The sequence below is a fragment of the Mustela nivalis genome, assembly GCF_964662115.1.
Source record: "Mustela nivalis genome assembly, chromosome: 5".
Classification (NCBI taxonomy): Eukaryota; Metazoa; Chordata; class Mammalia; order Carnivora; family Mustelidae; genus Mustela; species Mustela nivalis.
This window is the reverse complement of record NC_139024.1, coordinates 42,750,561-42,894,739: the sequence shown is the minus strand read 5'-3', so window position 1 is coordinate 42,894,739 and position 144,179 is coordinate 42,750,561. Positions and strand designations below refer to the sequence as shown.

Below are 144,179 nucleotides of genomic sequence, written 5' to 3'. Positions count from 1 at the left end.
ATCTATATTGGGAAGAATGGAGGAAAGGAAGTGAGTGTCCCAAAATTAATAAATCCTCACCAATCAAAACAGGAAATCCATAAAGAATCTTTCAACTTGATTACTAAGAATATAATAGTATAAGCATATCATTGTCAGCAAGAACATAACCACTGAAAATAAAGCAAACAAATGCTTTAAAAATTACTGCTTCTTAAAAGCAAGAGGCACCTCTGGGTGGTGGATTGGTTGATCAGCAGACTCTTGATTTCCGCTCAGGTTGTGATGTCAGGATCGTGAAACTGAGGCCCACTTTGGGCTCAAGGCTCAGTGCAGAGTCTGCCTTAGACCTTTGCCCTGCTCCCTCTGCCCTTCACACCCCCCATTCAAATAAGTAAATAAATCTTTTTTTAAAAGGGGGAGAGGCTCAGTGGCTCAGTCAGTTAAGCATCAGACTATTGAGTTCAGTTCAGGTCATGATCTCAGGTGTCTGGGATCAAGCTCTGCCTTGGTCAATCAGAGGGGAGTCTACTTGAGTATTTTCTCTCCCTCTCCACCCCCACTCTCTCTCTCTCTCAAACAAATAAATCTTTTTTAAAAAGTTCTCATCACAAAAAAAAATTGTGCCTATGTGAGGTGACAGATAACTACACTTACTGTGGTAATCATTTCACAATATACACATATATCAAATACTGTCTTGTACATATATAATTAATACAATATTATAGTCAATTACATCCCAATTTTTTTTAAATTACTGTTTCTTAGTGTGGGTGGCAATGGGTAGAGGAATGTGCATGTTTAATAAAAGTGTTCTATGCTTACAAAATTTAAAAAATTTTGTACCTGTTTCAGGTTTTTTTAATTTAATTTTTCTACTTAATTTTTTATTTATTATGTTTTTTTAATTTAAAAAATTACAATATCAGAAACTTCACATTTTAAAAACTAAAGAAATAATCCTAGAGAATTTCTCAGAGATGAGCAGTAGACATGTCTCTGTTGACAATGCCCTCCCTATGTCAAGCACCTGGTAACATACATGTGACAGTTTAGATCATTGTAAAATTTTGGATCTTCTCTTTCTTTTTGAACAGATATTTTTCAATAAATATTTTTCCTGAGCATCTAGCAGGTGCCAAGCACCATTCCAGGTCTGGAGCTTCAGTAATGATCAAACCAAATTCTTACTCAATGGAACTCATTTAGGGTTTGGGGGAAGCAGGCAATACAACAACTGAATAGAGAAAGTGTCAGGCATGGTAAGTTCTTAGAATGAAAAAGCATGGGAGTCAAACAGCAATTTCATGGTAAATTTTGAATGATTTAAACTATCAACCTGATAATATTTTCCCAAACCTGAGATTCCAGCTTGTCTCAAAGCTACTTAAAAACTGAAAGAATAAACCAATAATTACCTATGCACTCTTCTCCTAAACGCATCAATTCTTAACAACAATTTTCTGCTTTTGCTTCCTCTTTCTCTCCAGGTAGAGACAGAGAGAGAGACTATTTTACAGGATTTAAGTTTTTACTGAGCCATTTGGAAATGAGTTGTAAGCATCATGACTTTACCCCTATTTCAGCATGCATCTCTTAAGAATACGAATATTCTCTTACCTAACTCCAACACAATTATTTCACCTAAGAAAATTAATGAGGTATGCTTGTTGCTGCTTGGGTGTAATTGCTTCTTAGAAATTAGTGAAGATGATGGGACGCCTGGGTGGCTCAGTGGGTTAAGCCACTGCCTTCGGCTCAGGTCATGATTCCAGGGTCCTGGGATCGAGTCCCACATCGGGCTCTCTGCTCAGCAGGGGGCCTGCTTCCCTTCCTCTCTCTCTGCCTACTTGTGATTTCCCTCTGTCAAATAAATAAATAAAAAAAAAAAAAAAAAAAAAAAAAAAGAAATTAGTGAAGATGACAAAGAATACATGTACATTATTTGTTCATGTTGCTATCCCCAATTCAAACCCAACATCCCAGCATTCTTCCTTAACTTCTTCCATTTCATATTTGTAGCTCCTTCTCCCACAATGAAAAAGCCTTGTTTCCCCCCAAATCTATATATTCACTCATTCACTACTCCATAAGATAGTTGAAGAGCTACAACACTAATAACACTAACAACAACAAACCTAATAAGAAGAGTTCAAATGTATTTTGTAATTGTTTTTGTCCTTGAAATATATTCTTTTAAGTGTACATGATCAAAGTACTGTGTTCAAATTTACTTCAATTAATTCCTTTTTCTCTGTGGCTATGATACCAACTTTATACACAATAAGGATTGTATTTGTATTGTTTTTAGTGTTTGCTTTTTTTTTTTAAGATTTTATGTATTTATTTGACAGAGAGAAATCACAAGTATATGAAGAGGCAGGCAGAGAGAGAGAGAGGGAAGCAGGCTCCCTGCTGAGCAGAGAGCCCGATGTGGGACTCGATCCCAGGACCCTGAGATCATGACCTGAGCCGAAGGCAGCGGCTTAACCCACTGAGCACCCAGGTGCCCCTTTAGTGTTTGCTTTTTATTTCATCCTTTTTATTTGCTTATTTTTGAATATGTAAGATATTTACATGAATGTATAAAACATTCCAAAAGTCAACACTATTTAAAAATATATTCAGAGAAGTCTAGTTCCCAGCCCTGTCCCTTCTTCAGCTTATGTAATCACTTTCATTTCTTTCAGGTTGTCATTTCTATGTTTCTTTTTTAAAAACTAAGCAATGTGTGTGTGAGCTCTTATTTATTTATTCTTCATTACACAAAAAGTCAGTTCACTGCATACCCTGTAGACACTTTGCTTTATTTAATGATAAATTCTGAAAATCATTCCATATAGTTACATAAAATTTGGGTTTGTTACTCTTACAATAGCAAATAACACAATTTTATGGCTGCTCAACTAATCTAAGAGTAGAATATCTAGGTTGTTTTCAGTATTTTTCTTATACAATTCATTTTGCCATGAGTAGTTTGGGGCATTTTTATTTTGTACTTGTAAGGTGTATTTTCAGGGGCTTGGTACTATATTTAGTGTTTGGCATAATGGCTAGTTAAGTGCTCGAGAAATGGTGTGATAGTTGTCTATACAATACCCAATTTCTCCTACCTACTAACAGAAACCTCGTTTAATTATAAACCTCAATATGCCAACTGAAAGACTATATTCTCTACTCACTATTAAGGACACAAACTCAACAAGGAGGGGATTTTGATGTCTTTTGTCCTCTGCATTATTTCTGTCTAAAACTTGAACAGAATATCTGGAACCCCAGCTGCCACTTTGCACCATGAGGCAACCTCAAAAGTTGGAATCTAAGTACAAAGGATGGGATAGAAGAGAAATGGTACACTGAGTTCTGGTCCTATATTGCCTGCCTCAAAACTTCTTTAACATGAAAGAGAAATAAATTTATGTAATGCTGGAGCTTGTTCTTGAAATTTGTTGTATAAATACCTAAACAAAATCTTAGTGGAAACTGATACTTGAAAGTGGAATGTTACTAAGAACTTAAGCCAAAGGTCAAGAGTTCATGGAGGAACAACAACTAGGAAGCTGGTGATCCTTACAATGAGGTAGCAAAACAGTCAAATGCTTACCTCTGTACTTTGGAAGAATGTTCATGTTCTGATAGAGACTAGTGTCAAGGGAAATAGTTGCAATACTCATCGCGATCCATGTGTGGGCTCTTATCTGTCACTTTTAGTAAAGTCTACAAGGGAGACACAAACTCAAATCAGAGCTATGAAGCCTATAAACAACGGTTCTTGGAAACAGTGCTTTAGGGAGGGAGGTGTTCTTGCCTAAGGTTTGCAATCTAAATTGAATTAGAGACCCACAGTTCAAAGCCTCCAAGCTATAAAAGCAACCACTGCTTCTGTACCCTCAACCAGAGCAGTAATAGGAGGTGTCCACAAAAGTGCAGCCTTAACAGGATTTAACATGGAAAGTGCATCTGTTGGCAATGACAAGACTGAGGATGCAGCTTCCTACTAGAGCCCTTATTTCAAATCAGCCTTGAAGCTGAGAGTGTTGGCCAAACGTAAAAGTTGAAAATCTTCAGGCTTTAGAATTTATGTATCTATGGGAGAGCTAGAGTAGTACCATCCTTTTTGGAATAAATATAAGGCCACTGTAGCAGCCCCAGACTAGGACTATGAAATCTGTCCCTGCCCCCTTGACTTCAATCTTCCAGAGGAAAACCAGCTGCTACTAATGTTCAAGTGTTTACCTTAAAGCAATTATATCAGATATGTTGCATGGGAGGAAATCTGTTATTGGCTTTCTTCCTCCCAAGACAAGGAGGAGAACAGGAGGTCTAGCTGCTATTGGATGTACTGACAAGTTCACTAAATCACAACATTCTTCCAGCTGGGTCCTGCTGACCAATACGATGTTATCTCATAATCCCTGAGTCCTTAGACTTGAATGTTGGTCTTTGACTCTTTCCAAGGGAAGAGAAAAACATGTTTTTTCCTTTCCTTAACTGAAGTCTGCTTTGCCTTTTTTCAAATAAATCCCCTACGTGAGATCATCATAAATTAAAGTGAAGGGATAGCTCTTACAGGCTTTATGAAGGAGGTGCAACTTGAAGAATGGATAGAACTTAAATTACCTATTACTTATTTCAAGCATAATAAACAGCATGCACAAAGGACTGGTGGAGAGAAGGCTCAGACCTGTCCCAACAGCAATGAACTGGTTTGGCTGAAGCTTCAGGCACAGACAAAGAGATATATTTGGACAGGGCCTTCAAGGCAAAGCTAAGACATTTGAACTTTGTCCTGTAGGTGGCAAGGATTCCTGGAAAACAGTGAATACTGTTTGCAAATGCTGTTTTTATACAATTCATAAAGCAGGGCCCAGAGCTAAATCATAGAGTCAGCTAATGACCCATACAAAAGTGCACAAGTTCAGCTGAGGACAGTTAATAAGCAAAATGGAGTAAACCGGTGGTTAAACCAGCAACCCCTCTCAGGCTCACCAGCATAAGAAGCGATGGCAGAGTGAAAATGAGGCCGACTGCTCATTTGAAAAAAAAAAAAAAAAAAAAAAGAAAAACTCTTCCATTTGAATCTCTATAGAATCAGACTAACCAATGTGCAGACTTAGGTAGCATATGATGTATTATCCTTGCCAACTGAGAACTTTCTAAATCTTGCTGTTTTCTCTCCGTCATTACTTGAGAGTGGATCAACATTGGAATGCATCTAGGAGCACCAAAAGTCAGATTTGTGACTCATCCACCATTCACGTTAAAATCTGTTCAAATACGTGGCTAAGTGACTATTTACAAATGTACTGGCAGTGCCTAGCCAAATACAAAGACAAACTCTCCTAAGCTTACTGAGCAATCTTGAATTTTTTGCATCGATGTGTATGGCTCTCTCTATAAGCCTTAATCAGAATAGAATACAAAATATTGTCTTTTGATTTCATTTCCATTCAAAAGATTGTCATCTCACTCCAACAGTGCACCATGATTTTTCTGAACTTTAGAAAATGTGATCCTGAAACATGGCATAATCTTGGGGGATTTAGCGACCAGCCATTGTACCCACATCTGCGCAGTCATCTTGGCCTTTGAACTATCAGCTCCGGATTGTAAATTTGATCTACTAGTTCATGAAGCTGGGTCTCAGAGAGAGAACATCAGGCCTGGCTTTAAAAAGTTATTACAGGGGTGCCTGGGTGGTTCTGTCAGTTAAGTGTCTGCCTTCAGCTCAGGTCACGATCCCAGGGTGCTGGGATGTAGCCGGGTGGGCATCAGGCTTCCTACCGAGCAGGAAGTCTGCTTCTGCCACTCGCCCTACTTGTGCTCTCTGACTCTCACTCTCTCTCAAATAAATAACTAAAATCTCTTAAAAAAATAAATTAGGGGCGCCTAGGTAGCTCAGTCGTTTAAGCATCTGCCTTCAGCTCAAGTCATGATCAAAGGGTCATCAGCAGGGAGTCTTTTTCTCTCTCTCTCTCTCCCCCTCTGCCTTTGCCTTACTCTTTCTCTCTCTCTCTCTCTCTCTCTCTCTCTCTCTCAAATAAATAAAATCTTTAAAAATAATAAAAAGTAAATAAATAAGTTTTTAAAAAGGTATTAGAAAGCAAAAATGGATTCAAAGGTAAAAAGAGTATTAAAAAATAATGAAACAAACATACTATCAACGTCTCTCTAAACAACAGAATAAAAATCCTAAAAATGAATGCAAGGGGAATATTACTATTTGTTAGAGTTTATCTTCTCTCTCTCTGTTGATCTTTTTTCCACTCTCCTGTTTGGTACAGTACATCTTTTAAATTATGTCTTGCCAGGAGCAAAGATAGTATTTGTTGGTGCTTTCCCTCCGGAGAGAAAGCAAGGGTGAGTGTCATTTCAAGGTAGATAGCATCTTATTTGTTCTGTTGAAATCCAGGCTCACTGCAGAGACTTGATAAAAACTTAAAAAATAAGGTAGAAATCTACCATCAGTAGTACCATCAAGATCAATGTCCATGGTTATACTGAGGAAAAAATTTTAACTCCACAAACTCCAGAGTTTGTGTTCCCATAGATACGTAAAAACCCTTCTGAGTTAAGGCACTTTACAATTCTGATTATCTCTTTTTCCTTCATGAAATAATACTTACCACTCCTAAAAGGAATGCATAGCCATCAAGAAGGAATTAACTAGACATTTTTTTTTCTAGTTTAAAGATTTGTTTAAATTAATAATGTTGTCTAAATTATAGAACAGTCTTCTCAGTGAGATAGCATACTGTCTTAATGTGGAGACAAAGGTGATCCGTACAGAAATCCAGGAGCTCTCCCTGGGTTACCAGATTTTATGAGTTGAATCACGTCTCCAGAAAGATATGCTGAAAGTCCAAATTTCTTGTACCTGTGAATGGGATCTCATTCAGAAATAGGATCTTTGAAGATGTAATTCAGTTCAGATAAGGTCATTAGAGTAGGCCTTAATCCAATATGACCAGTCTCCTTGTAGGAAGAGGAAAATGTCACGTAAGGACAGAGACATAGAGAGAATACCACATGACAAAGGAGACAGAGATTGCACTGATACAGCTGGAAACCAAGAAATGCCCAGGACTGCAGGCCACTACCAGAAGCTGGGAGAGGCAAGGAAGGGTCTACCAGAGTCTCAGAAGGAGACTCACCCTGCCCAAACATTGACTTTGAACTTCCTCCCCCAAAGAACTGTGAGAGAACACATTTCTGTTGTTTAAAGCCATCTAGCTTGTGGTACTTTGTTCCGACGTTCCAGGAAATTAATAGAACAATAATGGCAGGAAACAGGAAGTCAAGCTGGATTGGGAAAAAGTACAAGATTTGTCTTGAAAAACTTGGATTTAGATCTTGTTTCTGTCACAACCCTGCTATGTGGTTATTATGGTTATTATTACATACTAACAAACTATTTTTACCTGAAATACGAAATAATTATTTTAATCCTTAAACAAATTACAAAACTCTATAATTCTGTACCAGTTGTCTAAGAGTTGGACTAACCCTACTATCCCAGACTGCTAGGATTACTCTGATGTGTCCTACCAAACAACTGGATGCATTACTTTGAAGCTTTATAAAGAATTTTATTTCTTGATATCACAGATTTTTTAAGATTTCTGCTTTATAAATTTTAAAACAGTGGTGAGAAAGTAGGTAAAATGCTAATAGCTATAATGACAAGAAGCTAAAATGATACTCTGTGTGTATGTATGTCTTATTGTTGTTGCTAATCTTGCTTTAGATGATGAGATTGGCTTTGTAGACCACTGCTATGGACTGAACTGTGTCCCCCTAAAATTCACATGTTGAAACCTTAACCGTTCATGCAACTGACTGGAGATAGGTCCTTTAAGGAGGTAATTAAGGCTCAATGAAATCACCTTGATCCCACAACACTAGTGTCATTATAAAAGAGAAGAAACACCAAATCTGTCTCTCTGTCTCTCTCCCTCCATCCCCCCACCAACCATCTTTGTCTCTCTCTCTCTCCCTCTCTTTCTCTCTTGCCACCCTGTGAGGGCAGAGAAACACAACCATCTGTAAGCAAAAGAAAGTCTTGCCAGAAACCGAATCCTGCTAGCACCTTGATCTTGGACTTTACAGTTTCCAGAATCATGAGAAAATACATTTCTTTTTTTTTTTTTAAAGCCATTCAGTCTGTATTATTTTGTGATGGCAGCTGGAGCAGATGAAGACACCATTAAACATCTGGCAGGGTAAAAGAAGGGCTGTATAATCTGAACATTTAGAGAAAACCTATCCTAAGACAAAACTACTATTTTGAAAATACATTATATCAGAGTCTTTTGGTTTTCTTTTTAACAGAATAAGGAATCATTTGAGGAGTCACTGAAAAACACAGATTCCAGGGCTACTGGGGGCCACAGCCTCAGAGATTTTGATTGGGTAGGTCTAGGGCAGGGTCTGGTTTTCTCACTCTTATTTTCACACTCCCCAGATGATTCTAAGGTGTCACCAGGTTTAGAAACCACTGTACCAGGGAAACACATCAGAAAGAATAGAGTTAATGAGTGAAATCTCCTTCTCTCATGTTTTCTTCTCACCTCAAACCTGCCTATCCCTCACCCACCCTTTTCTTACAAGTAAAACAATTTTAAATTAATCAAAGTGTTGAATTGAAATCAGTGTGTAGAAATTTTTTTTCTTTTTTTTAAAGATTTTATTTATTTGACAGACAGAGATCACAAATAAGCAGAGAGGCAGGCAGAGAGAGAGGAGGAAGCTGGCTCCCTGCGAGCAGAAAGCCCGATGTGGGGCTCAATCCCAAGACTCTGGGATCGTGACCTGTGCCAAAGGCAGAGGCTTTAACCCACTGAGCCACCCAGGTGCCCCAGTGTGTAGAAATTTTCTGATAAAGAACAAGAAACTTGCCATTCTCTGGTCCAACAATTAGATGGTCTGTACAAAAACAGACACAAACCTGAGGAACCCACTGAATCGGTTCTGTCTGTTCAAGAAGTCTATCACAGACCTCTAGGTACTTGTATTCAAAATGGCCTTCTGGATTCTTCTACTTGCGTTCTTTTTACCTTCACTGTTTTTCATCTCCCAGCCTAGAATCAAGTGAAATTCCAACATTCCTTTTCCCTCCTGTGCCTCCTCTGTCATTGGTCACCAAATCCTGTTAATTTTTTTAACTCTTTCTTTAAAAAAGATTTTATTTATTTATTTGACAGAGAGAGAGAGAGACAGTGATAGAAGGAACACAAGCAAAGGGAGTGGGAGAGGGAGAAGCAGTCTTCCCACTGAGCAGGGAGTCTGATGCAGGGCTCAATCCCAGAACCCTGGGATCATGACCGGAGCCAAAGGCAGATTCTTAATGACTGAGCTACCCAGGTGCCCCTCCCTATTTCTAGGGAGAATCTTATTTCTGATTCATATAACTTCATACATAATGATTGTAATAGCTCTGGTTTTCCTTGTTTGCAGTCTTGACCTGCCGTGATCCAATCCAGACTCAGATCCTCCATACTTCTTACAGTGACAGGCAGGTTTCCTCTTCCTTTCAAGGTTAATTTCCACAGCATCACTCCAGCCCTGACCCCTAAACACACACCCCTGGGCCAGTCACACTGAACTATTTTATTCGTTGAACACCTTACCTTATGATTCAAATGAATTTCACACATTAGCTATCATAAATCACCCCTCTGCTCAGAAAAGGAATTTCCCAAATTTCCCAAAACTCCTCATTCCTTCTAGACCATCCTAAATCCTGCCTCCTCCATGAAATCCTATAGATCTTTACCTGTAGGGTTAATAGGGAAAAAAAATCACTTCTGTGAATAACTCAGTATTCTGAATAGACCTGTATTGGGTAAGAAAAGAGTATGGGGAAGGAAAAACCAAGCCTTGACATTGTGCCTCTAGAGCCTAGGATATAAATCCGAGTTTGATGAAGCTGTGATGAAGAAAGAATCCAGGGCCTGGAGGGAGTCAGCTCTGCAACCCTTATCTGCCCAACAGCTCACCAACAGGGCTGAGGGAGGCACAGTCTTTCCTTCACCATGCAACATGGCCATGGAGAACAGGACAGTCGTGAGGGGAAGGCTTGAACCACCTCCCATGGGAAGGACCACTTAAGCTATAACATCAGAGATCTTTTACTCAAAATGTAAGGATATAGGAAGTAGTTGAAAATCCACTGAGGGAAAGGTAAAATATCAGAATATTCCACAGCTGGTGTTGCCATTATGCTGTCTGATGTCCCTAGGGGTGAAATTTTGAGAGATACTCTTGAGAGAAACTCAATCTACTTTCCTTCCAAGGACTTGCTTTGGGAAGTACTTGTTAATAATTTCCAGAGCCTGATGCAATTAACTTTAAAAACCTTATTTAGGGGTGCCTGGATGGCTCGGTTGATTAAGCATCTTCCTTTGGTTCAGGTCCTGAGATCAAGCCTCACACTGGGCTCCCTGATAAGTGGGGAGTCTCCTTCTCCCTCTCCCTCTAATTCCCTCTCTTTCAAATAAATAAATAAAATCTTCACAAAAAACCCCACCTTTTTAAATACCAACTCTTTCTGAAAGGATCGTAGCCAATTCTCTCTGTATAGACACATGGAATTCCCATTCCTAATCACTTATAGATTCAAGAATTTGCTGGAACTAAAGTAGGTTTGGGGCCCTCAGACATGCATTCCATGTACCTCAGACTCAAAGAAAAGCAAATATGTCTCCATGATGCGATGCTTTTTTTTCCAGTTTCAGTATATTTCTCAATACAAGCTCACTCTTTTTCTGTCTCCCAGCACACCAGGTTTTGAATCAATCTTTAGGGAGGACATTAATGAAAAAAGTACCAACTTTGGAGTCAGGAGACCTGGGATCTAATGCAAACCTTGCCTCTAACTAGATGTGTGACTTTGGAAAAGGCCATACTCATTTTTTTATTAATTATTTTTATTAACATATAATATATTATTTGCCCCAGGGGTGCAGGTCTGTGAATCATCAGCCTACACATTTCACAATGCTCACCATAGCACATACCCTCCCCAATGTCCATAACCCAAGCACCCTAACCCTCCCTCCCACAGCCCAGCAACCCTGTTTGTTTCCTGAAATTAAGAGTCTCTTATGGTTTGTCTGCCTCCCAATTCTATCTTGTTTCATTTTTTTCCCTCCCTACTCCCCAAACTCCCTGCCCTTCCTCTCAAATTCCTCATATCAGAGAAATCATATATAATTGTCTTTCTCTGATTGACTTATTTCACTCAGCATAATGCCTTCTAATTCCATCCATGTCATTGCAAATTGCAAGATTTCTTTCCTTTGGATGGCTGCATGGTATTCCATTGTGTATACATACCACATCTTCTTTACCTATTCATCTGTTGATGGACATCTAGGCCCTTTCCATAGTTTGGCTATTGTGGACATTACTTCTATAAACATTTGGGTGCACATGCCCCTTCAGATCACTACATTTGTATCTTTAGGGTAAATACACAGTAGGACAATTGTTGGGTCATAGGGTAGCTCTCATTTCAACTTTTTGAGGAACCTCCATGCTGTTTTCCAGAGTGGCTATACCAGCTTACATTCCCACCAACAACGTAGGAGGGTTCCCCTTTCTCCACATCTTCGACATCATCTGTCATTTCCTGACTTATTAATTTTAGCCATTCTGACTGGTATGAGGTGGTATTTCACTGTGGTTTTGATTTGTATTTCCCTGACGCCGAGTGATGTGGAGCACTTTTTCATGTGTCTGTTAGGCCATACCTATCTTTCTTTTCATAGCCTATATCCTTATCTGTAACCCCCCCCCCCCAAAAAGTATACTATATAGTAATGTCTAAGGTGTCAGATTTCTTTAAAATTCTTTAAAATTCTTAGAATATATCTACATTGAGAGTATACCTCCAGCGACTAGCAATGGCCTTAAATAATTTATCTACTGACTTCTTTAGGCCTCACTACTGGTACCAGATTGCCAGGTTTTAAAATTCAGTGTTGCCATTCTCTGGCTACAAAGATTTGGGAATGTTGCTTAACTTCTTTGAACCAATCTACCAGTTTAAAAGATTAGGATAATAATAGCCTTCTCTGTAAATGTCATTGCATACACGTAATATGTTTAGAGCAGCATTGCACATAGGGAAAGCTCCATAGATGTCAACTGCTAGTACCATCCTTATTGTCATGATAAAGTGAGACTGACCAGCTTTGACTTCTCCCGATTCATGAGGGTCAATTAAGATAATATATGCCAAAGTGATTTGTAAATGTAAAAGTACTATTTAAAGTTAGGGAATTATACAAATGTTCAGCACCTGATGACAAGACTAGGGAAAGAAGTACTACATATGCATATAATGCAAACCAATTCAGTAATTGGAAAGAAGGAACTACTGGTACTTGCTACATACAGATGAACCCAAAGACATTGTGCTAAGTAAAAGAAACCAGACACATAATATTGCATATTTATATGCACTGATGTGCAAATTTATAAAGACAGAAAGCAGATCAGCAGCTGCCTGGGGCAGGAGGTGGGAGCAGGTAAATTGACTGTAAACAGGCATGAGGGAAATTTTTAAAGGTAGTAGAGGTGTTCTACAGCTGGACTGTGATGATGGCTGCACAACTCTGTATATTTAACAAACCCATGAATTGTATACTCACAACAGGCAAATGTGACATTGTCAAAGTTATACCTCAATAAGGCTTTAAAAATAAGACAATAAATATATATAAAGTTAAGGTATTATCATCACCTAACATGTCCTGTTGTAAACTCTGTTTGTTAAAAATGATTTGAGATTCCGACAGCAGAGTTGAGAGCAGGCCAGGCTTTCCAAAGGCCTCTGCCCTCCTCAGAAACCTTCCATCATCCCAGGTGCCCTCTGTGTTACACTTTAGAAAGCCAGGTGTGGCTGCTGATTTCCTGATCACCATTAACCCCATTAACCCACCATTAACCATTGACATTTCCTGGCACTGCTCCATGGTGGCCTTACTGTGGCTCCAAGAAAGGCCTGAGAGTGCAGAAGTATATCAAATCTCAAGTCTTATAGAAGGATGGGAAGCACTACAGGACAGAATGAACATTTAGCTTCCTTTCTAGACTGAGCAAGTGGAACCCTTTTTCTGAACCTTTGGCTCAACCAGAGTAGTGGACTTGGAGAGAAGAAAATTTCAGTGAGATGTGTTGGAAAAATGAAGAAATTCTGAAAGAATTCCAACCTGTTTACTCTTCAATCAGCATGAACACAAAGAGTTATCAACCAGCTCCCATGTTTCTGCCAAATTAGGTTCATTATGCCAGAAGATACAAGATTGTGATCACCATATAGAAAGAATTGAAGTGTTACAGAGTACACTTTGCCTGCAACACAGTTGATACATTCAGCTACACATCCGTTCAGCCATCTCTCACCAAAATGGCTAGGAGGAGGAATACCCGACAGAAGAAAAATTCAGAGACTGGGCCCTCTCTATCAGAGCTTTTGGATATGGACATAAACAGTATGTTGGAAAGGGAATTCAGACTAACAATTTTCCAGGCAATAGCTGGGTTGGAGAAAGCCTTTGATGACAAAATGGAATTGATTAGGGCAGAAGTGAAAGCCACCAGGGATGATGTTAACAATGCTCCCAATGAGTTCCAATCTAATTTAAATTCTCTAAAAGCTAGGGTAACTGAGGCAGAAGATACAATTAGTGACCTGGAGGACAAACTGATAGAGAAAAAGGATCAGGAGGAAGCCTGGAACAAACAGCTTAGAAGCCATGAAAACAGAATTAGGGAAATAAATGATGCCATGAAACATTCCAACGTCAGAATTATTGGAATCCCTGAGGGAGAAGAGAAAGAAGACTAGAGGATACAGTTGAACAAATTCTCCATGAAAATTTTTCCAATCTGGCGAATGGAACCAGCATTTGTGTCCTAGAGGCAGAAAGGTCTCCCCCCAATATCATAGAATCTAGAAAGACCTTGAGACACCTGATTGTGAAAATTATGAATCATAATTTTAGACAGGAGCTCTTGAAAGCAGCTAGGGCGAAGAGATTCCTTACGTACAGAGGAAAGCTCATCAGAATAACATCAGACCTGTCCAAAGAAACCCGGCAAGCCAGAAAGGACTGGCAATATGTATTCAGGGCACTAAATGAGAAGAACATGCAGCCAAGAATACTTTATCCAGCAAGACTGACATTCAAAATGGATGGAGAGATAAAGAGCTTCCAAGACCAGCAAAGTTTAAAAGAGTATGTGACCACCAAGCCATCACTGCAAGAAATATTAAAGGTGGTTCTATAAAAGAGGGAAAAACCCAAGAATATCATTGAATAGAAATATATGGAGACAATGTATAGAAACAAAGACTTCACAGGTAACATGATATCAATAAAAATGTATCTCTCAATAATCATTCTCAACATGAATGACCTAAATGCACCTATAAAGTGGCACAGGGTTGCAAATTGGATAAAATGACAGGACCCCTCCACATGTTGTCTATAAGAGACCCATTTTGAACCTAAGAATAGATCCAGATTGAAAGTGAAGGGAGGGAGAAGTATCTTTCATGCCAATGGGCCTCAAAAGAAGGCTGGGGTAGTGATTCTCATATCAGATAAATTAGATTTTAAACTAAAGACTGTAGTCAGAGATACAGAAGGACACTACATAATTCTTAAAGGGACTACCCACCAAGAAGATCTAACAATTGTAAATATTTATGCACCCAATTTGGGAGCAGCCAATTACACAAGAAAACTGTTAATCAAAATAGTCATATTGATATGAATACATTAATAGTAGGAGATATTAACATGCCACTCTCAGTAATAGACAGATCATCCAAGCAGAAAATCAATAAAGAAACAAGAGCATTGAATGACACATTGGACCAGATGGACCTCATAGATATATACAGAACATTCCACCCTAAAATAACAGAGTACTCATTCTTTTCAAGTGCACATGCAACCTTCTCCAGAATAGACCACATACTGGGTCACAAATCAGGGCTCAACCAATACCAAAAGATTGAGATTATTCCCTACATACTCTCAGTTCACAATGCTTTGAAACTGGAGCTCAATCACAAGGAAAAGTTTGGAAGGAATTCAAATACCTGGAAGCTAAAGACCACCTTGCTTAAGAATGCTTGGATCAACCAGGAGATCAAAGAAGAACTGAAAGAATTCATGGAAACCAATGAGAATGAAGACACTTCGGTCAAAACCTATGGGATATAGCAAAGGCGGTCCTAAGGGGGAAATACATAGCCATCCAAGCCTCCCTCAAAAAAAATTGAAAAATCCAGAATACACCAGCTGTCTTTACAACTTAAAGAATTGGATAATTGGGACACGTGGGTGGCTCCGTTGGTTAAGCCGCTGCTTTCGGCTCAGGTCATGATCCCGGCATCCTGGGATCGAGTCCCACATCGGGCTCCTTGCTCAGCGGGAGCCTGCTTCTCCGTCTGCCTCTGCCTGCCACTCTGTCTGCCTGTGCTTACTCTGACAAATAAATAAATAAAATCTTAAAAAAAAAAAAGAATTGGAGAATCAATAACAAATTCAGCCAACTCGACACATAAGAAGGGAAATAATCAAGATTAGAGCAGACATCAATGAGATAGAAACTAGAGATACAGTAGAACATATCAATGAAACTAGAAGCTGGTTTTTTGAAAGAATCAATAAGATTGATAAACCATTGGCCAAACTAATCCAAAAGAAAAGAGAGAAGGCCCAAATTATTAGAATTATGAGTGAAAAGGAAGAGATCACAACTAACACCAGGGAAATAGAAACAATCATCAAAAATTATTATCAACAGTTATATGCCAATAAGTTAAGCAACCTAGATGAAATAGATGCATTCCTGGAAAACTACAAACTCCCAAAATTGAACCAGGAAGAAATTGAAAACCTGAATAGACCAATATCTAGTAATGAGACTGAAGCAGTGATCAAAAACCTCCCCCCAAAAAAGAGCCCAGGACCTGATGGATTCCCAGGGAAATTCTACCAAATTTTCAAAGAAGAAATAACATCTATTCTTCTGAAGCTGTTTCAAAAAATTAAAGCAGAAGGAAAACTTCCAGACTCTTTTTATCAAACCAGTATTACCCTGATCCCCAAACCAGGCAAAGACCCTACCAAAAAGGAGAATATCAGACCAATATCCCTGATGAATATGGATGATAAGATTCTCAACAAGACCCTAGCTATTAGGACCCAACAGCACATCAAAAAGATTATCCACGATGACAAGGTGGTATTCATCCCTGGGTTGCAAAGATGGTTCAACATGGGGCGCCTGGGTGGCTCAGTGGGCTTAGCCACTGCTTTTGGCTCAGGTCATGATCTCAGGGTCCTGGGATCGAGTCCCGCGTCGGGCTCTCTGCTCGGCAGGGAGCCTGCTTCCCTCTCTTTCTCTCTCCGCCTGCCTCTCCATCTACTTGTGATTTCTCTCTGTCAAATAAATAAATAAAATCTTAAAAAAAAAAAAAAAGATCGTTCAACATTTACAAATCAATCAATGTGATAGAACAAATAAATAAGAGAAGAGAGCAGAACCACATGGTCCTCTCAATTGATACAGTGAAGCATTTGGCAAATCCAGGATCCATTCCTGATTAAAACACTTCAAAGTATAGGGATAGAGGGAACATTCCTCAACTTCATAAAGTCTATCTATGAAAAACCCACAGCAAATATCATCCTCAATGGGAAAAAGCTCACAGCCCTCCCGTTGAGATCAGGAACACGACAAAAATGCCCACTTTCACCACTCTTGTTCAACATAGTATTAAAAGTCCTAGCAACAGCAATCAGACAACAAAGAGAAATTAAAGGTATTCAGATTGGCAATGAAGAAGTCAAACTCTCTCTCTTCGCAGATGATATGATATTTTATAAGGAAAACCCAAAAGACTCCACCTCCAAACTACTAGAACTCATACAGCAATTCAGGAATGTGGCAGGATACAAAGTCAATGTACAGAAATCAGTGGCTTTCTTATACACTAATAATGAAAATACAGAAAGGAAAATTAGAGAATCAATTCCATTTACTATAGCATCAAGAACCATAAGATAGGGGTGCCTTGGTGGCTCAATGAGTTAAGGCCTCTGCCTTGGGCTCGGGTCATGATCCCAGAGTCCTAGGATCGAGCCCCGTGTTGGGCTCTCTGCTCAGCGGTGAGCCTGCTTTCTCCTCTCTCTCTCTGCCTGCCTCTCTGTCTACTTGTAATCTCTCTGTCAAATAAATAAATAAAATCTTTAAAAATTAAAAAAAAAGAACCATAAGATACCTGGGAATAAACCTAACCAAAAAGGTAAAGGATCTATATTTGAGGAACTACAGAACACTTATGAAAGAAATTGAAGAAGATACAAAAAGATGGAAGACCATTCCATGTTCATGGATTGGAAAAATAAACATTGTTAAAATATCTATACTGCCTAGAGCAATCTATACTTTCAATGCCATTCCGATCAAAATTCCATGGGCATTTTTCAAAGAGCTTGAGTAAACAATCCTAAAATTTGTATGGAATCAGAAGAGACCCCTAATTGCTAAGGAAATGTTGAAAAAGAAAAACAAAACTGAGGCATCACGTTGCCTGATTTCAAGCTTTACCACAAAGCTTGATGATCACCAAGACAGCATGATCACCAAGACAGCATGATGCTGGCATAAAAACAGACACATAGACCAGTGGAACAGAGTAGAGAGCCCAGATATGGACTGTCAACTCTATGGTCAAATAATCTTCAAAAAAGCAGGAAAAAATATACAGTGGAAAAAAGACTGTCTCTTCAATAAGTAGTGCTGGGAAAATTGGACAGCTATATTAAAAGAATGAAACTCAACCCTTCTCTTACACCTTACACAAAGATAAACTCAAAATGGATAAAAGACCTCAATATGAGGCAGGAATCCATCAGAATCATAGAGGAGAACATAGGCAGTAATCTCTCCGATATCAGCCAGAGCAACTTCTTTCAAGATACGTCTCCAAAGGCAAAGGAAATAAAAGCAAAAATGAACTTTTGGGATTTCATCAAGATCAAAAGCCTCTGCACAGCAAAGGAAACAGTCAACAAAACAAAGAGGCAACCCACGGAATGGGAGAAGATATTCGCAAATGACACTACAGACAAAGGGCTGATATCCAAGATCTATAAGGAACTCCTCAAACTCAACACACACAAAACAGATAATCATGTCAAAAAAAAATGGGCAGAAGACATGAACAGACACTTCTCAAGAAAGACATACAAATGGCTATCAGACACATGAAAAAATGTTCATCATCACTAGCCATCAGAGAGATTCAAATCAAAACCACATTGAAATAGCAACTTACACCAGTTAGAATGGCCAAAATCAGCAAGACAGGAAACAACGTGTGTTGGAGAGGATGCAGAGAAAGGGGAACCCTCTTACACTGCTGGTGGGAATGCAAGTTGGTGCAGCCACTTTGGAAAACAGTGTGGAGATTCCTTAAGAAATTAAAAATAGAGCTTCTCTATGACCCTGTAATTGCACTATGGGGTATTTACCCCAAAGATACAGATGTAGTGAAAAGAAGGGCCATCTGTACCCCAATGTTTATAGCAGCAATGGCCACGGTCGCCAAACTTTGGAAAGAACCAAGATGCCCTTCAGTGGACAAATGGATAAAGAAGATATGGTCCATATATACAATGGAACATTACACTGCCATCAGAAAGGATGAATACCCAACTTTTGTAGCAACATGGACGGGACTGGAAGAGATTATGCTGAGTGAAATAAGTCAAGCAGAGAGAGTCAATTATCATATAGTTTCACTTATTTGTGGAGCATAACAAATAACACGGAGGACGTAGGGAGATGGAGAGGAGTAGGGAGTTGAGGGAAATTGGAAGGGGAGATGAACCATGAAAGACTATGGACTCTGAAAAACAACCTGAGGGTTTTGAAGGGGCAGGGGCTGGGAGGGTAGGGGAGCCAGGTAGTGGGCATTATGGAGGGCACATATGGCATGGAGCACTGGGTGCGGTGCATAAACAATGAATTCTGTTACACTGAAAAAAAATTAATAGAAAAAAAATTCCTGGCTGGAGGTGTTTAAGAAATATTTATTAGTAATGGGCTATTTCTACTCTTCACTGAGTGACCTGCTTCTCGTGATCACTTCCAGTGAAGAAGCTTGTTGGTCATGAACCACTGCCGATACCACTAGAGCTTGAGGTTTAGTTCCATGACAGGGTTCTCCTTACCCACCTACTCTGTCTTTATTATCTACTCTGTTATTCCCTTATGGAAATAAGGCATGGAGAAATGCCAGTGGATGCCCAGAGAACAGAGCTTTTTCTTAGGGCAAGGCCAACTGTACTGTGAAGTTTGGATCTTGATGACATATAATCATCAATTAAGTTAGTCAGCCTAGATTCATAATTTTGTTCCTTATGACCTAAGGTTGATCAACACCATTAGCCAATAGAGACAATGATTTTTTTTTTCTCTTACATCTTTGTTTAAATTCTATTTAGTTAACATACAATACAATCCTGGTTTCAGGAGTAGAATTCAGTGACAGAACACTTACATACAACAGCCACTGCTCATCCTAACAAGCACCTTCCTTTTTTAAAAAAAATAGTTTTCTTTCAAATATTTTATTTATTTGAGAGAGAGAGAGAGAGAGAGCGCACACAAGCAGGGGGAGGGGCAGTGGGAGAGCCAGAGAAGACTCCCTGCTGAGTAGAGAGCCCTATGTGAGGCTTGATCCTAGGATCCTGGAATCATGACCTGAACTGAAGCAGATGCTTAATTGACTGAGCCACCCAGGTGCCCCATAAGTGCCCTTTTTAATACCCATCATCCAGCTTCCCCATCTCCCATGCACCTCCTTCCATCAACCCTCAGTCTGTTCTCTGTCCTCAAGGGTCTCTTAATGGTTTATTCCCCTCTCTCTTTTCTTTTTTTCCCCTTCTTATATGTTCACCTGTTTTGTTCCTTAGATTCCACATATGAATGAAATCATATGATATTTGTCTTTCTCTGACTTATTTCACTCAGCATAATGCTCTCTAGCTCCAACCACATTGTTGCAAATGGCAAGATTTCATTCCTTTTTATGGCTGAGTAATATTCCATTAAATATATAAATATATATATTTGTAAATATATTTATATAATTATATATATATAACATCTTCTTTATTCATTAACTAGTCAATGGTCACTTGGGCTCTTTTCATAGTTTGATAATGACAAATATTTTAAAGAGAAAATACCTTCACTCAAAAGCATCCCTGGAGACTGTTGTCAATTGATAACTTGTTCACCATAGTTTGTCACTATCACGCCCATCTCTACAGATTCCCCTCCTGGAAGCCCTCCTTGGAGGAAGTATCCTCAGCCATATGACTTACTTTAGTAAATGGAATATGAATAGAAATGATTGATCCTATAACCATGAACATAGAATGCAATTTGGAGTTCATTCTCTAAAAGCCAACAGTAAAGAATCACCTGGTGACTCAGTTAGTTAAATATCTGACTCTTGTTTAAAATTTTTTTAATTTTTAGTATTTTTTTTCCTGACTCTTGATTTCTGTGGGTCATAATCTCTGGGTTGTGAGATGAAGCCCGGCATCTGCCTAAGATTCTCTCTTCCTCCCTCTTCCCTCCCTCCCCCACCACCCACACTGTCTCTCTCACAAAAAAAAAAAAAAAAAAAAAAAATAGTGAAAGAGATAAGAAATATGTCATAGGGTTGTTGGGATTGTTTGGTGGAGCTCCATATGGAGAGAACCTAGGACAGTGTAAACTCAGTAAGCATGAGCTCCTTCCCATCACAACTCCTTCCTTTTCCATTTTATTTCCACTTCCACAGTGGAGATAGGAAACTACAGGCAATTGTCTACTAGAGTCTTGATTTTTCTCTATAGTAAAGACATGAAAAAGTCATACATAGTCCCTACCTTAAGAATAGTGTAGTCTAATTCCTGTGAGGAAAATGCAACATGTGTATGATTGCTTCCTCATATATTTAAGTAAGTTCCCAGCATCCTAGCAGAATGCTAACAAATAAGATTAAGACGTATTTTGGGGATGAACACAAGTTATTGTTCATCATTTTTCCCGCTCTCCATCCACTTCCACTACCAACCACCCCTTCTCCTATACACACACAACCACCACCTGCACCTCCATGAAGTTTTCCCTAATACTCAAGGCTGGATTAGAATGGTCTCCTTTGTGTTTCCACAGAACACTCTATTTCCCCTTCTCCCAACTGTTACTTAGGACTGGCTTTGTTATTTTGTGAATCAGTAGAATTTTATGTTATTTTGTGAATTATTTAATTATTATTTAATGTTATTTTGTGAATCTTCCCACTAGATTCTATGGTGCATCAAAGAAGAAACTGTGTCTTCTTTATTGTATTCATAGAAGTTGGGCTCACACCTGATAAAGGGTAGATGTTTACCAACATTTTTGAAAGAATGAATGAATTTGATCAATTCATTCCTTCATAATGACTTTCAGGTTCTCACCACAGTTGATAAATTTGTTACGCCATGTGCCCAAGGCTCTACCCTATCTTTATAGATTATATTTTTAATTGACAATGATTCTCCATTATGAAATCAGCATGTAATTTACATGTACCTACAATCTTAAAGTACCCAAAGAGCCCCATGGAAATTTAAATGGGCAATCCACAAATTGAATGATCAGCTTCTATTAAGCAGAAGTTGAGTTTCATTAAAACTGGTAAAGTATATCCTAGAAATTAATTAATAGCTTGAGGATAACCATGAACTTTATGAAGCTAAAATCTGCCAAAGCCAGGGTATGCTGAGGTATATTCAGGAGAGTTTCCATATGTATAATGTTATGTTTCCATAATTGCTAACCTGTAATGATCAAAGAATAAGTAAACTAATTTCCTTAAAAAAAAAAAAGACCAAAATGAACTTAAATTTTATTCATCTTTTGGAAGGATTCCAGAGTTGACAAAATAGGATTATAATCCTATGAGGTCCCTTTCTAAAATGAGGAAGGATTCTTGTTCTGTTTGTTTTTACGTAACAGCTCTATCATTAAATACAGTTGAAACTGATGCCTTAGAAGTACTACATTTCTTTGATAGGAAAACACCCTTCCATCCCATTCTCCTGTTTGGCTTTAGTACACTAAAGCCTTTTCTCTTAGGATTAACAAAAAAGCAAATCACAGTTCACAACCAAGAGTTTACCAACCTTCCTTTCTCTTTTCAGTGGCGTTCCCCTTCATACCACCACCCAGCCCCTGCTGATCCTGAGAGGCCCTTCAGAAGTCAGGAAGAAGGGCGTGCACGCTTATGTTCTGAATTTTAGAAGGATTTCATTTGTTTTAGAGAAGCCAAGCTACCAAAAAATTAAATCAAATAAAGCCTTCTCAATTCAGCCATTAAACCACACACCTAAAAAGGAAAGTGTGAGGCAGGCATTCGGGGAAATATGTGGGTTGTCTATAGAGGTTCAAAAGTCCTTTCAGTTTGTATCAGGCTGTCTACAGATCATATAGTCTGCATAAGATTTGTTATTCTATTTTATAACTCCTCATTTCTCCTCTCTCCCATCTGCCAGGGTTGTAGTTCAAATAATCTGATTTTTTTTTTTTTCTCCCAAAATGTCAGGGAATCAATCCATAAAAAGCTTCAAGATTTCAGAGCCACCCAAGTTCCTTCTGGGAAACAACCCACTGATGCTCCGGAAGCTTCCTTCAGCAGTGTCAGGATTCCAAAAAGTCCCTCTCGAGTCAGCTGCTCTCACCTTGCAGCAGGTGGATACCCCTGGAACACTGGGAAGAGCACAGAGAAATTGCCAACCTGAAATACCACCTCCATCACTTCCCCTTCTCTCCTCTTGTTTTCTCTACCTCTCTGCCGCCTTCCCTTTTTCCCCACCCCAACGTTCCCCTACTTCTTCCCCACCCTCTTCTTCTCATCCAACCCCTTAAAGCACCCTGTGAATGTTGACTGTAATTTTCCCCTCAAGGAAAGATGAGTAATTCACTTCCATGGAATTTGCCTGGAGGAGCCACAAAGCTGCGAAGTTCAAACCTGCCAACGACTGTATTTCCTCTCTCCCCAACCAAGGCTGGCCACAGAAGAGGAGTATAAATAAGATCTGCCTTTCCTTGGACCACCTGGACCCTTCTCCTCCTGGACCGTCCCCAACAAAGGGCTCTGGACGCGGGATCCGCGTCCACACCACCAAACCCATAGGCCAGGCTTATAGCATGGACAGCGCTGCCCTCTAGTGTTTGCAACCGGGAGCCCTGACAGCACCATCCGCTCCAGAATTTTTCTTTTACAGCCTAAGCAAGACCTGAAGCACCTCGGAGCTCCGACCCTCGAGTTGTCCTCCGCAGCCACCGCCCGCATTGCACCCCGGCTCACCTTTTCGTCCCTCCCACCCCCTTCGCCGTTCAGTGGCGTCCTGGGTGCCTGCAACCTGCCGGGTGATTCAGTAGACTGCCCCCTGCTCCTGTTCTTGTTCTTGTTCTTGTTCTTGTTCCTGCTCCTGCTCCTGCTCCGGCTCCTGCTCCTCCTCCTCCTCCCCCTCCCCGCTCTCGCTCTCGCCTCCTCTTCCAGTCGGGGCGCCCAGACTTCTCCAAGCGCAGCGCCACCCGGCTGCCCAGGGCGCCCCGCTCCTGGCTCCTTCTCGCGGCAGCCTGGGGGCACCGGCGCGGGCAAAGGACGCTTAGGGGCCCTCGCCCCCTGAGCTCAGCGTGCCCCAGAGCCGGATGTTGAGAGAAGCTGTGCTTTGATAAAGCTCGGGAGAGCACCGAGCGTTTTCGGAGTGAGACTTCGGCAACCAGCGGGACGCCCCAGGTCACCCAGTGCGACGCGGCTGCACGCACGGTCCACAAGGTGAGGGGCGCACGCTGCCGGGGAGGACCTCGGCTTCCCTGCTCACCCCCTCCTCGGGTGAGGGGCTCAAGCGCTGCTTTAGGAATTTTTGCCCCCTCTGAGGCGCAAAGGCAGCGTGGGTGGAGGGCACGGGGGGAGCTTGACTGGGGGGGGGGTCGCCTGGGCACTTGCCTGCCCTTGGACCCTCTTAGTGAGGAACGCATTTCTCGGTCAGACAGCCCTCAAATGTGTGAAGCTGAGCGTCGACATTGTGTATAACTGTGGTTTGAGAATTTTATCCTGCTTCCTGGCAAAAGGATTTGAGGCGGCTTAAAGATGAAATGAATGTAGGAGGGGTGCCAGGAGAAAAAAACTTGAGTGGAAATCACGCGGAGATGGGTGTGCGGCGAGGACCGCTAGAGGACGAGGTGATTTCAAAGCCAAGGCTGATGGAAAAACCTTTGATTAGAAAGGACGGTGTGGTTTCTCCAGCCCTCAGAAAATAATGATGTGCTTAGTCCTGATAAAGAAAATACCCAGGTGGGCAGGTGATGGGGTTGACTCATTTTCTTAAATTACAGAATAAACCTGGAAAGTGAGAGTTGAGACAGGAAGTTTGGTCTTTAGCTATTTTCACCCCGTACTGCAAGGTGAGAGTCTGGCCTCCTGCTTAATGAAGACGAAAGGGCATCCAGGCTAAATGGAAGGGGTCCCTGCTCCTATCACAGGATGAACATGGTTTCGCATAGTTAAAATATATATACTTTAGTATTTTTTTATTTTGGGGGGCTGTGTCCAATTTTGGATTCAACTCAACCCTGCTCGTCCTTGAGTTCGGAGGATGAGGCGGAGGGTGTCAGCATCCCAGGATGCTTCTTCCTAACCTTCCTCACTGTCCTTCCCTGCCTCCTGCACCAGATCTCTCCGAGCCCAGGAGGGAATAATAGATGGTCAAATAAGTTGGGGCGGGGTGTTTTCCCCAAATATGTGGTGTTCACCTACCATTCTTCTTTTACCCCAAACTCCAACAGTTTATGCTCCTATTCTGAACTTGACATTACTCTGTGTCACATTTTTCTGTGGTTACACATTTCGATATAATGTGCCTGACCTTAACCACCCAGCGTGATCCATAAATCTGAGGTTTTCCTGACTTAACAGTTTGGAGAGCAGGAAGCAGGGGCCTGGGTCTTGTTGCCTGAGCAGCCTCTTCCATGGGGAGCGTATTGGAAATACCTCTAAATACATGTTTGAAATACAGAGAGGAAATCATGAGCCAGCCTTTCTGCACTTGCTGGTGCACTTGTATTCTTGCTGAATTAAATGAGATGACCCGTCTTCAACAAATAAGTGAGCAGAGGCTTTTGAGGCCCACTGAACAAGTGCAAAAAAATATGCCTGCCTGCCTTTCTCTTCCCTTCAGAACTTTAGCTCCTAGACCACAGAACCGTGAAAATGAAGCAAGCCTCCTGAGTGGGACTCGGTTCAATTTCTGCACCATGTTTAAAGCAAAGTGTGTTGCTTATTTCTGAAATTATATAGCACCTCCACAATGAACCATTTTGCTGCCTAGAGGTGGGAGAAGTACTTCTGCCCAGATATTTCATCACTAGAGAACTATACAGAGAAACTCATTCAAATCCTGACTCATCATTGTTGATAAAACTTAACTATTATGTCATCATCACCTGATATGGGCTTTTGAAACCCAGGGACTGCTACAGATCTCTGTATAAATTGAGACTTGTAGTGACAGAGCCGGAAAGGAGCTCGATAAATCACGTAGCCAAAACTCTGGTTCTCGGGGTCTTGACAAATGCATGCCTAAATATTCCTTTAGATGGTAATTGTTCCTTTCATAAAGATTTCCAGGGATGAAAACTTCACAGACTATTTTTATATTAAAAAGTGTTCAAATTGACCATTTATATCTACCAGCTGGCAAACTTAAAATTCCACAGGAATCAACATCACCCACCAACAGTAAACTCAAGTTTGCATTTCCTCTTCTGCCCATGGGGACTTTATTTGGGGCCATATTCCTAGGCCAGGTGCTTCTGAGTATCCTCACAGACACACAGTTCTCTTGGGCACATGTTCACATATAAACCACAACTTCCCTTGATACTCACCCCGATAGCCCCTTTGTTAGCCGTTTCGGTACCTATTAAAACATTTGCTCTCCATTTCTTCTTAGCGATGCCTGGTCAGCATCAATTATGTAAATAAATTACTTTTCTTTTGAGGTAAATAACCAAGTCAGGATGTCTCAGAGAGAGTATTTAGGAAGAAAGAAAATCTAGGACACACAGCTAGCTCAGGTGACACTGCAATATATTCCCATTCCCTGCTGTTTGATGAGATTATTATTGGAGAGCAAAGTGAGATCATCACCAGCAGCATCTTGCCTGAACTGGCTAAAGCTCCTTCCCATCAGCATATTACACCACCACAACCACCACCACCAAGAATCCAAGGCTTCAGATCAAAAATATATCCCTCTACAGAAAACAGTAGACCCTGACCATTGAGTTATCTTCTTATGGCTCAAACGTCTGATTCCCTAGACCTTGCCTTTATGCACATGCCATTTTTTTTTTCCACGTGTCTGTGGTCCTTCTTAGAATTTTATTTCTACACTACCTTTTACAAGTTAAAGATCTCAAGCTAATATTTTAATAGGGGGAGATCTTTCCTCCACTTCTATAGGCTTATTTACATGAGACAATAAGCTTGAAGATGCTCAAGACATGAATTTTAACCAAATGGGGATTTATTGTTCATACCATATGCTCTCAAGGCCATCTCAGGGCATCTTATGCTGTACTGTCCTTTTTTCTCCACGTCCCACATTTTTCTACATATGAAATTATATGAATATTAATTTCAGGAAAACACTAACGATAAGTATGCTCTATGAGCCAGGAGGGAGCAGATGGGTAGACAAGGAAGGAGAAAAGGGGAGCAGATGGGTGAATAGGAGAGAGAAAGGGGGAAATGGGACAGCTCTTCAGAGTGGCTAACTACTCCCTTGTTTCCTCCTCCCTGAGTCGTTGTGGGGTCCCTACAGCTTGGGGCCCAGGTGAGTGAATTTACCAAAGTCGATCCTCCTGGGAGTGCAGGGACTTTCATCAATAGCCCATCTACTTGTCAAAATTTAGTATCCTTTCCCACATTTTGTGGATTAAGAAACTAAGGACCGGAATTTATAAAGATCATTTAGTCAATTTGGCATACTCCTAGATCACAACAAATTGATAAAATCCTTGAGAATTCTATTTCTAATACAGTTTGACTCTAATCTTGTTTTTCATTCTTAGTATTCTTTCTCTCTCTCTCTCTCCCCCCTCTCTCCTTTTTGTTTTGCCCACTATGGATTACCTGATTCACTATGGATTACCTGATTCAGTATCGTCCTTATTCTAAGAGATTTCAATTCTTTTATGTCATGGTTTATTCTCCTAAGACATGACAAATGAAAAATAACCTAGCCAGCAGAAAACCTGTGATAGGTTCATTGTTAGAGCTCTCTCCTGTTGGTCAGTTCTCAATACATGCAGTTGTAGGATTAGGAAGACCAAATCCTTTAGAAAAAGCTATAAAACCTAATTCTTCTACATCTGGATCATTTTAAAGTACAAGTTGTAAGAGGAGTGAGCATCTCAAGATTCTAGTTATCAGGACAGACCAGATGGAAGGTCTTTATGAAATCTGGCATGAGAAAGAAAGCATTTTTATAGCAAGAAGGTAATATTTTGAAAAACAGGAACCAATAGAAGCAGCAGCTTGCAGTTCTAAAACTCTCAGATCCTTCTAATGACCCCATCTACCTACAGTGCTCAAATAAAGTAAAACCAGACCCCATGAAATGTCTTTCCTGAGCTGCAGCTGTTCTTTATCCCTTTATCAGGTATGTGGTGATATTTCCAAGGGATCTGACTTAAACATTAAAGTATGAGTTTTGTTGGGACAGCTTGCCCAAGAAAGTCACATTTGTGTCAAGACTTGTATTCTTGGGAATTGGCGACAAGTCAGAGTGTCTTTGGGGAATAAACTCCACCAAATGGATAATGACATTTATAGACCATACCGCTCAAAAAGTGACTTCAGCAACACTATCCTAATAATGACCAGAGTTACCATAGGTTCATTCATCTGCACTAGTGGGAAGGAAAAGGAGGAAGGAGCTAACAAATGCTGAGTGTCTGCTATGCTTCAGGAACTGTGCCAAGAACTACACGTACATTCTTATATTTCATCCTCACAAAAGCGCTGTAGGGTAAGTGTTATCAACCCCACAATTATCACCCCGCATTCATTCATTAAAAACCTGTATTTATCACTCAACCACCTGCCCTGCTGACCCTTTCAGGGAGAGGCAAAAAATTCAGATTAAGTGAAGTCAACATAATACACGAGGAGAATACTTAGAGAGGTTTGAGAAATGTGCTTGTCATTGAGGGGATTTTATGAATTTGGACTTTACCTTATAGGCCTGAGGGAATAATTACAGGATTTGTAAATATGTTTATTAAGACTAATGTTCATACAGGGAGACATACAAATCATAGTTGTTATTTTTCTCTAAGTGAACATACCCATGTCACTAACCACCACCAAGATAAGAAGTGGAACATCGCCACAGCACAAGTCCCTCCTGTGTTTCCACCCAGTCGTGACTTCACCCTCCCTAAATGTACCTCCCTGCATTCCAACATCACAGATTATTTTGAGCTTTATATCTATATAAATTGTGTAGAATGTTACCTTTCATGATTTGGTTCGTGTTATATTCGTGAGACTTGTTCATGTGGATGGTTATGCTAGTAATCTGTTCATTCATTGCTGTTGTTATACAGGACTGTGTTTATGAATGTGCCACAGGGAAATGGGTTGTTGCCAGGTTTTTGCTATGATAATGCTTTATTATGGTATTTTAAGCTGCTGACCAAAATAATCAGGTTGGTATTATCAAGACCTCCCTCTCACTCCACACTATGGAGTGGGAGAGAGTAAGTGTGGAAGAAGCAGTTATTGTGAGAGCCCAAGCCAAGGTAGTAGCAGTGGACATGGAGAGAGTGAAACAAGCACAGGATGAGTTAAGGCTACAGTGGGAAAAGGAAATGATAAGATGCAGATATTAGACAGAAACAGATCTGTGTTTGAAAGAAGCACTTTGTTTCTCCCCTGGCTTCCACCATTGTCCCTTTCTCCTGCGAAAGCGCCCCTCACACCCCAAACTGTAATGGTTAGTCACCTAAAAAGAAACATGAACTGCTTCGTGTTTCCTGAACTGTTGACCTATGAATCATTTGCTTTTCCCTTCAATTTGTCTCACAATTACCTAAAAAGAAGGAGATGGTAATGAATCAGCTAAAGCTTTGGCTTACCTTATAGGGTACAAGACAGAATTCTGGGTAAGAGAATGGAAGTAAACAAAATAGAATGCAGACAGCCTAGTCTTGTTCTGGTTGGTCCAAGAGGACGGATCTAGTTAACAACACGTGCAGAGAAGGAGATTGCGGCACTTGGTGGAAGAGCTGTCTAACACTCTCTGAAACACAGACTGTGGGGGTGGGGTGCACTCTGCAGCACTGGGAAGTACAGCATGCCTGGGAACATGTCCTAGGTTGGGTTCTCCATGCTCTAAGAGAAACATAGTCCAAGATGAGGTTTATCGTGCTTGATGTTGATTAGGAAATGTCCTTGAGAACCACACTGAATGGGTGGAAGGAAACAGGGTGGACTGAGGGAGAAACTGAGCTGCAGAGTTGATCCAACAATAGCCTCAGCCAACCCTGTAGGGAGTCTGAACTACAGTGATCCATCAAAGTTGTCCCAAGCTAGACCAAAAAGGTCAGACTTTCCAACCCCTTCCTCCCTCAGGCGCTGATTGTGAGCTGCCCCAGGAAGAGCAGTGTCTTGGGAGAGACAGCTCTCTACAGCCAAGGACATCCTAGAAGGGGCAGACAGCTAAAGGCTGTCCTGACCCAATCTCAGCAGCTGGCTACAAGCTCCTTCTTGAAAGAGGGATCTGGGCAGTATGCCTCTGTGTCCATCTCAGGACATTTGCTTATTTGGACTTCAGCTACAGGGGATTAAGTTAGACAACCTTCCAGGTGCAGCCCAACTCTGAGACCTGCATGTACTTATTTCATATATCCAGGTTTCCAAGTCACTGTGGAGTTTACAGACTGTTGTGAATAATTTGCCATTTCACCTTTAGTCTTTCCTCCCTCCCATTTCAGCAAGTAAATATATCACTTGAACCACTGCAAGTGGGTGGAAGGCAAGAATCCCTATAAACCTATGAGGTCCCTTGATGCAGAATTTCTCATGAGAAGGTAGAGAGGGTATCCTGCCAACTGTCTTCAGAAGGAGCTTTTTAAATAATCATAAAGGGTCTGTGTGTGTGTGCATGTGTGTGTTTAACGCTTGAAACAGACTTTGACTTTGCCATAACTGCTCCTTTTATGATTGACCTGCACGACATCTGACATATAACAGAAAAACTGCTCATGGAAAAACCTCTCCTTCGTATCTCTGTGTGTTCAATTAAGTAACATAGTACCCCACAAAGGGATTTTGTGCAGTACACTTTTGATAGGAAGATGGCTGAAATTTGGCAGCTTGAAGAACCTTTCAGAGCAGATTCTACTGGGGAGACTCCTGCTCTCACATCCGACACAGCAGCTCCTGAGCTGGGGATGCTGCCTCTGACCTAATGATTCACTCCATCTTTGCCTTCAGTGCTGGGGCTGCTGCTCCCGGCTTTACCACAATTGTATTTAGTGAACGGCTACCGAGAGCCACTCCACAAAATTTCTATGGCCCAGAGAGGGCTAAATTACGCTATTTTCTGCAACCATCCCAGTTCCATTCCTGGGTGTTATTTTGTTTTTTTCTCCCACAGTTTGGTCCCCTTTCAGAAATAGCTTTTATATCTGCAAAAGCATCATTATAAAAGAAACATAACCTTTTAAGAAAACGTCACTAGTTTTTTTGGCCTTCATTGTATTAACATTCTGTAAGTGTTCTTATTTAATTCCCCACTTTACTTCTGTTGATTGTAATATTATGCTCTCCCTTCACTTTGTCCTAATCACCTAAAGTAACTTCTTTGCTCTGTGATTCAGTTGTCCCATCTTTATTTTTTTTAAAGACTTGTTTTCCTTTTTTTTCTTTTTAAGATTTTATTTATTTATTTGACAGACAGATCACAAGTAGGCAGAGAGGCAGGCAGAGAGAGAGGAGGAAGCAGGCTCCCCGCTGAGCAGAAAGCCTGATGCGGGCTCAATCCCAGGACTCTGGGGTCATGACCTGAGCTGAAGGCGGAAGCTTTAACCCACTGAGCCACCCAGGCACCCCAATTTGTCCCATCTTTAGAATGTGCATGACAATTCCTGCCTTAGAGACCTATAGTGAGGAGGAAAGAAAAGTGCAACATAAGTCATGAAGAAATGATAGGTATTATTACAATTATCATTATTATTCCTGTGTGTGGTGTTGTACAAATAATCCTGACCTGAACTGAGGTGAAGAATATGGTCCTGGCCTTGGAGGAAATAGAGATGGGTCCAGACCAAGTTCCATTGCCCTGAACCCTGTAGGCAAGAATTTTTTCTCTTTTATTTACTAAACATTGCCTCAGGTCAGATATATCCTCAAGCCCCAGAGAATGTTTTTGCTGGGGCACCTGTGTGGCTCAGGTGGTTAAGTGTCTGCCTTTGGCTCGGGTCATGATCTCAGCGATCTTGAGACCAAGCCCCATACCGGGCTCCTTGCTCAGCGGAGAGGCTGCTTCTCCCTCTCCAGCTCCCTAGTGCTTGTGTTCCCTCTTTTGCTACCTCTCTGGCATAAATGAATAAACATTTTTAATATTTTTAAAATTAAAAAAAAAAGAATGCCTTTGCCTGCTACTTTCTCCAACCACTGAATCTCCACACCCTGAATCCACTCACAAATCCCTTCTTTATATGCAGGACAAGAGACTGGTCCTAGGATGTGACTCTAGAGTTCCATTTGCAATGGTTCTGCATCTAGAAAGTCATGATTTGTGCTTTCTATAGTGGTGTCTCTCAAATCTTAGTGTGGAGAAGAATTGCCTGGAAAGCATGTTAAACCTCATGTTCATGGTCCCCACCTGCAAAGCTACTAATCAACAGGGCGGGGTGAAGCCAAGAATTTAAATTTTTCACAAAATCCCAGGGGATGGTGATGGTGGTCATCTGCAAACCACACTTAAAACTTAATTATAGTCATCTGCAAACCACACTTTGCATAGCAGAAGATCTATGGGAGTCAGCAGGACACACAAAATTAATGTTTTTGTTACAGCCAGAGAAACAGAAAAATATGCAAAGGAACTTATCTCAAGGAAATCCAGACCTGATTAGAGACATGTTGACATGTTGACATGTTGCCAGTATTTTATTACCAGAGTCCTCTTTATGGGAGAGACAAACTGCCTTTAAAAATAGGAGCAAGAGGGTGCCTGGGTGGCTCAGTGGGTTAAAGCCTCTGCCTTTGGCTCAGGTCATGATCTCAGGGTCCCTGGATCGAGTCCTGTATCAGGCTCTCTGCTCAGCAGGGAGCCTGCTTCCTCCTCTCTCTCTCTGCCTACCTCTCTCCCTACTTGTGATCTGTCAAATAAATAAATAAATAAATATCTTTTAAAAAAAAATAGGAGCAAGTATATCACATCGACCACATGATGACCATCTCAAAGGGAACCAAAGTTTACAAAATTCAATGTATGATCATAATTTTTTAAAAACTGGTAAACTAGTAAACTAGGAATAGAAATAGGATTCTTAGTTAACTAGAAATAGGAAGGAACAGCTTTTTACATTAAAAACATCCTTCTCGGGGCACCTGGATGGCTCAGTGGGTTAAGCCTCTGCCTTCAGCTCAGGTCATGATCTAAGGTCCTGGGATTGAGCCCTGCATTGGGCTCTCTGCTCGGCAGGGAGCCTGCTTCCCCCTCTCTCTCTCTCTGCCTGCCTTTCTGCCTCCTTGTGATCTCTCTCTCTGTCTAATAAATAAAATCTTTAAAAAAAAAAAAGAACATCTTTCTCAAACAATAGCCAACATCATGCTTATTAATAAAACCCTATACAGAGAGGGGGTTTGGGAGAAGGGGGTGGGATTATGGACATTGGGGAGGGTATGTGCTTTGGTGAGTGCTGTGAAGTGTGTAAACCTGGTGATTCACAGACCTGTACCCCTGGGGATAAAAATATATGTTTATAAAAAATAAAAAATTTAAAAAAATTTTTTTAAATTAATAAAAAAAAACCCTATACAGATATGACACCATTATTTAGCACTCCTCTGAGCATTCTAATCAATGCAATAGAAAGAAAGAAAAGAAAAGAAGTGACATAAATTTATAAATACTGATCATACAGTAGCTATCTTATTACTTACAGATGATATGATTATCAACTAGGAAAACATAAGTGAATAAATGAAAATGCCATTAAAGAGTATGTGGAAATTCAATAAGATGTCTAGCTATAAAATACTCAAAAGCCAATAGGTTGCCTGATTAGCAACCATATAATTGTAAGGATTTGTACTAAGCCTGCAAATCACTGGACAGAAAACAGACCTAAGATATGTAAAAAGATTCTGTCCGGTGTCAGAGTCCAAGAAAAATAAGAATTGAAAGCCCACTTCATCTGAACAAGATGGAGAAAGAGGCCCCTGCAGGAAAGGGCTCCACATTCCAACCCATCCCTATGAATTCTGTAATATTTATTCCTCCACGATTCCTGACGACACAGTGGAGTGTTGTAATTCACTCTCTCCTATATTACTGTAAGTGAACAAGAATAGTATACTTTAAACTTAAGTAGCTTACATCTTCAAACTTAATTATAGTACACATTTTAATGTTGAACTCTGTCCTGCTCAAGGAAATCTTTGTCACCTGCATGAGAAGTTGGCGTTTAGTAAACCGTGAATCTCTCCAGAAGTATTGTCCAGCACAATTTAAGTAAACATTCAGGGAAAGAAGAAGGGTTTCCTTTTTCATTATGTTTTCATTTGATCATTCTGTCCCTCTCAACCTAACTCAGTTCCTTACACAAATGCTTTTTAAAAATCGAGTATTAAATGTGATATTTAATTCGTAATTAGCAATTTTGCAAATAAATGAACAAGATACTCTCACATTTTTTAGCATATTTTATTTCAAAGATTGTAAACTAGTAAAACAATGTCATCTCCTGACCCTTCTGTGACATGATAGAGCCTGTTTCTAAGGCCATCTGAGGCCTTAATTTATGCCCAAGGCATTGGAAGACCAAAATGTACTTACCCTAGGGTTTGGTCGCACATATATAAATGGAGCACCTTACAAGAAGGGTTGAAAAATGACTCTAGAGGAAACGAAAGTCTCAAAGCTCACCAGACCTGATTAGGTTTTCAGCTGGGTAGCAGAGGCCGTGCTCCTACAATGCAGATGGGAGCGATTTTCTCCAGCACCTCCGCGGCAATGTATGCCTTCGTACCAAAGAGATATGTCAGGTCCCACTGACTTCTGGATAATCTCTCACATCCCTTCAAGTGTACTAGGCACTTCTTTCACAGACACACATAACACTGATGTGCATTTAGTTAATAGCTGATGGTTCTGTAATATTGTTATTACACAACATACATTACTGTTATAATATAAAACATGTGTATTTGCAGCATATGGTCTGTCTGTTTCACAAAAAAGGAGCATGAATCTAAGGGTGAGAAAGCACAGAGCAGAGACGGAGACTCTGAAGGGCCAGGTGAACAGCCCCGCATCCTGGCTGTGTGAGCTGTAGGTTTGTCGTCACCACAATAAGACAGTAACACCTGCAGTACCTCCCTACACCCCTTTTAGGAAGGTTCCTCAAATCAAGTGTGCTGTTGGAATCTGTCCTTCACATCATCCCTGTGTTAAGTCAAACCACATCTTGTCTTACTCAGAGGAGGCAATTCAGCACAGGGCTCACGTTCTGCTGTCCAGTGAGCCAGGAGCTCTGCCACTTGCTATTTGCTTTTGGGAAAATTACTTCACCTCTCTAAACCCTGATTTCCTCATTTGCTAGACATGGCTGGCATGACAGTACTACATCATAGAGCTATTATGAGAATTTAAAATGTGTGTTAGTTACCTGTTGCTGCACAGATTACCCCAAAACCTAATGGCTTAAAACAATAGACTGATTTTCCCACACTTTATGTGGACTGGGAATCTGGGTATGGCTTAGCTGGCTCCACTGGCTCAGGTTTCTCACAAAACTGCAATCGAAGTGTCAAGCAGGAGTGCAAACATCTTGAGACTCAACTGGGGGGAAATATGCTTCCAAACTCATTCATGTAGCTGTTGACAAGCCTCAAATCTTAGCTGGCTGCTACCTGGAGACTTCAGTTCATTGCTACATGGACCTCTCTACAGGGCTATTCACAGAGCTTGCTTCTCCCAGATGTTACAACTTGCTTTCTCCAGAGCAAGGGCTGAGAGTGAGAGATTCCAAAACAGAAGGCACAGTGTTTTTGTAACAGCCTCAGAGGTGACATCCCATCACTTCTGCAGTATTTCATTCATTAGAGGGAAGTCACTAGTGCCAAACCATACTCACAGGGAAGGAGTTACACAAGGCCAAGACATACCAGGAGGAACAGATCATTGAGAGCCACCTTAAAGCTGTCTGGATAAGAAAGATGTGGTCCATATATACTATGGAGTATTATGCCTCCATCAGAACGGATGAATATCCAACTTTTGTATCAACATGGACGGGACTGGAAGAGATTATGCTGAGTGAAATAAGTCAAGCAGAGAGAGTCAACTATCATATGGTTTCACTTATTTGTGGAGCATAACAAATAGCATGGAGGACAAGGGGAGATGGAGAGGAGAAGGGAGTTGAGGGAAATTGGAAGGGGAGGTGAACCATGAGAGACTATGGACTCTGAAAAACAATCTGAGGGTTTTGAAGGGGCAGGGGGTGGGAGGTTGGGGGAACAAGGTGGTGGGTATTGGAGAGGGCACGGATTGCATAGAGCACTGGGTGTGGTGCAAAAACAATGAATACTGCTACGCTGAAAATAAATAAAAATGTTTTAAAAAATAAAAATTTTTTAAAAAGCTGTCTACCACAAATTGATAGTATACTAAAAGCTGTTTGATAAGGACTCAATTCACTATCAGTGGCTATACTACCTCAGTACTGTTCTTAGACTGAAATTAGATAATCTATGTGAAAGAAATTTGTAAAATGAAAAATCAAAACAAAAATCAAGATTTCGTTAGGTGTTTTTTTTTTTTTTAGTTTTTGTTTAAATTCTAGCTAGTTAACATAGAGTGTACTATTAGTTTCAGTTATACAATATAGCGATTTAACACCCATACTACACCTGGTGCTCATCACAAGTGTGCTCCTTAATCCCCATCATCTATTTCACCCATCCCCTCACCCACCTCCCCTCTGGTAACCATCAGTTTGTTCTCTATAGCTAAGACTCTGTTTCTTGGTTTCTCTCTCTCTCTCTCTCTCTCTCTCTCTCTTCCTCTCTCTTTTCCCTTTGCTTCTTTGTTTTGTTTCTTAAATTCCACATATAAATAAAATTATGTGGTATTTGTCTTTCTTTAACTGACTTATTTCACTTAGCATAATGCACTCTAACTCCATCTATGTTATTGCAAATGGCAAGATTTCATTCTTTTTTATGGCTGAGTTGTGTGTGTGCGTGTGTGTGTGTGTGTGTGCATGTGCACATGCGCCAGCCACATCTTTTTTCTTCATTCATTAGTTGATGGACATTTAGGCTGTTTTCATAATTTGGCTATTGTAGGTAATGCTGCTATAAACATTGGGGTACATGTACCCCTTAGAATCTGTATTTTTGTGTTCTTTGGGTAAATACCTAATAGTGCAATTGCTGGGTCAAGGGTAGTTCTATATTTAACTTTTTGAGGAACCTCCATACTGTTTTCCACAGTGGCTACACAAGTTTGCATTCTCACCGACAGTGCAAGAGGGGGTCCTTTTTCTTCACATCTTTGCCAACACCTGTTGTTTCTTGTGTTCTTGATTTGAGCCATTCTGACAGGTGTGAGGTGATATCTCTGTAGTTTTGATTTGTATTTCCCTGATGACGAGTGATGTTGAGCATCTTTTCATGTGTCTGTTGGCCATCTGGGTGTCTTCTTTGGAGACATGATTGTTCATGTTTTCTGCCTATTTTAAATTGCATTACTTTGGGGTTTTCAATTGTATAAGTTCTTTATATATTTTGGATACTAACCCTTTATCAGATGCCATTTGCAGATATCTTCTCCCATTTTGTATGGAACTGCTTTTTAGTTTTGTTGGTTGTCTCCTTTGCACACAGAAACTTTTTATTTAGATGTAACAGAAAGAGAAATTAAGGAATCAATCTCATCTACAATCCCAATTATTATTAAAAACAATGAGAAACCTAGGAATAGGGATGTCTGGGTGGCGCAGTTGGGTAAGTGTCTACCTTTGGCTCAGGTCATGATCCCAGGATCCTGGGATGGAGTCCCACAATCGGCTCCTTGCTCAGTAGGGAGGCTGCTTTTCCCTCTGCCTGCCACTCTCCCTGCTTGTGCTCTCTCTCTCTCTCTCTCAAATAAATAAATAAATAAATAAATAAATAAATAAAATCTTGGGAGGGGTAAAAAAAGACACCTAGGAATAAACCTAACCAAAGAAGTGAAAGACCCGTACTTTGAAAAATGTAAAACATTGATGAAAGAAATTGAAGGGGCACCTGGGTGAAAGTCTCTGCCTTCTGCTCAGGATTCTGGGATCGAGCCCCCCATCGGGCTCTCTGCTTGGTGGGGAGTCTGCTTCCTCCTCTCTCTCTCTGCTTGCCTTTCTGCCTGCTTGTGATCTCTGTCAAATAAATAAATAAAATCTTAAAAGAAAAAAAAATTTTTTAAAAGAAAGAAATTGAAGATGACACAAAGAAATGGAAAAACGTTCCATGCTCATGGGTTGGAAGAACAAATATTGTTAAAATGTCCATACTACCCAAAGCAATCTACACATTTAATGCAATCTCTATCAAAATACAGATGGTGTTTTTCACAGAACTAGAACAAATAATCCTAAAATGTATATGGAATCACAAAAGACCCCAAATAGCCAAAGCAACCTTGAAAAAGAAAAGCAAAGCTGGAGACATCACAATTTCAGGCCTGTGATCATCAAGACAGTATGGTATTGGCTTGAATTTTCTGCTATTCTATCATGTGCTGTAGAATTGGGCACACATGTGTAAATATTCTTCTAGTATATAATCAAGCTTTATAGTGATTGAAGAAAGAACTCACAAAACAGCCTTTTGAAGTAGTCAAATACAACCAACTCTTGATTACCTAAAAGAGTGTTTTATGTTTGATTCTTGTGCTATCTACATTTCGTCTCTCACTGTACAGTGACACAAATTGAACAGGTACAAAATACATAAAGGTTCATTCAGCTCACTTTAAGAGGTTATTTTTCCTTTGATTAAAAATATCTCATATTTTCATTGTAGAAAATATGGAGAGAGAGAAAAGTATACGGAAGAGAATTTAAACTACTTCTGTTCCCACCAGCAAGAGATTGCCACTATCAATTTCTGCCTCACTGCTTTTCCTTTATATGGATAGAAATTTTTTAAATAAAATTAGAAACATACTTTGCATTTTTTGATTTCCACAGTTTTCCAATTAACATTATATCTTTAATATTTTCACATATAATTAAATATTCTTTTAAAAAACATCACTTCTAGTAAGTATATAAGATTCTACTCTATGGATATTCCATAGATTTTGCCAATCATTACTACTGGACTTTTGGGTTATCACCAGGGGTTTTTTTAATACTGTAAATTATAATGTAAACAAAAGTTTTTACATAAATCTTGTTCTTTATGATTCTGGTTATTTTAGTAAAATTTCTATAGCAAAAGAGTTCTTGAAGTCATTAGGAGGAAATAAGGTTTGATAATTTATAGGATAGGATCTATGTATACCCCATGGCCTTTTCTTAACCCTCCCTGCCCTCTCCCCTTTGGTAGAAATTTAGAGGCTTTATTTCTGGAAATGGTCAAAGCAACAGTCTAATTGGGGTCTGTCATATTTTTGTCCAGGTTTGATAATTTATAGGATAGGATAGGATCTATGTATACCCCATGGCCTTTTCTTAACCCTCCCTGCCCTCTCCCCTTTGGTAGAAATTTAGAGGCTTTATTTCTGGAAATGGTCAAAGCAACAGTCTAATTGGGGTCTGTCATATTTTTGTCCACCCAGCATCCATCCCTGTCCTCTGGTAATAGTGGCCTGATTTTCCCTGAGGCATCACACCTCTTCATTCTCAGTTCATATGGTTTAGGTCAAACTGAATGTATGCTTTGCTCCAAAAGTTACATGTGACCTAGACCGATCACAATATCTTACCCAGGCCACTGTGTTTTGTTCAGGGATGGCCCATGATCCAGAACAGGCCAGTCAGTCAGTGAAACTCAGGTTGGACGTTTATCAGTACCATCAAGGCAATCTGTCTGTACTGGCTTTGGAAATTTGAGGATTTATGCCTGGAACTGCTGAGACCTAATTTAATGAGAGAAACTCCCAAGGATTAAAACCTTACACAGAGTAAAGAAGAAATGGAATGAGATTCTCGTTTTCTGCTGTTTGCATTTCTGCATCCACCTGTGCCTGACCCCCTGCGGACACTGGAGTTTCATGAGCAAATACATTCCTGTTTTTGCACAAACCAATTTAAATGTATTTCTGCTGTGTGACTTTGAAAGGATCTTCACTAATCCAGAGATCTTACACTCTCTATTGATGAAGATTCGTTTTGGTTAAAATAGTGTATCTACTTATAACTTTTTGAATTGTGGTTAAGGCAAATTCTGGAACTGAACCCTAGTTCCATTGCTCGCTGTGTAGCTAAGAAAAAGTTACAAGACCTTTCCCCACCTCAGTTTCCCTACCTTATCCCCCAATGAGAAGAATGATAATACTTACCTAGGAGGGACCTTGAAAGGTTAAATAAGTTGATATGTAAAAGTGCTTAGAACAGTGCCTGACACCTCATAAGTACTATGTGTGTGCCTGTTGCTGCTGCTGTTTTTGTGTTTTTTGTGTTTGGGGCTTTTTTTGTTTTTTGTTTTTTGTTTTTTGTTTTTTTGTAGGTAGAAGGTGAAACACAGAAGAATAAATTTCACTCATGCAGAGATTTATCCGAAAGCTTATATTCAAACTTAAATCCTCTCTCGTCTCTGCTTGGTGTGCCTTCTCAAAAGATGGTGTGGTTAACATCATCATCTTTGTGACAGAGATTTAAGCATTAAAATTTGAGAGGGTTTCTGTCCACATATTTGAATATTTCTGTGAAAAGCATTTGAGAGAGGTCTGAAGCCCACAAAATAGGTGTAGCTTACAGCAGTGACCAGACCCTATGGGTAGAACTGTAGGTTATTACAACTTGTAACTGAATGGCTTTTATTATAATAAATTCAATTAAATTTATTGTTAAAGTTATTTATTTAATTTTAAAGTTATAATGCATTTTAATGTCATTTCTATTTAACAAGTGACTGAAAAAGAAATAGTTGGTACCTCTTTCAGTTGTTTGTTTGTTTTTTTTTAATAAAATATACCTTCCCACTAAACCAATTGCTCTTGTAAAATGCTTGAGTCATTTGGCTCTCAGTTAGTAGGTTCCCAATACCTTCTGAGTGCTGGGTGGACATGTTTGCTGGAGGAGGCAGCTGGTCTTTCCTAAATGTAAATCAGATTTCATCATGTCTGGCTTGGAGAGAACATGGCATATGGCAAATGAATACACAGCTGCCTGGTGAATTTTTCCACCAAGAATTGGTCTAATACTTAAATGCAGAGTGAATAAAACATTTTCTAAGTAAGAATATTGTGTTCAGGGGTGCCTGGGTGGCTCAGTCAATTAAGCATCTGATTCTTGGTTTTGGCTCAGGTCATGATCTCAGGGTTCCACACTCAGTGTGGGATCTCTTGTGAGTCTCTCCCTCTCCCTCCTCTCTTGCTCCTCCCCAACTCGAGTGGGTGTTGGGTACTCTCTTTAGTTGTCTACATTGATCAAGCTCACCTGAAAATCACTTCTCAGTCCTTAATTTTATACTTCCCCAACAGAGCGTTTGGAGTATTTGTGTTTTTCTTTTCATGAAGTCCTCTTAAGTTTTTTTGCTTAGACTCCAAAGTAGGAAATTAAATTTAAATAATACTGCTTTCAAACTAGGCTTCTGAAAGCTTCCATACATCATCATTAAATCCAAATTGGTATTTTTTCCCTTAAAAGATGCAACTTTTAAAACCAGGGCCATTTCCTATGTGAATATAACTATATTGATTTATGAACTCCAGGAAGAATTACCACTAGGGAAAAAGACAGACTAGGGGAGCACTGGCTGTTAAGCAGAGAAAACATTTTAAACTGATAGTTAATGTTCCTCTTACCGCATGTTGAAGATTGATGAAGAATATATTCAAAACTCAAATCACTAAAAGAAGAAAATAATAGATATGTCTATTTAAATATACCCTGGGAAATTGAAAAATGTTTTTCTAATTATAATATAAATGGGATAATGCAAATAGTGTCAACTGAGTTTGAAGTGGCACACAGTATTTTTGGCTCCCAGATTGAGTACTGTCATAAGTAACAGAAAATAAAATAGAAACTATATATAGCCAGGCATTGGCAAATATTCTCTCATACAATTTTAAAGAAATTAAGAATAACTGCCCCCTTTATTGATTTGAATTTTCCTTAGTTGATGCTCTCTTGATTACAAGTAACAGGTTCCCCCTTCAAATTAGCTTAATCATTATGGGAATTTATTAGAAGACACAAGCATATTTGGTGGTAATCCAAGAGCCAGAACTAGCTGCTAGGAAGTTATCAGGAACCTGGGACTCAGGATGAATGTGTTTCCCTCCAACCCCCTTCCCCTTCTCCCTGTCCTAAACTGGATTTGTCTTTCAGTGCATCTGCAAGCATGTAGCCAAATGAAGGTGTTCCACAGCAACTTAGTTTAGATGTCCAGGTTGAAATAACCCAGAAAGAAGACCACTAAACGTCTCTTACTTGAAGTTCCAAATTTTTAGAAGAGACTGACTGGCCCAGCTGTAACTAGGTATCTACCCCTGGCCCAATCAATGATAGCCGAGGGTAAGTTTATGGAATGGAAACATGATTGCTGAGCATCTAAACCTAGCCGGAGGGAACAGTGTGCAGAAAAAATGAGGATATGGGTTATAGATACACTCCCCCAAAAGTTGCAAAAGTTGTCTCTCTATTCTTCCTTTGGCTGACACATACACACACACACATGCACACACACACATGCAGACACACACACACAAATACACCTATATTTATTCCTCTTCATTTAGAAGTATCCCTGCCATACGTGATTTAACTATCTTACATTGAACTATGCTCTTATCCACCTGTTCCGATAGGGAGATAATCCAGTTAGACATGTCTAACAACTGAGACCAAAAATGTCATCAATAGGCCCCTGTCTTCATAGTGAATGATTTCCAGATTTGTCCATTTTACTTCTAGGTCAGACTCAATTTTGTTCAGACAATGTTCTTTTCCATTCTGCAATGCAATGCTTAACTGGCAAAATTAGGAAGCTCTCAGAACCACAAATGCTCCCACATAGAAAAAGAGGCAAGAAGCAAGAACAGTCACTGCGACACCACATATTGGTTGTCAGACCACAGAATATATTGCATCCCACAGGACAAGGATTACAAGGTAAAGGGTAGGATAAACACATTTTGTGGGCATCCACTGGTGTTGGGCTGGGTTCTTTGCTTAATCAGCTGCTTTACTACCTCATAATGCAAATGAAGGAATTCTTTGGGTATGCCACTCTGAGTGACTCAGCCAATCAGTTCCACATTCTTTCTATAGCTTTGTTAATTATAGCCTTCTCTATTGATACAATTTCTCTTTTAGTGACGATTCTTTAGATTGCAAGTACAAATATACACAGATACAAAGCCACACACTTCAAGTTAGCTTAGGGAAAATTTTAAGTTAGAAGTTTACTGGTAGGGGGCACCTGGGTGGCTCAGTGGGTTAAGCCTCTGCCTTCTGCTCAGGTCATGATCTCAGGGTCCTGGGATCGAGTCCCGCATCGGGCTCTCTGCTCACCAGGGAGCCTGCTTCCTCCTCTCTCTCTGCCTGCCTCTCTGCCTACTTGTGATCTCTCTCTGTCAAATAAATAAATAAAATCTTAAAAAAAAAAAGAAGAAGAAGAAGAGATGTATCAGTTAGATTTTACTGAGTACAAATGACCCCCAAACTAAATGACAAAAAACAACATCCTTTATTTAACTCACCTTTGAAAATTGGCTGGATAGTTTTTGTGGCCTCAGCCAGTCTCTGCTGAGATGACTCATGCATGGGCACACAACTGGCAGGTTAGTCACAATTCTATCTAGTATGTTTCACCTTTCTGGGGGTCGGCAGGCTATCAGCCATTGCAAAGGAATCAGGTGGACCATGTAGTTCTCAATATCCAGGAAACTAGATGAGATGTCTTCACATGGTGGTCACAGGATTCCTAAAAGAGCAATGGAGGAAAGGGCAAAGCTCTTGAGACCCAGACTGAAAATTCACACAATTCTATTTCTGCCATGTTCTGTTGGTCAAAGTAATTCATAAAGTCATCCTAGACTCAAGGAATGGGGAAACAGATTCACCTCTCGATGGGTGCTGCAAAATATTATGGACATTTTTTCAGTCTTCAGTGAGTGATATTTCAAGCAAGTCAAAGATAATATGTATAGCCAAACATCACTGGAACAGGGAACTGTAAATCCCCCAGAGCCTAGGATATTTCAGTTTTTCTTCAGGCTATCTGCCTCTTATCATATAGTTTCTTGCTCTGCTTCTATACATAAGACAACTAACCTTATTCTGTGACTTTCTTCTTTTCAATGTATATATGTAAGACCTGAGAGGATAGTCCTATTATTCACCAGTGAGCATGCATTCAATTCAAGTGACCTACACAGACAACAAAACAGTGTCTTTTGGTAACCGATGGGCACATATTTACCCAGTTCACCCACTATGTCTGGGTAGAAAGCCACAGAGGAGACACAAGATTGGTGGGAGCCCACCCTGTGGAAGGAGGTATGGGATCCTTCTCAGAGGATGAGAGCCAGGAGGCACATTCTATCCCAGTGTGTAATGACAAAGCCTGTGTGCCATGAAAAGGACAACCCTTCAAATGATATAAGTACTCCATTACCAAGTCAGTAGCAAGCAATTGCAACAACAACTGAAAACAAGCCTGTCTTTTTCTTTTATCCCTTCTGAATCTGAAGTACTCTCTCTTCTTTTAAAAGGTTGATAAACAGTATTTAATGGGAGTTAAATTTCATCTGCCGCATGCTTTTTCTCATTTATTTTTTCCCATTATCTTATCAGGGGCACATGCCCTATTGAAAGAAGTATTCCAGAGCACCACCACAGGACACGTCTAAGACATGAGCATAGCATAAACCAGAGCAAATAGAATATCTGCTTCCTAATAGCAAGCTTGATTTTCAAGAGCTTCCCTGAGCCACATCTTACAACTTCATCACACTTACCTACAATTTCTAGAGGTCCAACAAAGAATCAACTTCCCTCGCAGTCTTTTTGGGGCAAACTATATCTCTTGCTGGTACCACTGCTATTTTCTACAGAGTGATTGAGAGGGAACATGGGTTCCATGCATGTTGTCTTCCCATCTGCACTTACCAATCATGTGACCTCTAATAGGACCTCCTCTCTGTCAACTTGTCACATGCAAAATTTAGGTTTAAATATCTGTTCTCTCTTGTACTTCATATGTTGGTTATTAAGATCAGATGAGATCATGTCTACATGTGGTAGCACCTTGAAAACAATACAGTGTTCTACATATCAGAAGAAATGGAACTTCTCTAATAGGTATTTGGTAGTAAGACCAATTTTCACAGTCATTTTATGCCCATTCTCATCACACAGAAGTTAAAATCCCACCTCAGAAAACTAGAGAATACTCATGAAAGAAATTGAAAAAGACACAAAGAAATGGAAAAATGTCCCATGCTCATGGATTGGAAGAACAAATATTGTGAAAATGTCTATGCTACCTAGAGCAATCTACACATTTAATGCAATCCCTATCAAAATACCATCAATTTTTTTCAAAAAAAAGGAAAAGTAATCCTAAAATTTATATTGAACGAGGAAAGACTCCAAATAGCCAGAGGAATGTTGAAAAAGAAAACCAAAGTTGGCAGCATCACAATTCCAGACTTCAAGGTCTATTACAAAGCTGTAATCATCAAGACAATACGGTACTGGCACAAAAACGTACATATAGATCAATGGAACAGAGTAGAGAGCCCAAAAATGGACCCTAAACTCTATGGATAACTAATCTTTGACAAAGCAGGAAAAAAATACGCAGTGGAAAAAAGTTTCTTTAACAAATGGTGTTGGGAAAGTTGGACAGCCACATGCAGAAAAATAAAACTGGACCATTTCCTCACACCATACACAAAAATAGACTTAAAATGGATGAAAGACCTCAATGTGAGACAGGAATCCATCAAAATCCTTGAGGAGAACACAGGCAGCAACCTCTTCGACATCAGTCATGACAACTTCTTCTTAGAAACATTGCAAAGGCAAGGGAAGCAAGGGCAAAAATGAACTATTGGGACTTCATCAAGATCAAAAGCTTTTGCACAGCAATGGAAACAGTCAACAAAACCAAAAGACAACCATCAGATAAAGGACTAGTATCCAAAATCTATAAAGAACTTCTCAAACTCAATACCCATAGAACAAATAATCCTATCAAGAAATGGGTAGAAGATATGAACAAACACTTCTGCAAAGAAAACATCCAAATGGCCAACAGACACATGAAAAAATGCTCCACATCACTCAGCGTAAGGGAAATACAAATCAAAACCACAGTGAGATACCACCTCAAACCAGTTAGAATAGCTAAAATTAACAAGTCAGGAAATGACAGGTGTTGACAAAGATGCAGAGAAAAGGGAATTCTCCTTCGCTGTTGGGAATGCAAGCTGGTGCTGCCACTCTGGAAAACAGCATGGAGATTCCTCAAAAAGTTGAAAATAGAGCTACCCTGTGACCCAGCAATTGCCCTACTGGGTATTTACCGCAAAGATACAAATGTAGTGATCCAAAGGGGCACGTGCACCCAAATGCTTATAGCAGCAATATCCATAATAGCCAAACTATGGAAAGAGCTGAAATGTCCATTAATGGATGAATGGATAAAGAGGAGGTGGTACATATATACAATGGAATATTATGCAGCAATCAAGAAAAAAATGACATCTTTGCCATTTGCAATGACATGAATGGAACTAGAGGATTTATGCTAAGCAAAATAAGTCAATCAGAGAAAGACAGTTATCATATGATCTCACTAATATGAGGAATTTGAGAAACAAAACAGAGGATCATAGGAGAAGAGAGGGAAAAATGAAACAAGACAAAACCAAAGAGGGAGACAAACCATAAGAGACTCTTAATCTCAGGAAACAAGCTGAGAGTTGCTGGAGGGGAGGGGAGCGAAAGGGATGGTGTGGCTGGGTGATGGACACTGGGGAGGGTACGTGTTATGGTGAGGGCTATGAATTGTATAAGACTGATGAATCACAGACCTGGACTCCTGAAACAAATAATACAATGTATGTTAATTTAAAAATATTTAAAAAAAAAATCCCACCCTGGAAATGTAGGTGACCACATATAGAATTTTTGCTTACCACCCCAGGAGGCTGCTGCCTCTAACAAAGTTTTTTAGGCTTTTCCTCCTAGCCTTCCTCTTTAAGGAGAAACACTTGAATAAGTCCATCAGAATAAGGCCAAAGGTGTCTAAATTTAACAAAGTTTGGCTGTTCTAGAAAAAGCCTCCAGAAAACTTGCCAGTGGATTCAAAGATGGTTTGTCACACTGGTCTACTTTAGAAGCCCTTTGACATCCCTTCATAATTTTCTCCTAAATTTATTATTATTGTCTTCTGTTATTTTATTTGAATTTTTCTCTAACAGATCATGTGTTCTCATCCTTGATGTTACTCCTGAAGTGTCAAGAAGACTCACAAAATGCTAGAACATTTTCAAATTATGTTCTGGTTTTAGTAACTTTCCCCATTATATTTCATTCTTATAGTTAAAATTTCCCCCCCTAATATTTTATTTTGATAAATGTCAAACCTAGAGAAAAGTGAAAGACTAGTACAATGAGCATGAATATATCCTTCTAGATTCTCTAATTATTAACATTTTCCCACATTTGTTTTCTGACTTTCTCTCTTTCTTTCTCTCTCTATATAGATGATAGATAGTGATATAGATAGATAATATAGATACACAAATTAAACATAAATATATTATACATATTGATACATGTCTATATATATTTATACACACACTCATATGTATAGGTTGTACTATTTGAAGTGACAAGATGTTCTGGGCTCATCTTGGACTTAACTCTACATCAGTTTGGAATCATCTGTTTCTCCAAGGAGTACTTGTTTCTTTTAATGGAAAACCATATTTATAAACCACAATATGAGCTTTAAGAGTACTTGTTACTAGGGTGTCATTACTTCTAGACCTATTTATTTATTAGGTTTTATTTATTTATTTGAGAGAGAAAGTGAGCGCATGCGCAGAGGAGAGTGAGAGGAAGAAGCAGACTCCCTGATGAGCAGGGAGCCCTACATGGTGCTCAATCCCACAACCCTGAGATCATGACCTGAGCCAAAGGCAGACACTTAACTGACTGAGCCACCCAGATGCCCCAATTCTAGGCCTTTTTGGTGAACAGAAATAGGGCATACATTGTGTATTTATGTTTAATTTATATGTCTGTGTCTGTCTTTCTCTCTCTGAGAGAAGGAATAGGAAGGCAAATCAATGCGGGAAAATGTCAATAATTGGAGAACCAGGAAAACAATTTTAATTGTGAGATTATATTGATGTTTCCAATTCAAATCAAGCACCCTGGAGGTTATTCTCACCATCCCCTGCTTCATATTTGTATGCATCTCCCTTCTTTCACTGGGAGAACTCTCCTGTAGTTCCAGCTACATTCAGGTATTATTCATGTGTTCTGTCCTGCAGTACACACAAAATAGTTTCAAAATACTCAACCAAATACTACTGCTAACAGTAAACTTCTAAGGTCAAGATTTCTCTGCAGATCCTTTTCTTCCCTTAGAATATATATCATTTTGTATTATAGAGCATGTGTCACTATATTATCAGTTTATGTACATTCATTTCTATTTACAATAAACTTCATAATTTGCTTTTTCCATTATTTTTCAATTAATTATTTTTTGAACATAAAATATTGACTGACTTCAAAAGCCAAAATATATTTTCTCAAAGTATACTCAGAAAAGTAATTATACCTATTCTTTACTTCATCCTCACTTACCCCCCCCCCACAGGTAACAATTTATATTTGTTTAATTAAACAAATTAAACAATTAAAATTATTAAGACAATGGTTAAACATCCCTAGAAATGTTATAAATATATATCAGCTGTGTGAGAGAGTGATACTCTTTTCTCAACCTTGCCTGATAAAGTATATTGCCAAATTTTTTAATTTTTCTACTCAGCTAGGTAAGAAATGATATTTCAGTATAACTTTTTTCATTTCTCTTATTGTGAGTGAATTTGAACATGTTTTCATATGTTTAAAGTTCATCTACATATGTTTCTATGAACTGTCAATTCATGACTTTTGCCCATTTTTTATATTGGGTTTGGGTCTTTTTTACTCAATTTAGGAGTTCTTTTATATTAGGAAGATTAGATCTCTATGTTTAATAGATGTTACAAAAATTTTCTCCCTGGGAGTTTGTGTATATCTGTGTTCTACAATGTGACTTTTCTTTCTTTTTTTTTTTTAAGATTGTATTTATTTATTTGACAGAGAGATAGAGAGAGATTGCACAAGTAGGCAGAGCAGCAGGCAGAGGGAGAGGGAGAAGCAGGCTGTCCACTGAGCAGGAAGCCCAGTGTGAGGCTTGATCCCAGGACCTTGGGATCATGACCTGAGCCAATGGCAGACACTTAACCAACTGAGCCACCCAGGTGCCCCATGACTTCTCTTAATGTAGTCAAATTTATTAATAATTTTTCTCATTGCTTCTGGATTTTGAATCAACATCATCAAAGCCTTCCCTGGGTTATAAAGGAACTCATGTGTATTTTCTTCTATTCTTAGACAGCTATACATTCATATTTAAAATTCTGATTAAGTTGGAATTCTGATACAGATCTAATTTTATCTTTTTTCAAGTTGCTGTCCACTTATCCCAACATCACTTATTTACACGTCCATCATTTTCTCAGTGATTGTAGATACCACTTTTATCATAATCAAAATTTCCACTTGTCCCTGAGTCTATTTGGGGGTTTCTATTCTGTTTCACTGGTCTGTCTATTCATGCACTAATGTAAACATGATTCCTTATCACCTGGGTTTCATTCAACCGTCACTCCTTCTGTAATTGGTTCCTGTGAAGGTTAAAGTGAGGGGATTCCATCAGGCCCAGTATCTCAAATTTTAAAATTCAGAAAACTGTTTGTGGTGGATAGACCATAAAGTGATTCCCAATGATTCTGCCTTCTGGTATTCATACTTTTATATATTCTCCTCCCCTTGCATGTGAGTGAGACCTGTTATTTTCTTCTAACCAATAAAATATAGCAAAGTTGATGTGATGCCACTCCCTACATTACATAAGATTGAGTTTCGCTAATAGATATACTCTCATTCTCCTACTGGCCTTAAGAAAGCAACTATGCTGTGAATTACAGAGTAAGCCACATGGCACAGAACTGTTGGCAGCCTCTAGAAGGTCCACACCAAGACACATAGTAATTAAAAAGGTAAAATAGCAATGAAGAGTGAGTGTTAAAAGCAGCAAGAGAAAAGACAACAAGTACGTATAAGGAAAATTCCATAAGCCTATCAGTTAATTTTTCAGCAGAAACTTTGCGGGCCAGAAGAGAGTGGCATGATATATTCAGTGATGATAGGAAAAACAACAACAACAGAATACACTATCTAGAATACACCTGCCACCAGAATACACTATGCAGAAAGGCTATAGTTCAGAATAGAAGGAGAGACAGTTTCTCAGACAAATAGAAGTTAAAGGAGTTTATGACCACTAAACCAGCACCACAAGAAATGTTTGAAAGGACTCTTTGTGTGGAAAGGAAAAACCATAAGCAAGAGTAAGAAAAAGGAAAAACAAAAGCAGAAAAAAAAATACATACATCATCTATAAAAATTGGTCATGAAATTCACAAAATAAAAGGATGTAAAGTATGACACCATATACCTAAAACACAGGGGAGAAAAGTAAGGAATGGGTTAACATTTAAGTGACCATCAACATAATTTAGACTGTAATATCCAGAAGAAGGTATATAGAAACCAAACAGCAACCTCAGATGAAAAAAGAGTAATAGACATGCAAAAAATAAAGAGAAAGGAATCTAAGCGTATCACAAAAGAAAGCAAACCATGAGAGAAAAGAGCAAGAGAAGAAAGGAACAGAAAACTACAAAAACAACTATAAAATAGTAATGAAATGGCAATAGGTACACACCTATCAGTAATTACGTTGAATATAAATGGACCAAACACTGCAATCAAAAGACACAGGGTGATAAAATGGATAAAAAAAAGCAAGACCCAGGATCTATAATGAACTCCTCAAACTCAACACACACAAAACAGACAAGCATATCAAAAAATAGGCAGAAGATATGGACAGACACTTCTCCCATGAAGACATACAAATGGCTATCAGACACATGAAAAAATGTTCATCATCACTAACCATCAGGGAGATTCAAATTAAAACTACATTGAGATATCACCTTACACCAGTTAGACCAAAATTAGCAAGACAGGAAGCAACATGTGTTGGAGGGGATGTGGAGAAAGGGGAACCCTCTTCCACTGTTGGTGGGAATGCAAGTTGGTGCAGCCTCTTTGGAGAACAGTGTGGAGATTCCTCAAGAAATTAAAAATAGAACTTCCCTATGACCCTGCCATTGCACTACTGGGTATTTACCTCAAAGATACAGATGTAGTGAAAAGAAGGGCCATCTGTACCCCAAGAAAAGATGTAGTGAAAAGAAGGGCCATCTGTACCCCCTGTTTATAGCAGCAATGGCCACAGTCACCAAACTGTGGAAAGAACCAAGATGCCCTTCAACGAATGAATGGATAAGGAAGATGTGGTCCATATACACTATGGAGTATTATGCCTCCATCAGAAAGGGCGAATACCCAACTTTTGTAGCAACATGGACGGGACTGGAAGAAATTATGCTGAGTGAAATCAGTCAAGCAGAGAGAGTCAATTATCATATGGTTTCACTTGTTTGTGGAGCATAACAAATAGCATGGAGGACATGGGGAGATAGAGAGGAGAAGGGAGTTGGGGGAAATTGGAAGGGGAGGTGAACCATGAGAGACTATGGACTCTGAAAAACAATCTGAGGGGTTTGAAGGAGCAGGGGGTAGGAGGTCGGGGTACCAGGTGGTGGGTATTATAGAGGGCACGGATTGCATGGAGCACTGGGTGTGGTGCAAAAATAATGAATACTGTTATGCTGAAAATAAAAAATAAATTAAAAAAAAATAAAAGCAAGACCCAGGGGCATATGGCTGGCTTAGTCATTGGGTGTCTGCCTTCAGTTCAGGTCATGATCCCAAGGTCTTGAGATGGAGCCTGGCATCGGGTTTCCTGCTTGGTGGGAGGCCTACTTCTCCCTTTCCTGCTCCCCCTGCTTCTGTTCCCTCTCTTGCTCTCTCTCTCTCTCTGTGTTAAATAAACAAATAAAATCTTAAAAAAAAAAAGAAAGAAAAACAAGACCCACCTATACACTGCCTATAAGAGACTCATTTCAGACCTAAAGACACATCCCCATTGAAATTAAAAAGATGAAAAAGCATTTATCATACAAATAAAAATGAAAAGAAAGCCGGGGTAGCAATACTTACTTACATCAGAAAAAATCAACTTTGAAGCAAGGACTATAATAAGAGACAAAGAAGGGCACTATATAATCATTAAGAGAACAATCCAACAAGAATATATATCAATTATAAATATTTATGCACCCAACATGGGAGCACCCAAATACATAAAGCAGCTAATAATAAACATAAAGGAAATAATTGATAGTAATACAATAATAGAAGGGGACTTTAACACCCCACTCACATCAATGGATAGACCATCCAAACAAAATCAATAAGGGAATGGTGGTTTTGAGTGATGCATTGGATAAGACAGATTTAACAGATACATTCAGAACATTCCATTCTAAAACATAAGAATACAAATACAAATGCTTTTCAAGTGCACATGAAGCATTCTTCAGATAGATCACATATAAGTCCACAAAACAAGTCTCAACAAATTCAAAAAGAATTTAGACCATGCATCTTTTCTGACCACAATGCTATAAAACTGGAAATCAACCACAAGAAAAAATCTGGAAAAAACACATATACATGGAGGTTAAATAACATGCTTCTAAAAAATGAATGGGTCAATCAAGAAATCAAAGAGGAAATCAAAATATACATGGACTTTGGAACTTTATCAAGATAAAAAGCTTCTGCACTGCAAAGGAAATAGTCAACAAAACAAAGAGGCAACACACAGAATAGGAGAAGTTATTAACAAATGATACTACAGATAAAGGTCTGGTATCCAAGATCTATACTCAAACTCAACACCCAAAAAACAAATAAATCCAAAAATGGGGAGAAGACACTAACAAACATTTCTCCAAAGAAGGCATACAAATAGCTAACAGACACATGAAAAAATGTTCAACACCATTAACCATCAGGGAAATTCAAATCAAAACCATGTTGAGATATCACCTTACACAAGTTAGAATGGCAAAAACTGACAAGGCAAGGAACAACTAAATGTTGGAGAGGTTGTAGAGAAAGGGGAACCCTCTTACACTGTTGGTGGGAATGCAAAGTGATACAGCCACTTTGGAAAACAGTATGGAGGTTCCTTGAAAAGTTAAAAATAGAGCTACCTTATGACCTGGGAATTGCACTACTGGTATTTACCCCAAAGATACAGATGTAGTGAAAAAGGGGCCACATGCTCCTGAATGTGCATAGCAGCAATGTCCACAATAGCCAAACTATGGAAAGAGCTGAGATGCCCTTCAACAGATGAATGGATAAAGAAGATGTGGTCCATTTATACAATGAAATACTACTCAGTCATCAGAAAGGATGAATACCCAACATTTGCATCAACGTGGATGGAACTGGAGGAAATTATGCTGAGTGAAATAAGTAAAGCAGAGAAAGACAATTATCATATGGTTTCATTTATTTGTGGAACATAAGACATAGCATGGAGGACATTAGGAGAAGGAAGGGAAGAATGAAAGGGGGAAGTGAGAGGGGGAGTGGAGCCATGAGACACTATGGACTTCAGGAAACAATCTGAGGGATTTAGAGAGGAAGGGGCTGGGGAAATGGGTTAGCCTGGTGATGAGTATTAAGGAGGGCACATATCATGGAGCACTGGGTGTTATACATCAAAAACTAATGGTATACTGTATGGTGATTGACATAATTTTAAAAATACATAAAGACAACTGAAATGAAAATACAGTGGTCTGAAATCTTTGGGGTAGAACAAAAATGACTCTTTTTTTGTTGTTTTTTTGTTTGTTTGGGTTTTTTTTTAATTATGTTATGTTAGTCACCATACATTTCATCATTAGTTTTTGATGTAGTTTCCATGATTCATTTTTATTCAAAGTTTATAGCAACACAGGCGTACCTTAAAAAGCAATCTCAACAAATAAAATCTCAAATAAATAACCTAACACTACATCAAAAGGAGCTAGGAAAAGAAAAACAAACAAAATCTAAAACAGGTGGAAGGAAAGAAACAATAAGGATCAGAGCAGAAATAAAATAGAAACTAAAACAAAAAACATAAAATAAAAAATTTAAAATATAAAAAAAAACAAAAAACAAACAAAACAAAACAAAATAGAACTCATCAATGAAACCAGGAGATGGTTTTTTGAAAAGATCAACAAAGTCTATAAACATTAAGCCAGACTCATCAAAAAAGAGAGGAGACTCAAATAAACAAAATCAGAATAATAACAGCCAATACCACAGAAATACAATTTAAAAAGAATATTATGAAAAATAATATGCCAACAAATTGGACAACCTAGAAGAAATGAATAAATTCCTAGAAATGTATAACCTCCCAAAACTGAATCAGGAAGAAAGAGAAAATTTGAACAGACCAATTGTCAGCAATGAAATTGAATCAGTAATTTAAAAACTCCCAACAAACAAAAGTCCAATACCAGAGGGCCTCCCAAGTGAAATCTACCAAACATTTAAAGAAGAGTTAATGAGTTAATAACTATTCCTTAATAGTTAACTTAATAGTTAATGAGTTTAAAACTATTCCAAAAAATAAAAGAGGAAAGAAAGCTTCCAAACCTATTCTATGAGGCCAGAATAACCCTGATACAAATACTAGATAAAGACACCAGAAAAAAAAAAAAAAAAAGACAACTACAGGCCAAACCTTGATGAACTTACATGCAAAAATCCTCAGCAAAATACCAGCAAACAGACTCTACCAGTACATTAATAAAGTCATTCACCACAATCAAGTGGGATTTATTCCCAGTATGCAAGGATGATTCAATAACCGCAAATCAATGTGATACACTACATCACCAAGAAAAAGAAAAAAAATATATGATCATTTCAATAGAAAATACATGAAGCAAAAACATTTGACAAAGTACATCAATTCATGACAAAAGCCCTCAACAAAATAGGTTTAAAGGGAATACACCTTAACATCATAAAGGCCATATATAAAAAAACCCAGAGCAAACATCATACTCAATGGGGAGAAACTGAGAGCTTTCTCCCTAAGATCAGGAATAAGACAAGGATATTCACTCTCACTAGTTTTCCTCAACTTAGTACTAGAAGTCCTAACTACAGCAATCAGGGATGAGAAAGGAATAAAGGCATGCAAACTGGAGATGAAGAAGTAAAGCTTTAATTATTTGCAAAAGACAGGATACCCTATATAGAAAATTCTAAAGACCACTGAAAACTACTAGAACCGACAAATGAATTTGGTAAAGTCACAGGATATAAACTTAATGTGCAGAAATCCATTCCAGTCCTATACACCAATAATGAAGCAGCAGAAAGAGAAATTAAGGTATCAATCCCATTTACAATCAGACCAAAACCAATTAAGACACTTAGGAATTAACCTAACCAGAGAGGTGGAAGACCTGTACTCTAAAAATTATTAAACTTTGATGAAAGAAATTGAAGACAACACAAAAAAATGGTACGATATTCCATACTAATGGGTTGGAAGAACAAATATTGTTAAAATGTCAATACTATCCAAAGAAGTCTACAAATTTAATGAAATCCCAGTCAAAATACCAGTAGCATTTTTCACAGAACTAAACAAATAACAATAAAATTTATATGGAACCACAAAAGATCCCAAATTGACAAAGCAATCTTGAAAAAGAATAAAACTGGACCATGAGAGACTATGGACTCTGAAAAACAATCTGAGGGTTTTGAAGGGGCAGGGAGTGGGAGGTCGGGGTACTAGGTGGTGGGTATTATAGAGGGCACAGATTGCATGGAGCACTGGGTGTGGTGAAAAAATAATGAATACTGTTATGCTGAAAATAAATAAAAAATAAATTTAAAAAAAAGAATAAAACTGGAGATTTCACAATCCCAGATTTCAAGCTATACTATAAAGTTGTAGTAATCAAAACACAAAAATAGACAGGTATGTCAATTGAACAGAATAGTGACCCCAGAGGGGCATCTGGGTGGCGCAGTGAGTTAGGTGCCGAACTCTTGGTTTGGGGTCAGGTCATGATCTCAGGGTCACAATATCAAGTCCTACAATATGGAGCCTCACAAGACTGAGCACCACGTCTGGATCCACACTCAGAGGAGTCTGCTGCAGATTGGCTCTCCCTCTTCTTCACCCAGCTCCGTGCTCACTCTCTCCCTTTCTCTCCCTCTCAAATAGTATATAAATAAATAAATCTTTTTAAAAATGAAAAAAGGAATAGAGACCCCAGAAATAAACCCATGATTATACAGTCAATTAATCTTTGACAAGGAGGCAATAATACACAATCGGGAAAAGACAGTCTCTTCAAAAAATGGTGTGAAGAAAACTGGTGGGAAGAAAACTGTATGCAAAACAATTAAACTGGGCCACCTTCTTACACCATGTACAAAAATAAATTCAAAATGAATTAACTACCTAAATATGAGACCTGAAACCATAAAAATCCTTGAAGAGAGCACTGACAGTACCTTTTCTGATATTGGCCATAGCAGCTTTTCTCTAGATAGGTCCCCTGAAGCCAGGGAAACAAAAGGAAAAATAAACTGTTGTGCAGCAAAGGAAATAATCAAACTAGAAGACAGTTTACTAAATGGGACAAATATTTGCAAATAACACATCTGATAAAGAGTTTTCAAAATACACAAAGAACTTACACAAATCAACACACACAAAAATTTTTTTAATGTGCAGAAGACATAAATAGACATTTCTCCAAAAAAGACATCCAAATGGCCAACAGACGCATGGAAAGATGGTCAACATCACTCATCATCAGGAAAATGCAAATCAAAACTACAATGAGATATCACCTCACACCTGTTAGAATGGCTAAAACCAAAACCAAAAGCGTTGGTGAGGATGTGGAGAAAAAGGAACTCTTTTGAACTGTTGGTGGGAATGCAGGCTGGTATAGCCATTCTGGAAAAGAGTATGGAGGTTCCTCAAAAAGTTGAAAATATAATATTCATATGATCCACTAATTCCACTACTGGGTATTTATCCAAAGAATATGAAAACACTAATTCAAAAGATATATGCACCCCTATGTTTATAGCAGCAATATTTACAATAGCTGAATTATGATTATGGAAGCAGCCCAAACATCCACAGACTGCTGTGGATAAAGAAGAAATGCTATAGGGATCTAGAGAGTATAACAGTAAGTGAAATAAGTCAGTCAGAGAAAGACAAATACCATATGAATGAAATCATATGTGGAATTTAAGAAACAAAGCAAACAATCAGAGAGGAAAAAAGAGAGAGAATGAGAGACAAGCAAAGAGCAGACTTGAGAACAAACTGATAGTTACTAGAGGGGAGTGAAATAAATGTTGGGGATTAGGGAGAAAACACTTCTGTATGGTGTTGTATGGAAGTGTTGAATCACTACTATATTGTATACCTGAAACTAATTTAACACTATATATCAACAATACTGAAATTAATTATTTTAAAAATAATGATGCAACAAAAGCTGTCCTCAAAAAAAATTTTTAAAATTAAAGTAACTTCTCTTCCTTAACTCTCTCCCTGCTTTCCTTTTTTAACTCAAAACACTTGCCACAGGGGCGCCTGGGTGGCTCAGTGGGTTAAAGCCTCTGTCTTCAGCTCAGGTCATGGTCTCAGGGACCTGGGATCGAGGCCCCCATCAGGCAGCATGATCCCGGGGTCCTGGGATTGAGCCCCACATCGGGCTCTCTGCTCAGCACAGAGCCTGCTTCCTCTTCTCTCTCTCTCTGCCTGTCTCTCTGCCTACTTGTGATCTATCTGTTTAAAAAAATAAATAAATAAATCTTTATTTTTTTTTAATTTTTTATTTTTTATAAACATATATTTTTATCCCCAGGGGTACAGGTCTGTGAATCACCAGGTTTACACACTTCACAGCACTCACCATAGCACCTACCCTCTCCATTGTCCATAACCCCACCACCCTCTCCTTACCCAACCCCACCACCCTCAGTTTGTTTTGTGACATTAAGAGTCTTTTATGGTTTGTCTCCCTCCTGAGCCCATCTTTTTCATTTATTCTTTTATTCTTTTCCTACCCCCCAAACCCCCCACATTGCATCTTCACTTTCTTTCTTGAAGTGCCTCTTCAAGTTTTTATGCATTTTTTTAATTTTTTATTTTTTATAAACATATATTTATAAAAAATCTTTTTTTTAATAAATAAATCTTTAAAAAAATTTAAAAACAAACAAACAAACAAAAAACACTTGCCACAACCCAAAATTAACTTGTACAGATGTTTACTTGCTAGCTTCTTCCCCAATTAGAAGTCAGGTTTTGTGACTGCATAAGTTTCATCAGTTTTGTTCAATTTTGTTTTGCCAATGTTTAGAAGAGAACTGGCATAGAGTAGATGCTCAATAAATACTTGAATAAGCATTTAGATGAATGAGACAAATGCCCATTTGCCCTTGAACCATTCTTCTCAACTGCACAATCCCAACGTGGCAGGAGCTATAAGGAAAATAGCAGTCTTTTTTCAAGTTTGACATCTGCTTCTAAAGGACCCCTCCCTTCTTTGTTAGAGACACTTGTTTCAAGAGCCTCAGAGAATATTTGCCCAGTGGAGGATTCTAGCAGTCAGAGACTTGAAGGGGAAATGTCCATCTACAGATGTCGGCCGGGCTCCCAAACAGTATGGGGCAGCATGTTAGTCAGGGTTCTCCAGAAAAACAAAATCAATAGCTCTCTCTCTCTCTCTCCATACAGTATAGCTCTGTTTATTTTATAAAAAGACAAAACATGGATTTCTTTCCAACAGGGGAGAACACAAAGAAATAACTATAGCCACCGTCTTATGTACAGAGCTTTGGTTGCGTATCAGACTGTGACTCCCATCACAGACTGTTAGTGAGGTAATGATACTGTTCAAAAGAGTCCAAAATTGGTCTCAAAGTATCTCTGTCTTCTTGCAGGAAGTAATAAAGAAATGAATGATTCTAGGAGAATAATAAACAATGTTATATATAGTAAAACATGAAGGAAACAAAATTAAGTAATTCTCAGTAATAATGGTTAGGGGGAAAAGGTAGCATGAATTTAAGTTTATAATCCTTCCAGAGCTTAGGTGTGTTGAAAGAACAGCAGCACGTAACAAGCAAGCCCTACTACTGGGATGGGATAATAAGAGCTTCCAGGATTGTCACTGTGACACATAAGATAATACTGTGTCCTTTGGGCACATTTTGAATTGGAGATTCATCCTCTCTTGTCCTATTCAACAGTTCCACTGGCTTCAAGAGCATCACTCTATCTACTACCGAGAGAGAGACCAAGATAGAAACAGAAAGACAGAGAGAGATTTATGTTAAGGAATTAGCTCACAAAATTAAGGGAGCTGACATGTCCAAAATTACACAGCAGGCCAGCAGACTGGAGACCCACGAAAGAATTAATGTCCCAGCTTAAGCAACAAAGCAGTCTGCTGGCAGAATTACTTCTTCCTTGGGGAACATATCTTTTTCCTTTAAGGTCTTTGACTGCCTGAATGAGGCCCACTCTCATTATAGAGGGTCTGCTTGACTCAGAGTCTACTCATTTAAATGTTAATCTCATTTTTTTTAAGATTTTATTTATTTGACAGAGAGAGATCACAAGTAGGCAGAGAGAGAGGGGAGGAAGCAGGCTCCCTGCCAAGCAGAACTCGACATGGGGCTCGATCCTAGGACCCTGAGGTCATGATCTGAGCCGAAGGCAGAGGCTTAACCCACTGAGCCACCCAGGCGCCCCAATGTTAATCTCATTTTTTAAAAACATCTTCACAGAAACATTGAGACTAGCATTTGACCAAATATCAGGGTACCATGGCCTAGCCAAGTTGACACATAAAATTAACCCTCACAGGCAGGATGACAGTGCTTCAGTGGACAAAGGTGACACAGAGGGTCCTGTGGTGAAAGATTAGGAACCTCTCTTAACCTTTTTCTAATGCAATTTTTGGAAAGAGAATCAGAAGATGGAGCCAAGTTCATTGAATCACTTTGTTGTGCACATAAAACTAATGTAACATTGTGTGTCAACTTATATATACATATGTACATATATATGTATCCAAATATACATGTGAGTGTATGTGTGTGTGTAAACGCATATACAAAGAAAGGAGATGGAGCCAAGTTAGGCAATGGGAGCCCTAGCTTTCCAGTCCCATCTCAGCCAAGATTAAGCTGTTGATGGAGGCTAGGTGGCCCTGAATCCCCAGCTTTGTTTGTAGTGACTCCTTCCTAGTGTGGCTACATTCCTGAGCGCTAGTAAAGAAGCCAAGCCATTCCACCCAATTTATGGATAAGTACGTTGAAAGAGAGACTGTCTAAATAAGCAAATATAAGTGGCACACCAAAAAACTGCAGATAAATCAGGATGAGATGTGGCCGATAAGTTTGAAAAGCTTATATTTTGGGTCCCTCTTATCCCCCCGGGGAACTTCACCAGTTAGATTACCTTTATGACTCCGCTGAGGTCCAAGTTCAGTTATCACGGGTGTTTTGTCAAGCTCTATGAGGCACTAGTGAGGAGAGGAATGGATTATGTACAACCACTTCGGGAAAGTGGGAGTTAATGAAACATCAGACTGGTGTAAACGGAACAGAATTCAAATGGGTTTTAACACCCCTCTGGGTAATTTGGGACAAGTCATTCAATCTTCCAGCCTCAGTTTCCCCTCTGATTCTCTCCCAGCCTTACAATTTCATAGGATATCTAATCTCAGACATTCTGCTGGTTATAAGGGCCTCAGGCACCTCTCCTAATGCCTGATGTTAACCCTGTGTGTTTTCAAATACACTGCTGTTGCTGCTTATTTTATTTCTACCACTTGAGTACTGCAAAACCCATATTAAAAAACACAGATTTTCCAGGCACCTGGGTGACTCAATGGGTTAAGCCTCTGCATTCAACTCAGGTCATGGTCTCAGGGACCTGGGATCGAGGCCCGCATCAGGCTCTTAGCTCAGCAGAGAGCCTGTTTCCCCCTCTCTCTCTGCCTGCCTCTCTGCCTCCCTGTGATTCTCTCTCTCTGTCAAATAAATAAAAATCTTTAAAAAAAAAAAAACTACATATTTTCTCCACAATGGTGAGTCAGAAAACAGGTTCTAAATTGCTTTACACATACACTGTCTGTTTATCTAATTATAAATGGAAATGACACTGTGCCAGTGAGAAAAATGAAGCTAGGAACTAGCAAGAGAATCTGGTCATATTTCCAAATACCATTACAGTCTTTAATATTTTGGCTTCAAATAAGCTTCTAATATTTGGGAAGTTGATTTTTTTTTTTTAAATTCTTGCCGCTCACTTGATTCAGAAAATCTCCTGTTGCTATGGAAGTCAAATGGGCTTTTCATCTGTTTTAAAATCCTTCCTTCATGCCTTTACAATTAGAAGTCAGACTGAGTTATAATGCTAAGCATTTGAGTGTGAGATCTCATGTAAAATAAAGAATACTTTTTCTGATTCAGTTTATTATTCTACCAGACTTTAACTCTTTCCTGTTCTTTCATATGCTACTTGAATGAGAATGAAGTGTGTCTAAAATCAATTATATGAGTTTAATTTGCCCAAGCTCAGAGTAAAATTTTATTACTTTTTTCCTGAGCATCTGGTTATTCTAATTAATTTTCTCTTCCTTATCAGGGGATTTAATGATTCACTTCCATGCCCTTCTTTTGCCAAGTGCGTCAGAGCGGTATTGTTAGCCAGAGGTGTCTGCATGGCTGTTAAGAGGCTCTGACTCTGGATGAAGAAACTGAAAGAGTGTGCTGAGCAGGAGAAGAGGGATGAGGTCATGCCACTGAATAGCGACTGTCACCTTCATTTTGCCCTTGGGTTTTGTAATGGAACGGGTGCACACACAAATATATGCCTCCTTGCAGAAATCCTTATGTTAGAAATGGGTGGCAAGAGGGGTGGTGGGTGGCTCAAACAATGAAGCGACTGCCTTCTGGTTCAGGTCATGATCCCAAGGTCCTGGGATCAAACCCTGCATCAGGCTCCCTGCTCAGTGGAGAGTCTGCTTCTCCCTTTGCCTCTGCCTGCTCCTCCCCTACTTATGCTTTCTATCTCTGTCAAAGAAATAAATAAAATCTTAAAGAGAAAAAGAAAAAAAGGAAGGAAGGAAGGAATAGGTGGCAAGTGAAGATGAGGGAATATTCCACATTTTTAACCTCATCTAAATTCATCTCCTTTGCAGAGCTTCATCTGAGTAACCCCTTTTTAAATATGAGCCTTCTAATTACTCCAATTCACTTAACACTTGGCTACTTATATTCCTGAGCTGTCAAAGCAAAGTCAAGGCTGACATCCACAGCAGAGAAGATAAATAACAAATGCATGAACTTGTGGCACAAGATCAGGCATACATGCTCAAGATTGGCATTAAGGGAAATGTCAGACCTGCTTTAAAAACGAAGAATATGATGTGAGTGCCTGGAATTAAGAATGGAGACATATTAACTCTGAAATGGTGTGTATGAGACCTGTCCACGGAAGGTGTAAAAATGTCCCTGGTCCACTGCAGCCCCCGGTGGGATTATTTACTCCTTCCCTAAGGTGCATGCTGGGGGCACGGTTCAGCCTCATCACTGAGTGTCTGCCAATACTGAAAAACGTGTGGGAAAACAGATATGTGAACATGAATACATCCCGGTGGAAGGATACTATCACCACCAAAAACTCGACTGAGGTTAATAGCAATCACGCAGAAAGAATGAATCAACAACCCATGCTGGGTTTCTCTTGCCTTTAGTTCCCAAGACTAATCTAAGTAAGTGAGCATTTTTTCCATGTACCTTTCTTGTTTACAAAAAATGGGCAAAGAAGAAAGGAACATAAGGCAGGTGAGATTTTTATTTGCATATTAAGGAGAATTTCTCTTTTTTTATTTTTTTATTTTTTTGCACATTAAGGAGAATAATGAAGAGTTACTTCATATGTAGAAATGATAACTTTCACATAAGACTGCAACTGATCATTTAAAATTAGTGAACAAAACAATGTGGTACCATTAAGAGAAATGAGAAAGAACATCATTGGAAACATGGTCTCCAAATTTCCTGTGCTTCATCCTCCCCCAGATTATGTCATTCAGGCTGTTGGTTTAGAACCGAATCTGTTCAGTTAAAATCACCTTCTGCCTTGTTTCCATTGCCTCTACAGGCCGAGTTCTCCATCACTGCACCCACTCCATGCACCACTGGTAGGCTTCCAAACCAGTTCTGACTTGAGGGACTCAGCATCTTGAGCTTCCTACCCTTTTAGGGGAGCTGTCTGAGGTGTGTGGTGGGGGGTGGTTTCCATCAGTCCTGGGCAGTGCTCGTGTTCTAACCCAAAGTGTGACCAGCGCTGCCCACTGCCTCTTAGGCAGTTCACCACCTTCTGTAGAAGAGCTCCCTACCCAACAATGAGGCTCCTCTCCCTGGCATGGAAGGTATACCTCTCCTTCCATCTACCGTGAGTCCCAGTTCAGGGATTCTCAATGATTCTCAACTGAAAACATCAAACTCCTTAGTGCAGTGTTTCTTAAACATGATCTTGTATTTTATCCGCCTTAGATGTTTGGGTTTTGTTTTGTTTTTTAATATCAGTGTCAAGCCCTGCCTCCATAGATTCTGATTTAATGGTTCTGGGGTGGGCTAGAGTCATCAGTATTTTGCAGATGGTCCCCAAGTAGTTCTAATTTGCATGCAGCCAGGGTTGAAAACCACTGCCCTAGTAAACTTCACACATACTCCCAGTCTCACCTTTTCAAGTAATTCCAACAGCCAGACCAGTCCACCCAGGGGTTCCCAACACACACACACACACACACACACACACACAAGCTACAAGTAATAGCTTGAGGAATGATTACAAATAGGTGGTCTTTCTCTAAACTAAGTAGTTCTAACTAATAGTCTTTCTCAGAAGACAATGGAGATGAAATGATGGGTGATTTCATAATTTTCCAGACTCTGAAGAAAAAAAAAAAGAATGAAGGAAATGCTGTGGCCATTTGGAATTTAAGAGAGAAAAATGACATACCAAGAAAAAAGAGAGGAAAAAATAAATGTCAAGTGAAGTAATTGAGTCCAACAAAAAAAAGAGAGAGAGAGAGAGAGAGAGAGATGCAGGGGAAGAGAGAAAAATAAGGAGGGAATAATTGAGATTTTAAGGAAAGGTAACCTTACTTAAATTAACAGACTTACAAATAAGGGAAATCTCTTTCCAAGTATTAACATCATCAAATGACTGAGATCCTATGCTGTAATGAAAAGTGTGTAGGTCATAAACTCAAATGGACAAATTGAATCTCATCTCTACCTCTTTCTAGCTCTGAAAACTTGGGCTATTGTGGCAGATTTTCTAAGATGCTCACAAGATTTCTCATCACACATGCCTTTTTACAATAAGATGTTAAATCTTCTAATGAAAGGCGGGTCTATGTTCTCCATCCCTTGAGTCTGGGTAGGCCTATGATTACAGGGAATGTGGCCCTACATGACTTCTGAAACTATGTCATGAAAAGCAATACAGCTTTCTTTAGTCCTCTTGGAACACTCCTATTGGATACCATTCACTATGATATGAAGAAGTGAGAGATCACATGTATAGGCCAAATGCAGATGTTCTGGCTCCAAGATCCAGCTGAGTTCTCCCCTAACTACCAGCATCAACCTCTAGGGCAAACCCCCAGCTCTCTAGGCATTCCTAGCTTCAAGTCTTCCTAGCTGAGGCCCTAGACATAGAGGAGTAGAAACAAAGTATCCCCAATGTGCTGTTTCTCAATTCCTGACCCAGGGAATCCAGGAATGTAACAAAATAGTCACCATATTATGCCCTTATGATGGGGGGAGGGGGTGTGAGTGTTATATAGCAATAGATAATTGGAACAGTAAGTTAAATAACTTTTCTAATGTTTGGTTCAATGGTTTTCTAAGGTTTTGGAAGGTTGTGGTGAAAATTAGAAATAATGTGTAATTTACTTGGCCTGAAATAAATGCTCAATAAAATATCAATTCATAATAAGGATCATTGTTCATTTCCATTAACCATTATCTCTTTGAGACCTGGCCTCTGCCACCACTTTATAGTGGCCCATCAAACTTGAAGATGCCTAAGAACATGAACAAATATTTATCCATTACAGATGCTCTTTTAAACTTAAATGCATGAAGACCAACCCTTTGGTTAGAGATGATACCGGTCATTTACCCAACAATTCAACCATAGCTTACTTTTTTGATATATGTTTTTCTGAGTGATGTAGTAAATATTTATTACCAATGTGTGATGCACAATGACACAGAAGATAGAATCCCTGATAAAAGGAGTAAGCTTAATTAAGAAGACAAAATCATCAAATGTACCTGAGAGGGTTTCTAAATTATCCCTTCATTTTATATTTGAGGAAACTGAAAAACTGGGAAAGTTAATCTAGTTTTTCAGCTATACATTATCAACAGTAGAGCTGGGATTAGAACCCGGGACTCCTTATTTCCAATACTTTATTCATACATTCCTTCAGGAAACATTTGGTGAGCACTTCCCTTTTTCCAGCCTCTGGGGATTCAAAGATGGATAAGAAACACTCCTGCCAATAAGGAGTGTGCAGTCTGATGGAAGATGCTGTCGCAAAAGAAATAAGTATAGAGCATAAGAGAGTGTTGCAGTATTGTTAAGATCACAAGGAAGCAGAGCTGGCTTTTCTTTGTTGGGGAAAGTTTCAGAAAGGAGATGATGTTTAGGCTGAGTCTTAAATGCTCAGTAGGCGTTTGTCAAGCGGAGAAAAGGCATTCCAGGTAAGAATAGCCAATTTCTGTGATGCTTCAAAGACATGACTATGCATTTTCATCACCCTGAAGTTTCTGAAACTCCACTCCATGGACATATTCTTAGAGGACTTAGAGAATTTTTTTCCTTTAAAAGGGTTGATATTTTATACAGGCTTATTAAACAGACATACTTACATACAATACAAGACACATAAAATGCACTTTTTCTCTAGAGAAACATAGAGCGTCTGAATTGGAGGGGCTCTCAGAGATCATTATCTCAGCTCCCATGTACACATGTGCCATAGCTGAGAAGTGATACAGCATAATGAGCAGGAAGACTGTGAAAACACAGACATAGTTAAAGAGCAAGAGCAATTACAGGTTAAAATTAGGTTATTATTCCCTTTGATGCCCTGCCCCCTCACCAGCATATCACAAAATGTGAAAGCAAAGGGAAGGGGAAAAAACAGCACATGGGAAGACTGTATCCTCTAGCCTATCACAGTTATAATATGGTATTTGAAAGAAGAAAAGACATTTCAAAAGGGCACCATTATTAATGCCACCAAGAAAGAATTGGAAAGTTGCAGTTTAAATCATTGGTTTTGTGCCAGTTCTCTTTTTTATATAAATATCAATTTTCACTGTGAGTTATTGCACCTTAATTTAGTTAGGAATACATTTTAAAAATGGCTTGCTAAAAGGTGTGATTCAATGGAGGGAAAGTATTATCAAGTGGTGCAATGATCCATAAATAGCTATTATTATTATTTAACATTCGTTAAACACCCACAGTGAGCTAAGCACCGTACTGAACTTCAGAAAGATATGGTTCTTTCTTTGACAAGAAAGGATTAAATACACAGGAGTTAGGAGAGCTTAAATCTACTTGGGATCTGAGGAATGTACTTTTCTGCTCCAACTTTTCCTTTCTTCACTCGTCAAATTAACATAACTCACAATATTATCTGAGGACGAATGATAGTCACTCCTTCCTTGTGTTCAGTGTTTTCTATTTTACAAAGGGTGCTAAATACATTTCTCACTAGATTAGGTGGCAGATGGTCTCTGGAAAATGGAAGCAGTAAACAGAGGTAGTTTCATTTCAAAAGAAGACCAAAAGCTTAGAGGGGTCAGCTATCCTGTCAGAATATCAAAAGACAGTTGTGCTTTGCAGAAGCAGCGAGGCAATATATGCACAGAACCCCTCTCTCTCCCACCTGTCTTTCAGCCAGTTTTCTCCCCTGGAGGCAGCCACCATGACCAGCTTCTTGCGTAGCCTTCCCAAGATATCAAATGCACTCTCTAGCACGCAGTTTACACATGTGGCTTCATACTACATGCACTGCTCTGCACCCCACTTCTCTCTCTTATGATATTTTGGAGATCATTCCATTTTTAATGGTTACATTGTATATTAGGTACAAATGGACCATATTTTATTAAACCAGCCTATTCTTCAAGGATGTTTAGGGGTTTCGTTTTGCTTGTTTCTGCAGACTTCTGCTGTTATAATGATTCAATAAACAGCCTTGTAGAAACAACTCTGCAAGTTGTTTATATATATGTCTATATATATATAGTTTTATATATATATAGACATATATACTTATTCTATATATATACTTATGTTGTACTTATATACTTAAATAATTTTATACACACACACACACACAAACACACCATAAATTCCTATAAGGGAATTGCCAGACCTAAATGTATGTGAATTGGTAATTTCAGGACCTGTTGCCAAATTCTCCTCTTAAAAATACGTATTGATTAAAATTCCCAGCCTCAAATATAGGAATGCCTATTTCCCCACTATTGCTAACACAATATTATCAAATTTTTAATCTTTGATAACCTAATAAGTGAAAAATAAGATCTCATGGTAGTTTCATTTGCCTTCCTTTTAATTATGAGATTTTTTTTCAAGGTTTAAAACATTTTTTCAAGGTTTAACAAACATCAATATTTCATTTTCTGAGCACTCTGTTTATATCCTCTCAGAGTTTTTTGGGTTTTGTTTGTTGTTGTTTTTGTAGTAGTTGTCCTTTTACTGATTGATTTTCGAGAATTCTTCTCACAATAGTGAAATTGGTCCTTAGTGCATAATCCAAATTGCATGTATTTTTCCTAATATGTCATTTGTCTTTTGACTTTTTTAATGACACTTTTTGCCTTACAGAATTGTCTAGTTTTAATGAATTAGTGAATTAATAATTTTTGGCTTACTTCATATTTATAAAAGTATTTATTAATACAAGATTATTTTAAAAAGAAGTTCCCTCATTTTCATCCAGTGCTATGATTTTATAGGTAAATTACTAATCCATTTGTTATTTATTTGATGTGAGATGGGAATCTTCCTTTGGTTTTTTGTTTTGTTTTGTTTTGTTTTTTGTAATGGCTACTAAGTGGTCCAAACTACATTAATGAATAATTCACCTTTCCCCACAATTTTAAATGCCACTTCCACCATATATTAAATTCTTTTATAGAGAGTAGTGCTATTTTGTTTTGTTTTGTTTTTTAAAGATTTTATTTATTTATTTATTTGACAGACAGAGATCAAAGTAGGCAGAGAGGCAGGCAGAGAGAAAGAGAATAAGGGAAGCAGGCTCCCTGCGGAGCAGAGAGCCGATGTGGGGCTCGATTCCAGGACCCCGATATCATAACCTGAGCAGAAGGTAGAGGCTTTAACCCATTGAGCCACCCAGGCACCCTGAGAGTAGTGCTATGTTAAGGCTATTAAGTTTAGGGATCTAGAAAGTCCTCTGGGTCAATTTACCACAGCTGGTGTTAAAAATGACCTACTAATCCGCTTAGACGTGTAGGGCAAGGAACACAGAAAAAGTAATGTGCAGGAAACAGTCAGAATGCCTAGCTGGAATTAAGATAGCAAATTGGGGCGGGGGGGGTGGGGTGGTACTGGGTGGCTCAGTGGCTTGAGCGTCTGACTTCTGGTTTCAGCTCAGGTTATAATGTCCGGTTATGATCTCTGGTGGTGTGATCAAGCCAAGTATGGGAGCTCGGGATTCTTTTCCGCTTCCTCTCCCTCTCTGCCCCTCCCTCTCTCTCTGCCCCTCCCTCCTGCGCACACCTGTGTGCACCTGCGCTCTGCCAAATAAATGAATAAATTTAAAAAAAAAAGAAAATAGGAATAAAGAAAAGTTAAGATAAAAATATGAGGAGAGGGATGCCTGGGTGGTTCAGTGAGTTAAGCCACTGCCTTCAGCTCAGGTCATGATCCCAGCGTCCTGGGATCAAGTCCTGCATGGGGCACCTTGCTCGGTGGGGAGCCTGCTTCTCTCTCTGCCTCTGCCTGCCACTCTGCCTGCTTGGGTGCACACTCAGTCTCTCTCTCTCTCTCTCTCTGATAAATAAATAAATAAATAAATAAATAAATAAATAAAATCTTTAAAAAATGAGGAGAAAAAGTAGAGAAAATTCCATAACAAATGCTTTAATGATACAGAGGGTACTAGGAGACCTATTCCAGTTGCCCTCATTGAGAAAGTCCAGACTCCACAATGTGAACTCTCACACCTGTCTCATCTGGCCTCCGCCTACCCATCTAGCCCGGGGCATGTCCCCCTTAACTTTTCTTTCATATTTCAACTCACACATTATTTCCCCAGGTCTACTTCTAAGCTGGCCGAGACTGAGTCAGACATTCCTCTTAGGTCTCTCTGCAGGAGTGTGTACTTTAGAGTTTAGCAGTCTAGTTTCTTAATGCTTTCTCCTCTGTTGTGGATATTTCCCTCACACCCCAGCTTTTGTAATTCTTTGTCCTGGTGACTAAATTTCTGTGTGTGTGTGTGTGTGTGTGTGTGTGTGTGTGTGTGTGTAAAGGAGGGAGAAGGAGAGAAATTTAGGCCTGATCTGTAATTAGCAACTGCTGCTTTTTTTTTTTTTTTTTTTTTTTTTAGTATAGTATACACACAATGTTGCACTAGTTTCAGGTAAACAAAGTAATGACTCAGTTACTCTATAGGTGATGCTCTGCTCACAGTTTGTGCTTCTTATGAGAAAGGCTCAACCTATTCCAGCACAGCCTTCACATTCCAGCTTCTGCACCCACTACTAAACTCCCAAATACCATTTTCCATTGGGCCCACATGAACAGCTGTCAGAATAGCACCAGGTCATACAGTGGTTTCCATCTCACCAAGCAGCAGACTGGGCCATAGTCTCCTTGAACAGCGGCTCATCCAAGGACCTTCAAGGGCAGTGCTTGGCAAGTTACAGTCCAGGAGCCCAATCTGGCCCCCTGCCTGTCTTTCTAAATCAAGGTTTATTGGAACATACACCTATTGTGATAATAATAACTACACATACCAAATACTTATTCTTAGAACTGATTATTTCAACCTTTTCCTCATATAGATAAGCTCAATTCTCTTCAGAATCTTTACAAATTATAAAAATCACAAAAAACTCTCTAAACTCTGAAAGGAAGACATCATGGCTATAGGAGATTACTCTGTGTTCTGCAAATAAAATTACATTTTTATTCAGCTTCCAATTGTCTCTGCTGATGAGAGAATGCAAAGTAGTGGATAATCAAAAGTCATTTATATGTGTTTGGGGACCTTGTTCTATGATGAATTCAGTAGTAAATTTTCCTTCCTAATTGCATTTTGCCTAGAGTGGCACCAAAATGAGTTCGGATTGTCTGAGCATATGTTAACTGGGTGAAAAAGATGATAATCATTGTGCTGGACAGGAACAGAAGCTATTTAAATATGTTTTAAAATTTTACTTCATATAATGCTCAAAGCAGATAATCCACAAATCAGAGAGGCCAAGTGTCAACTGAGTATAAGAAATTTTTTTGTTCTTCTGCATCATTATGATTTTTAATGTGGCATTATAGTTTTTATTTTCAATGATTTCAAAAAGTCTTACCTACTTTAGTTGATAGGACTTTCATTAACTGTAAAATTTTAAACCACTTGAATAATTTCATGTTTCAATTACCATCTTCTTAAAATAGCTTAAGTGATGGCTAAAGCATTATTCATTCTATTCATAAGTCAATGCTGTTTAAATTCTGTTGTGAAATGTATTAAAAAAATTTTAAGCATTTTTCCACGCTTCATATTTTTAGCTAGGCATGGTTTAAAGGCCAGGCAGAATATATGACTACAGTGGGCATTCTGAGAAAAATAACTTACCTAAACTAGATAAAGCAAACCTCTTTTACAGAAATCTGGTACCCTTACTGTTATTGGTGGTTGTGTACATTGAGATATTATTTCTGGAGGGCAGTTTTCCTATTTGTATAAAAATCTCTGAAATGTTTAGCATTTGACTCAATTACACTCTGAGGAATTATCTTGGGAAAATAATTAACACAAAAAAGGTGTCATTGTAGCACTATTTATTATAGGGGGAAAAAATCTAAATTCCTAGCAATAATAGCATATCTATATCTTCAGAAATCATGTTTTCAGAAATTACTTCATGGCTTGACAAGATGGCTACAATATAATTATTAAATAAAATTAAACAAACACACACACACACACACACACACACGCGCGCGCGCAGAGAATTCTCCCAGCTATCAATGAGGGTATGGGGAGTGGAGTTGGAGCTGAATGGGGGCATGTGGAAAAAAATTTGCCAGTGAGGGGTGCCTGGGTGGCTCAGTCACTTAGGTGTTTGACTCTTGATTTCAGCTCAGGTCATGATCTCAGGGTTGTGGGATCAAGTCCCACGTCAGGCTTCACACTTACTGTGGAGTCTTCTTGAGATTCTCTCTCTCCCTCTCTGCCTGTTCACACTCTTTCTAAATTAATTAATTAGGTAGGTAAGTAATTAAATAATCTTTAAAAAGAAGAAAATTTGCCAGTGATTATTAGATAATGGATAATTTTTGCTTCTCATTTTCAACTTTTACCATCACAAACTTCTGTAATGCATACATATAGCTTTTGTAAGAGTGAGTTTTATTTCAATACCTAGATGTTGGTTCCCAGAGCAGGTAGATTATGTATACAGCCCTCTTTGGAAAATGCTTTCTAAAAAGAGGCTATAAGACTAAAGTTTGTTTTATACCTACTATTTCTCATTAGCCAGTTTGTTATCATTGTTGCACTTCACAGCTTGGTCTATGATGTAGAAACTCTTTAGCAAGTTTGGGTAATTCCTTGGTGTTCAGTAGAAGGATTTATCTTCCTAGAGTAAAAATATTCTCCTTCTCTGTCAAGTCTCTTCAATGCTACCATCTACCTTCTCAACATAAATCCTTGGCTTCAGGATGCCTGGTGGCTCAATGGGTTAAGCCTCTGCCTTCGGCTCAGGTTATGATCTCAGGGTTCTGGGATGGAACCCCACATCAGGCTCTCTGCTCAGCAGGGTGCCTGCTTCCCCCCCACCTTCTCTCTGCCTGCGTCTCTGCCTACTTGTGATCTCTGTCTGTCAAATAAATTAAGGAAGTCTTCAAAAAATTAAATAAGTCCTTGGCTTAAAACCCACATTAGGTTCTAGGCTCCTTGCCTGGAGGCAGGAAGATCTGTTAGGGACTGCTGCAATAGTCTGAGCAAGAAATGACACAGCCCACATGTACCCTCTGCCTAGAATGATCTTCCCTTCATTTTTGCTCAACCAGATCCTCCCATCCTTCAAGTTTTGATTCAAATGACTTCTCCTCCATAAAATCCTCCTTGTGCCCATAACTGAAAATCATTTCATCTCCTTTTATTTTCATTTTTAACCTTTTTTGTACACACACACACACACACACACACACACACACACACTTTTCATTTTGAAACAACCCAACTTACAGGGGGAAAAATGCAATTATAGTACAAAATTTTTTTCTTAAACTATTTGAGAGTAAGTTGCCAAGCTAATAATGCCCCATCACCCATGTAAACTTTAGTATTTCTTCCCAAAAAAAGACATTCTCTACAGATCCACAGTAGACCATCAAAATCAAAAAATTAGAATCAAAACATTAATACTATAATCCTCACTCCAGTAATGCTTTTTACAGTAAAAAGATCCTCTTTGGAATCAAGTGTTGCACTTTATTACCATGTCTCTTTAATCTCATTCACTCAGGAATAGTGTCTCAGTCTTAACTCTCATGACCTTGACCCTAGAAAATTATGGTCCAGTAGAACATGCATCAGTTTGGATTTTTCTGGCATTTCCCCATGACTCCATCTAGGCTATGTGCATTCTTAGTAAAAATATCACAGAAGTTATGCTATTTTCCTATTAAATGGTACATGACTGCAATTTTCTCTCTTATTGGTTAGGTTTACATTGATCACTTGATTAAGATGATTTTTGCCAGTCTTCTCAACTCTTAAGTTACTCTTTGCTATGGAATTAATAATATTCTATGGTGATGTACTTTGAAACTTTTATTCATTCATGTATTTTTATCAGTATGAACTCACTGTTCATTTTATTCAATTAGCTATAATCCAATACTATCATTATTTATTTGAAGTTCAAACTGATACAGATTGGGTCAGTGGGAGACTGTTCAAAGTGGTTCTTTTGTTCTTTTACTCCTCCTCATCATTCTTTGAGCATTTCCTTGTTTTGTGGTAGAAGATGTTCCATGCTCTTTTTTTTTTAATTTATTTATTTTCAGCATAACAGTATCATTATTTTTTCACCACACCCAGTGCTCCATGCAATCTGTGCCCTCTATAATACCCACCACCTGGTACCCCGACCTCCCACTCCCCCGACACTTCAAACCCCTCAGATTGTTTTTCAGAGTCCATAGTGTCTCATGATTCACCTCCCCTTCCAATTTACTCCAACTCCCTTCTCTCTAACTCCCCATGTCCTCCATGCTTTTTGTTATGCTCCACAAATGAGTGAAACCATATGATAATTGACTCTCTCTGCTTGACTTATTTTGCTCAGCATAATCTCTTCCAGTCCCATCCATGTTGCTATAAAAGCTGGGTATTCATCCTTTCTGATGGAGGCATAATACTCCATAGTGTATATGGACCACATCTTCCTTATCCATTTATCCATTTTATGCTCTTTTATACTTTCCTTGTCCTAGACCTGGGATCATCCATTTCTACAAGGACTTCTGGCTCATTTAAGAATGTTATTTAGAAGACAAGGTCTCAGCCCTAGGAGCTCTTCCTGCTTTTGGAGTATCAGTGCTCCTAGGACCATGCAGTGTACAGAGATTATGAATCTTGGAATATGCATATGTGCACATACATACAAATCTATACACATCTGAAAAATTGTGAGTTTTCACAATTAAGACTTCTAACTCCACTTTTATTCCAGCTTCTTCCTTTCCATATTTGCAAGTCCTTTTTCCTCAGAAACCTGGCTCCCATGAACTTCAATATAATTACTTATTTAAATACTTCCTCTATGTGTAACCAGGCTCTCATCTTTGAAACTACCACCTCCCTCACATAGATGTCCTCCTTACTCTACTCAGACCATGACTACACATGGATGTTCTTCCCACCCTGTTCCATCACAAAAGCCCGTGCCAAATTATTCTACATACCCCCTTCCCTGTATACCCTCTTCGGCTTGTTCTATCTCTGACATGCCAGTGCTGGGCCACTGGCTCCCATGTGAATGCCAGCTTTACCCTGCTTGGACTCCAATACCCATCCCAGGCTCTCCTACATGTGTACTCTTTCACTCTTCCAGGCTGCCCCATACATGGGCATCTTCTCCACTCTCTTTACAAATAATAAAATTTTTAAGTTAAAGGAAAAGAGGTATTGGAAGAACTTTTAGCCTACGGACATTCTAATACCTTAAAGTCCTTAGCCTAACCCTGACTTCATTAGAATATGGGAAACATACTCAAGGAATAAGTATTCCTCCTTTTCTACCCAAAAGGCCAGTCATCAATATAATCATTTTAAAAGAGAAAGTGCAACTGTTTTTTATTATTAAATATCACACACATGTAGGACATACTCATACTCCTTCAGTGTCACTTATTCCTCTGAAGATCAAAAATTGGAAAAAAATAGAATAAAATTATTAGTATTTTTAATGAAAAGCACTGCCTACTGCATTCTGCTGCTAGAAAGATTCTTCTGATATAATGGGAATAATAGCAACAACCAACAGAGATACAAGGAAGATATTAGGGAAGACAGAAGGAAGGAGAGAGATGAGAAAATGAGAAAAGGTGGGAACAATGGAAGGTAGCAAGGAGAGAGTCTAAAAGAGGAGAGACCTAAGACAGAAAAGACAGAAGAGGGAGGCTAAATGGGAGACATGTGGAAATGGAATGGCAGGAGGTCATTCAGAAGAGTCTAGTTCGGCCACCAAATCCTATGATAAAGGGCTCTAATCCTGTAATCAGCCCCAAAGCAGTGTCACTGTCAGAATGAAAACATATCCTCTACTCCAAGATTGCTGACAAGTAATTTAAAAAGTTACTTCATACACTTCACTAATAGACAACTGAATGAAACTGACATCTGGGATTTTGGTACAGCCAACTTCTGGATTTTATCTATTTGCTTAATGACACCTTTAAATGATTCCTATTTTGAGAGTCACTTTTGAAAATATTTGCAAATGGTGAGAAGGTTCTCAGTCAAAACATCAGCAAGGCAAAATATGGATACTATACGGATAGGTAGAACATCTGCAATTCTTAATATCACACCTGATTTTGCTGCTTTGATAAAGAAGCTACATATCCTGTAGATGATAATGTCATGTCTCAGATTCAATCCCCTACCAACCATCAGAAAGACATCTTGCCTAGTGTTGTGGTTCTTGTCAAAACTAGGGTATTAAACCATTCCTTTTTTTAAAAGTGTAACAGAAGATAAAATTGTTCTCTATTACACATTTGGTTGCCAGATTTCTAAAAAGTATTCTTTCAACACAATAAACGTTAAGGGAAAACTTTTAGAGAAGAGGAATACTCATTCTCAAAGTAACTCAATAGAGAGTTAATTCATGGTTTATGTTATTTGGCAGATATTTTCAGCTGAGGTAAATCTTTTTATATAATTTTAGCTGCTATTATAGATACTACTAAAAAGATCAATAGAGAACATTAGTTACATTCCCAACACCCATTTCTCTTTCTTCCTTCCTAATACAATCCTGATTTTGTTTGGATAGTGCTGCCGTCCCCTCCCCACCCCCAGCACCCACCCCAACCCAGTGACTGAGGGAAACAGACCTCACTGTCAAGCTGTTCCTGTTTCCTTGAAAGCAGTCAGTACATGGCATTGCTTTGGCCCCTGTTGTAAGGAGAGAAGTCACGTGGTCTACATTGGTCCAATTATAGTTGGGGGACAGGATTTTCTCTCATTTAGGGTGTGAACAAGAATGTATATTGCATCAGATCGTACTGGTAAGTATTTTATAACCGTAAGAGGAGCAAGTCTAAATTCAACACTGTCACACTGAGGATTACAGAGCAGAAAGATAGGAAGAATATGGATTCTTGATGACCATCATTGAATTACTGAGTCACCACCCTGACCAGAACTAATTCTACTTCTGAACTTTCTGTTATATAGGTTAAAAAAAAAAAGTTTTTGCTATATAATTTTTTCTTGATTTGGGATTTTTTTATTTGCAGCCAAAAACATCCTAGTTGATAAAACCATGTTTGAAAGCTCCAGTATGAAATCCAGAATTGCAGGGAGACATTGAAGCCAACCTTACAGTGCTGGGAAGAGTGCTTTTATAGGTTAGAGTCAAGAGTTACAAGGCCTTCTCAGTTTCCCTGCAGAAAGAAGTCTGAAAATAGTTAGAAGCCCTGGAGAATTCTCTCACAGATTCCTTCTATTTAGGCAACTTTAAAACTTAAATATGTACTCATAGTCCTTTCTTTCCTGGCTTAGAGGATATCAGTAATACCAGCTTTGCAAAGGTAAACTTATTGATTTGAGGACAAAAGAAATGATGCTATATAAATTCAACCCAGAAGAGTCCTGAAAAATTCTGATATTCTTTGATAACAACCTACCTTTGAGTTACAGTTATTAAGCACTGGCTGCCATCAAAATCAAAATGTCAAAGTCAACTTAGGGCCCAAGATAACGTTCATGTTGCTATGACAACCTCTTTTTCAAGTTCAACATCAGATACCTTAATTAAGGCAGAGTTAATATTTACCTTGGGAGTTTGGGGGGATTTTTTATACAAATTAGATCTATTTCAATTATTTCCAGAAAAATCACTATTAGATTTTATGCAATCTTTTCCACAAATAAGTATTTTGTGATCAAAATCAATTTTCAGTTTAGGACACCTGGGTGGCTCAGTCAGTTAAGCTAAGTGTCAGCCCTGGTCATGATCTCATGAGTCCTGGGACTGAGCCCCTGTCAGGCTCCCTATTCAGCATTTCCCTGTGTCCCTCTCCCCCATGTTCTCTTTCACTTACTCTCTCTCTCAAATAAATGAATAAAATTTTTAAGGAAAATCAATTTTCCGTTTAGTAAAATAAATCCTATGCAGATTTGTTACATACATTTTTATATACTGTTCTGAGGAGAAAAATTCTATTTTCATCTAATTCATAAAGGAGTCATGACTCAAAAAGTTAAAATTATTGCTGGAGACTGAATAATAACTGTAGGTGGTCAGAGAAATTATCATGAAAAGGGAAAGTAGATAGAAGGAACAAAATAAAACATATTTTTGAAGTTTTGTCATGGTAAATCTAAGGCAGGACAGATACAAGGAAAGTGCCTGCTGGATAGGGCAAGTGCCTGTATATGCATAGGAAGCCACACAGGAAGCCCCTTTAAGATATTTGATGACAGTCTACTGTGGTGCATGTAGAAATTAGATGTGCATCTGTCAGTCAGGAAATTAAGACACAATCAAAAAGGGTAACTGAAGAAATTTTAAAAAAAGGAATGCAGACCCCTTCTCGACTTACAGTGGGGTTATGTCCAGATAAACCATTCCTAAATCAAAACTATCCTAAGTCAAAAATGCGCTTAATATACCTAGCTTACCCAACATCATAGCCTAGCTTAGCCTCCCTTAAACAGGCTCAGAAAACTTGTGTTAACCTACAATTAGGCAAGCTCATCTAACATAAAACCTGTTTTATCCTAAAGTATTGAATACCTCATGTGATTGATTGAATGCTGTACCGAACATGAAAAACGGAATGGTTGTGAGTGTACGAGTTTCTCCCCTCGAGATCTTGTGGCTGGCTGGGGACTGTGGCTGCCACTGCTGCTGCATCAGGAGAGAGGACTGTACCACAGACCACTCATCCAGGAAAGACTAAAATTCAAAAATCAGAGTACAGTTTCTTGTAAATGAGTATCGCTTTTATGCCATCGTTAAATTGAAGAATGCTAAGTCTGGCCATCATAAATCAGGGACCACCTATATTTACAAGAAAAGCAGACAGGATTAAGTGAAGCCACAGTGCTGATGAAGGAGCCTGGGACTGATGACAGTAAATGTTATTTACACTCCTAAACAGGAAGAGGCCAAAAGAGGGTGTTTTCTCGGAAACCAGACTAGTGAGACAAGTGTGCCTGACAGGAATGTGGAGAAAGGGGGATCCTCTTACACTGTTGGTGGGAATGCAAGTTGGTGCAGCCACTTTGGAGAACAGTGTGGCGATTCCTTAAGAAATTAAAAATAGAGCTTCCCTATGACCTTGCAATTGCATTACTGGGTATTTACCCTAAAGATACTGATGTAGTGAAAAGAAGGGCCATCTGTACCCCAATGTTTATAGCAGCAATGGCCATGGTTGCCAAACTGTGGAAAGAACCAAGATGCCCTTCAACGGACGAATGGATAAGGAAGATGTGGTCCATATACACTATGGAGTATTATGCCTCCATCAGAATGGATGAATACCCAACTTTTGTAGCAACATGGATGGGACTGGAAGAGATTATGCTGAGTGAAATAAGTCAAGCAGAGTCAATTATCATATGGTTTCACTTATTTGCGGAGCATAACAACACGGAGGACATGGGGAGATGGAGAGGAGAAGGGAAATTGGAAGGGGAGATGAACCATGAGAGACTATGGACTCTGAAAAACAACCTGAGGGTTTTTGAAGATGCAGGGGATGGAAGTTTGGGGGAGTCCGCTGGTGAGTATTATGGAGGGCGTGCATTGCATGGAGCACTGGTTGTGGTGCAAAAACAATGAATTCTGTTAGGCTGAAAAGAAAAAAATAAAGTGTACCTGACAGGAGCTATGACCTTAGGTGAGGGGTGCAGAAACCCAAACCACAGCCCCACAGGGAAGAGGCCAGATAAATACACACACCATCCTCATGCTTTCCCCATCCTCTGACCTCCTTGTCAAAGACTTCTGTTGGCTAAATCCACACAAAACTGAGTGAAAATGAGCTAGATTACCCTGCCTGAAGAGGCCCCAAACAGAGTCAAGGGTGGAAAAGGAATCTGACAGAGCAGACAGACACCCCCAACACAGACACTGACCAAATAACACAGCTGGGACTCATTAAAAGACGGAGACATTTGGTTCTGTAACAACTTTGGTACATGTTTGGGGCAAAGATGTATATTTTAGAATCCTTTTCATTTTTTTGATGTTAGTTTTTAGTCATTATACTTCATGTTGACAACTTTTGAATATAAACAAATACATATTTCACTATCATTAACTTTCTCACAGTAAATCCAATACTTTTTCCCTCAGGCAAAAATAACCTTCTAGTTCCACAAACCTGGCAGTACTTCATTACTGTCAAAGAATGAAGTGTTTCTGTAAACTTAAGACAATTTGCTTTGACTCCATCTCCAATTTCTCCTATTTCTCTTTTGAGTTGTTATGAACATAAATTGTGTGTGGAGTGTAGGTAGGTATAGCTTACTGAGCTGACCAATGGAAAGTCCACATACACAGATGATCTCAAATGCCACCATCAGCTAGCTCATCAAGTCTGTCTTTTCAAGAACTGATTAAACAGGTTGTGTGGTACAAATGAAAAGTGTTCTGTGCTCTAGGTCGGGAGGCACTGGCCATAACCAGTTCCTTCATTAACAAGCTGTAGGACTCTGGCAAGTTCCTTCACCAGCTTCTCTATTATTTCCATCAAAGGTGTTGAGGCACAGAGTCTCTGATGTCACTTCCAGCTTTAAAATTCTGTGGTTCTCATGCACATCCCTAATTATGATGCCTAATGGGATCCATCGGTTTTGCTGCTTCTTGATTGCTTTAGTTTGAAAGGGCCTTTTCAAACTGACATAGAGAATGCTAAATATGCTATTTTAATTTAAAATTTAGATAAAGAAACTAGCAGATGACATTAAAACACAGCAAAGCCTCAGTGACTTTTTGAGTCTAACAATTACAGCTTCCCATGAACCTTAACATTTCCCTGAATTACAAAAATTATGTTTACCATTTCACAGGTAAATATTTACATGCCTAAGTAATGATTCCACAAAGCTATGAGAAATGAGAAGGATAAATTATGCTCTAAAGTAGAAATATACTTTGTAATTCAGCTCCATTGAAGACACTCTCCTTAATATCCTTAATATCTTCTTCAGGCCCTAGAACAAAGGAAAGAGCTATTTATCCACTGTGGAGGCTGAAGTAGTCCATACAAGCTGCCAGATGGGTATTCAAAAACACTACTGTACTGTGTAAATTCCTGTGTATTTAATACCTACTATACACCATATTAAGTGTACTATGTATATTGTTTAATTCTCACACTTTTCCCTTGACATTGTTGCCACTTTTCTGGTCCCAGAAAAGTCAAGTAACTTAACCAGAGACAACAGCTAATAGGGGACAGAGCCAGGATTTGAACTTCATTCTTGTTACCCCAGTGTCTCTGGCAACATTGGCCAGACACATCCACTACATCTCAAGTAATTCATTGTTTTCAGGGATAATGAAACTGATCACTTAATTTTTCTTTCTCCCTTGAGTGATGTCTCTGCTCACTGAGCCCCTCTACATGTCCCTTCAGCAACATCCATCAATCCCTCAGGAATGAGAATGAAATGGGCTTGGCCTTAAATATCAGTGTTCTCAAGCTCTGGAAGAGGGAAAATTGACACATCAATGTAGCATGTCTTCAGGCATGAAAAGCCCTATCTCTCTCCTCTCTTCTTAATTATAAACCACTTTTTTTTTTCATATGTATCTACCTCCTATCTCCTTCCATTATAATTACCCAATTGTCCCAACTCCAATTCTCTCTAGAAGACATCTACTTTCTAAATGTGCTTTAGAAAATTTTTTACCTTTACTGATCTTTGAGAAATAAAGAAAGATTGGAGGCAGTGTCCTAGACCACTTCACTTCTATCTTAGACTGGATGTCCTGAAAATATCCTGAGATCAAGAATTGTGTGCGTAATGTTGGTTGGGGAGTGCTCTCAGGAGACACAGCTGCAAAGAAGTGAGAAAAGAACAGAGGAAACGAGGACCCAGAGATAGGTCAAACCTGGAAAGAGGTCTGGGAAGGAGTAGCATGGAATGCTTTACACTCTGTCAGACTGGTGGATCTAATTTGTGTCTTCAGTTTAATTTTCTATTTCTCTTCCAGACAAAGGTGGGTTTTTTTTTAGATTGATACATAGATATAAAATTTAGGTATATATGCACCATTTTCAGACAAAGGGTTTTTTAAGATTCTGAAGACCAGTCTGAAATCTAACTGTGCAGAATTTAAAAGATCCTGAGCTTTCTCTCCTGGGAAAATAAATGGAATAAAGAAAAGATTATGAAATATGAAAGTTCTAAAAATAATAGTCTGAACTGGGTAATTTGAATGAAAGCCAATCAAATCTGTATGGAATATAGCATATTACTGATTCATTATCAGATCACATAATTTAATTATATTCTACTTACCATGCAGTTTTCACACCCTAAACCTCCCCTTGTGAAGTCTATGTTATCTGATAGAGAAAGCAGAAAGAGAAAGAAAGAGGCTATGCAAAAGAAAAGCTTAGTTAAGGATGGCAGAGTGCATTGCAAATTCAGAAACATCTTTAATATTAAAAGAAATGATGCAAATTCTTCTTTTGTTTTCTATGGATAAGCCAGGTTTGATTATCTTAAACTATTGGTAAGAATACTTTTCCTTTTTTATCTTTCCTGGACGTGAGCCATTTACAATTTGTAACACAGAGAACCATTTTTCAGATCTAACTTAACATGTAACTCCTTGTTGTTTCAATTGAATTTAGCAAAACCCAGAAAGAAAACTCCTTCCTAAAACATAATTAATTTCTACATGTTGATTTAAGAGCTGCTGATTTAGAAACATACATATCCCTATTGCTAGATTCTTCCAGTCAGACTTGAAAGATAGTCTTCCAAATATGTATATATCTCAAGATCTAGAATAAGGTTTTAGTGACTGAAAGATGTTGAGGAAAACATAAAGCTCTCGTTTAAAAGTATAAGTCAAGGGATGCCTGGGTGGCTCCGTGGGTTAAGCACCTGCCTTTGGCTCAGGTCATGATCCCAGGGTCCTGGGATGGAGTCCTGCATCAGGCTCCTGCTCAGCAGGGAGTCTGCTCTACTCTCTGCCTGCCATGCCCCCTGCTTGTGCATTCTCTCTCTCTCTGACAAATAAGTAAATAAAATCTTTGAAATAAATAAAGTATCAAGACAAATACATGTATTTGCCTTGATCTTGATATTTGACTCTACTGTGGTGTGATATTTAACTATACTATTAGTAGTATAATCTATGCTGAAAACAATTATGTACCTTTCTCCTAATATACCTTCATTATATATATATATAATGAATATGCAAATAATGCTGATAGATCAATCTGATGAAATAAATTAATAACTCAATAAACAATTAAGGTTTACATGTATGTATATATTTTAAACATTTCCTAGAAGTTACGGTGTCCTGGGAAATATATAAAATGTACTTTTAAGTCTGTCTCTAAAGGAGACACAATTAATATTTCATTTTAGATAAATTATGCTAGGAACAGGATATAAACTTGTGGAAAGTATAGTTTTTTATTTGTTTATTTACACAATATCACCCAAGAGGTGCAACAGTAATGGCACAAAGTGTGCTCATAACTATATGCTGAATTAACAAATTAGGAAAGGTTAGTGAGGAACCACAAGACAATACTAAGAACAAGGAATGGTCCTGGCCATTCAATGACTATACTTTAGCTTAGAAAGAGAACAAGCAGATATTTAAAGCAAGGGGAGTTCAATCCAGGTTTGGGTTAACATTAAAACACTATTGACATCTGTCCAAATTCTATTCACAATCTTGGGCTCTTACATAAATGTTCTGAATTATTTTAAAATAGCATAACGGGCATAAGCCCAGAACCATGACAGCTTTGTTTCAACAGAGAGCTAAGAGATGGCCTGTTTATGAAATATCTTTACCATGAATTATTCGTGCTGGGAAATCAACAAAATACTTACTAATTCAACTGTAATGCTTAACTGTGTTATTTGACCAAGAGATTGAAATGATCCTGGAAAAGCCAGGAGAGAAGTGAGAACTTGGCAAGAAATATGACCTCATGGAATCACATAAAAACCTTAAATACTCCATTATCATCACTATTATATAATATGCTTTAAACTTTATAAAGCAAATTGGTACATATTATCTAAATTGATGCGCATGACAACCTTATGAATCAGGTAACAGTACTGAATCATGTTGAAAGTTTGGGAATACTAATGCCAATCTTTTGCAACTTAACCAGTTGAGAGTAATAATGATAATCGTGATCATACTAATCAAAGTTAGTACCTAAATATGACTTGTTTATGTGCCAACTGTGACCTACATGACTTTACATGTTAGCTCAATTCCTCCTCCAACCATCACAAGTCTCCAAATGGGAAATGAGGCATGTTGGTTGGCAAATTCACTTTCCACCTGCTTAAAAAAAAAAAATGTATTTTTTGGTCCCTCTCTCCTGCACTGAAGATAACCTGGGAATAACCATGCTGACTTTTCCACCCAGTGTCATGCTATAAAGCTAGAACAGAGAGAACTGAGGTGTTCTCAGGTTATGTGGTCTGATGATCTGATCTGTGTACTGACAGCCTGAGGATGTGAGCACTAGCCTTCCCTGCTCCCAGGCAGAACTGTGAGCAGAGGGAGGGGTGGGCACAAATGTCAGGCTTTCCCCAATCTCACACTCTCTCTCAAGTTTCTTCAGTAGGTGGAAAATTGTTACTGAAAATGCTGCTGCTATCTCCTGGGAAGTAAGGCAGACCTCCCCCATGCCTCCATGGGAAACTGAAGGCAAGAAAATGAGTGTTCCAGTCCATCCTTCTCCCAGCACCTCCAACAGCCAAATGAGGGAAACTTAAGGACTATGTAGGTTTAATTTTTTCTTCAAAGGCAAGGAGCTGGCAAGCAGCAAAGACAAGCCTTGAGCCCTAGCACTCTGACCACAGAGTGCACATCATATTTATTCTACATTACACTAGAAACCTTGCCCTCCAACAAGCTTGATGAATGCTGAAAGGCAAACATTCTAGAACTCAAACCCTTGAATGCTCTTCTGGAAGTGCTTTCATGTCCTAACCAGATTCTCTTTTATCCACAATTTCTTTTTTTTAATGGTTCTTAAGATCTTTATTAATAACCTTATAATTTATGTTAATTATTTCTATCAGAAGTACTAAGTTACTTTTCCCCTTTATTTTTTTTTAAATTTTTATTTATTTTTTAAATTTCTTTTCAGTGTTCCAGAATTCATTGCTTATGCACCACACCCAGTTCTCCATGCAATATGTACCCTCTATAATACCCACCACCAGGCTCACCCAACCTTCCACCCACCTCCCCATAATTTCATGTCAAATGTTTGAAAACATATCATTCAAGCCAAGTTAAGGATGTAATAAACAACAAAAAGAAAAGGAAAAAATTATAATTATACTCCACCTCACAACAGCATATTTAAAATTTTACTCACTTGACTTTGATGTATTTCTGTTATCCAATAAGTACTCATTATGTTGTGTAACAAGGTAAGACATCCTCTGTTCATAGAGTTAACAGTTGGGCCAAAAGCACTAATATTTTGCTTTAATGAATATCAGACTCAGGAACAGATATTGTATTATTCTCTTATTTGTATTTTCTCATCAGTCTTCATTCAACAGGTACCCCAATATGGAGTTGCTTGTTAGTTTACTTTTCACTGAATATAGACACATAATTAAAATGTGCTGGGCCATAAAGTGTTCACTTACTGTTTATCAACAGCTCAAATTGCAGAACATGAATACATTTGACGGCAATTTGTGAAAAATGACTCAGAGTCTTGAACTTCCTAGTGGGAGTAGAATTATATCACCCTCCAGGCTAAAAGACAATTTTATGTTTTAAATGCATGTATTTTGTAACCACTACTGTTGTTATTTACTATTTGTGCTATTATGGAGAAGGGAAGAAAGTTGTGTCACTTCCTAGCTGTGATTTTTATAAACAATAAAAAAGGAGCAGGAAGGGTCAAAATTCTATCAGTTTTCAGATAAGAGCTTCAATTCATAAGCATGGTGACTGAAAGAATTGGTTTTTTCTCTAAGCAGAACTGTAACTGAAATTAGATTGAATCAAGACAATTGTCCTCAAGACTTTTTGCTGCCATTTGGAAGGATAATGATTTTTTTTTATTTCTAGGAAAATAAAAAATCTTAGCTTTCTGGGTACCAATCTAGGCTAGTTGCTAGTGAATGATCACTAATCAATCATAATTCTCTTCTTCTGAATCTAGACACCACCTCTGAATTCTCAACCCAGCACTCCATTGCTCAGGACCCATAAGTTGGAGTTTATATGAGGTGAAACTATTTGCCTTTTCTATTACAGTTGAAGTACCTCACCTGTAGCAGTTTAAAAAGAACAAAATAAATATAATCCTACAATATTAATAGAGATATCAGTGCTCTTTCAAATTTTGATTAGTGCCACTAATCCCTGTAGACTCCTTCAATACTTTGCAGGAAAATAGTGAAATCTAATTAACTATATTCTAAAAGGACTGTAGCTGATAATAGCTTAACAACTAAGAGGGTTCATCAAGGTAAAAAGAAACATTAAAAAGTTCCCTATTGAGCATTTGAAAAATAGTACTAGTATAATCAAGGAACTGATTTTTATTGTAATTTAATTTTAACTTAAATAGTCATCAGTGGCTGCCATATTGGATAGCAGAGGTATATTGAATCTTGTTTTACCTTCACAATAACCTGGCAAAGCTGTTCTTCTCCACTAAAAAGAGAAGGAAGTACAGACATATTAAGTGACTTGCCAACATTACATAACTGGAAGGTGACCAAAATTGTACATGAATCCAGTTCTCAACTGGATTCCAAGTTCTCAACTTTGGGAATCCAAGTTCTCAACTCTTTTTATGGTACCTTGTCAAGATTGAATCAAGAGGGGACAACCCCCCCAAAATAGTGACCCACTAAAAACTCTCAATAGGAAGTACACTACAAAGAACTAACTGTCAAAAATCTGACAATCTGACAATCTACTTGCAAGCTAACAAATAAGCATGCCACAGTTTCATAAAAGCCATCAGAAGACAGGAGATTCCTGAATCAGAGAGTAAGGATTTTATTATAGCAACAGCAGTAGCCAGGGTATTAGCATTTTTTTGTACCAATTTCCCAAGCCCAAACCACACAGTGATGAAAAAATGTCAGATGACTCTTGCACATGCAGTGAGTGGATTACGGGTTGCATACTGAGTTTAGGGAACCCAAATATTTTATAATGGGCAGTAAGCATCCTACCTATTACCCCAAAAAGAGACATTATCTTTATCATACTAAACAATAAGCATGCCTCTCTTTCCCAATCTCTACCTTTCAAGATTATTCTCTACGCAAATATCCTTGAAATAGATAGTCTGGAACACAGGCAATCCCGAGACTTGCATAAACATGAGAGACCACACACCACCCATGACAAGTGACAAACTGGGAGAAAAATAGCAAAGAAAAGGGAGAGCTATCTAAATAGCAACATCAGAGTCACAGTGTGCAGATAAATGTGTGTGTTTGATAGAAAGATTATGTGTCCAAAGTTATAAACAGAAAATAAATATTGAAACAAGAAAATTAAGGTGAAAGTAAATTTGGAAAATAGCAGTGTGATATAAATGTCAGGAAACGTTGTCATTTTTATTGGGCATCAGTAGTACATTTATAAATGTAATTTCCTCAAAACTAGAGGTTACTTCACTCTCAGAACTGAGTTGTAAATATTCGCAAGTACCCCTCTTCCAGTCACCAAAAAATTGTAGCATAAAAACCATAGAATGTTAGACCTGGAAGAGGCTCAGAAATAATGAAGTCCTAATTACACAGGCAGGGAAACTGAGACCCACAGGCATAGAATGTCTTTTTCAGGGCCACACAACCAACCATCTATATACCTGAGATGCATTCACAGATGTCTCTGCTCTTGACCCCTTCACTTCATTACAACACCCTATCTCTTATTTCCACCTTGAAGTGGATTGAGCCCCCCCCAAAAAAAATACCTGAAAACCTCGCTCTTGTACAATATACCTTTGGAACTAGTTGAAGCAGAGCCAAGTAGTCAGAGCTAGCAATGTTTCTCCAGGCGGAAGCCCAGTAGGATACCTTAGCCCTACACATAGCTTAAATGCTCATTGCCTTGGGTCTGCCACAAAGGCACATTACATTGCAGAAGAGTTAAAAAAAAAAACAATGTGTGTGCACAGCACAGGAAGGAGACCAGATCTTCTCTAAGGAGTTGAGTGGTATCATTAAAGCTAGGTCAAAAAAAAAATTCATTTCATTTTTTTAAATATGGTAATATAACCTCGAGCACCAGCTCACTTCAATGACAGGCACTTCATAAAGTTCATTTTTATTATTCTCAGCTGAAAAGTAAATAACACTTCTACAGGTGTCCTTCATATTAAAAGGCTTTATTTGCTGGCAATAGAGACTCTCTATTGACTAAAACCTTATCTATACTTCACAGAGCAGATTGTTTTTCCCCAGCACCTTTCAGAGAGGTATAGCCAGTCCATTCTGGACAAAGGAAAACACTGTGATAAAAGAGATGATGCAACACTAGCTAACTGAAAGAGCCCTCAATAGCCTAACCTTTAACAATTTGAGCAAAATCAAATAATGCAGTTTTGATTATAACCAAAAGAATAAATATTCATGAGTCCATATAGAAAAACAGAAATGTAAATAAACATCAACAGCACTTTTATAAAGATAATTTTCCCCAAAGTGGAGTCTACTGTTTCCTTGGGACTGAATCATAAATGTTTAGATGCATATAAATATAAATCACTGAATAAGTAAATAATAGAGGACAGACAAATCTTCCTCACAGAAGAATTCTGAGTAATATATATACATATTCCCACCTCCAGGAGGTGGAACTTTTATTTGCCTTTCTTTGAAGGTGGGCTACACTTAGGGAGTCACTTTCAAAACACAGAGAAGGAAAAGGGAAAAATAGGCCCTTTGCTGTAGAGAGTCCTGACAAGAGCTACCTTAACCAAGTGATGAAGGTTAACATTGGCAGTGATGTCACATGGATATAATGTACTCTGATGTGAGGGAATGAGAAGGGCACTTTGATTCCATAGTATTCTTTGCAAGTCTTATAACTCCAGTCTACTCATGAGAAAAACATCAGACAAACCAAGATCAGGAAACATTCTACAAAATATTTACCCTGTATTCCCCAAGACTGTCGAGGTCATGAAAAACACACAGAATGAGAAATTGTCACAGACCAGAGGAGACTGGGAAAATGTGACAACTAACTAAACTAACTACAATGTGGCATCCTGCAATGAAACAGAAAGAAGGCATTAATGAGAAAGCTGGTTAAATCCAAATAAGTTCTGGAGTTTAGTTAATAGTGATGAATAATGTTGCTTACTTAGTTTTGATAAATATACTCCATAATGTAAGATGTTAACAATGGGTAAAGGTAGGTGGTGGATATACTCTCTGTACCATCTTCACAACTTCCCTATAAATTTAAAATTATACCAAAACAAAAAGTTTATTTTAAAAAATACATGGTACAAATTCATCTCATTGTGTTCTCCTACCTCGAGCTCGGCAGAATTCTATAGCTAATGCATTGCCCAATCCAAGAAGCGCAGTTAAAGAAGGCTTAGGGAAGCTCAATGAGTTCAAAAGTTAGGGAGGGAGTGGAACAGCACATTTCACAATCAAAAGGAAAAGTAATGTTCTTCACTGAATAATCTGAGTATTATTTGTGTAATAATCTGAGAAGCAGAATATTTTCTGACCATAACAAAAATTGAGGCTCTTCTTTATAGGTCAGGAAAAGTAATAAGATAAAAACCCAAACCAATAAACTAACCATATTTCAAAGAAACAAAAGTGTGCTGAATATCCAATAATGTCTGTGTATAATAATATAAAAAACTCAAATTAAAAACATAACTTTTAGACAAACACTTTAAATTTGAGAAATTTCTAAAAAAATTTTGAGAAATTTCTCTAAATTGTCTTTATAAGTTATCTAGGATAAATTATAATACTATCTGATATTTATATTATCATTTCCAAGGTAGTGAAACCATTTTGCCTATAAATTGTATTTCCTTCTTGCCACCCAGTTCTCTAAATTACTTCCTTTTCCCACTTGGGCCATCCTCAGCTTTCAATCATGAGGGTTTCAGTCCCAACCCAAACTCCCCAACCTGTGCTCCCACTCCCAAGTCCCAACTAAATCCTATCTCTTGCATTTGACACACTTTTGGATTCATTTTCTAAATAATAATCCCTTCAAAATGACTGTGAGTGGATGGATGAATAACTGGGCTCTTTCCATATTCTGGCTATTGTGGACATTACTGCTGTAAAACTTGAGGCCCATCAACAGATGAATAGGTAAAGAAGATGTGGTATATATATACACAATGGAACATGACTCAGCCACCAAAAGAAAGAAAGAAAGAAAGAAAGAAAGAAAGAAAGAAAGAAAGAAAGAAAGAAAGAAATCTTACCATTTGCAATGATGTGGATAGACCTAGAGGGTATTATGCTAAGCAAAACAATGTCAGTCAGAGAAAGACAATTACCATATACTCATATGTGGAATTTAAGAAACAAACAAATGAACTTAGAGGAATGAAGGGAAAAATAAAATAAGACCAAAAAATGGGGAGATAAACCATAAGAGACTCTTAGCAATAGGAAACAAACTGAGGGTTGCTGGAGAGGAGGTGGATGAAGGGATGGGGTAAGTGGGTGATGGGCGTTAAGGAGGACACTTGATGTAATGAGCATTGGATGGTATATGAAACTGAGGAACCACTAAACTCTACCTCTGAAATGAATACTACGTTATATGTTAACTGATTGTTAAATTAAAAAATTATTGTGAATGAAGGGAAGTGACTTAATGGGTTAAAAAATGTTTATGTCTGGGGCACCTGGGTGTCTCAGTGGGTTAAGTCTCTGGTCATGAGCTCAGGTCATGATCTCAGGGTCCTGGGATTGAGCCCCCGCATCAAAATCTCTGTTCAGCAGGGAGCCTGCTTCCTCCTCTCTCTCTCTCTGCCTGTCTCTCTGCCTACTTGTGATCTCTGTCAAATATATAAATAAAATCTTTTTTTTAAAGGCATATGTCTGCTTTCCATATAAATTTATGTATATGAGGAAAACTACCTTGCTCTTTTTCTCCTCATCTTTGCATAGAAACATACAATCCTGTTTACAAAAGATGCAAGAAAGGTATGGGCATAACTTATAATACATGTGGTATGAATTTTTTAAAGAGATCCCTTTAAGTTGAATTCAACTATGATTGTTTATAAAGAAACTATGTTAGGGAAACTGACAAATGCATAATATTTTGATCAATATATATGAGGCTTACATTTTGGTTCATCAATTTCATTGCTGAAGAATACATTTTACTTTTTAATATTTATTTATTTTAGAGATAGTGCATGCACCAGCTGGTGGGAGGGGCAGAGGGAGAGGAAAACAGACAGACTCCCCACAGAGCAAGGAGCCTGATGAAGGGGCTCCATCCCAGGGCCCTGAGATCATGACCAGAGCCAAAATCAAGAATCGGATGCTGAACTGACAGAGCCACCTGGACAGCCCAGCTGAAGAATACATTTTAAAGGGATAGATTAAATATTCAAGAAAAAAAAACACAAGTAAATACCTCTTAGTTCAATATGAAGATAACAAATCCATTAGTATATCTACATATAAACATGCTCAACAAACAGTAGACTGAACAAATGTTTATTGAGTACCTCATAGGTGTCAGGAAATGTGCCAACACTTTGGTAAATGCTGTCTCATTTCACTTTTTCTATAAATATGGAGGATCAATATAATTATCCTCACTTTTCAAATTGTAAAACCAAGCATCCAATGATTAAATCACCCAAGGGTATATTACTTATGGTAAGTAATTAGTTTCTTTAACTGATAAACCCCAAAATATCAGTGGTTTAACACAATAAAATGTCACTTCTCATTTATATCATTGTCTAATGGAAGTCAGAAGAGTTGTACTCTGCCCCACCTGGTCATTCAGAGCCACCCCCCCCCCAAGTTATTTCCATCTATCCACTGGTAGGTGGAAACTGAGAGTAAGGATAGTACATTAAAAGTTTTTGTAGACCAAACCTAGACATGGCACATACCATTTGTGCTTGCATTCCATTCCCCAAAAATGATCCCTTTTCTGTTAATAGGGAAAGAATGAATGCTTTCCTAAGCATTTCCTAAGCTTTCCTAAGATAGGAAATAAGCTAAAACAGTATGCTCTCACTACTAATAATCATCATAGAACTGGAAGGTCTACCTATTTCAATAAGATAAGAAAAGCCATAGAGACAAGCAAGAATAAAGGAAAGAGTTCCTGTTTGCAAATGACATGATCATCTATGTAGAAAACTGTAGAGTCTACCCAAAATGTCCTATAACTAATAGGTGGTTTAAACAAGATCAAAACACAAAATCAACCACTTTTCTGTATCTTAAAATAAACATACAAAACTGAAATTAAAAACACGATGCCATTTACAATCACTCCAAAAAAAAAAAAAAAGAATAAGACACTTAAGTATAAATCTACCATCACACGTGCAGGACTTGTATGCTGAAAAATCACAAAATGCTAAAGAAATAAACAAAAGGAGACTTGAATAAATATAAAGTAAATACAAAAAAGTAGAATTAAAAGCAAGCACATCAATAATTACATTATGGCAGATAATTTAAACATCCTAACTAAAAGGCAGAGAAAGTCAGATTGGACAAAAATGCAAGACACAACTAGAGGCTGTCCATCAGAAATCCATTTAATATAAAAACAGGGGTGCCTGGGTGGCTCTGTGGGTTAAAGCCTCTGCCTTCGGCTCAGGCCATGATCCCATGGTCCTGGGTTCGAGCCCCACTTCGGGCTCTCTGCTCCTTGGGGAGTCTGCTTCCTCCTCTCTCTCTGCCTGCCTCTCTGCCTACTTGTGATCTCTCTCTGTCAAATAAATAAAATCTTTAAAAATAAATAAATAAAAATTAAAAAATAAGAAAAACATAGGCTAAAAGGAAAAGGAAGAAAGATATACCATGCAAACATCAGTTAAAAGAAAGCTGGAGTGGTTATATTAATATCATACAAAGTAAACATCAGAACATAGAATATCAGGGACACACAGAGATAATACACAATGACATAAAAGTCAATTCATCAAGAAGACATAGCAATTCTAAATGAGTATACATCTATTAACTGAGTTTCAAAATACATGACTCAAAAATTGACCTAACCAAAGGAGGAGATTGGCATATCGAAAATTATGGAGATTTTAACTCCCTTCTCTCAACAATTGGTAGAATGAGTTGATAAAATTATTGATAAAGGTATAGAAAACTTGAACAATACTGTCATGCAAGTTACATGAAACAATGACAGAAAACACATTCTCTTTAATCATATGTGTAATATCACCAAGATAGACTACAAGCAGAGCCATAAAATAAGTTCTAATAAATTTCAAATTATCGAAGTCATAAGACTCTGTTTTGTGAGCCTGGGTATGATGATACTTAAAGTCAGTTTTAAAAGAATACATGAAATTCTTAAATATTTTTGAAGTTAAGAAATGGACTCCTAAATGTAAAGTGAAAGAAGAAATCATGAAGGTATTAGAAAATATTTCTGACTGAATAATTAAAATACAAATATTAAAATTTGCAGAATTCAGTTAAAATACTGCTTAGAGCAAAATTTATAATTCTAAATGCTTCTGTTGTTGGTAAAAAAAAAAGTTTTAAACTAATTATCTTACTTTCTACGTTAAGAGACTAGAAAAAGAAGACTGAGTTAAGCCAAAGTAAACAAAGGAAGGAAATAATGAATATAAAAGCTGAAAGTAATTAAATAAAAAATAGATAATAGATGAAATCAAGTCATTCAAAAACTAATCCTTTGTAAATATTAATAATATTTTAAAATCCTTACCTAGATTGATCAAGGAAAAAATAAAATTACCAATATCAAGAATGAGAGAGAGAGGAGAGGAGTCAAAATGGAGAGGAGTAGCAAACTGAGATGACATCAAGTTGCAAGAGTTCAGCTAGATAGTTATCAAACCATTCTGAACACCTACAATCCCAAACGGAGACTGAAGAGAAGAGCAACAATTCTAGAAACAGAAAATCTACCACTTTCTTAAAGGTAGGATGTGCAGAGAAGTGAATCTGAAGTAACGGGAAGACAGACCATGGGAAGAAGATGCTGGCTTCTGGCAAGTGGTGGAGCAACAGAGCAAAAAATTTGAACTTTTAAAAGTCTGCTCTACTGAGGGACATCACTCCAGAGACTAAGTTAGGGTGAAGCACTTGTGAGGACAGTGTAGTCTCGGGTCCCACGGGGTCACAGAAGGGTCAAGGGTGTCTGAGTGTAGCAGAGCTCACAGGTATCAGAGCAGGGAAGCCGGCAACAGAGACGGAGCTGAGGAGTGAGTTCTCAGCTTTGGGTTACCTTAAACTGTGATCTGCAGTACAGTCGGGCCACTGCTCTTTGAGCAGGAACCCTACAAGTGGCCAATCCATGGAGGCACCCTGGAAGAGCAGCAGGGATTGGCTGGGTTTGGAGACTCCAAACGGGGGTGTGTGTGCCCGAGACAGAAACGCTCAGTCACAGGGCGGATGAGTTCAGAGCATGGCTGAAGACAAGGGAGACGGGAGTAATTGAGAGCTTTTCTCCAAGGGCGCACTGAGGAGTGGGGTCCCGAGCTCTTGGATCCTCCCAGCTGGAGATTGGGAGGTGGCCATTTTGATTCCTGTCCTCCAGAGCTCTATGGAAAGCATTCAGGGAACAAAAGCTCCCAAGAGCAAAACAAAGCAGGTTATTTAGCCCAGACCCTGGCAAGGGTGGCACAATTCCTCCTCGGACAAAGACACTTAATAATCACTACAACAGATCCAGGCCCTTCCCCCAGAAGATCAGCAAAAATAGCCAGCCAAGACCAAGCTCACTGATCAAGGAGAACAGCAGAATACCAGAGGAAGAGAATGCAAAGCATGGAATTCTTGGCTTTCTCCCCATGATTCTTTAGTTTTGCAAAGATAATTAGTTTTTTTTAACTTTTATTTTTTTCTTATTCTAATATTTTTAACGTTTCCTCGTTCCTCTTTTAACGTTTTTTAACTAGTTTATCTTAACAATAACTTTCAAAAAAATATTTTTAAACCTTCATTATTACAGTCATATTTTATCCTTCACTGTATCTATCTTTATTTTTTTGTGTAAATATATGGATTTTCTTCTAAAAAATTTTTGGGATTTAATTTCTTCTAATAGATCAAAATATACCCAAAATCTAGAACAGGACTTTGTTCTAGTCTCCAGCCTGAGCAAATTCTGTCCACTTTCTTTTTCTTTCTTTCCCCAAACACTTATCTTATCAATTCTTTTTTTATAAATTTTTAAATTTTCATCTTTACAGTCATATTCCATCCCTTTGTCATGTTTACCCTTATTTTTGTATATATATATATTAGTTTTTCTTTCTTTAAAGTTGTGGAAGGTGGTTTCTTCTAAAAGACCAAAATACACCAAAAATCAAGTAAGTGGCTCTGTTCTATTCACCAGTCTAATATATATATATATATTTTTTTATTTTTTTTAAACTTCTCTTTACTTCTTTTCTTCTCCCCCCCAGTTTGGGTTCTCTTCTGACTTGGTTTTTATACATTTTTCTGAGGTCTTTGGAACCTTTTAGTATTTTATCCTCTCATTCATATATTCTTATCTGGATAAAATGACAAGATGGAAAAACTAACCACACACACACAAAAAAAAAAAAAAAAGAAAAAAAAAAAAGAACAAGAGGCAGTACCAAAGGTTAGGGACCTAATCAATATGGACATTGGTAATATGTCAGGTCTAGAGTTCAGAATGATGATTCTCAAGGTCCCAGCTGGGCTCAAAAAGGGCATGGAAGATACTAGATAAATGCTTTCTGGAGAAATAAAAGCCCTTTTTTGAGAAATAAAAGAATTAAAATATAACCAAGCTGAAATCAAAAAAGCTATTAATGACATGCAATCAAAAATGGAGGCTCTTACAGCTAGGATAAATGAGGCAGAAGAGAGAATTATTGATATAGAAGACCAAGTGATGAAGAATAAAGAAGCTGAGCAAAAGAGAGACAAACAACTACTGGACCACAAGGGGAGAATTTGAGAGATAAATGATACCATAATATGAAACAATATTAGAATAATTGGGATTCCAGAAGAAGAAAAAAGAGAGAGGGGAACAGATGGTATATTGGAGCAAATTATTGTAGAGAATTTCCCTAACATGGCAAAGGAAACAAGCATCAAAATCCAGGAGGCATAGAGAACCCCCCTCAAAATCAATAAAAATAGGTCCACACCCCATCATCTAATAGTAAAATTTAAAAGTCTTAGTGGTAAAGAGAAAATCCTGAAAGCAACTCTGTAACATATAATGGTAAAAGTATTAGATTGGCAGCAGACCTATCCACAGAGACCTGGCAGGCAAGAAAGAACTAGCATGATATATTCAGAGCATTAAATGAGAAAAACATGCAGCCAAGAATACTCTGTCCAGCTAGGATATCATTGAAAATAGAAGGAGAGATAAAAAGCTTCCAAGACAAACAAAAACTAAAAGAATTTGTAAACACCAAACCAGCCCTATAGGAAATATTGAAAGGGGTCCTCAAAGCAAAGAGAGAGCCTAAAAGTTACAGATCAGAAAGGAACAGAGACAATATACAGCAACAGTCACCTTACAGGAATACAAAGGCACTGAATTCATATCTTTCAATAGTTACCCTGAATGTAAATGGGTTAAATGCCCCATTAAAAAAAATCAATATGCTGTTTACAAGAAATTCATTTTAGACCCAAAGATTCCTCCAGATTTAAAGTGAGGGGGTGGAAAACAATTTACCACACTAATGGGCATCAAAAGAAAGCTGGGATAGTTGAGCTGGATAAAGCAATCCTTATATCAGACAAATTAGATTTTAAGCCAAAGACTATTATATGAGATGGGGAAGAACACTATATCATACTCAAAGGGTCTGTCCAACAAGAAGATCTAACAATTTTAAATATCTATGCCCCTAACATGAAAGCAGCCAACTATATAAACCAATTAACAACAAAATCAAAGAAACACATTGACAATAATACAATAATAGTAGGGGACTTTAACACACCCCTCACTGAAATGGACAGCTCATCCAAGCAAAAGATAAACAAGGAAATAAAGGCCTTAAATAACACACTGGACCAGATGAATATCACAGATATATTCAGAACATTCCATCCCAAAGCAACAGAATACACATTCTTCTCTGGTGCACATGGAACATTCTCGAGAATAGATCACATCCTATGTCATAAATCAGGTCTCAACCAGTACCAAAAGATTGGGATCATTCCCTGTATATTTTCAGACCACAATGCTCTGAAGCTAGAACTCAATCACAAGAGAAAAGTTGGAAAGAACCCAAATACATGGAGGCTAAAGAGTATCCTACTAAAGAATGAATGGGTCAACCAGGAAATTAAAGAAGAATTGAAAAAATTCATGGAAACAAATGATAATAAAAACACAACTGTTCAAAATCTGTGGAACACAGCAAAGGCAGTCCTGAGAGGAAAATATATAGCAGTACAAGCCTTTCTCAAAAAACAAGAAAGGTCTCAAATACACAACCCAACCCTACACCTAAAGGAGCTAGAGAAAGAACAGCAAAGAAAGCCTAAACCCAGCAGGAGAAGAGAAATCACAAAGATCAGAGCAGAAATCAATGAAATAGAAACCAACTAAACAGTAGAACAAATCAACGAAACTAGGATCTGGTTCTCTGAAAGAATTAATAAGATTGATACACCCTTTGCCAAACTTATCCAAAAGAAAAGAGAAAGGACCCAAATTAATAAAATCATAAATGAAAGAGGAGAGATCACAACCAACACCAGAAAAATAAAAACAATTATAAGAACATATTATGAGCAACTATATGCCAGCAAATTTGACAATCTGGAAGAAATGGATGCATTTCTAGAGACCTAGAAACTACCAAAACGGAACCAGGAAGAAAGAGAAAACCTGAACAGACCCATAATCAGTAAGGAGATTGAAGCAGTCATCAAAAATCTCCCAACAAACAAGAGCCCAAGGCCAGACGGCTTCCCAGGGGAATTCCCAAACATTTAAAGAAGAATACCTCGTCTCCTGAAACTGTTCCAAAAAATAAAAATGGAAGGAAAATTTCCAAACTCATTTTATCAGGCCAACATTACCTTGATCCCTAAACCAGACAAAGATCCCATCAAAAAGGAGAATTACAGACTAAATATCCTTGATGAACACAGATGCAAAAATTCTCACCAAAATACTAATCAATAGGATCCACAGTCCATTAAAAGGATTATTTACCACAACCAAGTGGGATTTATTCCAGGGTTGCAAGGTTGGTTCAACATCCGCAAATCAATCAATGTGATACAAACCATTACTAAAAGAAAGCACAAGAACCATATGATACTCTCAATAGATGCTGAAAAAGCATTTGACAAAGTATAGCATCCTTTCTTGATCAAAACTCTTCAAACTGTAGGGATAGAGGGTACATACCTCAATATCATCAAAGCAATCTATGAAAAACCCACAGCAAATATCATTCTCAATAGAGAAAAACTGAGAGCTTTTCTGCTAAGAGGTCAGGAACATGGCAGGGTTTCCATTATCACCACTGCTGTTCAACATAGTACTAGAAGTCCTAGCCTCGGCAATCAGACAACAAAAAGAAATTAAAGGCATCCAAATTGGCAAAGAGGAAGTCAAACTCTCACTCTTTGCAGATGATATGATACTTTATGTGAAAAACCCAAAAGACACCACTCCAAATCTGCTAGAACTCATACAGGAATTCAGTAAAGTGTCAGGATAGAAAATCAATGCACAGAAATCAGTTGCATTTCTCTACACCAACAGCAAGACAGAAGAAAGAGAAATTAAGGAATCGATCCCATTTACAATTGCACCTAAAACCATAAGATACTTAGGAATAAACCTAACCAAAGAGGCAAAGAATCTGTACTCACAAAACTATAATGTACTCATGAAAGAAAAAGAGGATGACACAAAGAAATGGAAAAATGTTCCATGCTCATGGATTGGAAGAACAAATATTGTGAAGGTGTCTATGCTACCTAAAGCACTCTACATGCTTAATGTCAACCCTATCAAAATACAAATTTTTTTCAAAGAAATGGAACAAATAATCCTAAAATTTATATGGAACCAGAAAAGACCCCAAATAGCCAGAGGAATGTTGAAAAAGAAAGCCAAAGCTGGCGGCATCACAATTCCAGACTTCAAGCATTATTACAAAGCTGTCATCATCAAGACAGTATGCTACTGGCACAAAAATAGACGCATAGATCAATGCAACAGAATAGAGAGCCCAGAAATAGACCCTTAACTCTATGGTCAATTAATACTTGACAAAGCAAAAAAGAATGTCCAATGGAAGAAAGAGAGGCTCTTCAACAAATGGTGTTGGGAAAACAGACACATGCAGAAAAATAAAACTGGACCATTTCCTTACTCCACACATAAAAATAGACTCAAAATGAATGAAAGACCTCAGTGTGAGAAAAGAATCCACCAAAACCCTTGAGGAGAACACCGGCAGCAACCTGTTTGACCTCAGCAACAGAAACTTCTTCCTAGAAATCTCCAAAGGCAAAGGAAGCAAGGGCAACAATGAACTGTTGGGACTTCATCAAGATCAAAAGCTTTTGCACAGCAAAGGAAACAATCAACAGAACCAAAAGACAACTGACAGAATGGGAGAAGATATTTGCAAATGACATATCAGATAAAGGACTAGTATCAAAAATCTACAAAGATCTTGTCAAACTCAACACCCACAGAACAAATGATCCAATCAAGAAATGGGCAGAGGACATGAACAGACATTTGTGCAAAGAAGACATCCAGATGGCCAACAGACACATTAAAAAGTGCTCCACATCACTCGGCATCAGGGAAATGCAGATCAAAACCCCAATGAGATACCAACCCACACCAGTCAGAATGGCTAAAATTAACAAGTCAGGAAACAACAGACACTGGCGAGGATGTGGAGAAAGGGTAACCCTCCTACACTGTTGGTGGGAATACAAGCTGGTGCAGCCACTCTGGAAAATAATATGGAGCTTCCTCAAAAAATTGAAAATAGAGCTACCTGACGACCCAGCAATTGCCCTACTGGTTATTTACCCTAAGGATATAAATGTAGTGATCCAAAGAGGCATGTACATGTGAATTTTATAGCAGCAATGTCCACAATAGCCAAACTATGGAAAGAACCTAGATGTCCATCAACAGATGATGGATAAAGAAGAAGTGGTATTTATATACAATGGGATACTATGTACATGTAATGCAACCATCAAAATAAATGAAATCTTGCCATTTGCAATGATGTGGAAGGAACTACAGAGTATAATGCTGAGCGAAATAAGTCAGTCAGAAAAAGACAATTATCATATGATCTCCCTGATATGAGGAATTTGAAAGGGAAAATTGGGGGCTTAGGAGATAGGGAAGGAAAAAATGAAGCAAGATGGTATTGGGTAGGAGACAAACTATAAGAGACTCTTAATCTCACAAAACAAACTGAGGGTTGCTGGGGGGAGACGGGTAGGGAGAGGATGGTTGGGTTATGGACATTTGGGAGGGCATGTGCTATAGCAACTGCTGTGAAGTGCATAAGCCTGATGATTCACAGACCTGTACCCCTGGGGCTAATAATACATTATATGTTAATTTAAAAAAATAAAAAGTAAATTTTTAAAAAAGGAATACACAAGAGAATACCACATAGATATTACAGACATTGAAAGGACATGAAAGGAATATTATGACTAACTTTATGACTATGAATTTGACAACTTAGATTAAATGAACAAATTCCTTAAAGGACATAAATTACCAAGTCATACAAGAAAAAAGAGAAACCCTAAAAACCCTAATATATGAGATTTTGATGGTGGTGGTGGTGTGGTGTTGATTTTTTTTTAATTGAAGTATAGTAAAGAAACTAAATTTACAGTAAAAATCTCCCCACCTGGGGCACCTGTGTGGCACATTTGGTTATGTGTCTGACTTGGTTTCAGCTCAGGTTGTGATGTCAGGGTCATGAGATCAAGCCACATCAGGCTCTGTGCTCAGCACACAATCTGCTTAAGACCCCTGCTCCCTCTCCCCGTTCCTTGCCCCCCACACTGCCTCCCTCTTTCTGTTTCTCAAATAAATAAATATTTAAAAAGAAGAAAACTTCCCCACAAGAAAAACTCAAGATCCAAAGGGATCTGCAGGTATATCCCATCAAATATTCTCAAAAGAAATGCCATTTATATTTCTCAAACTCCTTCAGAAAATTTTTAAACTCACATACCAATAAAAGAAAATAAATTGTGAAACAATCTCTCTTGAACATAATACAAACTTTTTTTTAAAAGATTTTATTTATTTATTTGACAGACAGAGAACACACGTAGGCAGAGAGGCAGGCAGAGAGAGAGAGAGGAGGAAGCAGGCTCCCCGCTGAGCAGAGAGCCAGATGCGGGGCTCGATCCCAGGACCCTGGGATCATGACCTGAGCCGAAGGCAGAGGCTTAACCCACTGAGCCACCCAGGTGCCCCCATAATACAAACTTCTTAACAAAATATTAGCAAATCAAACTCTGTAATATGTATTTAAAAATACATCATAACTAACTAAAGTTTTTCCAGGACTGCAAGATTGGTTTAACTTCCAAAAATCAGTTACCATGATTCACCACATGATATCATAAACTGTCTCAGTAGTTGAAAAAGATACATTTGATAAAATGCCCACTTATTATAAAAACTATCTGAGATTTAGGATAGAAGAAAATTTCCTCAAACTAATAAACATGATCTAAGAAAAACTTATAGCTAATGTATTAATGGTGAATGATGAACATTTCCCTCATCTGGTAGGAAAGAAGATAAGAATGTTGGTTCTCACCACTTCTATTTAGCATTTTACTATAGTTCTAGTTAGTATGACATGGCAAAACAAAGAAATAAAAGCAACAAAATCAGAAAAGAAATAAAAGCATCTCTGTTTGCAAATGAAATGATTGTTTTTATAGAAAAATCTTAAGAATCTATAAAATATCTACTAGGATCAGTAAGAGATAAGAGATCACAGATTCAAAATCAATATCCAGAAATACATTATATTTCTCTATACAAGGAATAAAAATGGAAATTGAAATACAAGTACCATTTATAGAAACATCAAAAATATTAAAATACATAGAGAGATCCCTCTTTCTGCTACTTCATTATGAGTTTATAAAAACACTACCAATTTGTTCACCCCTATGTTTATTGCAGCATTGTCTACAATAGTTAAGATCTAGAAGAAGCTCAAGTGAGCACTGACACATGAATACTTCAAAAGTATGTGGTGTATACACACACACACACACACACACACACACACACACAGGAATATTACACAGCCATTAAAAAGGTTGAGGGGTTTGTTTGTTTTACCATTTTTGCCATTTGTGACAATATGGATGGACCTAAGGGTATTACTCAGTAATACGTTGTCATATAGGTATATAGGTATTAAGTCAGACTGAGAAAGACAAATACCATATGATTTCACTCATATGTGGAATCTAAAAAAGACAAAACAAATGAACAAATAACAAAAATCAGAATCAGACCTATAAATACAGAGAACAAACTGATGATTTCCAGAGAGAAAGTGGGTGCATGGGATGGACAAAATGGATGAATGAGTGAGAGATACAAGCTTCCAGTTATGAAATGAATAAGTCATGGGAATAAAAGTCACAGTATAAGGAAAACAGTCAATGATATTGTAATAGTATTGTATGGTGGCAGATGGTAGCTACACTTGTGGTGAGCAAAGCATAATATATAAGCTTGTCTAATCACTACACTGTATACCTGAAACTAATATAACATTGCATGCCACTTCTATTCAAATATAAAGACTAAATTTACAAATACATAGGGATAAATTTAAAGAAATATGTACAAAACTTCAACACTGAAAATTACAAATATTACTGAAAGAAACTAAGAAACAAAACAATTAGAGAATACTTCTTTTTTCTTTAATTGGAGAGCACACAATATTGATAAATTTTAATTCTCCTTAGTCTACTTCTTATACAAGGCAAACTAAAATTCCATCAGGTTTTTGTAGAAACTGATAATTTGATTCCAAAATCTATTTGGAAATTCATAGCACCCGGAATAGCCAAAACAAGGTTGGAAAAAAACAAAACTGGACTCACACCACCTGATCTCAAGACTTACATTGAAAGCTGTAGTAATAAAGACAGTGTTATACTGACTACAAAGGTTGATCAAGAAACAGGAGAGAGGGGCGCCTGGGTGGCTCAGTGGTTAAGCCGCTGCCTTCGGCTCAGGTCTTGATCTCGGGGTCCTCGGATCGAGTCCCGCATCGGGCTCTCTGCTCAGCAGGGAGCCTGCTTCCTCCTCTCTCTCTCTCTGCCTGCCTCTCTGCCTACTTGTGATTTCTCTCTGTCGAATAAATAAATAAAATCTTTAAAAAAAAAAAAAAAGAAACAGGAGAGAGAGCATAAAAATAAACTGACACATACAACTGATTGATTTTTGACAAAGACATCAAAGCATTTCAATGGGGAAATAAAGTCTTTCCTACAAAATTTGTTGAAACAACTAGACGTCCACATGGAAGAAAAAAGAAAAACCACAAAAACCTTTTGTATTTGGATACCTCATATCCAAATACAAAAATTTATTTAAGATAGATCATGAATTGTTGGTTCATAAATTTGGGAATTTCTCAGATGAAATCTGAAATTGGCCCCTGAACATGGAGGGCAAGGAGAGTCTAAGAGACAGACAACTTCAGATTGGTAAGTGACAGGTTTAATAACCAAGGGAAAGGAGGATTGTCTTGGATGGCCAGGAGATGAGTAGCCCTGCACATCCACCCTCCAGAATCTTTAAAAAGTTTATATAGAAGAATTACCTGTGTTCAACAATGTGTATCATCCAGAGAGTCTCACCAGCACATCGCTCTCTCAAGGCTGTATCCTTGAAAATGGCTCCCACTGTAGGAATAGTAGGCCAAACACACATTCCAAGGATGGAGGACTATAGATGGTGAGATGCCTCTGATTGCCTGGGTCCAGCTTACAGGACACCAGAGGGTCCCCCGAGGACCTCTTCCAATACAAAAGTTAGAAGTACTAAGTTTCTAGAAGAAAATATAGAAAATATCTTTGTGACCTTGAAGTCATTTCTTAGGACACAGGAAGTTCTAATCATAAAGAAAAATAGGTAACTTAAACTTCATCAAAATCGAAACCTTCTGCTTTTCAAAAGACATCATTAAAAAATACAGAAGCCAAGTACAGAGTAGAAGAAAATGTTCACAAACATTGTTTTGACAAAAGACATGTGTCCAGAATATCTAAACATCTCCTAAAACTCTATGTACTCTGTTTTGTTTGATTTTTACAATGATAATGTTTTCCCGTTATTATGAATATAATAAGTTCATAATGACCACATGACACATGTCACAATTTAAATAAACAAGAGGAAGAGAATAAAGAACCCTACACTCCAGTATCTCCACTACATCTTCCTTTGCTCCCAGTGAAGACCAAATGAGAAGCAAACTACTATCCACCCCTTCTTTTCTATAGACAGGCCAAGAAAAATCTTTATGAAGGCTGAGGAAGTGAATTTAATGAGTAATTGGAAAGATAAAATTAGTAATATGAGGGCAAGCAGCTGCTCCTGAAATTTAAAAGAAAAAAAAAAGAAACTGGCACATACTAAAGATTTTTTCTTCCTTTTTTTAATTGAAGCGTAGATGACATACAGTATTATATTAGTTTCAGGTCTACAACATAGTGATTCCATATTTATATACATTAAGAAGAGATAACCATGGTAAGTCTTGTTCCCATGTATTACCAAACATAGTTATTACAGTATTATTGTCTATATTCCCTAGGCTACACTTCACAATCCCATGACTTATTTATATCATTATGGGAAGTTTGTATCTCTTAACCCCTTCACCTATTTCATCCATCCTCCCAGTCTTCCCTCTGGAAACCACCAGTTTGTTCTCTGTATTTATGAGATTTATGAGTGTGGTTTTGTTTTGTTTTATTTCTTAAATCCTATATTAAAGAATTTTACAATTATTTGAAGAAATTTAGGCAAAATGAAAGTGGCCAAAGAAGAGATGCAAGGATATTTCTGATAAATTAACAATAATTATTGAAAACCAATGAAAGACTAGATAAGATGGTGAAATTAAAAGTGAGTGTACTCATGACCTCTTGTCCCTGGTGTTCTGTCACTGGCATAGTACAAATCAGAAATTCTGAAGCATCTCAGTAAATGAGAGCAGCATACATTGACCCATTTGGTTTATAGTGATTCTCTCCCATTTGTGATTTCCATGAAAAACCACTTAAATATAGCTTTTGATTGCACTGGTATTTTCCATGTCATAATCAGAGCAGAAACTAAAAGTTACAAACCCCCAAAGAAGGACCTACATTAACTCCTCATGGGATATGTCCATTTTTTTAGCTATGATTATTGTAGTTAACTTTTCATTCCAATGGACTAATGGAAGTTTGGTATATTGATATTGGTGTTTGGACTAGTTCTTCAGAGGGTGTTTTGAATTAAGTGTTATAATTCCTCCTCCCCTACGATGCAAAAAGCTAAAGATACTTAAATTTTCAGGTGCTGCGTAACTAGCACTGTTCTAATTAGACATCATACTGCCTCCTAAGGAGTTGGTGGTGATTATAAATCCATGCTGTTATTTTCTTAAGAAGATAAAGGAACCCAAGATAATTGGAGTTGGGATCATTTCCTGAGTATGGCTGCATCTTTATCTGCTTCACAGTCCCCAGTATAATCCCTTACATTGATCAAAGAATTCTACTTCCCTGCTGCCCCCAGCCCCACAGACTTCCAGCTTCTTCCATTATTGCTTTCCTGCTTCCTCTTTTACATTTCACTCCCTCCAGAAATGCTCTGGGTACCAATAAAAAGAATACACAGTATAGTAGTAAAGAAAACTGCAAATAGTTCAGTTTAAAAAGACAATCTCTGATCCTAAAAAGAAAACAACCTTGATCCCACATCTCCCTCCACAGCTACCTTATTTCTCTGCTCCCCTTTTCAGCAAAATGCTTTAAATACTTGTTTTTATTTAATGTCTCTATTTCCTTTCTTCTCATTCTTTCTTGAACCACCACATTCAGCCTTCAATCTCTACCACAGCACCAAATGGGTCTTGTGAAGGTCACTGGTGTCATCCACATCACCCAGACCAACGGTCAAGTCCTCATCGCCCACTGCCTGTCAGAAGCACTTACATAGCTGATCACTCTTATTTCATATACTGCTTTCATCCATTTTAGGATGGAATTATCTTTCATCATTCTCCTCTACCTGAATAGCTGTTCTACTCTGCCTTCCTGGTTCCTCCTTTTCTTTCTGGTCCTTTATTAGTGAAGAGCTCCAGGACCCAGTTCTCAGACTAGTTCAATCCATAATTGCTCCCCAGTTCATCCCATCCAGCTATTCAAAAGATTATGTTCTACATGGTGTTATGGAACACACTTCAAGCTAAAAGATGGCAAGCTTGATGATGCAGGAATTTCGAGGGACTGGCAACACCGGGATATTAAACTTAACTCCTATTCTGAAAGGCTGGGGCATGAAATAAACCAAAAAGTCACATTAAAGGACTGACAGTGTAGCCCCAACCAGTAATATTTTTGCTAATTTAACAGGAGACAGTTAAAAAGAGGACTCAGACATACATCCCATCCTCCAGAAATGTGTAGTTAACTGGGAGTAGAGTGGAGGGGAGGGGGGGAATGAAAAATAAGTAGGTACAAAATAAGGAAGAAGATGGTGTCACCAGAGAAATAAGAACTAGGAGGTATGGGAGCTCAGAAAAAGAGCAGCTTTTAAAAGCTTGATGAAGCTGAATTATTTGATTTTTTTTAACTTCTTGTTTTTAAAATAGCATTTCCTAGTTGTTTCTATTATCAAACTAAAACTTCTAAAGTTTTCTGTCTCTTATCCAGGCTACTCTCTATATTTTCAATCTGAGAAGATTGGAGAGTAGAAGAATCTGATTCCTCCAATCAGAGTGGAAAAGCTTTTTTTTGTTTAGAACTAGTTTTCTGGAATGCCTGGGTAGCTCAACTGGTTAAGCATCTGACTCTTGATCTTAGCTCAGGTTTTATCTGGAGTTCCAGCCCTGCATTGGGCTCCACTTTGGGCTCCACACTGAGCATGGAGCTCACTTTTAAAACAAAACAAAATTACTCTTCCAACAAACCTCATGGACCCCAAAAAAACATAACTTAGGATTAATGTTTGCAGGAAAAAAAGGACTCTATTTCATGTAATTAAGGAGAAGGGGGTCAAAATAGAGAAATACACATGTTGGCCACAGGGAGAAATATAGAGTTTGTCCAAGCTAATACATGGCTCAGGTGCAACCCAGGACTCTGATTCCAAAGCCCATACACTTTCAATGTTACAGCCTGTCTCAGATATAAATGCACGTTTAAAGTGACTAGAAAAGAAGGGAAAATATCCAGGAGAGAAGGAAACATTTAATTTACAAGAAAGAATGTAATGTTGGTGGAGCAAAAACCATAGAAGAAGAGGGAAACATGAATTTCAAGAAGGTACATCTACAGAAATGCTATAAAAGCATAATGAAAAACAGAGAGGCAGAATGATTCTCATTTCACTGCAGAAAGATAAAGACTGTTTTAAAAACAATTGCCCCATTTTTGTCTTTAGTGAAATCATTTTCTTTTACTTTCTATATCTAAAGAATAAATGGTAACCATCCCCCAGTCTTCTTGATTTTTGCCCAGTGGGCAGAAGACATTAAATCCAGAGCTAGATGGCTCTCAGCCTGGCTGGAGATTTTTATTCCTACCCCCCTGGCTTCCAGTCCCCAGTCTACCCAAGGACTCTCATCCACTCCATTCTCCATTTCGTACATGCTTCACCTGCTCCTGCCCTCATTAGAGAATGTCTGTTAAGCCTAATCCACATCAATCTATGTCCCTTCTTTTAACTGCCAAAATGCCAGTTGTCTTTGAAGTTATCCTGGACTTAATCCCACAGAGACAAATCAGAGGATTTGATCAATGTTCTGACAAACAGCCACTGGCTGTGAATATTCCTATGTGGATTTTGATCGTGTTGTTTTCATGAATATACATTCATATTTGAGCTTACAGTAGTCCCCCCTTACCTGCAGAAAATGCATCCCAAGACTGAATACCTGAAATCACAGGTAGTACCGGACCCTGTATGGACCATGTCTTTTCCCATATTTACAAACCTATGACAAAGTTTAACAGTTAGATACAACAAAAGGATTAACAACAATAACTAATAAAAAAAAACAATTATAAAAATATACTCTAGGGGTGCCTGGACGGCTCTGTCGGTTAAGCATCTGCCTTCCCTTCTGGTCATGATCCCAGGGTAATCTGCTTCTGCCTCTCATTCTGCTCGTCCCTCCCCCACTCATGCTCTGTCTCTTGCTTTCTCTCTCTCTCAGATAAATAAATAAATAAATAAATAAATAAATAAATAAAGTCTTTAAAAAGCACACAGTATACCAGAATAAACATTATGTGAATGGAGTCTCTCAAATTATCTTACGGTACTCACCTTCCTTGTGATGATGTGAGAGGATAAAATGCCTACGTGATGAGGCAAAGCACGGTGAGTGATGCAGGTTTGTGACATAGCAATAGGCCACTGTTGACTTTCTGCGGATTCATCAGGGAGAGGATCATCGGCTTGAAGACCAAGGTGATCGAAAGTGCGGAAAACAAAACTGCAGATAAGGGGGACTATTGTACCTTTTTTTTAATTCCTTACAACTATGCATTCAATAAATGTCACTATCTCACTGATTGCCCAATTTAATCACAGCTATCCAGGAGACAGATCATAGATGGTAGGTAGACAGAGAGAGAGAGATGATAGAGATAGATAGATAGATAGATAGATAGATAGATAGACGATAGATAGATAGAATTGGAAAGAACACAAATGTTAACCAAAACTAAAGACATTTTTTTTTAAATGCGGAATTCTTTGACCCTGGTGATGATGCTGTTTCACTGTCAGTTTATGGTATTACTCTGAGAACAATTTGCCATAAACATCAAAGTAATGTTATATGCTTTTTTCCCTCTCTTTTCTCCAAAGAAATGCACAGTGGTATAAGTAAAATGTCAGAAATAATTAGACAAAAGTCACACAACTTCATGATGACACTAAAATATCTTTGGAGTTGAGCATTTGCTATGAAACTTTTAAACTGCTTTGAAGTCTGCTTATTATAAACAATATAATTTTTTTCTATAATGTCCCAGAATTTTAAAGTATGATGCAAGGTGACTATATGTTTCCAAATAAAAAAATACTTTATGTTTAAGTGCATATATACATTAAAAAATATAAATAAGAAAGTAATTCAGGTGGCAATATAGACTTAAAAGTTGATAATGTTTTCATGAGAGTTTGGGAACTTAACTTTTTAAAAAGTATCCTTTTGGTAGCTACATTTGTGGTTAGCACAGCATAAGGATTAGATTTGTGAATCACTATGTTGTATGCCTGAAATTATGTATATTGTGTGTCAGCTATACGTCAATTTTTTTAAAAGTATATTTTGAAGAGACATTAATGTAAAGGTAAACTTTATACCCAGAGATAAAAAGAAAATTATATCAAAAATGTGTAAGGATCCATATAAATTTTAGAATTATTTGTTCCATTACTTTGAAAAAGATGGATGGTACTTTGATAGGAATTGCATTAAATGTGTAGATTGCTTTAGGTAGCATAGACATTTTCACAATATTTATTCTTCCAATCTAGGAGCATGGAACATTTTTCCACTTCTTTGTGTCTTCCTCAATTTCTTTCATGAGTACTTTATAGTTTTCTGAGTATAGATTCTGTGTCTCTTTGGTTAGGTTTATTCCTAGGTATCTTATGGTTTTGGGTGCAATTGTAAATGGGATTGACTCCTTAATTTCTCTTTCTTCTGTCTTGCTGTTGGTGTAGAGAAATGCAACTGATTTCTGTGCATTGATTTTATATACTGACACTTTACTGAATTCCTGTATAAGTTCTAGCAGTTTTGGAGTGGAGTCTTTTGGGTTTTCCACATAGAGTATCATATCATCTGCGAAGAGTGATAATTTGACTTCTTCTTTGCCAATTTGGATGCCTTTAATTTCCTTTTGTTGTCTGATTGCTGAGGCTAGGACCTCTAGTACTATGTTGAATATCAGTGGTGATAATGGACATCCCTGCCGTGTTCCTGACCTTAGCGGAAAAGCTTTCAGTTTTTCTCCATTGAGAATGATATTTGCGGTGGGTTTTTCATAGATGGCTTTGATGATATTGAGGTATGTGCCCTCTATCCCTACACTTTGAAGAGTTTTGATCAGGAAGGGATGCTGTACTTTGTCAAATGCTTTTTCAGCATCTATTGAGAGTATCATATGGTTCTTGTTCTTTCTTTTATTGATGTGGTGATTCACAGACCTGTACCCCTGGGGATAAAAATATATGTTTATAAAAAATAAAAAATTAAAATAAAAAAAAATGTGTAAGGAATTTATGAGTACTGAAATACAATAACATTTTCCAGGAGGAAAAACGTGATTTTTTCATTCATTAACCAGTAGCATACTATCTTCCAGGAACCCTCAGAAGAAATGATGTGGTGCTTCCTTTTACCCATACAAAATGGAACATAAGAAACTACATAGCTGAAGAAACTACAGTCTTCTTATAAATGAGAGGCATTGAAGTCTAAATAATTTCCAGCTGAAGGAAAATAACCAACAGCTTCTCTACAGTGTAGACTGAAACAGGGAAAACATGAATATCAGTAACTGTACCGCAGAAGCCAGTGTGGCTGCGAGACCCAAGACCATCACTGAAAAGATGCTCATCTCCATGACTCTGGTGATCATCACCACCCTGACCATGTTACTGAACTTGGCGGTGATCATGGCCATCTGTACCACCAAGAAGCTCCACCAGCCTGCCAACTACCTGATCTGTTCCCTGGCTGTGACGGATCTCCTGGTGGCAGTACTCGTCATGCCACTGAGCATCATGTACATTGTCATGGACAGCTGGAAACTAGGATACTTCATCTGTGAGGTGTGGCTGAGTGTGGACATGACCTGCTGCACCTGCTCCATCCTCCATCTCTGTGTGATTGCCCTAGACAGGTACTGGGCCATCACCAATGCTATTGAATATGCCAGGAAGAGGACCGCCAAGAGGGCTGTGCTGATGATCCTCACCGTCTGGACCATCTCCATCTTCATCTCCATGCCCCCCCTCTTCTGGAGAAGCCACCGCCAACTCAGCCCACCTCCTAGTGAGTGTACCATCCAGCATGACCATGTCATCTACACCATTTATTCCACGCTTGGAGCATTTTATATCCCCTTGACTTTGATACTTATTCTGTATTACCGGATCTACCATGCAGCCAAGAGCCTTTACCAGAAAAGAGGATCAAGCCGGCACTTAAGCAACAGAAGCACAGATAGCCAAAATTCTTTTGCGAGTTGTAAACTTACACAGACTTTCTGTGTGTCTGATTTCTCCACCTCAGACCCTACCACCGAGTTCGAAAAGATCCACAACTCTATCAGGATCCCTTCCTTCGATAATGATCTAGATCACCCAGGAGAACGTCAGCAGATCTCTAGTACCAGGGAACGCAAGGCAGCACGCATCCTAGGACTGATTTTGGGAGCATTCATTTTGTCGTGGCTTCCATTTTTCATCAAAGAATTAATTGTGGGTCTGAGTATCTACACAGTGTCCTCTGAAGTGGCTGATTTTTTAACGTGGCTTGGTTATGTTAATTCTCTGATCAACCCTCTGCTCTATACAAGTTTTAATGAAGACTTTAAACTGGCTTTTAAAAAGCTAATTAAGTGCCGAGAACATGTGTAGATTTCATAAAGCCAAAAGGCATTGTTTTTACCAGCCTTGTTTGTGGACAGAGGAAAGGGGTTCAACTTATTAATTCTTGAACATAGTTGGTTCAGAAAAGTTTGTAAGGTACTGTGGTCCTTTTGTTTGTTTGTTCTGTTTTGTTTGAGGTTTGTTATCTGGTGTGCCGTTTTCTACCTCTGGTTTTATTTGTGGTACATGATTTCCAATAAACATCCTATAAAGACAGAAATTTCATAGACATAATAATAAGGTGAAATAGTAACTACTTTTTTTAGCCATTTCAGTTAATCTTGCAATTAAAGAACGCCAAAATAAATCTTCATTTGCAGAATTTCTTACTACTTATAAATCAAATACTTGATAACTTGCCCTCCTGTGCCATTAAAACCGAGGTCGTGGCTCCATATCCATGCAAATTTTAGAGGGAACTGCAAACTGCATGACTACATAAAGCATTAATTAAAAAAAAAAAGAGTGGTGCACTGTCATCTGCTTGCAGACCTGAGCTAAAGTCATTTACTGTGACTACATAGCCCACTCCTTTAGGCACAAATAGTACAGCTGACGTGTCCTTTATAGTTCATGATTAAATATGCTTCCTCATTCTCTAAAAAGAACCTGGAATGAATACTCTGGCACTTTCCTAGGTATTTAACTATGAAAATGAAACAAAAACAAATACAAGATAATCTAAATCTCCTCCAATGTGTTGTTATATGACCTGACAGGAACATTGGACCTCCTTACATTCTGAGAAGAGTCCCGCTGAGCCTTGCACACTCTCCCTGACTCTGGCAGGATTTGGGTGGGAATATAGGCAGCAGACCTTCTCTCTCTTCCTCCCTTCTCCCCTCCCTTTCTCCCATCCCCCTCCTCTCTTCTTTAATCTCACTTATCAGTTTGCTCAAGTATCTTGAACACTGGCGTACATTTCTTCTACTCCTACTTCCCACTCAAGAGCCTGCTTCCTCTCTCCGCTGGCCTCCCACCTGAGTTTCTCCACTTATCAATCCTTCGTTCTGCTCACCTCTCACCTTCCACTGATTTTCCTATCCTATGCCATGTGAGTTTGTCCCTCCTAGTTCTCTCGAAACAGAACTCCCAGAGGTCTTTGGTGAGTTGCCAGTAGGCAAATACAATGGCCTTGCCTCTGTCCTTATCTACTTTCCAATCTCTCATCAATTAAAATAACTAAGCCTCCCTTTCTCGTTAAGCCCATGACTTCCAAAATACAAAATACAGTAGTCCCCTGCTTCTCCAACTACCTCCTCTTTCTTTGTCTCCTTTTCTTCCTCCTGGGGTATTGTCCTCAGCTCTTACCTCCTGTATCTCCATACTCTGTCCCATCCCATCACATGCCTGTGGCTTTTCAATTTTTGTCTTTAGTTCTGAATTGTCTTTCTCAAATTCCAGACCCATGAGTTACCTCCAGTGAACACCTCCCTGTGACTAACCTGTTCATTCCTCAAACACAGTTTTTCCATACTGAACTCGTGATCATTTTCCCACACTCACACCTTCTCCTCCTTCCACCTTCCCAGTTTCAGATAACAGGATTACCTTGCCTCTTATCATCCCTATTAGATAAACATGATCCTCTCTCTTCAAGACTTGTCTGTAACGTTCAGAGAGTCTTAAAGTCTTCTCCATTTACCTCTACAGAAATATGCCCCCTTCTTCTCCAATAAGTTGGTCCCCTCATCTCTTCCAAGTCTTCTTATCTGGTCCACCTTCCTCTGGAGTCCTTTGCCTGCAACTCCACCCCCACACACCTGCACATCTATCAGATACATCTTCTAGAACAGTGGTTTTCAGAGTGGCAGCTCCCGACCAGGAACATTTGCATCACCTGAAAAGTTGTGAAAAATGCAATGTCCCGGGCTGAAGACATAATGAATCACAGATTTGGAGAGCAAAATCTCTGTTTAATAAACCCTCTAGGAGATTCTGATTTGAGAATCACTACCCTCAAGCATACCACAGGTTTTAATTACAGTATTCATAATCCTCTACTATTTCTCTATCAGTTTAAAATAAATTAAGATGCCTTAGTATAATATTCAAGGCTCTTTCACTATGTGACTTTAACTATCTTTCCAGATTGTGACTCACCACTTTCTCTCACCCACCTCATACTCCAGAAAAGTCTGGTTATTTTCTGGGTTTTCTGAGCTCCCCTAACAGTAGCTCCCACAGCTTCAGAAAACTGACCCCACGGCTTTCCCTTCTTCTACCAGCTCTTCAAGCGATCTTGCAGCACAAATGCAATCTCCTCTGTAAAGTCTTTCCGAGATCCTTCTTTTTCTTTCTCCATCACTATGAAAACCCTCTCTCCCAGCTCTATGCTTCCATAGAACCCCATTTCCTTCACTATTACTATATTCACCCTATTTTATAGTGCATTGTTTATGTATTTCTGCTGTCTGCCCTAATAGACTGTGAGCTCCTTGAGGGCAGGAACCATGTTTATTCATCTCTGTATCCCTAGGGACTTCTACAGTATTTTGCACACAGTAGACCCTCAATAAATGTAATGTGAATGGAATTATGTCCCTGGAAAAGAAAATATCAATGTGCCATCTTCTCCCAGTGAGAAAACCAAACTTCTAAAATCCCATGGTACAATACTTTCTTTTTCCCCAAAACTTACTCCCACTTCCCAACCTTGTTCAAAAACTGCTGGAAAAATCTTCCACACAGAAAGAAAAAGGATTGTCTGTTGAATATAAATGAATAAACTTTAAGCAATAGGATTCAAGTTAAGATGCTCTCAAGAAGGGCCCCCCCAAACACAGTAGTTCAACAAGATAGTTTCTTTCTCCCTCACATGAGAGTAAAGAGGTAGGAGGGCAGCCTAGAGTGAGTAGGAGACTCTGCTGCTCAACACTATCCAGGACAAGGTCGTTCTTCCTTCCTCCCAGGGCTTGCTCTCATCTGCATGGCCAAAGCTGACTCACCATCACATCCACATTCCAGTCCACAGGAAGTAAGAGACAGAAGTAGAGAGCAGTTTCCTTTTAAGCTATGTGGGGATCACATAACTTCTGCTTGTACTCCGTTGGCAATAATTTGTCACATGGACACACCAAGTTGTAAAAGAGAATAGGAGAGTAAATCTCTAGCTGGGCACCTCATGCCTTGCTAAAATTGAGGACATTATAATAAACGGAAGCACAAGAGAATGAATACACAGGAACAATGAACAGTCTACCTCAAAGGGATATTGGTTTCTGTATGTAGAGCTCCGGTATCTCAAGGCAAGTCAATTGCTACCCAGCTCCTGATGATCTATGAATGAGGATGTGGAGATTTAAATTATGGGTGACTGGACTGAGATTGTGCATATGCTGAAAATACAATATTTATCATGACTGTACCTCTAATATTTAGAAATGATATGAACAACTCACTTGCTTTCTCATCATCTTCCACATATCATCTATTGAAAATTCTTGGTAATTTTAAGCATTTTAAAATGTTAAGAGTCTAAGTAAATAAAAAACAAAAAGCAGATGCACAAGTAATTTTCACTTACTCATTTTTACTAACATATTTACAATTTACTAGATAAGTCCTAATTAAATGCAACTCTCTCATACTTACCTTGGCCCTTAGCAAAGAAGAATCTGTATCTATTTCCTAGTATAAATCAAACCTATTGGGGAAAAAAAAATCCGTTGTTTGGTTTACTCATTTACCCAGTAGTGCTAGCTAGTATTGACTGCCATTGCTGCTTTCGATTAAAACTTGAATAATGGTTCCTTCCAATATCGTTAATTTTTCTAGTGTAAATATTAAAGGATTAAAAGTAAACCCCAGGGGTGACATTTCAAACACTCCTGTTAACTAATAAAATAGGACTTCCCGATTTGTGTTCTTGGTGAAAGAATTCTTTTTTTTTAATTAAATTAATTTATTTATTTTCAGAAAAACAGTATTCATTATTTTTTCACCACACCCAGTGCTCCATGAAATCCATGCCCTCTATAATACCCACCATCTGGTACCCCAACCTCCCACCCCCCCACCACTTCAAACCCCTCAGATTGGTGAAAGAATTCTTGGATATAAGTCACTCCTTTGAAGACCTGATAGGTGTTCAGTTATAACCAGTAGCAATAAGAACCCCTATGAGCATTGCCACCATTGTCTGCTTAGGATAACTGTAGAGCCCCCTATACTTATGAATTTCAGTTTGCAAACTCTGACACATGTGTACAAGGGAAATTCCAGAGTGAGGTTCACTAACTGTTCTGGCTACCAGCACAAGACATCCAGCGTCATACTGGTCTCAGTCTACCATGTGTTTGCTGTGTTTGCTTAGTTTTTGAGGTCTTCTACGCACAACAACTTCTAACTCCAGATATACAGTGCTTGTAAATGCAGTAAGAGCATCAGAAAAAAATAGTGAAAAGAAGCATATGACTACATAAGAAATATAAGCAAAGGCAATTTTTTAAATTAGAATTAAATTAAATTCTAATTTTAAATTAGAATTTTTTAATTAGAAACAACAAGCATATGAGAATGGGATCAAATCTTGTTCACTTTTCAAGGACCACCATATGCAACATGTGAAAAAGCAATGTGCTCAAATTATTGACTATAACCAGCAGGAAACAAGGAAAAATGATTAATGAGATGAAGCACCACACAGCAGTTGTGAGCACCACACAATAGTTCTAGAAGGTGTTTGAGAGTGTGTATGGGCATATCTATCACAATAGAGAACACTAATGGTATTTTGTAGGAGGAGGCACGGAGGCTAAATTCTGCAACTAGGGGGGGAAGCCCCACTCAATAAAGAATTGTCACACCCAAAATACCAATATCACTACCTGCTAAGAAACGCAGTAGTACCACCATCGAAATGGGATATGCAGAAGCCTAATGTTAATTCAGGTATTGGCTAGGGATTCTTTGAGAATTTAGAAGACAAAGCATTGCAAAAGTGCTGCTATGACCTTTTTTTGCAAGCCATGGAGGGTTGTAGAGGTTCAAGGCCAATTTGAATCTGCCCAATATCAAAGTGAGGGTCAGACCAACAAATATAGACAACACATTAATTAGAGAGTCTCCCATGACATTGGAAGAGATCACTGAGAAAAGGAACACAACACAATGTCTGTCAGCAAGGAGGAGGTATTGGTGACCCAGAGGATTGACTCAGATCCTTATCTGATGGAAAGGCTTTCAGAAGTTAAACATGGTCTCACCTAAGTCACTTCAGAGTTAGAGTTGAAAGAGAATTTCAGGTACCTGTCACTAGAAGCAGGAGATATTTCAAAAGGTGGGAAGGATGACACTGGATGTTCCTGGGCCCCTTAAATTATCCTACGACCCTCCTCTCACCCCATAAACCCAACCTTGGAGAAAACATGGCAGGCTTCAGCTTTGCCAGGAAAATGGTTTGAAATTATTTCCTTCAGAATAGAAGAGTATTATTAGGAGAAGAGAATTTTTTCAGAAAAGTGAACTGTCAGCCCCCTGGAAGCTGCTAACACCTAACACAGAGGGTGGTACATGGTGGCATTCAATTTACATAGCTTACACGCCTGCTGAATTTAATTGAAGTGAACACATTGAATACAGAACTCAAGAAATTTAAAACTGGAACTATGTTGTGGTTAAGAAGGGAATGTCCTCCTATGGAGTTGTCAAATTTTTTTTTTTTTTAACTTAAGGAAAGAGGGCATTGGGACAATGACGATACAAAAGAAATAGCAACAGGAGGAATTTGGAGATAATATCAATAGAGTTTTAGGCAATAAAAAAAAGTTAACCATCTGCGGTGAGCTTGAGTTGATTATAAAAGTTCTTCACTGAAAAAGAAAAAGTGGTGTAAGTGCAATCGTATGACAAAAGCAAGAACAGAGCAATGAAAAGAGCAAAGCTGGGAAGATAAGGTTGATGGTAGCTTGAGGTCCACATACATCAAGTGAACACCGGCCATGAGTTTGACCTTGTACTAGGCACTGGGATCTCTGTAAGGAAAGAAAGAGGAAGGGGAGGAATTGAGCAGATAATTCAGGTGGAAAACTATGTAACACCCAAACCTTAAGACCAGATTTGTAGAAAGCTGATTATAGTTATTTCCTGTTTGGATAAAACAGGATTTCAGGGGGAGTTATAAACATTGCCTTTGCCTAAGGGGTTGGGGAGAAAGAAGACAGAGGAGAGCATTTTGCACATTTGAATCTTAGGGAAAAGGAAGGTGATACCAAAAACTCTGAAGCATGGAGGAGAACGGATGTTTCTTCAAAGAAAGTGTATAAACAACATGGATACAAGAAAAAAAGGTCTTAAGGACATGTGTTTCCTGTTTGCGTGGTATCAAACAGTTGGTACAACAAAGGACGATTTAAGAAAAGTGAATTTATGGGGCGCCTGGGTTGCTCAGTGGTTAAGCCTCTGCCTTCAGCTCAGGTCATAATCTCAGGGTCCTGGGATCGAGCCCTGCTCTCTGCTCAGCAGAGAGCCTGCTTCCCCCTGTCCTGCCTGCCTCTCTGCCTACTTGTAATCTCTGTCAAATAAATAAAATCTTAAAAAAACAAAAAAAGCTAATTATGAAGACATCCAAAGGAATGAGGACGGAAACAGCTCTGAGGAAAATGTAGATTTATAAGGAATTTTATACTAACCAGACCAGTGACCACAAGTGTTTCTGGTTCATGGTTAAGCACTCGGTAAGGAATTGGGAAATGAATAAATTAATTATTCAGTTAAGCCATCAAGCCTGTGTTAGCATTTGGATGGCAAAGGAGAACTTGGTAATATAACAAAAGTAATTCTGTGGAGTGCCTGTGTGGCTCAGTCAGTTAAGCATCTGACTTCAGCTAAGGTCATGATCTCAGGGTCCTGGCAATCAGCTTCACTTCCAACTCCACATCCAAATAAATTAAATCTTTAAATAAAAAAAAAAAGTATCTATTTAAGTATCTTTTTTTTTTTTTTTTTTCGGGGAAAAAGGAGCGCAAGGGCGTGCGCCAGGTGCGACCGCGCACCGGCGGCCTAAGTATCTATTTTTAATCTTAAAAAAAATCTTAAAAATATCTTTAAAAAAAGTATCTATTTAAGAAACATGCTAATAAAATATGCATTCAGATATATAAAAATGCTAAACCATCAGTCATCCTCTACTCCTGCACTTTGGAAGGGATGGGTAGAGAAGAGGTATTTTATAAAGAACAATAAGCACAACCACAATGTAAAGAGTATTACGTGACAACTTTACCTGATTACTTCTTATTTATCTGTTTCTCACTAACAAAAAACTAAGGCCTAACTGCCCTTTCTAATCACATACACTTGCATCTAGAAATAAAAACAATGTCTTCAACTCTAATAAGGAAAGCAAAGGCCAGTTTTATACAGGCAGATGTCATTGACAGAACTGTTAAAGGAGTCCAATTAGAAACAAATACCAGGGGACGCTTGGGTGGCTCAGTCAGTTAAGCATCTGCCTTCTGCTCAGGTCCTGATCCCAGGGTCCTGGGATTGAGACCCGTGTCAGGCTCCCTGCTCAGTGGTAAGCCTGCTTCTCTCTCTGCCCCTCCCCCTGCTTGAGTTCTCTTGCACTCTTTCTCTCTCTCTCTAAATAATAAAATCTTTTTTAAAATAAATAAATAAATAAATAAATAAATAGAAACGAATGCCAAGTGTGCTCTGTATGCACATGTTGTTTCATGTATAGTTATTGGATATCCTACAAGTGGAATAGGAAGATAAAAAGATAACAACTTCATTGGTAATACTTAGGAAGAATCATGATCAGAGCTTCCAAGATATGTCTAGAGAGATCTTGCCTTAGAATCTTGCCTTACCCATAAACTCCATCTGTGTTACAAGACATAGTTCCTACTGAGAAAAGCAGCTCTAAGTGGTTCTTTAAGCATAAGTCACTGAGGCACCATGTGACTTCCCCTGCTATCCTGAGCTCCCCTATCTGCAGCTGGTTAGTTGGGACAGTTGGGCCCCTGACCCAAGAACAGCGGGTCTATATTCTAGCCGTGCACTATGACGTGGTCTGGTGGTGAAAGCTCCCCCCACACAGAAGGTGATTGCTTGTGATAATGACATTCCATTCCTTTCCTTTCCTTTCCTTTCCTTTCCTTCCTTCCTTCCTTCCTTCCTTCCTGTCTCTCTCTTTCTTTCTTTCTTTCTTTTTAGAATGGGGGAGGAGCAGAGGGAGAGGGAGAGAGAGAATCCTAGAGCCTGATGTAGGAATGAATCTCACTACCCTGAGATCAAAACCCAAGCTGAAATTGAGAGTCGGATACTTGACCAACTGAGCCACCCACTGATGACATTCTTACCGCTCAAGAATTTGAACAAAAAATACAGAGCCATACTATTGTTGGTGAAAGCAGAACTAGAAAGATAAGCAAAGTGAAGCTAAAACAAAAAGAGCAGCCAACTGGCATCCATGGCAAAGCACAAGAATGAAGCTCAATTAATTCCTGCTGCTAAGAAACTAATAATGCTGCCTGTCCTTTAGAGTTGCCTTTTATAATCCCAGACAACCTTTCAGTTCCCAAACTCAAGCTCCAGGTCCTTGAGGTTTAGCTGTGAGAATATTCCAAACACGCCTCTCTCTCTCTCTCTCTCTCTCTCTCTCTCTCGACATTTTTAAACATTTTATTTATTTATTTATTTTCAGTTCTCCAGAATTCATTGTTTTTGCACCACACCCAGTGTTCCATGCAATACGTGCCCTCCATAATACCCACCAGCAGGCTCACCCAACTTCCCGCCCTCCTCCCCTCCAAAACCCTCAGTTTGTTTCTCAGAGTCAAATTCTCCCCCTCCAATTTCTCCTGACTCCTTTCTCTCATTGCAACAGTTACCACTACAATCAACCACCAATACTTGAGGTAACTGGTATTATTCTCTTTCTTCCAATGGAAGGATTCTGAACACACAGAGTTCCTAGGTTTCTGAGCCATAAACTTCTGGAACAAACATCCTGGCTCCATTCGGACAATAAAGGCAACTGGACAAGAGTCAAGTCTTTTCATTCCCATTGACATTTCTAGTGTAGAAATGTACATAGTTTCTCTGATATGTCTCAGTTGTATTCATGAAACTAAATTTTTCCATTTAGTTTTTACTCCATGAATTTCAATTCTATTCCTCATAGGTTGTTTTTTAATTTATTTTTCATTCATTTTCGGCATAACAGTATTCATTATCTTTTCACCACACCCAGTGCTCCATGCAATTCATGCCCTCTATGATACCCACTACCTGGTACCCCAACCTCCCACCCACCCGTCAATTCAAACCCCTCAGATTATTTTTTAAGTCCATAGTCTCTCATGGTTCACCTCCCCTTCCAACTTCCCCCAACTCCCTTCTCCTCTCTAACTCCCCATGTCCTCCATGCTATTTGTTATGCTCCACAAATAAGTGAAACCATATGATAATTGACTCTCTCTGCTTGACTGATTTCACTCAGCATAATCTCTTCCAGTCCCGTCCATGTTGCTACAAAAGTTGGGTATTCATCCTTTCTGATGGAGGCATAATACTCCATAGTGTATATGGACCACATCTTCCTTATCCATTTGTCCGTTGAAGGGCATCTTGGTTCTTTCCACAGTTTGGCAACCGTGGCCATTGCTGCTATAAACATTGGGGTACAGATGGCCCTTCTTTTCACTACATCTGTATATTTGGGGCAAATATCCAGGAGTGCAATTGCAGGGTCATAGGGAAGTTCTATTTTTAATTTCTTGAGGAATCTCCACACTGTTCTCCAAAGAGGCTGCACCAACTTGCATTCCCACCAACAGTGGAAGAGGGTTCCCCTTTCTCCACATCCCCTCCAACACATGTTGTTTCCTGTCTTGCTAATTTTGGCCATTCTAACTGGTGTAAGGTGATTTCTCAATGTGGTTTTAATTTGATTCTCCCTGATGGCTAGTGATGATGAACATTTTTCATGTGTCTGATAGCCATTTGTATGTCTTCATTGGAGAAGTCTCTGTTCATATCATCTGCCCATTTTTTGATATGCTTGTCTGTTTTGTGTGTGTTGCGTTTGAGGAGTTCATTATAGATCCTGGATATCAACCTTTTGTCTGTACTGTCATTTGCAAATATCTTCTCCCATTCCGTGGGTTGCCTCTTTGTTTTGTTGACTGTTTCCTTTGCTGTGCAGAAGCTTTTGATTTTGATGAAGTCCCAAAAGTTTATTTTCACTTTTGTTTCCTTTGCCTTTGGAGACATATCTTGAAAGAAGTTGCCGTGGCTGATATCTAAGAGATTACTGCCTATGTTCTCCTCTAGGTTGTTTTTTATTTTTAGGTTGTTATTTATTTTTGCTTTGGCCCCAGGATAAAGTAACCTATATTTGCCCAAGGAGCAATTTACTTCCTTAATTCTTAGCCTTGGGAATCGGAAAGGAATAGAAAGGACACAGTGGGGGGGGGGGCAGTGGGCAGAGAGACCAAAGTACTGTCAGTCTGTCAGAGCTGCTATAATGAAAATGCCATAGACCAGTTGGCTTAGAAACAACAAGAATTTATTTCTCACAGTTCTGGAGGCTGAAAATCTGAGGTCATGATTCCAGCATGGTTGGTTCTGGTAAAGACCCTCTTCTGGCTCGTAGAATGCTGAGGAAGGTTTTGATATATGAATTTGGGGGAGCCACAATATTCATTTCATGAAAAGTACTAACAGTCATCTTGACAGGGTTTGTGAACCAGTTACACTTGCATCCTCAGCAGATGTTTGGAGGGCTTGGGGTGAGGGAAGGAAATATTCTTCCTCTACCCTCAAGGTCTTCCTTGAGGACTAAGAATTAAATTTATATGAGACAGTTGAACAGCAGGTTAAATACAAAAAGTTTTATTACAGGCTCATGGAGGCCCAATAATGAAATTGAGACCTAAAAAAGTGCCCAAGACAGGCATCTTTTATTCTTTTTAGACAATGAGACAATAAACCTTTGAGGAATTGACAGACAAAGAAAATTTAACTTTGGGAGCTTTAATTAGTAAAAAATTCTAAAGGTTTTTTTTGTTTGTTTGTTTGTTTGTTTTTGTTTTTTTAATGTGGTCCCTAATACCCAACATGGGGCTGGAACCCTCAACCCCAAGATCAAGAGTAGCAGACTCAACCAAATGAGCCAGCCAGGTGCCCCAATTTGCAAGAAGTTCTAAGCAGAATCTGGGCTGAGGTCATAAATTGGTAAAAAGTAACAAGGGTTTTTTATACAGTCTTCTTGGCTCTAAATTTCCCATCTCTAGTAATAAGGATTCCCTTTATTACTCCCTGGTGCAGGGAGGGTACCTTTCACATGGGAGACTTAATTCCTACTTTCATGGGGGTAGAAAAGGGTTTGAGTGTCCTCCTTGCTCAAGCTGTCTCTTTAGTAACTTTCATTTACAATGTGGTCCATCTTGGGGCAGCCTGTCATTGGCATCTCTACAGGGCAACAGAGTCATGACATTAATTACTACTGTATTCAACCAGGCTTAGCTCTGTCACAAGCATCCTAGGGAATAGAATCATCTCTTTTAATCTTATAAAATATTGTAGATCTGAATATACTCCAGCAAAAGAGCATATTTCTACTGTTATGAGAACCTTCTTAATAAAAATAACCAGAATAGGGGCGCCTGGGTGGCTCAGTGGGTTAAGCCTCTGCCTTCGGCTCAGGGCATGATCTCAGGGTCCTGGGATCAAGCCTTGCATCGGGCTTTCTGCTCAGCAGGGAGCCTGCTTCCCCCTCTGTCTCTCCCTGCCTCTGCCTACTTGTGACCTTTCTCTCTGTCAAATAAATAAATAAATCTTAAAAAATAATAATAACCAGAAGAAATTACTAAAATCCAGCAAAAGGGTGTGTGTGAAATTTAGTCTACTAAATAATAATTTGAAGATAAAGTTCACTCAACACATATCTATTAATATCTATGGGTTAAGTTTCACTACATATTGTCTTATGAATGATACACAGCCCCAGTCCTGAAGAAAAACATGATCTATTGGAAGAGAAAACCAAGTAAACAATAGAGTAGGATACATTGCATAGTAGACACAGAGGAAAAAATTATCAGTTCTGTGCGAGATAGAGGCGGTAACCTTCACTAAAAATTTGAAATGGAACATGCTATAAGAATTCAGTTGGCTGAAAATTCATTCTGATAAACAGCATAAATAAAACCATGGAGACACAGAGATTCAAATGGTGTTTGGGGAAGGAGAAAAGGCCTGCCATAACCAGCATATGAGGTAGGAAGGAGAAAGGAGACTTGTGGTCCAGGCGTGTCCATGAAGGACCTCAAATGCCTCACAAAGGATGTTAGATCTTATCTTGCAGACAGCATAAAATTGCCTGAGGTTTCTAACCAAATGAGAACATGATCAGACCTCCAGTTTTGAAAGCATCCTTGATTGAAAGAGGATAGAGTAATGAAGATCAGATTAGCAGGTGTTGGAATAAGCCAGGGAGTAAAAAAGGTAGAGTCTGTACTAAAAAGAAGGAAAGTGAGCAAAAGGAGAGGTGGTGGAAGATGTTGAAGAAATTTCAAAGATAAAACTAGAGGACAGACAAATCAGCAGACTTATCTAGAAGATAACCTTTTTAAACTGAAAGTGAGCAAAGTTTCAGACTGCCAAAGAAAATGTATAATAATTTCAGCTGCAGATCATAAATCCCACAATTTGGGGATATAATAGAAGACAACAAGAGTAACCTTTTTTGCCAAATAGACCAATCCTTTTCCCATGTTGGAGATTGTCTACCCTTCCTTAATCATAGTCAACTGGGCAGAAAATCTTTCCTAAGAAATTACAGTAGGTTAATTACACACCTCATTTGTCTCCACAGTTAGCACTACTCTTTCACTGCTCCCTTCTAAAACATACTGGTTACTTAACAACTCAGTTAAGCGAACAACCTTTTCTCAAGCAGATATTCATTTATCATTTAACAAAAATTTTAAAAATTCAGTAAAGAGCAATATTTCTCCAACTTCCAATATGAAAGGTCTAAAGTAAGACCCAAGGTAGTGCATTTCTAACAATTTCCCAAGTGATGCTGATGTTGCTGGTCTAGGAACCGAACCCTGCATGGCATAGAATCATGTAACATGGTCTAGGACATCTTCATCCAAAGCCATCTGAAAAGAAATTGGCAGGAGAGTGAAATCTCTTGCATTTCCCACATTTCATAATTTCAGCAAAGGTAATTAAGAACAGAAAAAGAAATAACATGCACCATCCACGAAGATCTGCAGAATTTTGATGGGATCTTAGCTGATCTTTGAGAAAGTTGGGACAGAAGATAATGGGGATGAGAGTGCCCACACTTGGAACCTCAAGCAGAAATGTAGAAGATGAGTTATAGAGTTGTAGAGGCCGAGAGCCAGGACAGAACACTTACTTCATCTCACAGGCTTTCTTTCTTTTTCTTTTTTTTTTTTTTTTTTTTTTTTCTTATCACAGCACAATGTAGAAGAATTAGTTTAACATCTGGCCCCAAATTAAGTTATATCAGTACTTTCTAATTAATTTTAAGTGTGCTTTTATGCTTACATTGACCACCCTATAAATAAATGTACTTTATCCCATGGGCTGATATCTCCTCAATTAATCCTCATGTTAAAAGCTCAAGAGAGGAGTGCCTGGGTGGCTCAGTCAGTAAGGTGTTGGACTCTTGATTTTGCTTCAGGTCATGATCTCAGGGCTGTGGGATGGAACTCCCATCCAGCTCCATGCTCATTGGAGTGTCTACTTGGGATTCTCACCCTCTCCTTTTGTCCCTCTCCCTGCCCGCACTCTTTCTCTCAAATAAATAAGTAAATCTTTAAATAAATACATAAATAAATAGGTCAAGAGAAATGGAAAGCAAATGGAAAAAGGAAGGAAGTCCCCCCTGTTTATTTAGTTAGCCTGCTTTACATCTGACAATATTGGATACTGCAAACCCAGAATCCTAACCATGCAACAGAAAGGCACAGAAACATAATGCAGGAAATCTGGAGATATCAATGAGAGATTCTTCTCCCAGGAAATGCTCTTTACTTTGCATTTTAATTACAATATAATATCTAAAATGTGTCTTTAAGTTCTACAGTTTATACCTGTTAACAGAAGATATTAAATGTCTACCTAAGTCAGCATCCTGAAACATAGCTCTCCTGGCTTCCAGAGCTATATGAGACCATATTCAGTGAGCTTGTTCCCTTCCAGAAAGCTGTACTTCTGAGCCCTGTGTTTCCTGGTAAATGCCTCAGTGCAGGAGATGAGCCCCAAGAAGAAGGTACATCATGACTGTCAAAAAAAGCCAGGAATCATGGTTTTGCATAGTTCTCTTTGGCCTTTGTTACATTGGTAACCAAAACGTGTCTTATAGGATACTTCTGAAGATCAGTCCTTAACACCATTAGAGTCTTTAGGCCTTGCCTATACTTGCTCTTGGCTGCATTTATTGGCCTGCCCCCAATAAAGGAGCTGCCCACAGATCCTCCTTGAGATACCCACCCTGGACCAACAGCCCATTCTCCAAAACCATTTTATATCTCTCTTCCTCCGGAAATAGCTCCTTCAGGAGTTTGGAGAACTCTCCCTTGCCCGCATTTCATGTGGCTCCAGGAAGCCAAAGTCCCTTCCTAGGAGTTATGTTCACTCCCTGAGAATTTAAACATAGGAACGCAGTGACCATATTCGCTGCTGTATGGAGGAGCCTGAGCCAATGAGACCAACCCAAGAGATAAGATGAAATAAGGGTAGAGATATGCACAGAGCCATCAGCATTTTTGCTAATGAGGAATTAGAACAGCTAATTCCTTCCACCTCTAAAATCTTATTTTCTTGAAAATACATTCATGAATAATTATAGTTTAGTAAGTTACTTTTAGCAAACAACGTATTTGGAATTAAGTGTAGACTTATTCTGGTAGACTGAAAAGAATATTGAACATGGGGTAAGAAAGCCTGGATTTAAATTTCCATCCCAAAATTAATGAGTGACAACAGGAAGTTATTTAACCTCTCGGAGCCTCAGTTTCTTCAACTATAAAAATGAGCCACCTGTGTGGCTCAGTCCATCAAGTGTCTGCCTTCAGCTCAGGTCATGATCCTGAGTCCCTGGATCCAGCCTGGAGTCAGGCTCCCTGCTCAGCGGGGAGTCTGCTTCTCCCTTTTCCTCTGCCCCTCCACCTGCTCATGCAGAGTGTTAAACGACATAATGCTCAGAACAGTGCTTGGTATATGACAAAGCCAGAAAAAAAAAAAGAGAGAGAGAGAGAGAGGAAGGGAAGGAGGGAGAAGAAGAGAGGAAAAGATTGAACAGGATGGGAAATGAAATCAGAAAATCTCTAAAACTGCCTAACATAATGCAATGTAATGAGGGCCTATTTGGTAAGAACACTTGCAAAGAAATCAGACACATGACCACAAACCACCTAGTACTTTTAATCCAAGTTCTGATCTGATGTCGGGAGCCCTCCAGTGGTTGAGAGATAGGGATGCATCTGAATTCTCCCTTTTGAGCTGGTGCTCTCAGAAGATGAATAAAAACTAGCCATAACATTATAACTAGAAAAGACCTTGGAGAGTACTTCCTCAATCTCCCATATTTAAAAGATGAGGAAATGAAGATACTAAGGGGCTGTGTACACTTATTTTGAAAGTTATAAATTACACTATTTTGAGATTTAACCTTTTATTATTTTTCCTAAGAATGCAAAATTCAACAGTTTCCATTTTGACATGAGTAAGAACTACTCTTACTTCAAAATGTATAATTAAGGCATGTCTATAGTGACCAAAACCCAAAATCACTCAATAATACAACCACGATGCTTTGAATATATTTACATCAAGGAACCATTTTTGTATAGAAGCTTTGGCTGAAAATGTTTTGCAATTAAAACACCAATATTTTTGTCTTATCAAAACCTGTACTTGGGACAATTCCTTGATGCCCTCTACTGGCCATAATGTTATTATCCAATGTGAAATGCTAATTATTTCTGCCTAGCCTACTGATCAACTTTGTAACATGCCTGGACACTAGAAAAGTTTACTTTGGGAATAAAAATAAGTAAATAAAAGAATATACAGTATATAAGAATGTATCAAAAACATTGAGGCAATGAAATAAACCAGAAACAAGCCATCATTGTTGTCAACATTTGGAATGCTAAGAAATTATGATATCAACCAGTTATACCTAATTTTGCTCTACAAAGTAATATAACTAGGCTATGAATTTTGTTCTTAATTTACATATTCAACTGCACCAGATTCCCTACGGATGATCTATAAAACAATATATTACTGACTTTGACACAGAAAAACAGAGTTGTTTAAATTATTAGGATGCCTGGGTGGCTCAGTCAGTTGAGCAGCCCTTCACTCTAAGGTTCAGCTGAGGTCATGGAATCAAGCCCCACATCAGGCTTCGCACTCAGCAGGAAGTCTCCTTAAGATTCTCTTGCTCCCTCTCCTCTGCCTCTACCCCTGCTCTCTCTCTCTCCACGCCTCCCCCCTCTCTCAAGTAAATAAATAAATCTTTAAATATATTTAAATTATCAAATGTTGAGAGATACCATGTTTAGAAGTTCAAGAAATGGAAAAATATGAATGAATGTACTAAACACCCAGATAGCCTTAAAAGTAGCCTTCTCCTTCCCTGAAACACAATTTTTCAACCTTAGGATCAGTTCCACAGTTCATGTTGACCATTACGCTGGTTCCTCTGACCTCTCACCCAGTGTCAGGCTGAATCATAGATCCATCTACCTTCCCGTCTATATCATGTTGCCAAAATATTACTACTACCTAAATAACAATATTAATAAAAACATTTATTGAGCTGTAGCCATGTTCCAGGCACTGTTACAAGTGCTTCTCATGCATAGTTCTCACAACAATGCTATAAATTTGGTGCAAAATAGATGCTTGACAATTACCTGAAAAAACTATTGCATGAAGACTGTAACTGTCCTTTTTATACAGATAAGAAAAAAATGTCAAATTCTAGACAGTAAGTTGCTTGTTCATTGTCACATAGCCAGCAAGTGTCAGAGGTGGGGTTCACCCAAACCTGTGTCCTTACCAGGTCTCAGGCACTGCCATGCCAGGTGGACACTCTTAGAGTTTCACCTGCCAAGCCATCTACTGCTTTGTTTCTCTTGTAACTCACCCAGAACCCATGCTTCAAAGATATGAGACAAGTGAGAATTGTTCTATGACATTAAAAATCAAAATTCAAACAGTAGATAGACACACTTAAATAGACTAGGGTAAGAAATGCATTTAAAGTTGGAATCACTTATTGCTTATGGCAATTTTAAAACCTAGTCTTCGGATTACATGATACTACTCCCACCTCAAATGGAGTATACATCCTCTCTCTTTAAATCTAGATGTGTTTGTGCCAGCCTAGATCAATAAAGTAGGAATAAATTGTACTCTGACTTCCTCAGTGTAGACAGAAAAGACCATCAGTTCTCTACCTGGTCCTTTTGGGATGCTCACTCTGTCGAAGCTGGCCATAATGTGTAAGAAATCTGCCAACTCTGAGATCACCATGCAGGAGAGAGCTCAGACGCCAGTGCTCCGGCTGACAGCTCCCAATGACTCCCTGCTGTCAACCAGCTTCAACTGCCATGAGAGTGAGCCACTGTGTGACCAGTCGACCTGGGTCTTCAGAGGACTGCAATCCTAGTTGACACCTGAAAGCAAATGTGTGAGACCCTCCAAGCAAAAACTGCCTCCCTGAGTCCTTCTTAAAGTATTTGTTGCCAAACTGTCAACAAATAAAATGCTTTTTTGAGCCAGTGTGTTTGGGGGGCAATTTCTTATGCAGCAATAGTAACCAGACCATGACTCCACTTAGTTTTAGCTTCTCTTGTTACTCAAGCTCTTGACCTTGTCCCAGTTGGTGCAACATGAGAATATTCTAGCAATCACATTCAACTGTGGTTTTGATGTTTTTTAAGATATGCTTCCCCCAAAAAAGGCACAAAGAACACAGGAAACTGGTAGAACACATACTTCCTAAAGTTTAGGCTGACTGGTTTCTACTTTTTTTTTTTAAGATTTTATTTATTTATTTGTCATAGAGAGAGAGAGAGCACAAAGGCAGAGGGCAGGCAGAGGCAGAGAGAGAAGCAGGCTCCCTACTGAGAAAGGAGCCCGATGCAGGACTCGATCCCAGGACCCTAGAATCATGACCTGAGCCGAAGGCAGCCACCTAACTGACTGAGCCACCCAGGCATCCCAGGTTTCTACTTTTTAAAAAAAGAAATAAATATTGCTGTTTGGAATAAACACCAAGAAGCGTAAGTGAACTCAGGGCTTATGAACTCCAGAAAAACATGAAAGAAAGTCCTTATTCTCAGGCCATTCTCCTTTCCCAGATGATATGGACCACTGAAGATATCTTGTTCCACTGTCACTATATTTTCCCGGTATCCACTCTGCCATGAGGACTTCCGAGGCACCAAAGTGGCCCACATAGTAGGGTACCCATAGAGTCATCATGCAAGGTTCTGCCACCTCTTGAGTCCTATATACAAATAGGACACAGGACTCTAATACCCATGGAAATTGGAACATTGATGCCTTGCCAATCTCAGGAAATTCATCTCCTAAAGTTTGAAAGCTTTCCTACTTCTCTGAACAAAAGTCTTCACTCCCAGCCCAGAAAGTCAATCCTAATTGCCTAGAAGAGTTTCAGTGTATACTCTAAAACCTTTCTAAGATTGTGTGCTCCAGGTACAAAGGTTTCTGGAAATTTCTTCATTGATCTATGATTGGCACAAACATCACAACTGTTTCTTTCCTGATACCATGGAAATTCCAAAGTTTAAAAATACAACCATCCCCCCCAGGAACGATGAGCATATTTAGTGCCCAAACCTTGGTTTCCAAGATCATTCTCCAGTTAAAGGAACTAGGGATCCTTAGAAAAATGGCTGACTCTAAGGCTGGGGCAGGAAATATACAAGATGAATTTAAAATATCTTGTAGTTTCAGAAAGCAAGGGTATCCTCAAAAAACACAATGATAGGAGTGTGTCAGAGACACAGTAGTTCACTGATAGAGCTCCCAATTGCTAAAGCTGGAACAATTTTAGGAACAAAGTAAATAATGTCGTTTTGGAATATAGCCCAATGGGTATAATAAAATAAATACCCATAAGTCCATAATGATATAAATAAATTACTAAGTTAAACATGAAAGAAATAGGAAAAAATACACATAGGATTCCAAATCATATATATAGTGTCCCCTGAAGGAGATAGAGCATAACTCCTCATCACTTAATGGATAGACTATTCATAGTGACCCCCTCCCAAAGAGGTAATGGGGAATGGTTTGGAAAGGGGAACAAAAAGTAACAGCACCTGACAAATACTACTTCAGTCAGATGATCAAGGTTAACGTTAACAGTGATAAGTCATGATGATAAGTCATGTACCCTTAATATGATGTGATGAGAATGGCATTCTATTTCCGTGGTCATCTTCCCAATACCCATATGTCCTGTGTAACCAGGAGAAATCCAAATTGAGTAATATTCTCTCAAACATCTGAGCAATAATCTTCAAACCTGTCAAGGTCATAAAAAGCAAAGAAAGTCTGATAAACTGTCATAGCAGAAGAGCTAAGGAGACATGATGACTAAATGAATGTGATAACTGGACAGGATCCAGGGACTGAAAAAAGAACTTTGGGTTAAAAATTACAAAAATATGAATAAAGCATTGACCTTAGTTAATAATAATATATGTAACAATTATATACTTTAAACACACATTAGTTGTGACAAACATACCATTCAAATGTAAACATTAAAATGTAAATGTAAATGTAAACATTAAAGGAAACTCGGTACATGGTACACAAGAATGATCTGTGCTATTTTTACAACTCTTTTGTGAATCCGAAACTGTTCTAACATAAATGTTTATTTTAAAAGAATCAAGAAGAATACCTGCTACTGTTCTATCAAATTTTCACAGCTGTTTACAACATTTTTGTGCACTTCATCATTCATTCATATATATTTAATCATAAACCCAATTAACAATCACATTATTCTTAAGTATAACACTCAATAAACCCAAGAACTGAATGCCGCACTATTAATATGAATGCTCGGCAAGCTGTACTCTCTAATACATTCCCTGTAGTTTGGCACTTCATGTGCATGCCTTATAAAGAGCTCTCATAATAAAATCCGTGTCTAAGATAGCATATGGTAAACTTACGATCTATCTTTAACTGTCCCCAGTAACATGCATTGCGATGCTCCCAATTCTAAAACATACTTCTCTGTTACACTATTCTAACTTGATTAAAAGTTGTTGATGATTTATATTCAGATTTCATTTTGACTAATCCCATAACATTTTCCTCCCCTTCTCAATTCCAATCATTCTTCGTAAAATAGAAGGTTAAACGGGACATTTCCGAATCTCAGCTGAAACTAATAGGTGTCACTTAACTCTAGGTTCTTTTATTTTTTTTAAGGTTCTTTTATTTTTTTTAAGGTTTATTTTTTTATTTTTTATTTATTTATTTGATGGAGAAATATCACAAGTAGGCAGAGAGACAGGGGGGAAGTTTCTTGAGGGAAGCAGATTCCCTGGGAGCCTGATGCAGGGCTCGATCCCAGGACGCTGAGATCATGACCCGAGCTGAAGGCAGAGGCTTACCCCACTGAGCCACGCAGGCATCCCTTAACTCTAGGTTCTAAAAAGAGGTTCCAACTATCCATACAGGACTGGCTAAGAAGGATCCCCCCCACCCACCCAAAGAAAAGAAAACTACAACCCATAGCATTTCACCAATCTCCAGGATACAGGAAAGCAAGCCAATAAGTGATTTAAGGTTGTTGGTGAGTCCTTGACCAGAACTCTGAGTGTTATGCATTTCCAACCCAACCCCACTGGAGGTCTTCCATTCCCTGCCACTAGCCTAAGGATAGGGCTTTCAGAAACTGCTCAGAGAGAACAGAGGTGTTTTCTGAGAAAATGAAGGATGGACAATGAGGAAGGGAGCCCCAGGAGAACATTACTGAGCACTGAGCCTGTGTAACCATGGAACAGAGTTTAACCTGTGTCCTGTGGGGTTGGAGAGGAAACATTCTGGGGGCTGTTATTGTCTAGAAAACCTTACAGGAGAGGCTGGCTGGAGTGACTTTTGACTGGATGGGGCAAAGAGAAAACATGACATTTACACTCATAGTGGGTCAAGCAGAACAGAATCAGGCTTGAGTGACCTGGGAGGGACCCTGCCCCAGAGGACTGCTAAAGAGGTGAGTGAGCCACACAGAAAGATACTGCATGGCACAGACAAGAATGGACATTACAAGGGGGTAGCCAGTGAACACAACTAACACAGCTAACTTCAGAGAAATGTTGAAGGCTCTTGGCCAGGGAGGGAGAGGGATATCTGAAAAACCAATGAAAAACTCCACAAGAGAAAGAGCTAGCATTTGGGCATGAGCCACAGAGATCACCAGTTCTAGATTACAGTCATACCAGGCAAGGCCAGATTGTTTCCATTCCAAATGATCACAACTGATTTGAACCTACAGTAACTATCCTACTAAAATAAAAATGTTACAAAACCTGAAAACAAGACATCTTAATAGGTTATGCTTGAATTAATTTACTTTTTATGGCAAAGAGATTAAAAACAAGTAGCAGTTTTGAAGGCACAAAGGGAGCGAGGGAAGGAAGTGATATTATTATTATTATTATTATTATTATGCATCCTCTGGCACAAAATAAATAGTTTCTGGCAAACCAGGCTTAACCTTAGAATCATACAAATTGGTTTTTAAGGGAATGGGAAACCTGAAAGAGATCTGAAAAACACGGGTGAGACTCACCTTTCAAAACCATATTGAGGGACGCCTGGGTGGCTCAGTTGGTTGGACGACTGCCTTCGGCTCAGGTCATGGTCCCGGAGTTCCGGGATCGAGTCCCACATCAGGCTCCCAGCTCCATGGGGAGTCTGCTTCACTCTCTGACCTTCTCCTCACTCATGCTCTCTCTCACTGTCTCTCTCTCTCAAATAAATAAATAAAATCTTTAAAAAAAAAAAAACATATTGATTCTGCCTGGAAACCAACCATTATACAAATACAAATTGCAACACAGGTTTGTTCAAGAGAAAGAGTTTGTTGGCATAGTATCAAATCATGCCCAGTACCAAATGACCATCTACTTGCTATGCAAACAGATGTGTCAGTCCCTGCTATTGTCAAGAGATCAGTCACTCACCAACTTCAATTAGAGACTGTGAATCAATACTCTGGTTTAAGAAGCATAACTACTCTCATCCACACAAAAGGATAAATTTCCTCAAGGAAATTTTCTCATGAATTTTTCATCCATGATCAAAATTTACAATAGACTTTACCAAGGTATTGTCAAAATATGATCTTGAGACCTGTAGGTACATGATGGCAAAGTCAGATCTGGGGCCTCATTCTCTACAGTATTTCTAATAGAAAACTGCAAGCCCAGATATTCCCCATGCCTGGGATGGACTACAGGCAGTCTAAGCAGTTGTAAGCCATAGCCCACAGGCCCTCATGTTGCTCATCTTGAGGGTTGCTACCTGGGTTAGATTTCTAGGGCTGCCATAACAAAGTAACACAGACTGTGTGTCTTAAACAACAGAAATTTATTTTCTCACAATTCTGGAAGCTGGAAATCCAAGATCAAGCTGTAGGAAAATTCCCTTTCTGGTGAGTTCTCTCTCCCTGGCTTGTACATGGCCACCTTTTCACTGAGTTCTCAATTACCTTCCCTCTGTGATCACAGGTGAGAGCTCTCAGGTGTCTTTTGCTCTTACAACATTAGCAATTCTGTTGGATTAGGGCCCCACCCTTATGACCTCATTTAACCTTAACTGCCTCTTCAAAGGCGTTGTCTCCAAAACAGTCACACTGGGGTTAAGCCTTCCATGGTTTACGAACTTGGGGTGGGGAAATGATGACACAACTCAGTCCATAAGACAACCATTTTGGCAATAAGAGCAGAAATCGGGGTGGTTAATGTGAAAATGGAAGTATAAAATTTAGTCCTGTCCTCTAACTTCTCAGAATTCTAAGATTAACTATTCAACCAAAGTAACGCTTTACTGATTCAGACATCACTAATTTGAAATTCACACTGGAGAATCTGAAGCTTCCACTTGTGCCCTAGAGGCCAAAGTAATCACCGAGGCAATTGCAAGAGTTCACGAGACTGCAGAAGAATTGAGAAACAAGAGAGAATAAATTTCACCCACTGCCATTGGTATGTAAGTAATGAGCAGGTTTCTACTTACCCTATTCTTGCTATGAAAGCGGGTCGGCCAGCTCTTCCTTCAGTGTTCCCTACTCATCTTTAGTCAACTAACTATATCTTCACTGCTCTACTCTTCAAAAATAGGTCTTTTCAAGAATTTCTGAGCTCTGGTGGTGAGGAGCAAGATGGCAGAAGAGTAGAACTAAATTTCTCCTGGTCTGAGGAATTCAGCTAGATGGTTATCAAACCATTCTGAACATATAGAAACTCAACAGGAGATCACAGAGAAGAACAGCAGCAATTCTTTAAAAGAAGAGAGACCACTTTCTGGAAGGTAGGGCGTGTGGAGAATTAAATCTAAGATGATACATGGGAAGGTAGACCATGGGGGGAGGGAGCTGGCTCCCAGCAAGTGAGAGAGCAGCAGAGCACAAAATTGGAACTTTTAGAAGTCTACTTCATGGAGGGACATTGCTCCAGAGGCTAATAAGCAGGAAGTGGAGCCCTTGCTGGGTCAGTGTGGTCTCAAGACCCTGGAGCCACAGAAAGACCAGAGGTGTCTGAGTGTGGCAGAGCTCCCAGGTATCAGAGCAAGAAAGCTGGATGCAAAAACGGAGCCCAGTAATGAGCTCTCAGCTCAGGGTTGCTATCAACCATGATCCGAGGCAAAGTCCAGCCATGACTCTTTGAGCAGGGACCCCATAAGTGGCAGATCTGGGGAGACCCCCTCCTTCTTCCTCTGGGAGGAGTGGCACGGGATCACCATGGCAGGAACCTGCTGGGTTTGGAGACTCCAAATGGGGCCATGCACCAGAGATAGAAACACTCAGTCACAGGCTGAGTGAGCTCAGAGCATGGCCAGAGACAAGGGAGATGGGAGGGATTGACTACTCTTCTCTGAGGGCGCACTAAGGAGTGGGGACTTGAGCTCTTGGCTCCTTGGGACCAGACACTGGGTAGCCACCATCTTCATTCCCGTACTCCAAAGATGTACGGAAAGTGTTCAGGGAACAAATGCACCCAAAAGCGAACCTGAGAAGATTACTTAGCCCAGCCCCTGGCAAGGATGGTGTAATTCCGCCTCAGGCAAAGACATTTGACAATCACGGCAACAGGCCCCTCCCCCAGAAGATCAGCAAGAACATCCATCCAAGACCAAGTTCACCAATCAAGAACTGCAGAATTCCAGAGCTAGGGGAAAACAATGCATAGAATTCATGGGTTTTTTCCCCATGATCCTTTAGTCTTTCAAAGTTAATTTTTTTTAATTTTCATTATTTTTTGGTCTTCTATTTTTTTAATTTTTCCTCTTTCCTATTTTAACCTATTTTAACTATTTTCTTATCAATACCTTTTTAAAAATATATTTTAATTTTTATTTTTATAGTAATATTCTATCCCTTTATTGTATTTAACCTTATTCTTTGTATACATGTAAGTTTTTCTTTCTTTAAAATTTTGGGATACAGTTTCTTCTAACAGAACAAAATATACCCTAAATCTAGCATATGGCTTTGTTCTAATCTCCAGCCTGATAACATTCTCTCCTTTTCTTCTTTTCTTTTCTCAACCACCTGATTATCTTATCAATTCCTTTTTAAAATTTTTTTAAATTTTTATTTTTGCAGTCATATTCCATCCCTTCATTGTGCTTACCCTTATTTTTATAGATATATAGGTTTTTCTTTCTTTAAAATTCTGGGACACAGTTACTTCCAACATACCAAAATACACCCAAAATCAAGTGTGTGGCTCTGTTCTATTCACCAACTTAATCATATTCTTTTATTTTCTTCTTTTTTCTCTCCCTGGTTTCAAGTATCTTCTGATTTGGTTAGTGTATATTTTTCTGGGGTCATTATTATCCTTTTAGCATTTTGTTCTCTCATTCATCTATTCTTCTCTGGGCAAAATGACAAGGTGGAAAAACTCACCTCAAATAAAAGAACAGGAGACAGTACTGACCACTAGGGACCTAATCAATACTAATATTAGTAAAATGTGAGAACTAGAGTTCAGAATGATGATTATAAAGATGCTAGCTGGGCTTTAAAAGAGCATAGAAGATACTAGAGAATCCCTTTCTGAAAAAATAAAAGAACAAAAATCTAACCAAGTTGAAACCAAAAAAGCTACCAAAGAGGTGCGATCAAAAAGAGAGGCTCTTACTGCTAGGATAAATTAGGCAGAAGCAAGAATTAGTGATATAGAAGACCAAATGATGGAGAATAAAGAAGCTGAGAAACAGAGATAAACAACTACAGGATCATGAGGGAAAAATTCAAGAGATAAATGATGCCATAAGACAAAACAATATTAAAATAATATTAGAATAATAACAATATTATAATAATTAGAATAACAATATTAGAATAATTCTTCCCAGAGGAAGAAGAGAGGGGACAGAAGGTATATTGGAACAAATTATAGCAGAGAACTTCCCTAATTTGGGGAAGAAAACAGGCATCAAAATCCAGGAGGCACAGAGAACCCCCCTCAAAATCAATAAAAATAGATCAACACCTCGTTATCTAATAGTAAAACTTACAAGTCTCAGAGACAAAGAGAAAATCCTAAAAGCAACTCAGGACCAGAGGTCTGTTACCCAGAATGGCAGAAATATTAGAATGGCAGCAGACCTATGCACAGAGACTTGGCAGGCCAGAAAGGACTGACCTGATACAGTCAGAGCATTAAACAAGAAAAATATACAGCAAAGAATACTATATCCAGCTAGACTGTCATTGAAAATAAAAGGAGAGATAAGAAGCTTCCAGGACAAACAAAAACTGAAAGAATTTGCAAACACCAAACAGCCCTAAAGGAAATATTGAAAGGGGTTCTCTAAGCAAAGAGAGAGCCTAAAAGTTACAGACCAGAAAGGAACAGAGACAATATACAGTAACAGTCACCTTACAGGCAATACAATGGCACTAAATTCATATTTTCCAATAGTTACCCTGAATGTAAATGGGCTAAATGCCCCAATCAAAAAACACAGGGTATCAGAATGGATAAAAACCAAAACCTATCAATATGCTGTCTGAAAGAAACTCACTTTAGACCTAAAGGCACCTCCAGATTTAAAGTGAGGGGGTGGAAAACAATTTACCATGCTAATGGACATCAAAAGAAAGCTGGGGTAGTTGAGCTGGATAAAGCAATCCTTACAGTCTTTGTCTGAGCCAAAGACTATAATAAGAGATGAGGAAGGACACTATATCACACTCAAATTTTAAATATCTATGCCCTAACATGAAAGCAGCCAACTATATAAACCAATGAACAACAAAATCAAAGAAACACATTGACAATAATACAATAATAGTAGGGGATGTTAACACCCACCTCACTGAAATGAACAGCTCATCCAAGCAAAAGATCAACAAGGAAATAAAAGCCTTAAATGACACACTGGACCAGATGGACATTACAGATCTATTCAGAACATCCATCCCAAAGCAACAGAATACACATTCTTCTCTAGTGCACATGGAACATTCTCCAGAATAGATTGTATCCTGGGTCCTAAATCAGGTCTCAACCAGTATCAAAAGATTGGGATCATTCCCTGCATATTTTCAGAACACGATGCTTTGAAACTAGAACTCAACCACAAGAGGAAAGCTGGAAAGAATTCAAATACATGGAGGCTAAAGAACATCCCACTAAAGAATGGTCAACCAGGAAATTAAAGAATTTTTTAAAATTCATGGAAACAAATGAAAATGAAAACACAACAGTTCAAAACCTCTGGGATGCGGTAAGGGCTGTCCTGAGAGGAAAGTGGGTAAAGTCTGTCTCAAGAAACAAGAAAGTTTTCAAATATACAACCTAACCCTACACCTAAAGGGACTGGAGAAAGAACAGCAAAGAAAGCCTAAACCCAGCAGGAGAAATCATAAAGATCAGAGCAGAAATCAATGAAATAGAAACAAACAAACAAAACAGTAGAACAGAACAACAAAACTAGGAGCTGGTTCTCTAAAAGGATTAATAAGATTGATAAACTCCCAACCAGACATAGCAAAAAGAAAAGAGAAAGGACCCAAATTAATAAAATCATGAATGAAAGAGGAGAGATCACAACCAACACCAAAGAAATACAAACAATAAGAACATATTATGAGCAACTATACACCATCAAATTTGACAATCTGGAAGAAATGGATGCATTCCTAGAGACCTAAAAACTACCAAAACTGAACCAGGAAGAAATAGAAAACCTGAACAGACCTGTAATCAGTAAGGAGATTGAAGCAGTCATCAAAAATCTCCCAACAAACAAGAGCCCAAGGCCAGATGACTTCCCTGGGGAATTCCACCAAACATTTAAAAAAGAATTAATACCTATTCCCCTGAAACTGTTCCAAAAAATGGAGATGGAAGGAAAACTTCCAAACTCATTTTATGAGGCCAGCATTACCTTGATTCCAAAACCAGACAAAGACCCCATCAAAAAAGAGAATTACAGAGCAATATCTCTGATGAACACATATGCAAAAATTCTCACCAAAATACTAGCCAATAGGATCCAACAGTCCATTAAAAGGATTATTCACCACGACCAAGTGGGATTTATTCCAGGACTGCAAGGTTGGTTCAACATCCACAAATGAATGTGATACAATACATTAATAAAGAGAAAGAACAAGAACCATACAATACTCTCAATAGAGGGGCGCCTGGGTGGCTCAGTGGGTTAAAGCCTCTGCCTTTGGCTCAGGTCATGGTCCCAGGGTCCTGGGATCGAGCCATCAGGCTCTCTGCTCAGCAGGGAGCCTGCTTCCTCCACTCTCTCTGCCTGCCTCTTTGCCTACTTGTGATCTCTGCCTGTCAAATAAATAAATAAATCTTTAAAAAAAAATACTCTCAATAGATGCAGAAAAAGCACTTGTCAAAGTACAGTATGCTTTCTTTTTTTTTTTAAGATTTTATTTATTTATTTGACAGAGAGATAGAGAGAGAGCACAAGTAAGCAGAGCAGTAGGGAGAGAGAGAGAGAGAGAGAAGCAGGCTCTCTGCTGAGCAGTGAGCTCAATGCAGGGCTCAATCCCAGGACCCTGGAATCATGATCCAAGCTGAAGGCAGCTGCTTAAACAACTGAGCCACCCAGGTGCCCTACAGCATCCTTTCTTGATCAAAACTGTTCACAGTGTAGGGATATAGAATATATACCTCAATATCATAAAAGCCATCTATGAAAAACCCACAGCAAATATCATTCTCAATGGGGAAAAACTGAGAGCCTTTCCCCTGAGGTCAGGAACACGTAGGGCTGTCCATTCTCACCACTGCCATTCAGCCTAGTACTAGAACTCCTGGCCTCAGCAATCAGACAACAAAAAGAAATAAAAAATATCTGAATTGGCAAAGAAGACATCAAACTCTCACTCTTTGCAGATGATATGATATTTTATGCAGAAAACCCAGAAGACTTCACTCCAAAACTGCTAGAACTCACAGGAATTCAGTTAAGTATCAGGATAGAAAATCCACACACAGAAATCAGTTGCATTTCTATACACCAACAAGACAGAATTAAGAGAAATTAAGGAATCCATCTCATTTATAATTGCACCCAAAACCATAAGATACCTAGGAATAAATCTAACCAAAGAGGCAAAGAATCTGTACTCAGAAAACTATAGAACACACATGAAAGAAATTGAGGAAGACACAAAGAAATGGAAAAATGTTCCATGCTCATGGATTGAAAGAACAAACATTGTGAAAATGTCTATTCTACCTAGAACAATCTACACATTTGATGCAATTCCTATCAAAATATCATCAACTCATTTCAAAGAAATGGAACAAATAATCCTAAAATTTATATGGAACCAGGAAAGACCCCAAATAGCCAGAGGAATGTTGAAAAAGAAAACCAAAGTTGGCAGCATCACAATTCCAGACTTCAAGCTCTATTACAAAGCTGTAATCATCAAGACAGTATGGTACTGGCACAAAAATACATAGATCAATGGAACAGGATAGAGAGCCCAGAAATAGACCCTCAACTCTTTGGTCAACTAATTTTCAACAAAACAGGAAAGAAAGTCCAATTGAGGAAAGACAGTCTCTTCAACAAATGGTGTTGGGAAAATTGGACAGTCACATGCAGAAGAATGAAACTGGACCATGTCCTTACACCACATACAAAAATAGACTCAAATGAATGAAAGACTCATTATGAAACAGGAATCCATCAAAATCCTTGAGGAGAACACAAGCAATAACCTCTGTGACTTCAGCTGCAGCAACTTGCGAGACATGTCTCCAGAGGCAAAGGAAAAAAGGTAAAAATGAACTATTGGGAATTCATGAAGATAAAAAGCTTTTGCACAGTAATGGAAATAGTCAACAAAACCAAAACAACCAAAAGAATGGGAGAAGATATTTGCAAATGACATATCAGATAAAGGGCTAGTATCCAAAATCTATAAAGAACTTATCAAACTCAACACCCACAGAACAAATAATCCAAATAAGAAATGGGTAGAGGACATGAACATACATTTCTGCAAAGAAGACATCCACATGGCCAAAAGACACATGAAAAAGTGTTCAACATCACTCAGCATCAGGGAAATACAAATCAAAACCACAATGAGATACCACCTCAAACCAGTTAGAATTGCTAAAATTAACTAGTCAAGAAATGGCAGGTGTTGCTGAGGACATGGAGAAAGGGGAGCTCTCCTACGTTGTTGGTGGGAATGCAAGCTGGTGCAGCAACTCTGGAAAACAGTATGGAGGTTCCTCAAAAAAGTTGAAAATAGAGCTACCCTACAACCGAGCAATTGCCCTACTGGGTATTTACCCCAAAGATACAAATGTAGTGATCCAAAGGGGCATGTGCACCTGAATGTTTATAGCAGCAATTTCCACAATTGCAGACTATGGAAAGAGGCTAGATGACCATCAACAGATGAATAGATGAAGAAGATGTGGTATATATATATACAATGGAATACTATGCAACCATCAAAAGAAATGAAATCTTACTGCAATGACATGGATAGAACTAGAGGGTATTATGTTAAGCAAAATAAGTCAATCAGAGAAAGACAGGTATCATATGATTTCACTGATATAAGGAATTTGAGAAACAAGACAGAGGATCATAAGGGGAGTGAAAAATGAAACAAGATGAAACCATAGAGGGAGACAAACCATGAGACTCTTAATCTCAGGAAACAAACTAAGGGTTGCTGGTGCAGGGGGAGGGCTAGGTTAGCTGGGTGATGGACACTGGAAAGGGTATGTGCTTTGGTGAGTGCTGTGAATTGTGTAAGACTGATGAATCACAGACCTGTATCCCCGAAACAAATCATACATTATATGTTAATTTAAAATTTTTTCTGAGCTCTTCGTGTATTTATAAATCATACCCAAGATTCTCAACCAGAGAGTCATTTAATTTATACAGAGTTGCTTTTCTCTAAATTTCCAGATCCATTCCACTACCTCTGGCTATGCCATGCAGCTCTTCTTGCTAGTTATTTTTCCTAAGCAGGTCTTTAAATAATTGTGAATTCTTTCAAGCCAGGTACTACTGACTTTTAATGTTTTTTAAATATCCAAAGGGCTCAACACAGGGTAGAAACACAATGCGGTAAATATTTTTCTCTTCAAAGTACCTCAAGTTCAAACCTCTCACTCCTTCAAATCGATCTTTCCAAGTAATGTTAATTACTGAGGCTGTGCCACATCAGGCATTTTATTCATGCTTGACATCTCAAATCAATTCTGGAGCAAAAACTCTGTGATATCAAGAAAGAAACATAAGAGAGGTCTGAAAATTGACAATTTTTTTTTTAATAAGGTGGAAAGAATCACTGAGCAGTAGTCAAGGAACGTCACCCAGGGAAGTTTTAATATAGAAAGGAAAGTTCATACTTGAAGTACTAAGTGGGAAAACAATTTAATGTTAGCTTACATGTATTGGTGTGAATTATTTAAATGATAAGAATAAAATTAGTTCTTTTCTTAAGACCAAATAAATGCAAACCTCTTGAATTTTCTGAAATACTAAAGCAAAGTTTTGGGTAGAATGGGATGGGGTAGGACAGGGCCGGTGGGGGGGTGATTGTATTTTTTTTTTTTTTTCAGAGAATTCATCACCTAAGAGCAACTTCTACCCCTTTCCAAAAGAATAAGCTTACAGGGGTCACATTCTGGCCTCACTGCAACATGAAACAGTGATGAAAAATTGCCTCTTACAGCTCTGTGAATTAATAATTTTCAACCCTTTCAAATTGCATCTCTTACTCTAACTTGTCTCTACAACTGCACTCCACTAAGAGTCATCCATGATATAATTATGTACACACTTGAAGCATATAAGCTAAAAATACATACTTTCACTAAAACTCTAGATACAAAAGGATAGGATAGATGGCACTGAATTGCCTAAGATATCCATTCTAGAACCTAAGCAAAGATTCTCAGCACTTTCTAATGCAGACTTTTACAATCCTGAAACTCCAGGCAGAGAAAGCTCATAACTCCCTCTTCCTAAAGTCCTTGAAGTTTGATAATCCAAGCAGCATTCTCAAAAGGTTTTGGACAAAACATTGATTTTATATGGACATAACTATTATTCACATTAAGCCTGTCTTATTTATTTATTTTAATCCCAGTATCGTTAACAAGCAGTGTGGAGAGTCCTCAAAAATTTAAAAGTAGAACTGCCTACAATCCAGCATCAATTTTGTCTTTGATCTGTCTCTGATATATTTCTTTAAATGACAGCTTTTGGGTTGTGCCAAAATTATACAGTGAGGATTCCCCACTTGATCCAATGGTTAATCTTACTCAATAAAACCTATGCAGCAAGTTCGGAAAATAGCCATACATGTTTCCTCTCCCTGCAATGGCCGATGCAAAGAAGTGTGAGCTAAATGAATGGTTCTTGTTTTAAACCCCCAAGTTTTGAGGTGGTTTGTTATTCAGTAAAAAGCTAACTGACACACCATGAGATTTCAAATAAAAGTCTACCATTCCTCTCAGCTTTGACTTCAACTCCTATAATCCCTTGTTTAAACTGGTCATTGTGAGGTCTTTTATTTTTCCTACACAGTGAGATTATGGGATTGTGTCCGGAAACCAACTCAGAGATCCGAGGGATTGTCCATAAAAGGGAGTGTGGGAGTGTACTAGTTTTCACCAGCTGGGTTTGACTCATTTTCAGGTGGCTTATCTAAGCAATGTATTCCAAACGGCTGAAATACACACAACAAGAACAGCATCTTTCCTTGGAAAGTAATTTGAAGCCTTGTGAAACAATGAAGGCTTTTGAGCAAAACAACAGTTTTCCTTTGTCTTTTTTAATACAGAAAGCAGGTGGCCTATGGCATCCTATAGCCACAAAAAAAAAAAAAAAAAAGCCTTTCAATTTCAATCCATCTGAACAGAAACTGGACAGTTATTTGGATCAATCATGGATCAAAGCCTCAAATATCTGTAGTTTTTGTATTGGTTAGAGATTGCAAAATTGAACGAAGGGTGAATGATAAAACTAAGTTGTAGCAC

General features: G+C 38.5%; 1 protein-coding gene across 3 annotated transcripts; it reads left to right on the top strand.

Annotated features, from left to right (window-relative positions):
- Nucleotides 1-23,365: 23,365 nt before the first annotated feature.
- Nucleotides 23,366-114,876, top strand: HTR1E (5-hydroxytryptamine receptor 1E). 3 transcript variants are annotated; one of them, XM_082729840.1, is made up of 2 exons: nt 23,366-23,899; nt 110,091-114,876. In XM_082729840.1, the coding sequence occupies exon 2, from the start codon at nt 110,272-110,274 to the stop codon at nt 111,367-111,369; it is 1,098 nt and encodes a 365-aa protein (XP_082585966.1). In that variant the 5' UTR covers nt 23,366-23,899; nt 110,091-110,271; the 3' UTR covers nt 111,370-114,876. The 3 variants fall into 3 exon arrangements, with proteins under 3 accessions (XP_082585966.1, XP_082585968.1, XP_082585967.1); XM_082729842.1 differs by lacking the exon at nt 23,366-23,899 and adding an exon at nt 108,176-108,190; XM_082729841.1 differs by lacking the exon at nt 23,366-23,899 and adding an exon at nt 108,192-108,328.
- The last annotated feature ends 29,303 nt before the right edge of the window (nt 114,877-144,179 follow it).

What these genes read in the sequence shown, in the direction of transcription:
- HTR1E (XM_082729840.1), top strand. Translation starts at nt 110,272, where the DNA reads ATGAATATCAGTAACTGTACCGCAGAAGCCAGTGTGGCTGCGAGACCC.